The 121,896-nt window shown below is 42.3% G+C and overlaps 2 protein-coding genes, 1 pseudogene and 1 gene segment (V, D, J or C); 2 read left to right on the forward strand and 2 right to left on the reverse strand.

Annotated features, from left to right (window-relative positions):
* Positions 1-5,813: 5,813 nt before the first annotated feature.
* LOC149323381 (U2 spliceosomal RNA) lies at positions 5,814-5,978 on the reverse strand (annotated as a pseudogene).
* Positions 5,979-14,876: 8,898 nt separating this feature from the next.
* On the forward strand, positions 14,877-120,698 carry LOC149323382 (T cell receptor beta constant 1-like). The segment is given in 7 exon segments: positions 14,877-14,949; positions 15,507-15,828; positions 102,976-103,007; positions 112,592-112,927; positions 114,697-114,723; positions 118,179-118,285; positions 120,526-120,698. Coding segments are annotated over 7 exon segments (882 nt in total).
* LOC149323383 (trypsin I-P38-like) lies at positions 27,262-33,015 on the reverse strand. Its single transcript, XM_089488874.1, has 5 exons — positions 32,976-33,015; positions 30,964-31,129; positions 29,859-30,112; positions 28,178-28,314; positions 27,262-27,411 (listed from the first exon to the last, which is right to left on the reverse strand). The coding sequence occupies exons 1-5, from the start codon at positions 33,013-33,015 to the stop codon at positions 27,262-27,264; spliced, it is 747 nt and encodes a 248-aa protein (XP_089345000.1).
* Positions 74,549-81,575, forward strand: LOC149323384 (anionic trypsin-like). Its single transcript, XM_089488873.1, has 5 exons — positions 74,549-74,612; positions 78,288-78,447; positions 79,021-79,274; positions 80,017-80,153; positions 81,426-81,575. The coding sequence occupies exons 1-5, from the start codon at positions 74,573-74,575 to the stop codon at positions 81,573-81,575; spliced, it is 741 nt and encodes a 246-aa protein (XP_089344999.1). The 5' UTR covers positions 74,549-74,572.
* Positions 120,699-121,896: the final 1,198 nt, after the last annotated feature.

A 121,896-nucleotide genomic window follows, 5' to 3' on the forward strand; every position in this document is an offset into this window, starting at 1 on the left:
GATTCAGATACTGTTCAAAACAAGGATTCAGATCAAGGTTCAGAAAAACAATTCAAGCTTTAGAATAAGGATTCAGATCAACGTCCAGACCCAGGATTCAGATCAAGGTTCATTCCAAAGATTCAGATCAAGGTTCAGAACAAGGTTTCAGAATAAGTTTCAGACCCAGGATTCAGATTAAGGTGCAGACCAAAGATTCAGATCAAGGTCCAGACCTAGGATTCAGATCCCGTTTCAGAACAAGTATTCAAATCAAGTTTCATACAAAGGATTCATATAAAGGTTCAGACCTTGGATTCAGATCAAGGTGCAGAGCAAGGATTCAGATCAAGGTGCAGACCAAGGATTCAGATCAAGGTTCATTAGAAGGATTCAGATAATGATAACATGAAGGATTCAGATCAAGGTTCAGAAAAACAATTCAGAGCAAGGTTCATTCCAAGGATTCAGATAGTTCAAAACAAGGATTCAGATCAAGGTCCAGAAAAACAATTCAAGCTTCAGAATAAGGATTCAGATCAACGTCCAGACGCAGGATTCAGATCAAGGTTCATTACAAAGATTCAGATCAAGGTTCAGAACAAGGATTCAGATCAAGTTTCATGCAAAGGATTAATATAAAGGTTCATACCAAGGATTTATATCGTACACACCTAGGATTCAGATCATTTTTCAGAACAAGGATTCAAATCAAGTTTCATACAAAGGATTCATATAAAGGTTCAGACCTAGGATTCAGATCAAGGTTCAGAACAAGGTTTCTTGATCTTGGTATGAACCTTGATCTGAATGCTTCGTCTGAATCTTACACTTATTGGACATCTTATATGAACCTTATATGAATCTTATATTATCCTTGGTCTGAACCTTGATATGAATCCTTGGTATGAACCTTTTTCTGAATCCTTGGTCTGAACCTTGATATGAATCCTTGGTATGTAGCTTTTTCTGAATCCTTGGTCTGAATCTTAATCATTGGTCTGAACCTTGATCTGAATCCGGGGTCTGAACCTTGATCTGAATCCTTGGTCGGAAACTTGATCTGAATTGTCTGAACCTTTGTCAGAATGCTTGTTCTCTTCATTTGTGTGAATCCTTGGTATGATCCTTGATCTTGGTATGAACCTTGATCTGAATGCTTCATGGGAATCTTACACATTGGAAATCTTATATGAACCTTATATGAATCTTATACTTATATGATCCTTGGTCTGAACCTCGATATGAATCCTTGGCATGTACCTTTTTCTGAATCCTTGGTCTGAACCTTGATCTGAATCCTTGGTCTGAATCTTAATCTGAATTGTTGGTCTGAACCTTGATCTGAATCCTTGGTCGGAAACTTGATCTGATTTGTCTGAACCTTTGTCAGAATGCTTGTTCTCATCATTTGTGTGTATCCTTGGTCTGATCCTTGCACTGAATACTTGATCTGAACCTTTGTGTGAATCCTGAAGCGTGATCTGAATCTTTGGTCCGTGCCTTGATCTCAAGGCTTGGTACAAGTTTGATCTGAATCCTTGGTCTGAAACTTGATCTTGGTATGATCTGAATGCTTGGTCTGGATCTGACACTTATTGGAAATCTTATATGAACCTTTACTGGACCTTGATCTGAATCATTGGTCTGAATCTTTGTCTGAATCCTTGGTCTGTACCTTGATCTGAATCCTTGGTCTGAACTTTGATCTGAATCCCTTGTCTGAAATTTGATCTGATTCCTTGGTACAAACTTAGATATGAATCCTTGGTCTGAATCTTGATATGAATCCTTGGTCTGAACCGTAATGTGAATCCTTGGTGGGAAATTTGATCTTGGTATGAACCTTGATCTGAATGCTTCCTCTGAATCTTACACTTATTGGAAATCTTATATGAAACTTATATGAATCTTATATGATCCTTGGTCTGAACCTTGATAAGAATCCTTGGTATGAACCTTTTTCTGAATCCTTGGTCTGAACCTTGATATGAATCCTTGGTCTGAATCTTAATCTGAATCGTTGGTCTGAACCTTGATCTGAATCCTTGGTCGGAAACTTGATCTGAATTGTCTGAACCTTTGTCAGAATGCTTGTTCTCATCATTTGTGTGTATCCTTGGTCTGATCCTTGAACTGAATACTTGATCTGTGAATCCTAAAGCGTGATCTGAATCTTTGGTCCGTGCCTTGATCTCAAGGCTTGGTACAAGTTTGATCTGAATCCTTGGTCTGAAACTTGATCTTGGTATGATCTGAATGCTTGTTCTGAATATGACACTTATTGGAAATCTTATATGAATCTTTACTGGACCTTGATCTGAATCCTTGGTCTGAATCTTTGTCTGAATCCTTGGTCTGTACCTTGATCTGAATCCTTGGTCTGAAACTTGATCTGAATCCCTTGTCTGAAACTTGATCTTGGTATAAACCTTGATATGAATCCTTGGTCTGAACCTTGATCTGAAACCTGCGTCTGAATCTTGATCTGAATCCTTGGTCTGAATCTTTGTCTGAATCCTTGGTCTGTACCTTGATCTGAATCCTTGGTCTGAAACTTGATCTGAATCCCTTGTCTGAAACTTGATCTTGGTATAAACCTTGATCTGAATCCTTGGTCTGAAGCTTGATCTGAAACCTGTGTCTGAATCTTGATCGGTATCGTTCGTCTTAACCTTGATCTGAATCCTTTGTCTTGACCGTGATCTGACTCCCTTGTATGAAACTTGATCTGCAGCTAGGGACTGAATCTTTGTCTCAATCCTTGCTCTTGACCTTGATGTGAATCCTTGGTCTGAATCTTTCTCTGAATCCTTGGTCTGAACTTTGATCTGAATCCAGGGTCTGAACCTTGATCTGAATCCTTGGTCTGAACCTTGATCTGAATCCTTGGTCTGAACCTTGATCTGAATCCTTGGTCTGAATCCTTGTCTGAATCCTTGGTCTGTACATTGATCTGAATCCTTGGTCTGAAAGTTGATCGTATTCCTTGCTACAAACCTTGATCTGAATCCTTGGTCTGTACTTTGATCTGAAACCAGTGTGTGAATCTTGATATGTATCCTTCATCTGAACCGTGATGTGAATCCTTGGTCTAAACCTTGATCTTAATCCCTGGTCTGAACCTTTAATCTAAATTCTTGGTCTGAAACTTGATCTGATTCCTTGGTACAAACCTTGATCTGAATCTTTGGTCTGAACTTTGATATGAAACCTGTGTCTGAATACTGATATGAATCCTACATCTGAACCATGATGTGAATCCTTGGTCTAAACCTTGATCTGAATCCTAGGTCTGAAACTTGATCTGATTCCTTGTTACAACCCTTCATCTGAATCCTTGGTCTGAACACTGATCTGAAACCTGTGTCTGAATCTTGATATGTATTCTTCATCTGAACCGTGATGTGAATCCTTGGTCTGAAGCTTGATCTTAATCCTTGGTCTGAACCTTAATCTGAATCCTTGGTCTGAACCTTGATCTGAATCCTGGGTCTGAACCTTGATCTGAATCCTTGGTCTGAATCTTTGTCTGAATCCTTGCTCTGTACATTGATCTGAATCATAGGTCTGAAACTTGATCTGATTCCTTGGTACAAATCTTGATCTGAATCCTTGGTCTGAACCTTGATCTGAAACCTGTGTCTGAATCTTGATATGTATCCTTTGTCTGAACTGTGATCTGAATCCTTGGTCAGAAACTTGATCTGAATTGTCTGAACCTTTGTCAGAATGCTTGTTCTCATCATTTGTGTGTATCCTTGGTCTGATCCTTGAACTGAATACTTAATCTGAACCTTTGTTTGAATCCTTGTTCTGAACAGTGATCTGAATCTTTGGTCTGTGCCTTGATCTCAAGGCTTGGTACAAGTTTGATCTGAATCCTTGGTCTGAAACTTGATCTTGGTATGAACTTTGATCTGAATCCTTGGTCTGAACCTTGATCGGAATCCGGGGTCTGAACCTTGATCTGAATCCTTGGTCTGAACTTTGATCTGAAACCTGTGTCTGAATATTGATATGAATCCTTCATCTGAACCGTGATGTGAATCATTGGTTTAAACCTTGATCTAAATCCTAGGTCTGAAACTTGATCTGATTCCTTGGTACAAACCTTGATCTGAATCCTTGGTCGGAACATTTATTTGAAACCTGTGTCTGAATCTTGATATGTATCCTTCGTCTGAACCTTGTTCTGAATCCTTGGTCTGAACCTGAACCTGAATCCTTGGTCTAAACCTTGATCTGAATCCTTGGTCTATGTCTTTGTCTGAAACCTTGGTCTGTACCTTGATCTGAACCCTTGGTCTGAACCTTGATCTGAATCCCTTGTCTGAAACTTGATCTGATTCCTTGGTACAAACCATGATATGAATCCTTTTTCTGAACATTGATCTGAAACCTGTGTCTGAATCTTGATCTCAATCCTGCGTCTGAACCTTGTTCTGAATCCTTGGTCTGAATCTTTGTCTGAATCCTTGGTCTGTACATTGATCTGAATCCTTGGTCTGAAACTTGATCTTATTCCTTGCTACAAAGCTTGATCTGAATCCTTGGTCTGAACTTTGATCTGAAACCAATGTGTGAATCTTGATATGTATCCTTCATCTGAACGTTGATCTGAATCCTTGGTCTTGACCTTGATCTGAATCCCTTGTCTGAAACTGGATCTGCAGCTTTGGACTGAATCTTTGTCTGAATCCTTGGTCTTGACCTTGATCTGAACCCTTGGTCTGAATCTTTGTCTGAATCCTTGGTCTGTACATTGATCTGAATCATTGGTCTGAAACTTGATCTGATTCCTTGGTAGAAATCTTGATCTGAATCCTTGGTCTGAAATTTGATCTGAAACCTGTTTCTGCATCTTCATATGAATCCTTCATCTGAACCGTGATGTGATTCCTTGGTCTAAACCTTGATCTGAATCCTAGGTGTGAAACTTGATCTGATTCCTTGGTACAAACCTTGATCTGAATCCTTGGTCTGAACCTTGATCTGAAACCTGTGTCTGAATCTTGATATGTATCCTTCATGTGAATCGTGATGTGAATCCTTAGTATGAACCTTGATCTGAGTCCTTGGTTGGAAACTTGATCTGAATTGTCTGAACCTTTGTCAGAATGCTTGTTCTCATCATTTGAGTGAATCCATGGTCTGATTCTTGAACTTAATATTTGATCTGAACCTTTGTGTGAATCCTTGTTCTGAACCGTGATCTGAATCTTTGGTCCGTGCCTTGATCTCAAGGCTTGCTTGGTACACGTGTTGATCTGAATCCTTGGTTTGAACCTTGATCTTGGCATGAACTTTGATCTGAATGCTTGGTCTGAATCTTACACTTATAGGAAATCTTACACTTATATGAAACCGGGTGTGAACCTTGATCTGAATCCTTGGTCTGAATCTTTGAATCCTTGGTGTGTACCTTGATCTGAATCCTTGGTCTGAAACTTGATCTGAATCCCTTCTCTGAAACTTGATCTGATTCCTTGGTACAAACCTTGATATGAATCCTTTCTCTGAACCGTGATGTGAATCCTTGGTCTGAACCTGGATCTGAATCAATGTTCACCATAGGTTCACCATAAGTTGGAAATTACTTGAAGGAACACAACAACAAGAACAACAACAACACAGTTTTGCACAAACATTGTCTATTCATCATGTCCAATGTGGAGTGAGAATTTTTCGTCTGGTCAGCTATGCAGTTTTATTTATTTAACAAAACTCGTTTGCAATTTGGAGTTGTCTGGAACCTGTCTGGTAAATTTTCCTAATTTTATGGAAATGTAGTTTTCTTGGCTCAGATTGTACACCTAGTTGACTACAACATGTTGCTGAAGTAAAACTCAGCAGCATTCCTAGCTGAGGCATACAAAGGATGAAAATGTCCACCAAACTCATCTGAAATGCCACATATACAGTATTCCTTTTGCATTCAGTAATCTTTGCTATTAAGGGTACTACACTTGATCTTAGCCAAAAGGCAGAGAAGCAATATCTCAAGAGGAACGGAGAATATGTACATTAGTGGAGAGGTGCAGGTTCATACATGTGCACTTATCATTTTATATTGCAACATCTATGTGTAACTACAGAGAGAACATGCACGTCATCCCAGACACACTGCTGAATGGAGATATTTCAGGAACTCAGTGCCAGTTCTCATGTGCTAAACAACTACACACTGAACATAAAATTATATGTACCAAATGCTGAGCGGTATAGCTCTGGAAAACAGATACCTTTGACATTTTGCAAACTTTTCCATAAAGTTACTTTTTTTAAAAAAAATCCTCAATTGCTTCCAGATTTCCAGGTCCATATAAGTTACAAATCTGCCAGTACTGTAATTCCCTTATTTAAATTTGTAGTATAATTATTTTTGAGATATTTTGTACAATTCTGGGCATGCCACCCACATTTAAAAAAGGATACCATAAAAGCTGAAAAAGGTCTAGGAAAGGCCAAGTTCATGTTGTGTGCTGCAGTGCCTGCTCTACAATGAAAGTCAATGTATCTGGGCATTTCCATTTAGTGAAACTTTCCTGAGTGTGTTAGTCTTTTGCAGCAAAAACGTCCACAAGTTTTGTTAATTATAGTCTGTTCATGTATCATAAAATTTGTTAGTCTGTAGCCACCACAGGACTCTTTTGATCTTCTTAGAGAAAACTTGATTCCTGGGGGCGAGAGTTTACATATTTATTAATGGTATGGGGAAAAATGGGAAAGAGATTAGGAGTCATGCACAGAATTGACTGACAGCAGGAGATTCAGGGTGAATAAAATAATGCATGGTTACATAAATGTCACAAAGAACTGGGATCCAGAACACATGACATCTTATATCCTAATATTAAAAAATTACAATAATTTAATCTTACACAAACTGGTACAATCTAAAAAAAGATACAAAACAGATATAGATACAGCACAACCAAATGTATTTCAACAAGTGTTATCGCTGATCTAAAGTACAATTTTTAACAAGAAAAACAAATAAAAACAACACAAATAGTAAAGTTTCCCTCTGTTGTCTGTGTTTTGGATTCTGTGAAAGCCAAATTTCAGGTTTGTCCACAGTTGTTAAATCTTGGGTAGATAAACAAATTAAACCTATTTAATACAAATGTTTTTTTGTATTGTTTTAACATATATTTAATGTGCTGCCAATTGGTTTGTTGACTGTAATAATGGCTTTTTACTGTTGTTGGATAGATGAAGTCAGTACTAAAACCCATCCTCTTCTAGGTTGCTAAAGGTTTCCAAAGACAAACAGCAGCCCACATGAAAAACCCAGTGCTGAATATACAGTTGCCCCTCCTTTTTCGTGAGGGATCCGTTCCAGACCCACTTATGAAAATCACTTTATATAAACTTCAATTACTGTAAATGTTCATGCTAGAATGCATATTTTCATGTGTTGTGGACCCCAGTTCTTTATGGCAGCTGTATAGGTATTAGAATAGATATTGATATTGATATTTGTATTTTTTCACAGAGCACATAATTAATGCAAATAATTAGCTACTACAGAATGTACTGATGGTTCCGAGGGTTTTAAAAGAGGATTAGAGAGGAGACAGTCCATGTCATCAAATATCTCATAGATGCAATCTTTTGGTTAGACACTTGGAGAGCAGATGGACCTTTCCGACAGTTCTTATTTTGTCAATTTGGCTGTATCCGCACTGCAGAAGTAAGCCAGTTTGACACCACTTAACTGCCATGGCTCAGTGCTATGGAATTCTGGAAATTATAGTGTGTGGTGGCATCAGAGCTCCCTGATGGAGAAGGCCATGGCTCAGAAAACTCCAGTTCCCAGAATTCCATAGCAGGTAAAGTGGTGTCAAACTGAATTATTTCTGCAGTGTGGATGCAGCCAAAGAAATCTTGTTTTTTTTTTTGGGGGGGGGCTATACCTCCATATGCCTTTCTTTCTTCCATTTTAAAGTAAGATGTGTGTTTTGTGTTTTGCCTTTTTGACCAAGAGGATGGACGGAATTGGCTTCAGGATGCAACATCTGCCTCTGGATAAGAGCACAGTTAGCAAAGCAGCTGTTAGTGAGCATCTCTTTATTATGGGTGAAGCCAAAAGCCACCCATCCCGTTGAGTGGGCTTGAAGCTCAAATGTCATCATGGCATCTTCATCATTGTGGTCCCATTGCAAGTAGATCTGGTGGGTGGGATCCAGAAAAGCAGAAAAACACAATGGAGGCACTGAGGAACAGCTGGAACAAAGGCATGAGGTGGACAAAAGAAACAGCAGATTTTTCAGCGGCTGGTGGTACATCATCTTATAAGCAGAGTATGCCGTTACACACAATCGCTCAGACTTTTCTTGAAGCTGCCTTGTGGCACAATGGACGCCCAGTTTATATGAAATATTGGGGCCGGATGGAACCAGTGCCAGAGAGGAGGGACTGTGGTTTTCATTCTGCCATATCAGATTTAAAAGGTGGGATAAGTGTGATTGTTTACATAATAAAATGGCATCCTTTCCAAAAGGATTTTGGTTGTTTTCTTTCAGGTACATTCTTCAGGCAAGAGGCTTCTCTGGCCCATATGTTGTAAAATGTATAATTATACTTTCTGAAGGTATTTGGAGGTAGAAAACCTTCATTAAATGGTTAAGGGTTAAGTTTCCAAAGCATGTAGATGCACAGTTGTATCTCCATATCCATGTATTCTTTATCTATGGACTCAACCATCCATGCTTGAAAATATTTTTCCTAAAAGGAAACCTTGATTTTGCCATTTTTAAAATAAGAGATACCATTTTACTGTGCCATTTTATTTAATGGAATTTGAGCATCCACGGATTTTGGTATTCATGGAGGGCCCTAGAACAAAACCCTAGTGGATACCAAGGGCCTACTATATTTATTATAATTTTGTTTAGTCATTTGATGAAAGAAAGAAAGAAAGAAAGAAAGAAAGAAAGAAAGAAAGAAAGTGTGGTAAGGATTCCAGTCCAGGGCTTTTAGGATCTACTAGACCTTGTCTGTGGCTCTGTGTGACTCAGGATGGTTTTCTCTCCCACTTCCTGAACATGTATTCATTTAGTATGAAAGGAAGTACACTTGACCCTCCATTTTCATGGGGGATCCTTTCTGGACCCCCTGCACAAATGGAGGCTCATGCATATTCAACCCTCATAGGCTTGAATGGGGCGCGCCCCTGGATGCATAGCCTGGGAGTATGTGCTTGGAGTGTGCACCACTGGAGATAGCGCAGGTCACCCCTCCGCAGGTATTAGAGGGTGCGGATCCTAGATCTATGAGTTAGGAGGGGCAACTGTACTACCAAAAGGTTCAGATGTTCCAAGATATGAATAGTTGCTTGTCAGAAACATGAGAAACAAGTTGGTTTCAGGCTTAACTTCTGTTTTTCTTTAGCCACTGCTTCATTTCCACCCTATCCTATTATATAACACAGTCTAAGCTGTTTCCACCCCTGTGTATCTATAATACGTGGAGTGTATACCTCTAAGATCCATCGGAATCTGAATATACTAAGCTAATGGAAAGAGAAAATTGAATAGAGGACGCTTAAGCTGTGTCATCAGGAAAGGATTTCACTGGCTCATATCATCACGTTACTTTTCAATTTTCTTAGATGAGAGCCCTGTAGTTAGAGTCAGTGCGAGAGCCAATATGGTGTAGTGGTTTGAGTGTATGACTATGACCCTGAAGATCAGGGTTTGATTCCCTGCTCAAGCATAAAAACCCACTGGGTGACCTTGGGGAAGTCACAATCTCTCAGCTTCGGACAATAGCAACCCCCCTTGAAGAAATGTGCCAAGAAAACCCCAGGATAGGTTTGCTTTAGGGTCACCACAAGTTAAAAATGACTTGGAGGCACACAACAACAATTGTAGTTGTGGGATGCAGCAGCTATGGATTGAAGGTGTCATTGTATAAGTATCATCAAAGCTGTTTTTTTCCCCTTCTAGGTGTAATCACAGTATAAAAACTGCATGTGGTAATCTCCTTTGTGTATGTTTGAATGACAAGCTGTGAAACTGTGGTTATTATGTAATGCTTAAAACTTAATGACATTATCAAGATTGTCTCATTGGCTGTAGTTCAGCCACCACTGCTAACCTGTGTATGCTGCTATGTACTTTGTAAAAAAATTAAAATAAAAATTTGCCTGAGAACAGTAGGTTGTGCCTGAAATCTAATTTCAGATTCTTTATATTTGTAGCAGGCACTAATCTTCAGCAATCCTTTCTATGTCTTTTAAACATGTGTTATCATTTTTACAGTCCTGATTATTTATTTCCCCCCATTTCAGAAGCAGAAAATCCTTCCTGCACAAGAAGGCAAGTATTTGAGCCCTACTTTTGATATGGTGTTGGAAAGGGAGCATGTGTATGGATTACCGTTTGGATGGTTTAGGAAGAGATAAGAATAAAGCATTTTTATGGACAGAGGAAACGTTGAGCAAGATTGAATGTCTCCATTTTGGGGCTATAACAGCATCTGAGATGTCTCCAGGAAGATGTTCACCCGTATGTGTGACAAAAAGCAGAGATCAAGATACACGAAAGGAGATAAAAATAACAAAAAGGTACTTGTAGAACACTTAACAACTGGCACAGAATGGATTGTGAAGACAAACCGTGAAACATAAGCCTGCCTGTGTGACAATGGATGCATTGAGAAGCCCTGCCACCTAGGGGGAAGGGACATGTGTGCTGATGCCAACAGTGAGCAGCCAGTGGTTGTGAATGGACTATATTTGTCAGGCCATTGTGTATCTGATTAATGTGATAGGAAATGATACTGAGAGAGGTGGCCAGGCAGAGGAAGGTCTGGAATAGAACCAAAAGGAGGGGCAAACAAAAGATTGATGGACCCCAAGTTCTCCAACAAATACATCCTAACACAAATTAGCTATTTTCTTTGCATATATTTATGTGCATAATTAAGTAACAAATCCATCCTGATGGCTGGATGAGGGAAAACAAACTCAAGCTCAGTCCAGAGAAAACAGAGGTACTCGTGATAGGTACCCCTAGCCCAGACAGGGAAATTTGCCATCCGATCCTGGACGGGGTTACTCTTCCCCTAAAAGATAAAGTTCGCAGTTTGGGGGTACTCCTGGATTCATCACTACAATTGTCATCTCAAGTAGATGCGATGGCCAGGAGTGCCTGGTACCAGCTTTGGCTGATACGCCAACTGCGTCCCTGTCTGGACAGAAAGGACCTTGAAACTATAGTACATGCACTGGTAACTTCTCACTTGGATTTCTGCAATGCGCTCTACATGGGGCTACCTTTGTACCAAGTTTGGAAGCTCCAATTAGTGCAGAATGCTGCAGCCAGATTGATCACAGGTACCCCTAGATGGGACCATATAACATCTATTTTAAAATCTCTCCACTGGCTACCTATCAGCTTCCGGGCGCAATACAAAGTGTTGGTTGTTACCTATAAAGCCCTATATGGCTTGGGCCCGAGTTACTTAAGGGAGCACCTCTCCCTACACAATCTGCCCCGCACCCTCAGAACAACGGGGAAACTTCTCCTTGATTGCCCCAATGTAAAACTAAAAACAACTCACCGGAGGGCTTACTCATCGACAGCCCCTACTCTCTGGAATGCACTTCCAGAGAAGATCCGACTCTGCCCCACGATAGAAATCTTTAAGAGGGCATTAAAAACTCACCTCTTTCAAGTAGCCTTCCCCTCTGACTCAGCTTAATTGATGAAGCCTCTCACCCACAATTTGCGGTTTTTATCTGTATGTATCCGCCCTGGGTTTTTATGTGATGTATTGGATGAATGTAATTGTGATTGCAATATTTTATTGGTCTGTACTGTGACATGTGTCACTTAATTTTATCTAATTGTAAACCGCTTTGATCGAGAGGAAAGGCGGTATATAAATAAAACTTTTATTATTATTATTTACTCATATCTCAAATTGATTTTCTGCAAGAGATTCAGCCATGGGCGTCACCTGCTGCTCTTTGAAGGAAAAGTGGAATATAAATGAAATAATAAGTGAACAAGCCAGCAAGTGTATGTTACAGTTTCCAGCATGCTTTGTTCTTGTTCCTCAGCACATTACACTTTCCAGAATTCCACTGTACTGAGCCACGGCAGTTAAAGTAGTGTCAAACCAGATTATTTCTGCAGTGCAGATGCAGCTGTAGTCTGACAACTGAAGCTGTACCTCTGTACTTGCCTGTACCCAGGCAGGATAGAGACAACCCTGTGCATCTGGTAATGCTGCTTATATTCAATGTGGCTTAGAGGTCTTAGAAACAGGGTGTAACAGGGGGGTTATATTCAGTGACACTCTGGAAGAATAGATTCTTGTGGTAGCAGGTAAGAGAAGCATCTACATCAAGAAAGATCTGTGCACACAAGCAGACTGACACATATTATGGTGTGCAAATAGAAGTACACTTATGCACACTGTGGCGCTCACTCAGTCACTGGATGCAACTGTTTATGGGAATGAGATGTGCATGCCCACCCAGGGTTCAGTTTGTGTGTTCCTATTCATTAACAGTGTTTGCCATCTTGGTCAAACTTTGATGTTGCTTGGTCACATATGTCTTAGTTTTCATCTGTGAAACATTGGAGGTTACATGGTAGAGAAGTGATAAAATGTCATCTAGCCTGCTGGCCCTGCACAATCCCTTGATGGATGGCATTCTGGGTCAGCAGAAGATTCCAGGCCATCTGCTAGGAGTGCAAGAACCTGATCCAAACTGAAAGTGACATGAGCATGAATGACTAATACAAAATCTGATTTCTACAAATAAGAGAAAGAGGTCAGCACCAGATCAAGTTAATGCAAGGCTCTCTATCACTGGTACTTGAGCATCTAGGAATAAGTCCAAGACAGTAAATCCCAACAGACCAGAGAGACATCACTACCTCACTCAGGGGTTGATGACTATAAGCCTGGTGACAGAACTGGGAGATAATGGTATCTCCTGAAAACCTTAGAGATATCTGTAAATGTAATGCTGCAAACAACCCTATCAGATACCCTTACATATCCAGGGCAGCCATGTAGGCCATGTAGCAAAGCAGAACAACATTCAAACTCCACAAAGCACAATATACATACTGCAAGCTTTTGAAACTCCACTGGCTTCTTCATCAGGTAAAGGTGTTAAAAATCATACAGGAGAAAAAAAATATGATGACAACTTTATATTTTGTCAAGATGTTGCTGTTCTCAGTTCAGCTGGTGTTGGAGGGACATTCATGCAAGCTAGCCCTTCCTCCTTCTGGCCATGAGGCTATTCCAGGATATAAAATTTAAGCTCCATTAGCAAGGAAAAAAGAGATGCTTCTCTTAAGATCCAAATTGCCTACTTCTTTATGTAAACCCTTATGCATCTGTTACAGTAGGGGGCAGTGCTGTATAAAAGCAAGGCTTTAAAATCTGTTTATGCTGTGCTGAGGAATAGACATTGTTCCCTAATTCAACTATGGCCCTCTCCACAATTTCTGTGGGACCTTGGTATCTACCTGTGGATTCCAAAATTTGTGGATGCTCAAGTCCCATTAAATATGAATGCATAGTAAAATGGTGTCCCTTGTATAAAATAGCAAAATCAAAGTTTTTTTAAAAATTTATATTTTTAACAAATATTTTCAAGTCACGGATGCTTTATCCATGGATAAAAAACATCAATGGATATAGAGGGCAATCTGTACCTGGGATATTGACATAGACAGGGAATCACAAAAGATTGGTGGGAAGAAATAGTAGCAAAAATGAAGAGCAGGAGGAAAAAGGCCACCATATTTGACAGCAGATGCAACAGGTGATTTTTTTTTTAGTTTGATGTGTGCCATAATACAGCAAAGTCAAATCTCTTTTCTTAGGTTTCAGGTCTTTGTGGGGATTGAATGCACACATGCACTTCCATTTTTACCTGAGGCAGGTAAGGCTGTAATGTTTTCTGTGTTATTTTCTCTTTGGTAGAAAATCCCGTTCCTGAAAAGCCACAGAATAAGTCCGGCTGTCATCTGGGCTGCATCTGGACTGCATTCACCCAGCTACAGGCAAATGCAATAAAACCTTTTAAAAAAATAAATGCACCTTTATCCTGTCAGGGATAAGGTGCATTAAAAGAGAATGCAGAAATCTCCCTCCTCTGAACAAATCTTGCCATGATAGGTTGGCCTTAGGTTCATCAGAGATCAGAAATGACTTGAAGTCCAGGTTGGTAGGTGGTCACTTAGGTCACCTGATACTCCCACCATGGAAGGTTCGTTCTGTTGGGTGTATCAGCATCCAGTTTGGATTAAGGAATTTGAAGGCCACTTCTGCACCACTGGAATGAAGAATTATGAATTGCCTTTGTCTTTGAAGAATGCCCAGCTGGAAAACACTGGCATTTATTTCTGTGCTAAGTAAGACTACACAGTAAGGTAATTGTTGAGCAAACCAAACACAAGAAACTTCACAGGCAAATGCAAGTGTAAATTATCATGGTGTTACACAGATACAGTCTGAGATATTTTGGTTCTTGAAACTCGGAGTATGGTAGAGTCTTATTTTTTTATAAAACAAAATCCAAATTGCATCTTTCCATGGTGGTAAAACAACAACAACAGACAGCGTAGTGTAGCTGTTTGAGAGTTGGACTACGGCTCTGGAGACCAGGGTTGGATTCCTGCTTGGCCACATACATATGTGTGTGTGCGTGTATAATTTACCATCCCTCAACAATTGCCCTCCCAACTGATTCTGCTTTTAATCTGTTGGCATAAGTGGTTTCTCTCTAACTTCTGTGTCTTTCCTCTTGTAACTTCCTGTTCTCAACAGCTGCATTTTGTTGAATTTGCCTGTTGATGCAAGTCAAGGATGTTGCTGTGTCTGGCAGTTGGTTCAGTCAGGAGAAAGTCCACAGAAATAACTTTTTTTTTTTTTTTGCAGAGATGAAAGCACATCCCTATTTGTTTGTCATTTTATGGTTTTCATCAGGTAAGTGATCCATTGAGACTTTTTTCCCTTTCTTACCAGAGCTTGAAATATAAGAGCCACTATAACTTGTTGGAAATGGTACCATAGAGATGTCGTTTGACCTCGTGTACAGAATCTTTATATTATTTATGTCTTGGATCAATAGGTAAAACCTGGGAAAGATCAATGAAGGCCTTCAAAGACCATTGTAGTTACTGCAGTGATATAACCCATTTTGGTTGGCCAGGAATCAGTTATCCTGAGTTAGATTAAAACAGCAGTTTAATCAACAATGAAATGATTTTGCAAGTGTTAGGTTTATAGATAGAGATGAGAAACTGAAAAAGAAGTTAACTGATTTTTTTAAAAAAATATAACTCAATTTTGGCTATATCTTTGCATTGTGTTCTTCTAACCATTACAGGTTGCGGTAAAAACAACATGTTTAGGGCAGCTTGTTTTGCAGCATTGAGTCACCCCCCCAATTCATCAAGTTTTCTAATGCATTATTTTAATTCCAATTATTAAAATCTTCAACTATTCAAGTCTTCTTCTTCTTCTTCTTCCTCTTCCTCTAGGTTTTACTCTTTATCAGTCTCCAGATGTGGTGGTCTGGGAGGGGCAAGCAGTCAATCTGGCCTGTTCACAAGGGGAAAAGAGTACTAATACACACATGTACTGGTACAAGCAAGAAAGGGTGAAGGATGCCCAGCTTCAGCTAATTATTTTTACATCAGAAGGTTTTGGAGATGAATCCGCCTTTGAGAAGGAATTTGAAGGCCGCTTCAGCACCACTGGAATGAAGAATTATGAATTGTCTCTGTCTTTGAAGAATGCCCAGCTGGGAGATACTAGTACCTACTTTTGTGCAAAGCAAGATTACACAGAGAGGCAACTGCTCAGGAAACCAGAGATAAACCTCTTCTCAGCAGAATACAAATGTGATTGGCTCTTAGCACCAATCTAAAGTATTTTGGGCTTCAGGAAGAAAAATTATTAGTATTCCCTTGCCAGAAATTAAACTGGGCTACAATTGAATGGGATGGTCACCAGAACCAGCCTTATCATTCAGAGGCATGAGGTGGGCTGCTATGAGTATGCTGATAACAGCCAAATATATTTCTCAATGCCTTCAAAAACAGCATCAGCTAAGGATATCATGGGCCGAAACAGATGGCTGTAATGGGGCATATCTATGCTGCTCCTTTGAATGCTGGATCGAGGCCATGTCAGCCTCACACCACAACCCCAATCCAGCATTGTTCTGGCCCCCCAAAAAGCGGTAAAATGCCACTCCTTTTTTGGGGTGGAAAAAAAGTGCCTTTTCCACTGCAGCAGCAGCTTTTTGGAATTTCTGAGGTGTGGCATGTGTAAATGCCACGCAGCAGAAACACCAAGACACTGCCCACTGTGTGGTCAGCAGGGCAGCATTATGTCAGCTTGGGGGTGGTGTTGGGGCATGTGCCGTGTGTATGTCATGCCCCCACACCACCTGAAGCCGGCATTTTTTGCTGGTCTGTTTTGGCCCTATGTCTCCTTTGAATGAATGCCTAGAGGAGGTAGTGGGCTGGATGAGGAGAACTGAAGCTGAATCCAGACAACACAGAGGTGCTTACTGTCAAAGGTCCTAATCTGGGTTTGGAGGTGTGTCAACCAGTCCTGGATGGGGTTACACTCCCCCTGAAAGACTGTGTTCACAGCTTGGGAGTGCTTCTGGTTTTTAGCTTCAAATGACAGCTCAGATAGATGTGACGGCCAGGAGCGCTTACTTTCAGCTTTGGCTCATATGCCAGCTGTACCCCTACCTAGAACTGGAGGACCTAAAGATGGTAATGTACTCCTCTACGTGACTCCAAGAACTTCCACTGTTTAAAGCTGACCTACTGACTAATCATGGTCTGTTTGCTCAAGTGACCTGAGTTGGAAAGTTTGTTGTGGCCACTGATATGATTGGAAATCCAATCAACTCTTTTGATGATTTCTGAAATACGGTGGTGGCTTGCATGATTAGGCACATCTTGATGGTGACTAGGGTGAATTGCAAGATACCAGTGACCAGTCTATACACGTACAGGGAACCCTTATCTTACTCAGGGGATCCGTTCCAGACCCCCCGCATAAGACAAAAAACAAATATGCTCAAGCCCCATTGAATATAATGGGGCTTGGGTGCAGTGGTGTGCAAGCGGCATGGGCATGTGCAATATTCATTTTATTGCTGCGCGGCTTCAGTGTAAGCTGAAAGCTGCGTATAGTGCATCTGCGTATGGTGCGGGCACACAGTATTTCTGAACTAGAGAAGCAATTCTCATTCAGCAGCAGAAGGCTGACTGTCCCCTAAGGCCCTCTCATTTTAAGCAAGCCAGACTTCTGACATGTTCCAGATCCAGGCCTGATGAGAATGTAGGAATGAGAATTATCATCTAGTTATGATACTTTGGGGGAAACAACATTTCATCTAGCTAGATTTGCCATAGGATGGATCAAAATGACTGGACAGTTCTTTGTTGAGGCATATTTTGAGTCATAAGGCCAGGGTACTAGGAATGGGCCATTTAGTGACAGTCACAACTGACTTCAAAAGAACTATAGCATTTGGATTAAGACAAATCCTGGTGATGTTATTTGCAAGAACTTTGCCAGTTGCCTTAACAGAACTCTAAGTGCTCTAACTCATTCTCTACTTTACAAACAACAACTGCTGAAATTTCCTGTTCTACACCACTATTAAAATTCCAGGCATACCTCACTTAACAACACTTCTAATGAAGAAACTCCTTTTCACAGTCTTTTTTTATGTCTACCCAAGACCCTCCTTTTCTTTCCTGTCTTCTTTCTAGCTAAAAGTTTGTTAGCAGCATCGGCTGAGGGGTTGTTGAGCAAGGGTTGGAAAAACAGATTTTTGGTGTCAGGTTGCACTAGCATGTTTTCACTAAACAAAGCTTGAGCTAGGACAGAGCAGAATTCTGCTCTAGCCAACCCTTCTGTAGCAGTGTGTTGACCTTACTGCATTGTCCCTGGGTACACGATGGAGGTGTGATGAAAGCGAGTGGGATGAGAACAGAATGGGTGCTATCACCCATTCTACTGCACAGCACAATGCCACCACTGCCGTCTCTGGAAGTTCCCACTGTGTTGTAGATCCATCCCTGAAGAGGCGATTTTCAGGAATGCTTCTAAACAGTTCCTGAAAATTGCCTCCTCTGGGAAGGATCTGGAATGCAATGGGAACTTCCGGCGGTGGTGGTGGCATTATGGCATGCGATGAAATGGGTGATAGCCCACTCTGTTCTCACCCCACTCCCTTTCATCACACCCCCATCACATCCCCAGGGGCAATGCGGTAAGATCCCGTGTTTTCCTACAACAGGCAAGATAAACAATGCCCACCTCAAGAATCCCTTACTGAACATGAATGAACACTGAAACAGGGAGAAAAAGGGAGAGCAGATAAGCCAGCCTCACCAATTGCTCCCAACATATTAAAACAGCATAAATCTCTTAGATCTCTAAGGAGCGTACCCCATTAACAAATAAACTGGTTTACCTCTTCCGGCTTGAATGCAGGATCCTGGATGCCATTGGATGTTATCATAACTAAATCACCACCTATCTAGCTGGGATGCTACCGCCTGGCTGTATCCCAGGTCGAAGCCTTGCTCAGCGGGCACTTTTTCAAAGTCTGGGAGCTTCCGACTTCAAAAATTGGCTGGCTGAATGAGGCTTTGACCTGGAGTGGCATCCTGGCTAAATAGGTGGCAATTTAGGTATGATAATATCCGGGGGTATCCTGGATCCTGAATTCAAGCCAGAAGAGTAAACCAGCTTATTTGTTAATGGGGTAAGATCCTGAATTAGGCCATCCAGCCTCTGTTTAAAGCCTCCAAAGAACACTCCACCACTCTGAGCATTCTCCACTGTTAAATAACTCTCATGGTTCTTATAGCTCTCATTAGTTCTTCTAATCTCTTTTCTCTTTTCCTGTAGTTTGAATCCATTGCTCTGGGTCCTGTTCTCTGGAACTGCAGAAAGCAAACTTGCTTCATCTTCAGTATGACATCCCTTTAGATATGTAAACAGGGCTATCATATCACCTCTTAAACTCCTCTTCTCCAGGCTAAACATACCTAGCTTCCTAAATTGCTAAAGGGCATGGTTTCCAGACCTTTCACCATTTTTGCCTCAGAAGCTTGCTCAAATAACCACAGGAGACCAAATTGGAAGAAAGGCCACAACTTTATTAAGCAAACCATTGGAAGGGTTGGCATAAAGCATAAGGTCAGGATCTGAAAATATCAGACAACCCCATGTTTGTCTGACAGCAAAACCTGGTACCCACCAGGCATTGGGATGACCTAGGGGCTAATGAACACCGCTTGACCTCACCACTGCCGTGTGTTCACATATTCTCTAAGCCCCTGGTCACCGGGAGGCGTCCTTGCGTTATGGCCCCCGCAATGGCCATACGCTTGCCCAATTTGCCCCCGGGTCCCTACTGACTCCCAAACCAGAGCTCCGTAGCCCTGGTACCACACCGTGCAGATCCTGGCCTATGCTGCCGCCACAAAAGCCGTTACCGCAACGGCTACCGCCAACCCTGCCAAGAGCGAATTCAGTGCTCGTCGCAGAATTCCAAGTGCGGACGAACATAAACAGAATAAGCCTTAGACTTCCATCTCCCAATGCGCTTGATATCACGCACCTGCATGCCCGCGCGGGAGGCAGCAGTAGCTGCACCAATGCGGAATGAATGTCCCCCAAAAGCATCGGCTGGGAGCCCCAAAGCATGTAAAGATTTCTTTAACACAGCAACAAATTGGTACCTAGTCAAAGGAGTACCATCCATATGAACAAACAAAAACCTGTCGACCGAAGGCCGAATTTTCCAATAATCCCGCAAAGCTTTAACAGCACAGACAGGAGAACCATGCAAACGACGCAACTCAACTGTCTGTCCAGCCCCCAGCTGGTCGCACTTGGACCTGCGCACCGTTAAATATACACCATGTCTCGTGAATGAAATGTCAGAGGCACAAAATGCCCTACCTGACATATCGCTCTTGGACCCAGCCACCAGCTCACCCAATCTGAATGCCCCAAAAAATGCAACAGTATAAGCAGCATAAAACAGTTTACATTCAAAATTGGAAGAACAAATAACAGGCAATTGCAAACAGAGCTTCGATAACAGTTGATAACAAATCGGCCTGCGAACATCCTTGGCTGCAGCATAAATCCGTTTCCAGCCCTCAACAGCCCTTTTGACCAAAAATGATGAGCAAGGATCAACAAATCCACCCGCCTTTGAAAAGAAAGTGATCCCGGCAAGGTGAATCGACATAGTCTTGGGAGCAACGTTGGAATGTCTGAACCATACCAAGAAGCGTAAAACCACATCAGTATGCACCGGCCAAAGAGGCTGCATACCGACTGCAGCATAAAATTCAAACAATTTTTTGATGGCATGCTTATATGTCTTAAGGGTGGACGGTGCAATAGAAGAAATCACTCCCTTCATTACTTCAGACATCCAACCTCCCACATGGCAACAGGAAACTGGGTGGGGCACATGTCGGCCTCCGGAGCCAACTGTTGAAATCGCTGTTCCTGGAAACGAGAAATGGCGTCTGCAATGTTATTTTGTACTCCAGGAATATGGTGGGCTGTGAAGGAAATGTTATTGATAAGACAGCATAAAACAAATTTACGAACCAGAGCCATAACTCTCTCAGATTTAGAGGATTGTTTGTTTATGACAGCAACCACGGCCTGGTTATCACACCAGAAACAAACCCGCTTATCTTTAAACTCAGAGCACCAAATGTGAATGGCCACCACAATAGGAAAAAGTTCAAGGAACGTCATGTCCCGTAGGACACCAGTTCCATGCCAAGACTCAGGCCATCTCTGAGCGCACCAGTGACCCTGGAAATAAATTCCAAATCCGATGCCCCCAGCTGCATCAGAAAAAACTTGCAACTTGTCACCGAGGCACCACACCCTTTGCCAGATGGCGACACCATTAAAACTTTTTAGGAATTGGAGCCAGATTTGAAGATCCAACTTAATGGGTCTGGTAACCCTAACGTGATGATGCAGCAACTTAGGGCCAGCCAATGACCTGGCAAGCCTAGCACAAAATGCCCTGCCTGGCGTAACAACTTTGCAGGCAAAGTTGAGGTGACCCAGCAAAGATTGAACCTGTTTAAGTCGGAGTTTAACAGAACTCAAAGCATGTTGAATTAACTCACACAGATTAGCAATTTTGTCCAAGGGCAAAGCAGATAAACCTTTTAGGGAGTCCAATTGAATGCCTAAAAAGGACATGGACGTGGAAGGACCTTCGGTCTTATTAGCAGCCAAAGGAACCCCAATTTCTTGAGCCATCACTTTAAAAGTGTCCAACAGCTGAGCACATCTGGGAGAATTGGCAGGGCCAACAAAAAAGAAATCGTCCAGATAATGGGTCACCAAAGGCGAGGAAGCCCTTTTCTTTAATTCCCACTCTAGGAAAGTGCTAAAAGCCTCAAAGGCCACACAGCTGATTGAACAGCCCATCGGCATGGCCTTATCAAAATACCAGTTACCCTCAAACTGGAAACCCAAGAGATGGAAATCATCAGGATGAACTGGCAGCAACCTAAAGGCAGATTGAATGTCGCACTTTGCCATGAGTGCACCCTTTCCACATGCCTTGACAAGCCTAACAGCATGGTCAAAGGAGGCGTATTTAACAGAACACAGCTCCTCAGGAATGGCGTCATTAACAGAAGACCCAGGCGGATAGGAAAGGTGATGAATAATCCGAAATTCACCAGGTGCCTTCTTAGGAACGACACCCAGCGGAGAAATATGCAAGTTAGGCAACGGTAATTCAGAAAAGGGGCCAGCAACGCGTCCAGCCGAGATCTCTTTTTGGATTTTTGTCCTAAGAACCTCAGGCATGGACCTGGCAGACTGTAAATTTTTTGGAAAATTATGGGCCAGGGGAGCTGAAACCGGGATTCTAAAACCAATAGAAAAAACATTGGAAAGGTAAGCAGCAGCCTCCCGATTGGGATAGCTAGCCAGCAACTTAATAAGGGCCTCAGGTTTTATAGGTGAGAAGGCCCTAGAAAAAACAGATGTCGAAGAAGAGGCAACTGAATTATTTATGGCCCCCTGCAATTCCAGCCTCTGAACCTCCTGATCCTTCCTTTCTGCCGGCAGTTGCTGAGGCAGGGCGCCCACCCCGAAAGGGCTGAGACACCTGATTAGGCCGGGCACAAGAGGACTTAGCATGGGGCCCTTTACAATTCATACAACAATGGTCATATTTACACTGAACACGCGTACAACGCCCAGCATTAAAGTCCCAACATGGTAAAATACGAGAACTCTTTTTTGCATTGTCCTTTTGGGAGCCCTTAAATCTGGCTTGCGTGCCCACTTCTAGCAGCCAGATCTCGTTATGTAGCAAGTCCCATCGCTCCCTCGAGTTTTGTGATGCATGCTGCCGGAAGGCAGCGTCGTAAGCGATGGCCGCCGCATCGCCCGCAAAGGCTTTTGCCCGAAGAACATTCAACAGATGACTTCAAGGTGCCAAGCACGTTCCGGGAAGGCCATAGAAACAACGGCCTTAAAGACCGTGAAACCTTCTAACCAGTAAGCAAAGGTATGATCTGCAGGAGCAACCTTAGACTCGTGCTTGGACTTCTTCGTCAAAGTCACTGCAACTGCCTCTTGACCCTTCGGCTGGAGAAGGGAAAAGACATCAACATAACACCCCCGCAGGATATTCTTGCGGACCTTCCTAGGCAAGTGTGCCCCAGGTGGACGCTCACCCGGAGAGCAGATGGGGTAATCAGCTGCAGTAGAATCAACCCACACACCCTGAAGTCCAGGACGCCAAGCCCTCTTTTTAATGGCCCAGCGAGGCAAACCCGGCACCAAAGCGTGCTCAACCCAAAAACCCTCCCTCCCGATTGGCACAGAAGGATGATCGCCACCTTCGGACGCTGGCAGCCGCGCCCCGGCACCATGGGATCTGCGCCTCCTTTTCTTGGCCTTGCATTTCCGCTTCTTTTCCTTTCGCCGCGCCGACACAGAAGATGGTCCCCTGTCACCGTCATCATCGGAAGACGAAGAAGACGAGCTCGACGAAGAAGAACTAGATGAGCTGGACACACAACCTAAGACTGGTTGTGAAGGCGACACGACGCTGGCAGCTTGACTCAGCGACAACTGTGACACAGGGACAGATGAGCTGGCCACATGGCGTCTAAATGGCTGACCAGAGGGAGGGACAGGCGAAGCCTCAACAGCAGACTGACTAGACATAGTTGCTTGTTGAATCAGCTCCGCAATAGATCTGGACAGAGCATCCAAAGCCCCAGGCGACAGCCCACCAGACGCACTACGTTGAGAAGATGATGTTTATCACACTATACTCTTAAAGTGCTACAATTCCACTTTGACTCCTCTAGCTGCCTCCTGTTGCATTCTGGGACTGGCAGTTTTAAGGAGGGGTATTTAGAATTCTCAGGCAGAGATTCATTTTATCTAGGAAAACCCGAATTATAGGTCGATAAATCGGTTTTAAAAAACAGTGGTTTTAAAGCGAGTTTTCCTGTGCCTCCTGAGTCTGATTTGGGGCAAATGAATGGGAACAAAAGGGTGTCTGATTCGGGATCTTGAGGATGGGAGGAGCAGTGCTCAAGGGGCTGGCCTGGGGGTGTCACCTTCTTTGTTCTCTTTTTGCATCGCCAGCACCATTTTCTTCCGTTCGCATAGCCTTTCCCCCAGTGGATTGGGAAGCAGGGTAAGGCGATTGCGCTACATTGAGCTCCAAATGCAGTAAACACATTACTCCTCCTGCAACCTCCTCCCTGCTCCACATTCATAGACCAACGTGTGAGGAGGCCCATTGAACACCATTTTAAACTATTATTTTTTCTTTTTTCGCCTCTGAGCGCCTGAGCAGCAGATGGGCTTTGCAGTACATGCCTGCTTGCTCACCCCCCAGACAGCCCATGGAGCAATGGGGGAGGCAAAGGGATTTGGGGGGAATAGAGGCTCTTTCTCTCTTCCAGAGGAACTATGGGAAGACACAGAATAGCCTTGGATGCAGAGGGATTTAGGAGGAATAGTGGCTCTTTCTCTCTTCCAGAGGTACTATGGGAAGACACAGAATAGCCTTAGATGCAGAGGGGTTTAGGAGGAATAGTGGCTACTTCTCTCTTCCAGAGAATAGATTTGAGGGGAATAGAGTCTCCATTTTCCCTTTCCAAGAGGGGAAAAGTGCCGAAGCAGCTGATTGGCTGTGACGTCAAGTGCTCAGGCGCTTGATTGACAGCTGCTTTAAAGAAAAGAGGTTCCGGAAGGGCAATGGGAACGGGGAGCAACATAAACCACTTCAAATTACCACAGGGAAAATACCAATGGGAATGAAAACAGGGGTAAAAAATAACCCGGGTCTGTTTGCACCCGTTTCTAATAACGATGGGTCAGATTTGAGTCAGAATCCGAGTCAGAATCCGAGTCAGAATCGCAGCAAAATAAGCCGCTTTTTTTGCCCAGTGGGAATGGCACCTTTGAACTAGACACTATACTTCTATTTGATGCAGCCTAGAATCCCACTGGCTTTTTTAGTTGCTGCAGCATACTGTTGACTCATGTTCACCTTGTGGTCTACTATGACCCCAGATTCCATGCACATGTACTGTTGTCACGCCAGGTGTCCCCCATCCTATATCTGTGCATTTCATTTTTTCTGCCTAAGTGCAGTACCTTACATTTCTTCCTGTTGAAATTCATTTTGTTAGTTTTGACCCAGCTTTCTAATCTATTAAGGTCATTTTGAATTTTGATCCTCTCCTCTGGAGAATTAGCTACTCCTCCTAATTTGGGTCATCTGCAAATTTCAGACACGTACCCTCTATTCCACAATCCAAGTCATTGATAAAGATGTTGAATGCAACTTGCAAACTGCTGGACAGGGAAAGTGGAGAGGGGGTTGGAATCCCAAGGGACCAACTTACCTTCCCTGTGCAACAAGTCTTAGGAACTAAGAAAATTGGTGAGTGGAGCTTGGAGAGAGTTGTTGCTGAGAGAGTGTTGTTGCTTTTGTTGTACCTCCAAGTCATTTCTGAATTATGGTGACCCTATCATGGGGTTTTCTTACCAAGATTTGTTCTGAGAGGTTTGACATTACCTTCCTCTGAGGGTGAGAGTGTGTGATTTGCCCAGTAGGGACCTTCCATATCTGTTAATGTATGAATATAGAAATTTTGATCAGGTTCTTTACCGGATCATTTCCAGTAGGGGGCAATGCTGTACAAACACAGGTCATAAACATCCTAGGGATATAAACCTCCTACAAAAAAGCCAGTTTTGTGTCTCCTGGCATTTGCAATAGAATAAAGCACATATATTTTGGATATTGTGAACAGATAGGTTTTGCCAATGGGAAAATCATTTAAAGATGTCTAAGCAAGGGGCAATCCAGACCGCCCCAAAGGCATGGGCGGGAGGCTCCCAGTTTCCCTCTGGAGGGACGGAGCAGCAGCCAAACTGCACAGCGTCCCTACAGACCAAAAAGAACCCAGAAAACCTGGGTTCTTTTTGGCATGCTGGGACAACGTCACCAGTGTGTCATTGGTGCACTGTGATGCATCCAAGATGCAAGCACAGTGCCTGGTAGTGTGGACGTGGCACCACACTTGCGTCATGCATGTGTGACACATATGGACGGTGCCACGTACAGATGCAGCCATCCATACGTATTAGGGTTCCAGAGTGTGCGGTTGCCGCACACTCTGGAACCCTAATTTTGGCGCTGACACGGCTCTTTTGGCCAGTCTGTTTTGGGCCTAAGTAAAAACATGTACCAAAATGCATTATGAAAAAAATACTGACCTCTCCAATTTTCTATGAGAGTTTTATTTTTAAAAGTGTTGTAAACTTTACCAGAACTAGGACAAGATAAGAATGCTGGTGTTGTGAAAACACAACAAAAATAAGACAGAGCAATGTTCGCATCCTTACTTGTATTAAGGGCTGATATATATACACAATATCACTAAACAGTGACTGGATATCATTGTCATTGTCATCCTTCAAAACTAATTGCAAACCAACTCCTAAAGAGTAGCTACTTTCTTAAGAACAAGACAGGTCAAGGCTCTAGCTTAACATTTTCCCCCAGCTGAATGCACTGTAGTGCATTCAGGCTTTGAGACCAATTCTAGCATTCCAAACCAAAGAGGAGTTCTGACCCCAGGTTTAAGAGGTAGAGTTCCAGATTAGACAACATGTTTGTATTCTGGGGTTCCAGAAGAAACAGTCGCCTAGGTTCTCTTTGTTGTTGAGTGCCTTCAAGTTGTTTCTAATTTATGGTGACCTTAAGATGCGGTTTTCTTGGCAAGGTTCTTCAGAGGGGATTTGGCATTGTCATCTTTTGAGGCTGAGAGAGTGTGACCATCAATAATAAATTCCAAGACACTTTCAAGTCATAGTCTCCTCAGGTTTTATGTTCTGTAAAACTTGTTGTTTGTTAGTGAGATTGCCAAGTTTGTTCTTATTTAATTCATGTATATTGTCTTGACTGATCTTCTACAATAAAATTACTTTATTAAAAAAAACCCCCAGCAATTAGGACCAGTCTGTCATGAAAAAAAAAACTTTAAATCAAAAGCTTCATGAACTTTAAATCGTCTTTAAATTGACTTATATTTGAATTATTGGATGTTATGCCTTACTCATATACTGTATGATTGTTCCCTTGATGGTGTATATATATTTGAAAATTTTTAGGGATGGGATGCCTTACATTATGGTTACTTTAAAAATATTTTTGCTGTATGATTATTTTCTAGATGGTTTACATGGTTTTATTATTCCACTGGGTGGTTCAAAATGTACTATTGGAGTAAACATATGCAATTTATGAATTTAATATATATTTTTTGCATTATTGTTAAAGAAGTTTTCATAAGTACCAGAATTTCCTTGTTAGTCTTTCTTGTCAGTTGATTTAGAGATCTTTTCTATGTAAGGGTATATTGCCCTCTATTTCTCTTTTGGAGATGAAAGGTGCTTCAAGATGACAGCCTTAAGCCACAAAGGGTTAGCAGTTAATCACCAGAATAAATAAAACTCAGAGAGGCCAAAACAAAACAAAACAGAACAAAATCCACTCCGCCCCCTCCCAGCATAGAAAGCACAAAAAACAATCACCAGACATCACTTTGCAGGAATCATAGTTTTATTTTCATGTGTTAAGTCCTTAAGTTTGAACTTGCTGGCATACCTGCCTTGTGTGCAAGAAGAGTATTTCAAAATGGGAAGCTTTGATCAGTTGGACTTCATGGTACTTTCAATCCATGAGATGTAGTTACAAACCTTGGTGTAGACTCCAGGATAGCCCCTCTGGGCGCATCCAAGGCCCCAGGAGACAATTCCCTGGAGCTGTCCGTTGCAGACCACAGGACCACCAGAGTCTCCCTGCGAAAAAATCCAAAAAGCAAACCTCGATGTAGCCATTTTATACAAGGGACACCATTTTATTATACAATTGTATTTAATGCTACTTGAGCATCCATAGATTTTGGTATCCATGGGGTTCTGGAACCAAACCCCAGTAGATACCAAAGGCCCACTGCACTACTGTACCACACCAAAGAATGCTCTTGTAATATTTTCTGTTACACTGTTGTTGTCATGAACTATCATGCCAACTTAGACTTGTTGAGACCTTATGAATAAAAGATCTACAAGAGTTCTTATTTTTTAAAATACTTGCTCAGATCTTACAAACTCAGGGCCATGGCTTATTAACTCATACCAATAACAACTTTTATTGAATCCTGTCTCTTGCATACCCTCCACCATTTTACAGATGAAAACTGGGACACACTTGGCCAAGTAAAATCAGAGTGTGGTCAGGACAGCAAGAGTTATTAATGAGGTAGACCACAGAAGATGGAGGGGGGGGGGCTGCAGCTCTTTCCTTTTGCCTGAACCTACAGGGAAGGGAAAATTCTGTCTCCTTCTCTCTTCTTCCTTCTGAGTGAGTTGAGTGTAAACCACTTTTGCACTCTGTTTGCAGCAACTGAAGCAAACTGAGGACAAAGTGAGAAAGTGGGAGATGAAAGGAACTCTTTTGAAATTGCTGTGCTGCTTAACTGAAAAACACTGTACTGGGAGGAGGCAGAAGAAGACTGAGGGACAGAGAATTCAGGCAGGCAGACAGAAAGATGGACAGACTTACCTGGCAAGAGTCTTTGCCGCCTTCCAAAAATCCTATACAAATCATATTGCTGGTGATTTGCCCTGGATAAGCCTGACTGCACTTACTGGAAGAAAGGACAGGAGCATCCAGGCACTGCAGAGTGTCAGGATAGTTAGCTACAGCAAATGAAAAACAAAGAGAATAACAATGTGGTATTAATTCTGAAAATATTTTTTGTTTTCATTTGAGTTATTTCCAAAAGTACACATTGTTAGATATGCAAATGTCTCTAACAAACTCTATGTTCTCTTCTTAGGAAGACAAAAAAGAGAACTATTGGGAGGGGATGATTTGGAGAGGAGATGCAATGAGCACTGGGGTATCCTTACATATTTCTCTTTCTGCTACTTCTCTCTTTCAATTTTCCCATAGCAGCTATTAGCACTCTGTTCCACAATTTGACTTGCAGGATTGAGCTAGGTCCTGCATGAGGGATTGTTTCCCTCAACTGAGGAGAGGATGACAAAAACTCCTCCTTTTTCAGGATATGTCCTCCATTTCATCTTTCTGTTGAGGAATTCCAAAAGGTCCTCCATTCTGAGTAAGACTAAGAAGCATCAATTTATATCTAGATGAGTGTTTTTAGCTTTTGTTTGGTAATGGCCTACAATTTTTTTGATTGTCCTAAATTTTTAGTGCCTTGTCCTCCTCTGCAGGAGGTCACCCTACAATGATGGTCCAAGGACATAGGGTATATTCTATGACCCAACAGAAACTGGGTCTCTTTGTTCTAAGTCCAGCACTTTAGACATGTTGTTGTGTGCCTTCAAGTTCTTTCTGACATATTTTGTAAGGTCCTACATTTTTCTTGATTCTCCTACATTTTACAGTGCCTTGTCCTTCTTTGCAGTTATGACATTTGGTCACCCTGCCTGAAGAGGTTTTGAGCTTGTCTAACTGATAATATTCCTTTCCCCATCCAGCAAATTGGCATTTGACCATGATGAATCAGTCTTCCAACCTCAAAGCACTTTCTCTCTCATTTTTTCCCTTAGAACTTCCTTGTTCTGTTATTGTGTGAATAGACTTCTCCTGAGAGCCAATGTGGCATAGTGGTTTGAGCATACAACTCTGGAGACCAGGGGTTAATTCCCAACTTGACCATGAAACTCACTGGGGAGTTTATCACATAAAGGAGACAGGGAATTTATCCTGTGAATATCCTGGAAAAATTGTGTAATTACAAGAAACAATTTCACACCATGTTGTACAAAACCTGCCACTAAAGTGGTCACAAAGAAGCATTAGTGCACATCTTTTTACTTGCAGGATTTGAGTGACAACACATTTATTTGTGCAGTTGCAATTGATAATCATTCGTGTGGTTACTCGTCATTTTTGCTTTATTTGCAGGATGCTTTAAATGTGATTTAATCTCTCTTTAATGCCAAAATTAGCCCCAGTGTGATAAACTCCTAGGTGACCTTGGGCAAGTCATATGTACTCTGGAGTTCTAGTTTTTCAGAACTGGCAAACATAAGCTTGTGTCTTGGCTAGAGTTACCCTGGCCCTCTTGCTGCTAAATTATTGAGCCAAAATTTTTAATTTCTCCAATAAATACAATTCGTGGGTGCCCTCCTGGGATTTTAAGTTTTTGAGGAACAGTTATTTTACCTGTTCGCATGTATCACACTTTGACAAAAACAGAAAGAGGACTTACTGCCACTGCTGAGTGTGTTGCCCCAACCAGAGATGAGACACTGTGTCCCGGCAGTCACACAGCTGGTGGGTAGAGAGACAGATTTGACTCGGCTATTGAGGGTGGCTGGTGCGGACAGCTTGATTAGCATGATGTCGTTGTCCAAGAGCCGGGAGTTGTAGTTGGGGTGACGGATGACTTTGGCTGAGTTAATGTACTGCTCAGAGCCATCATTTAAGGTCAAACTGTATTCCCCAAGTCTCACTTGGATGCGTCTGGGATAAGAGAAGGAACAAGAACACTCTGAAACAGCCTCATTACTATCAAAACAATTTGGAACACCCATAATCCCAAAGCCTTAGGTGTCACCTGCTCTCCCAGCACGATGTAGCGGTTTGGGTGTTGAACTGAGAACCAGGGTTCAAATCCCCACTCAGTTCCCAGCTTGGCCATGAAACCCATTGAGTGACCTTGGGCAAGTCACATTCTCTCAGCCTCAGGGGTAGGCAATGGCAGACCTCCTCTGAACACATCTTGCTAAGAAACCCCATGACAGGTTCTCCCCAGGGTCACCATAAGTCGATTGAAGGCACACAAGAACATGAATCCCACTGCTATAGCTGCTCTTGGGAGCATCCCATTGCCCAAAGTGGCTTGGTCATTGACAAATGCTGGCTCCATTGCAAATTAGCTTTGAGTACTCTTTAGGTAATTTGTTGCTGTTGTTGTTGGTGTGTGCCTAAAAGTCATTTCTGACTTATTATGCCCCGGCCTAAGGTGATCCTATCATGGGGTTTTCTTGGCAGGATTTGTTTGCCATTGCCTTCCTCTGATGATGAGAGAATGTGACTAAAGTTACCCAGTGAGTTTCCATGGATGAGTGGGGATTTGAGTCCTAGTCCAGCACCAACTATGACACCATGCAGGCTCTCTGTTAGGTAATAATTGTTTAAATAAAGAAACAAAAACACATTCTGAAACAACCCAGACATCTTCATTAGCACATGCTGGATACTGCAAATGATGTTGATTTCCATTTCCATTGTGGAATGCAGGGTAAGTGTCTTGCTCATTTTAGCAATAGTGCTTCTGCAATAGTCAGAATGAGAAACATATTTTAACTTACGATTTATAGCAGTGAGCAGCGGACAGCACCCACTGGTTGTTGATGAGGGAACCCCCACAGAAATGGTATCCAGAATTCAGTGAGACTTGATAGGGGACTGCATTCTTCTGGCAGGTGTATCCTCCCACAATCTTATCATCATCAGAATCATCAATGGGGAAGGCAACTAGGGGAAAGATAAAGAAAAAGACAGAGAATTCTATATTTGGTGTTTCTGGTATCCATATGCTGAACTGGTAGCTGTTTTATGAATACATGCCACCTTCTACCTTCAGGTTATTAAATATATATATATTTATAATTATTCTCCAAAGTAAAATGTAACACATATTGAAAGCAAATATAAGTGGATCATCTCTTGGTATAAACTCCCAATTAGTACATCATTTAAATAAAACTGAATTTCTCTTGAACAATATGCCCTCTACTTATTCCCTGATGTGTTCTAATGTGATATTAACAACTTAAATTATATAAAGTTTTATACAGAGATAATGTTATCCCTTCTATTACATAAAAACCTTACTATTTTAATTTTTTATGTTTCTCTTCTTTTCCTCTTGTGTGTGTTTGCTATCCACTAATATTTTGGCCATGTTGTGAGTTTGTGATAATTGTATTTGTTTATATCATTGTTGTTTATTCTTAATGTACTTTTCCTTATATATATTTACTATCTTTCTTATCAGTTCCTAGATCTTCCTTGAGTTCAGCATTGTTCTTCCAAGTTTTTATTTTCTCTTCTTTCACTTTCCTAATACTTTCTCCTTTACTTTCTCCCTCACTTTCCCTTCCACTTCCTCTTCCTTCTCTTCTTTTTGTTCCCTTTTTTCTCCTTCTAGCTAAACCTCCACCTTCAGGTTAATGCATTGTACAGAAGGTCAAACATGAGTTCAAAAGTCTCATTCATATATGTCATAAATGCTTCATCTGATGCCATGGGCAGAGATACCAGGAACCAGAGCTAGACTTAGAAGTCATTTTTATAGTTTTATTTTAAAATGCCACTTACCACTCTAAATCGATTGCAAAGTGGTTCACTGCACCCCCAGGAGGATTTTGTCCCCAAAATGTGGCTGCATCAGAGCCTAGAAAAGTCATATTTGGGGCTGGAACTCTTATTGTCCCCCAGCCAGCATGGCTTCTAGCCATGCCTGCTGGGAATACTGGGCTGGATTACTGAAAAGTAGTCCTTCCAGTGGCATCACTAGGGTTGGCATCACCCGGTGTGGTAACTCATGGTGTCACACCCCCCCATTGACCATTACCATACCATTACCATACCATACAGAATAATTAACAATGCTTTTTGTACTAATGTTACTTCATCATCGTAATTCCTGTATATCCCTGAATATCATGGTAATAGTTGTGAAACAACTAGCAAAATTAAAATTATACCTTTAAATTACAATATCACACGCAGAGCCTAAATGCATTTACATACACATAGTTTCATGTGGCTGAAGTAAAAATTTGGAAAGATGCGATGTTTCTAAAGAAAATGTAAAAATATATTTTTAAATTATATATATATATATATATACACACACACACACACACACACCTCTCCTTTCTCCTCCCCACTGAGCCTCACCCCACTTACATAATCTCTTCAGCATTTTAACGGGAAACAGATGAATGGCACACCCCATTTCTGCCCAAAGGCAGATGTTCGAGGGGCAATGGTCTCACCTGGTGTGATTCAGACTCCCTACACCACCCTAGTGATACCTTTGAGCCCTTTCACTGTGTGAATTGAAGTTCTGAGATGGCTTTCTCCAGAGGCTGTTGAAAATCAAACACATACATCCCACCCAATTTCAAAAATTCAGCTATTCCAAATACTTCATCTGAGCGTTATTGCTGCCACCACCACCACACACACACACACACACACACACACACACACACACACAGAGAAATGTTGTCCTCTTAGTCTGAAGAGAAGCATGGGCCTTACAGTAGGACTGTTGTCTACAGAGCAACTTTGAGAAGAAACACAGACTTACAAGCCACTCCCAAGAAAGCTAAGAGTAAAATGGACTTCATGGTTTCTTCTGCCTAACCAGAAAACAACTGAAGGAATTGTCTATATTTATCCTCTGGGAGAGACTTTTATCTCCATCCCAAGGACTGCACACAAGATACACAATGGAAAACTTGAAAATCGTTACTTGGGTCTGTATCAACAACAGGTGGAAAAGCAAAGTGTCATATCGTTTATTAATCACAAAATACACAAAATATAAAAAGTAACCAGAGTCAATCTTTGGTTATAGTTTTGGGCTATTTTTAATTCCCGTCTCTCCCCACTCTTGCATCTCATAATAGTGTGGGCTTGAGAAATGTGATCTTAATTTTAACTGGTTCATATGTTTTCTTCACAAGTACATATGTTTGAAATGTCGTTCTAAATAGAGAGGCCTTCCTCCTAAACACAACAGACACTTACCTTAGATTCCTTGGAATTCCTTGTTAAGACCCTCCTTTGCAGTAAAGACCTTTCTGTCTGACCCAAATTCCCAGTCTTCAACATCCCTCCAAGTGAAGCCAAGTACATACAACTGCACTCGCCCTTTGTTCTGTTTGTTTTTGTTCCCTGCCCCTTGTTTTCAGAGCAACCTCATAATTCCTGTTTTGGGGAAGAACTCTGTCATTTTCTCTCCCTCCATTATGCCCCCTTCTTCTGGTAGGCAAGGCAAGGAAAGTTTGTGCCTTGGTGGTCTAGCTTTGGGAAAGGATGATGGAGCAGAACAAGCCAATATATTTCTAGGGCTCTCCCATAGTGTGCAACCAAGGAGAACAGTTGTTTGCCTGAAATTCTGCATAGAGCTGCCACTGAATTTCATTTGAACTGAAAGATGAAATGCAGTCAGAAACTTTATTCCTTTATAAACTTTATACTTTATTCCTCAAAAATTGTTCCCACTTTTCAACCAAAGGTTCCTGAATGGTGTGCCTGCTTTCCTTCATTTATTTAAACCTATGTACAGTCGGCCCTCAGCATCCATGGATTCTTTATCCATGGATTCAACTATCCACGGTTTGAAAATATCCAAAAATAAGTAAATAACATTCCAAAAAACAAAGCTTGATTTTGTCATTTTATATAAGGGATACCATTTTACTATGCCATTCTATTTAATGGAATTTGAGTATCCACGGATTTACGTATCCATGGGGGATCCTGGAACTAAACCCAAGTGGATACCAAGGGCCCACTGTAATAACTAAGTTTGGTTCTGCTGATTGTTCATGAGAGTCTAACCAAGGGCAAGCAATAACTTACCTGTGTATAATAAATGTAATAATATTATATGATATTTGCATAAACAGAATTGAGCTCTGCAAGCCCCCAGCAGCTCTGCCTGCCTTATCAGTTTGAAGACCTCAGAGTTTGTACCTCCCACTAAGGAAGTGTTCCAGTGAGATGTCTTTGTTTATGAGATGCTCTGCTCCAAGACTTGGGTGCATCAGTTCCCTTATTCTTTATGTTTCTGCCACAGAGATGATGTGGTGGGATGTGGTGAGTGTCTTAGTGTGCTTGCAGCTATTGGCAGGTAAGAATCTCTCTCATGGGCAGGATGGGTTTACTAAGGATATTTTGAAGGTTGGGAAATACTGCGGGGTGAGTCAGTGGGTAGAACTTCTGGAATCAAAGTACAATGGGCCCTTCGTATTTGCTGGGGTTTGGTTCTAGGTCCACTTGTGGATATCAAAATCCACGGATGCTCAAGGCCCATGAAATATAATGGCAGAGTAAACTGGTGTCCCTTATATGAAATGGCAAAATCAAGGTTTCTTTTTTGGAATGTATGTATTTTAAAAATATTTGCAAGCCATGGGTGCTTGAATCCATGGACAAAGAATCAGTGGATACAGCAGGCTGACTGTAATAAAGGAATGGACTGGAAAGAGACCTTCACCTCTCCTCCTTCCACCAGCTTATAACATTTTTTGGGAATCACTCTGATGAAGGAAAAGCAAAACATTAGGTACCAACACCTCTATGGAATTGAATGGGAGTGAGAGTGGCATATGTGTAATCTAACTTTAATAGGAGCAAGTTTCCCTCTTACGGACCTTTATTCACATATTTGCAGGTTTCTGCAGTGGGGTGACTGTGACACAGAAGGAACGATTCAAAATCATCCAGATGGGAATTGAGCCAAGCCTTGACTGCAATCACGATGACAACTCCTACTTTACCATCCTATGGTATAAACAGGAGAGCAACAGTGCAGAGACACAGCTGCAGTTAGTTGGCTACTCTGTCCAAGGAAATGATCCACAGATGACCATGACCACCTACAGAATCGAGAGGCCAAATGTGACTCATGCATCCTTGTTTGTCCCCCCAGGAAAGGCTGCAGTGTATTTCTGTGTAGCCAGTAAAGGCACAGCGAGCACTTCTTGCCTAAAGCTGCACATGAACGTTGGAGTAGCCCTGCCTCCACCTTTTCTCAACCACAAATACACACCAATGAACATCAATTGTCTACTGAGTAATGTTTCCAAAGAGGATGGGAAACACAGCAGTTGCCTCTGAGATCACTGTATCACCACAATCCCCCATCAGATCTTGCAGTTTTAATAAAGAATGCTCAAACCTTCTGTTTACTATCCAAACAAAGGTTAACTTTTTGTTGCATTCAGGTATTGTTTACAGCTGCCAGGGCTACAGTTGGCAAATTCTACTCATTGCTTCCAAGATCCAAGCAGTCCGATCTATACATCCTGCAAAGTGGTTTTAAGCACATAAATTAAAGAAATGCATTATTTCTGAGTACCTGTTGTTCTGTTTATGGTCTCAGCAACAATGCTCTGAAAAACCTCACAGACGTTCTGGAAGAAATTGACTGTACTTCTTTCTGTTTAGACTGAGAAGATGGGGAATGTGTGACTTTCCAGATGTGGTTTGGTTGCAGCTCCCATGTGCCAAAAGAAGAAAAAGGGGTGATCCATAGTAGAATTCTTAACCCCTGTCAAACAATACAGATGCAATAATAAAGTAAAAGAGCCAGCATGGTGTTGTAGCTTGGTTTTTGGACAGTGACTCTGGAGAGCAGGGTCCGAATCCTAGCTTGGTCATGGAAACCCACTGGGTGACCTTGGGCAAGTCACACTCTTTCAGCCTCAAAGGATGGCAATGGCAAATCCGCTTTGAAAAAGCTGGCCAAGAAAACCCCATGATAAGGCTGCCTAAGGGTTGCTATAAGTCGGAAACAACTTGAAGGCACCAAACCACAAGAACAAAACTATTTAGGACTTAGGACTGTAAAAAGTGAAAGCTCTTTTATCTGTCAGCAACAGGTTTAGAATTCCACTGCAAAATTTTGAACTCTAAATGAGAATTTGAAACATTAATTTTTGGAATGTAACTCCCAGAGTCTCCCAACCATCATGGCTAGTCATTCTATTCCAGCCCATAACTATCCTCCCATGCACAATGTTGTCTTCTGCTGACATGCAAGCAGATGTATTGTACTTCTTTACTGTGCAAAGTATCACATGATGACGTGAAGTTGCCAACTGGCCATGAATAATGTTTTTCATAAACTGCACTATGAGAAGACTCAGGAAGGGGAGCGTATGTCAATTTTCATCTGCAAGGTCTACTTCCAGCTCTCTTCTTATCTCCCACCTGATTCACTGATTGAAGACAAAAGTGGGGGTTTTCTTGCTGGGTACTGAACAACGGTAGCCCCTTTTCACTGCATGGCATGGAAACCATCAGAAATAAGATTAATCCTCAGAAATAATTAATCAGAAGAAATAAGAAAAAAGATTAATAAGATTCTGATTAATCATCAGAAATAAGAATGTTTTATTTCAGGTGTGAATTCTATTGTTTGTTTCAACTAGAGTAGAGCCATGGAGCCAATGGCATTTACCTATATGCTGAATATTAGTTCTGTGTGCTTTCAAGTTTTCCCCAATTTCTGGTGACCCTAAGAAGAAACTGCCTTGGGGTTGTCTTGCCAAGATTTGTTCAGAAGTTGTTTGCCTTTGCCTTCCTCTGAGGCTAAGAGTGTGTGACATGCAAAAGGTCACCTAGTGGCTTTCTATGGCTGAGCAGGGATTTAAACCCTGGTTTCCAAATTTGTTGTCCAATGCTCAGACCATTACACCTTGCTGGCTCTCTACACATACTGACTTACCATTTAACAATTGATTAGTTGGAATTAATGACCTGGATAGAGTTTTTTTGAGGGACCATTATTCCCTTTCTGAGCCCCTTAGAACTCCACAGATATCTGGAGAGGTCCTTCTCACTGTCCCAATGCCTTCTTGTGCTCATTTCGTGTGAGCAAATGAGAAGGCCTTATTGAACTCCACTCTTGCTACACTTCTAAAGGTGAAGCATGACTCTGAGATGACACTTACTGGCTCTTGATTGGAGGTTATTTCTCTGTGTGCGAACACATCCCATCCATGAGGTGTGAAGTATTCTTGTACAGTCAGCCCTCCATATGCATGGATTCTTTATCCATGGATTCCACCATCCATGGCTTAAAAATATTCAAATAATGTATACATTCCAAAAAAACAAACCTTAATTTTTGCCATTTGATATAAGGGACACCATTTCACTATGCCATTGCATTTAATGGGACTTGAGCATCCACAGATTTTGGTATCCGTGGGAGGTCCTGGAACCAAACCCCAGCAAATAGCATGAGCCAACTGTACAATGTACTTAAATATACTGTACTGTTGATACTCGTGTACAAGTCTAGAACTTTTAGTAAAAAGTTGACCCCCAAAACCTGAATAGACTTATCTATGGGCCAAGGTAAGTACTGTACTTTAACTCTTATTTATTTTTTTAAAAGGAACCATTCCCTGGTGAAAGGCACGAGTGTAATCTGTCCTGCAAGCACTAACCCCCCTCTACTCTCTCATCCATCCAACCTTTAGGGTGAGCACAATCAGTATTCTCTGAAGATGCCAGCCGCAGATGCTGGCGAAACGTCAGGAATAAACTCTTCTAGAACATGGCCACATAGCCCCAAAAACCCACAAAAAACTACAAACAGTATTTGCTGGAATTTTGTAAGTACTTTGACACTGTTTTTCTTTGCTTCATGCTTTAGATCCTTTGTTACATGCTCCTAGGTTTTACCCTTGACTTATTCATGGGTCATATCAAAATCCACAATTTTGGTCCCCAAATCTGCCCTTGACTTATACTCGAGTTCTACTTACAGTCAAAAATATACAGTATGTTTTACAGTGCAGGATGAACTTTTGGTCCACCAGGAGGAGCCTTCAAGCCAGTATATTTCTGTATGTGTTGGGGGATGTTTTCTGCCCCCTCCCCCTGTTGCTATAGGAGCATTAGAGTCGTCTGCAAAATAAAAGAACACCAAGACGGTTTGAGAAGCAAACTGTCAGAGATGAAAACACAGATAGTGTGGTGTGTGGCTGTTTCTCTCCTGTTTGCAGATGAGTATTTAGCTAAGACAGGAAGTCTTAGCAGGGAAGTATTGAAGGTCATTTCATTAGAATAAAAAGCTCTTCTGTTTGCCTAAAATGGATCCAAAAACAGAAGGAAAAGAGAGTAGATACAAAGGAAGAGTGAAAAAGAAAAAAATCTAGGCTAGGCACCTCTTAATGCCAGAATACCCAAGAAGGCCTTCAGATCTTTTGATTCAGCAGGTGAGAACAGGGTGACCAGATATCATAAACACAAAAAAGAATGAGACACTGCAAAATGTAGGATCTCCAAATAGATAGATAGATAGATAGATAGATAGATAGATAGATAGACAGATAGACAGATAGATAGATAGATAGAGATAGACAGACAGACAGACAGACAGACAGACAGATATAGGACAAAATCAAAACACGTATAAATGTGAATTCATGCTTCTTAGCCATGCTCAGAAAGTACATTTTGGAATTACTTCTAGGCAGAAGGTTGAAATGGAGGACATGTAAAGGAAAAGGTGGATGTCTGGTCATCCTGGGAGAGAAGGAAGCCGTTGGCTCTGTCACTCTTGTTTTTGGGCATCCTCCTGCCTGATCCTCCCTCTGGTGCTGTGTCAGGGTGGCCAGCGCAAGGCTCAGCAGGTGAAGAGGGGATTATTGACTTCTTTATATAGATTTAGCAGAGAAAGGACATTAAAGCCCTGTTCAAATATTTGAAAGGGTGTCATGTTGAGGATGGAGCAAGCCTGTTTGCTCCAGAGAATGGAGCACCGGATTCAAACTACAGGAAAAGAGATTCCACCTCAACATTAGGAAGAATTTCCTGAGAGTAAGAACTGGTTGACAGTGGAACACACTGCTGCCTTGGCTTGTGTTGGAGTCCCCTTCTTTGGAGGTTTTGAAACAGAGGTTGGATGGCCATCTTCTGGGTGTGCTTGGATTGAGTCTTCCTGCATGGCATGGGTTTGGACTAGATGGCTCTTGTGGTCTCTTTAAGCTCTAGGATGCTATGAGACATACTATCTGTATATGCTTGTGGTGCTGATATGCTGAGTATTAGAAAAGTTTAATGTGATTATATCAGCAAGATCTTTTAGTGTGTTTTTTCCTTCTCAAAGGACCCACAGATGGAGAGATCCAGTAGTCACCGAGCTTCATTGTGGAGAAGGGGAGTTCAGTCGGTCTTCATTGCAAGCAAACCAACAAGCATAATTATATGTATTGGTACCAGCAGCACCAGCAGAAGGGACCTCAGCTTCTCTTTTACTCTCCAGTAGTAAGTCTTCCTGTGACCAAAGAAGCTAAATCTGACAGATTTACTGCTGATCGACTGGGGAAAGAAGACTTTTTCTTAAACATCTCCTCTGTTGAGACAGAGGATTCAGATACATATTTCTGTGCTAGCAGCTCACACAGCAGTAGCAAGTTTCTTTGTCTGTGTACAATAACTCTTTGCCCTGTCTGCATATCATTTCAGAAAGAGGGAGGGGGAAGGAGACAATTGCACATCTTCCTGACTTATAAGTCATAAGCAAAGTAGAATTTGAGATGGTGTGATTGCTCAACCTGCAAGTCTCCCTCTGCAAATTCTAATGACCCCCAATCCGAAGCAAATCTCTTGAATTCATCATCATTTGACATCTAGTTGTCTATTTAAATGACACACCCAGCTATTGATGATAAGCGCGGGCACAAAACTGCACAGAGTGAAGACATCAAGTTGGCCAATGTGAGGTGACATTAGCTAGCCCCCTAAGTTGTGTTGAAGAAAGCACCTTGCATTTTCAGAGTACTCCCTTCTATCAATGTATATGTCTGTTTCTCACAAGTAGTTAATAAAGTGGTCAACCTATCTATGGACAATGGAACGTGAGCCTGAAGGAGGTGAGTCAAATGACTCAGTGTTCTTCCTTGCCTTCTGGAAACCTGGGAGAAAGGACAAGGCTGAACTGGCCATATTATTTAGCATTTATTTGGGCTCAGGAGTATTCCATCATGTGATTCTCCACCTGTTGACCAAAGTAGTATAGGGCAGACACAGTGGAGATTACCGCACACCATTTCTGTGCCAGGAGGGACACTTAAACTTTAGACAACAATTTCTTACATTAATTAGACAGAGGAAAGGAAAGAGGAAGGCAGGCAGGAATATAGGGCAAGCTCTGGGCATGTGTCCTGATTTTCAGAATTCAAAAGTGGCAGACTTAGACTTAGCCAGGAGATGATATTTAAAACTTTGAAAATATTATGTGAACTAAAATTCTCATTGGTACAAGACATAGTTCTATCTAAAAAGGTGGAGCTATGTGGGTATTTTTACAGTTAGGTGTACCTCAGACATAAATATATCCAATTTTATCTTTGTTATCACTGATGTGTGTGCACTCAGATCTCACTCTTAAGAATGTCATTCTTCTGCCACAAAGTAGCATGTTACAGTCACCCTCATAGCTTGGCTTGTTGATGAATATGCCAGGCCAGAATTGAAATGTTTAAATAAGAAGATTTATTCATGGAAAACATATAACATAGAATCTTGTTGGTGATATATGCACACTGGTAAAATGTGGGCTAGACAATGCTACTTTTAGGTGGATATATATCTAGATGATTGACCAAAGAATAGACACAATTTTTTTTTTCATCCTGGGGTTAAGTGACTAGACGGGAGCATCAGGGTGCTGTCCTGGATCTGGTGCTGTTCAACGTCTTTATAAATGACTTGGATCAGGGGTAGGCAACCTTTTTGAGCCGGGGGCCGGGTTGCTGTCCCTCAGACAACTGGGGGGCCGAAGCCGGGGGGGTGGAGCGAAAAGCCTCTGGGCGCCACCATTTTTTTGCCCAAAATGGCGGCGAACTCTCACGCGACCTTGGGGAAGGTCGCACGAGAGTTCGCCACCATTTTGGGCGAAAAATGGTGGCGCCCAGAGCGGCGTGAAGCCGCGACCGCCGGTGGTGGCGATGGTGGCGCCGGCAGCGCCAGAGGCAGCAGCAGCCGGGGGGCGGTAGAACGGCCTCTGCAGGCTGGATCCAGCCCGCGGGCCGGAGGTTGCCGACCCCTGACTTGGATGATGGAACAGAGACTGTGCTAATCACATTTACAGATGATCCCATATGTAGGGGCTCTAATACCTCAAAGGACAGGATCAGGATTCAAAATGACCTTAATAGACAGGACAGCTGTGCCAAACTAAGGAAAGAAACAATTTTAACAGGGAACAATGGAAGGTACTACATTTAAGCAGGAGAAATGAAATGTACAAATACAGAATGAGCAATACCTGGCTGGACAGCAGTACCTCTGATATGGATCTATGGGTCTTACTATACCACAAGCTAAACATGAGTCAAGAGAGATGTGGCAGTCAAAAGAACTGATGTAATTCTAGGCAGGAGTACAGTATCCAGATAAAGGGAAGTAGTAGTACCACTCTATTCTGTTTTGGTAGACTTCATCTGGAATAATGGTGTCCAGTTCTGGGCACCACAGTTCAAGAATCATAGAGTTGGAAGAGACTTCAAGGACCATCCATTCCAATCCCATTCTGCCATACAGGAAGACACAGTCCAAGCACTCCCACAAATGGCCACCTAGCCTTTGTTTAAAAACCTTCAAAGAAAGAGACCCCACCACACTCCAAGGCAGCATATTGTCGAACAGCTCTTACTGTCAGTACGTTCCTCCTGAGGTTTAGGTGGAAGAAGGATATCAATGAACTGGAATCGGTTCAGAGAAGGGTGTCAAAATGGTAAAGGATCTAGAAATCAAGGCTTATGAGGAATGGAAACTGGGTATGTTTAGCTTAGAGAGGTTTGAGAGATGATGGAGCTTATCACACACACTTTTGCCCCAGATCTGGGCATGGGCAGGGGACATGCATAGCTGAGTGAAAACACATTTTATTGCATGCCATACTGTTTTCAAGGTGTTCCCATGTTATCACCCGGCACTAAGCTGACCCCAATTAGGGCTCAGCCATGTGATTTTGCTCAGCTGGAAAGCTTCCGTCTTTCAAAATTCACATGCCTGAGTCCTGATCAGGGATGGCTTAGTGCTGGGTGATGGCATGGGAATGTCTTGAGAAACAAACAATACATTGCACTAAAAAACAACAGCAACAACAATAAAGTAGATTACTGTCTGACAACCATGAAAGCAATGATTGTGTAAACAAAATATATAAATTCAATTAATATATTAAAGAAAGGGGAAAAAATATGTCACAGCCCATTAAAAGAATGCAAAAGTGCCTGCAAGGTCTTCTATCATACGTACCCTTCTACTACTCTACTATGAGAAGGAGGAGGAGGAGGAGGAGAAAGAGAAAAAGCAATGTAGACTGTAATACATAATTTCAATTAAAATACTCTTTAAAAATGTAAAAGATGCATAATTACCAAGCTTAAGGCATAGAGAATCTCTTGATACAAAACCTGGACTTAGCAGTGTATGCTGAGGAGATCATGTTTACATGGGAATTAGGATTCATGTGTAACATTAGTACAAAAACATTACTAAGGATTCTGTATGGTGTGGTATGTGAGCCAGCGTGGTAAAGTGGTTTGAGTGTTGGATAGCTCTGGAGCCTAGGGTTCAGTTCCGAGTTCAGCCATGGAAACCAACTTGGGCAAGTCACATGTTCTCAGCCTCCTTTGAAGAAATCTAGCCAAGAAAGCCCCACAATAGGCTTGCCTTAGAGTTGCCATAAGTAGAAAATGACTTGAAAGCACACAACAGCAGCAACATGGTGTGGTATGGGAGGAGGTCAATGGGAGGAGGGTAACATCCACAGCAAGACTCCTCCCATATGGAATTTGGCCTTTAACCTTTAAAACCTATTCTTGTTATAAAGTTGAGGCAGAGCTCTGAGATGATCCTTGATCGGGTAAAAAAACAAAGTCAGATTTTCTGTATGTGTGCTGTCCAGTTCTGGGCACCAGTGGCGGCACTAGGAGGGTGCCGGGTGTGTGGCGTGCACTGTGTGTGTGTGACACCACTGCTCCTCAAACACCTACTTTTTGGCAGAAATGGGCTGTGGGCTTCACCTGCTTCCCTTCAAAATGCTTGAAGAGATGGTGGGAGTGGGGTGAAGCTCAGTGGGAGGAGAAAGGAGAAGCCCCAGAATTTTTTTAAATTAATATTTCAAATTTTAAAATTATTTTTAAAATTTAAAATTTGAATTTTAAAAATTCTTTTAAAATTTTCTTTAAAAGCATTACATTTTAACCAGATCTTCACTATGTATATGTAAATATAATGAGGTTGTGCATATGATATTGTAATTTGAAGGCATCATTTTACTTTTCGAGTTACTTCTGTCACCACTATTAGCATGACATTCATTGGTATATGGGAATTACTATTGATTGACGAGTAACATTAGTGGAAAAATGAATGAGTAAGGATGGTGTGAAAGGGGAGGAGGCCAATGGAGAGGTGACACCATGATTCACCACATTGGGTGTCACCAACCCTATTGACTCCACTGCTGGCACCACAGCTCAAGAATGTGGATATACTGGAAAGTGGCCAGAGGAAGGCAACCAAAATGGTGAAAGGTCTAGAAACCATAAAGCTCTATAAAGTGGGACTTAGGGAACTTATGTTTAGCCTGGAGAAGAGAAAGTTAAGGGATGATATGATAGTCCTGTTGTCGCGGCAAGGAGACGCAGTGACGAGAGTGGGGTTCACAAGCCTCCTTACAAGCTTCCTCCAGCCAGGTTTTTGGCTGGGCCTTTTATTGTCATCTTGCTTACATCAGTCCGTTGTTTGCCTTACAATCATTTGCTAGGTTACGTGCCCTTTTTGCAGTGGAAGCAGGATGTGAAGACTGGCTAAGTCAGCATGGACTTATCTATCTGATTATGGATAAAGCATTGCTATCTTGAGAGAGGGTCACAGTCCTATGGTCTGCCAGCAGGGCTGCCACATCTCAATCTTGATGAGCATTGCTATCCAGAGAGAGGGTCACGACCCAGTGGTTTTGCCAGCGGGATTGCTACATCTCCCTCTTTTTTTGTTTTTTATGAGCTGGTATACATATCCTGCGAACCGCTGCTTTTCTGCGGCCGTCATTACCTTTGCGAAAACATAGTGCATAAGGTAGGGATACATTGGATGAGATGGCAAAATAGGATCATAATACAAAAATGATAATGCCATATACAAGAAGTCTTTTCAGCCAATGAAAGTCTGGCAAACAGTAAATCAATCAGCTTCATAGTCCAGAATATCCAATGTTCTGGTGAACCTGAGTCAGGTAAATCATGTAGTTCTTCAATCAAATTATTAATGGAACAAGAGTTATCTGACAATTTGAAACAAAACATATCTTGATGTCTTCACACAGCAAAAGTATTCAGTTGGGCTATAGAGGTATATTGTAGGGTCATAGTAAGGGGTGAGTGTTACTGCTCTTTGAACCCTGGAAACATCCAAGATAGAAGGGTGTTGGAGAACAGGAACAAGCCTACTCAGACAGCACTGTGTGCCATCAGACACATTGGCAGGTGTAGAATTATAAGTTTGACAGTTACAATTAAAAGACTATCCGGGTGGCAACAAAACATGGATATATATAAATGAAATCTCTTTTCCCAAACATTTTGATCTCTCCTTTGATACCCCTGGTCTGAAGGGCTCCACTGGTCAAACATAATAAACCAAGTACAACAGTTAACATAGAATTATGGGATAATACAGCACATATTTTTGATTTCTTCACATAGCAAAAGTAAATAGTCTATGGCTGCTCCATTGTCCAGAGTGGCATTTCTAAGTTCATGTTGTTCATCATTTGACATCATGTGAAACTGTTGATTGGATTGAAACATTAGGTTCTGAAGGCCTCGATGCCGTGTGTAGGTTTAAGATACTTGGCTGATGTCCACACTGTGCCTATTGGGGTTGACATTCCTGCACAACCTCTTCCCCAAGTGACGGGGGTTGCTGGTCCTTTCCGCTGTCTCTGGAAACTGTCAATATCACACCAAGGGCCACAGCAGCAGGGAAAATGAAGAAAAATGTTTCTGTGTTGGAAATAAATAATCAGACAATGCAATTAAATTATTCCAGGCAAATAAAATATAACAGATATGGCCCGGTTCACAACCTTTTTGTGTTGATTGGGGGGTGCATTCCCCCTTTTTTGTTTTTATAGAAGAAGGCTATTGGTGTCATTAAAAAGTAGAAAGAGGGGATTTTATGTCTCTTTAAATTTTGGGCATAGGCAAAATTCAAGAAAGAAATTTGGGATATTTGCACCATTTGTCAGTTGCTGGGAATTGTACCAAGCAATTTGAACTGAGAGGATGCATCACCTCTGAGACTGAGAGGAAAATGTAAGGCATGTGCCTTTTACTTTGAGGACTGGAGAGCTCAGAAAAGACAGGTGGCATTGTGAACAAGCTGAACTTGCATTGTTCTCTGAGCATGTGAAGAGTATGAAGAGACAGAAGCAGAGGAAGCAACACCTTAGACGAGACAAAGGGCAATAGTGAGGCTGTATAGCCTTACCTTCTCACAGAAGAGAACAAAGAAAAATTGTTAGGAACATAGGAAAATAGTGGGTAGGAGAGAGAAAAAGAATCTCTCCTCCCTTTTTGAACTTTAAACAGAGAGGGCTATCCATAGGGAAGAACATAGAAGAATGGCAATAGCAGACTTTAGTAAAGAAGGTAGGATACCAATTTTAGCAAAAATGAGGAAATCTATATTAGCAAATCCTTTTCTGCAAGCAGACCTATGGAGTACAGGATTAAACTCAAAAACAAAAAGACAAGGCAGAGGAGAAGGAGGGGTCCCCCCCAGTAATCCCACTATACCTAACCCAGATGAAGAGTAAGAGAGACAGATAGACTGTGCTGGTAAGAGAAGCTCTCTCTCTAGGAAACAATGTATAAAAGAAGGAAGCAAAACAACACAAATGGAGGAAGAGTACAAGAAATTCAGACTTATGAGTTGCAAAAGTGTAGCACAAATCCAAACACATTAACAAACAGACAAATGAACAATTTCTAGGTGCAAGAGGACTAGAATCTGTTTCTAAACATGTACCACAATTTAGGTAAATGGGATATGTAGTCCTTTAGCCATGAGAATATAAAGCAACTTAGACAAAACTTTTTTTTCCTTCTTTAGCCAAGACAGTTTTTACAGATAGACTATGCTGACCAAAGTGAGGCTTAACAGAAGGGAAAAGACACTTGAGAGCAGGAATTATTCCCTATCGAAAAACCAATGCAGCAAAGACCTTTGGACTAGAAGAAGGGAGCTGTCTTCAGATTTGCAATTCACAATCAGCCAAACAAGCAAATTAACAAACACAAGCAACAGTTAATAGGATCTAGAACACCCTTTCTGGCCTCTAGCTGTTGCAATTCTCCAGCCGAGCCTGGGCAAATCAAACACATCAAAGAGAAAAAGGGCAGACCGAACTGACCATTAAAAGAATGAGACATAGAACTCTTGCTGACTGGAAAGCCTAGTTTTTCCAAGCACACTCTCCTGTTTTATTCCACAAAATTTTATGTTCTCTTTGTCTGAAAGACCTGTGCATCCATAGAGATTCCCAAAATATGGAAAGAGGAAGACAGATGGAATGGAGGATATTGAGTAACATTTATTTGTCACAGACTGTTGGTCTTAGTACCCCTTGAGCCACTTACAGCTTTGTCGAGATGTTTGTGGGCCAGCAATGGCCCAGACTTGAGGCACAGAGTCAGCCTCCCAATTTATTGGCCACTTCTGTGTTCGCATCACAGTCACGTCCACTCCTGTGCGTAAAAGTCCTTTGAAACTTAAACCTGCAATCACAAGTATACGGCTGAGCCGCTGATTAGCAACTGGCTGTTTTATCCACTGTACATTGACACCACCAGGTTCCATATCTGCTGGGTTTGGGGCTGCAGATGGTAACAAAACTAATTGTGCCACTGGCATATCTAAGGACAAAAATTGTGGTAGATTAACCCAAACCTGCATTTGAATTGTTCCTGCATAATCATTACCTATAGCGCTAGATATAACAAAAAATCCTCTTTCTGAAAGAGATGATCTGGGTGAAACCAGTCCTATTAGTCCAGAATTAAAACATTTCCCTTCCTTTTCATTACCCAATGATATGGCAGCTGCCAAGAGATTCATTTTATGTGATTGAGTGCCTATGTCCTGGCAAACTCTAAGCATATCTGCCAATGCAAAATTTCTAGATGCCATCAATGGTTGTAAAGCTTTCTGACAGTCTTTGTTATCTTTTGCCAACTTGATCAACAAATCTCTGGCCACGTCAGGATTATCAACCTGCTGTGCTAAGGCTGCTTGCAACTGATTAACAAAGTCACAGTTCGGTTCAACAGGCCCTTGTCTTAAGGTAGCAAAACCTTTTTTAGGCTGACCAGAGGGCGATATTTTCTGAAAGGCCAAGAATGCACAATCAGAAGATATTGCTAGGACCTCTCGAGGTAGCACTGTCTGTTGCTGAATTGTGTCAAAGTTATTTACTCCTGCCAGTTGTTCTGCAGTGTATTGTCCTTTACTATTGCTACCCTCTAACATACCCTTAACATCATTACTTTCTACTCCTGTATCCTTAATAGCTTGCTGTAGTTCTTTCATTACTGCATATGGCAGTGGACTCTTTTCATAAACTGCTCCACTATTGTGATCCTGTGTCTGAGAGATGGGATATGCAGTCAACAATTCTAAATCATCTAAATCAGTTGGGTCAGAGCTTCTACACTGCTGAACCATTTTTTGAAATGGAGACATAGCTGCCCCTGAAGGGTGTTGTAGGTTGTTGTTAGGCAATGGAGCTGAGGGATCTTTATCTATCTCTGGCTCCTTGGGAGGATGAATTGCAGGAGCCACATATGAGGAAGGGGGTTCTGTATCTAATGCCGCTTTTGCCTTAGCTGGTCCTGCTGGAGCAGGCAGGCATTTTTCTATGGAATGTCTACACAAATGCCACAGTCGCAGCACCTCAATTGGCGCTCTTGGCTCTGCATGTAAACTCTTTCCAACTTTTTCCCAAGTATCTAATTTTAAAGAGCCATCTTCGGGATACCAGATGCACTGGTGACGAATCTCCTGAACTAGCCTGCATACATCAGACTTACTAACCTTATTCCCTGCCTTCTGTATCAAATAAAAAAGCTCGTCAGCTATTCCTGCCTCTACCGCTCCCAGCCGGGGCTTTACAGGTGGCAAGGGTGGTGCAATCACTGGCATTGAATAACCTGGTGGATCTCCTGGAGGATGAACTAACGAGGCTAAAGGAGCGGAGGGTTGAAGGCAGGATTTGGGGGTCTTGGATTGGCTTAGCCACCTCACGGCCGTGTTTACTACTTGCCAGGCAATCAGGTGGGGTGCCGCAGCATGAGGTTCAGCCTTTAAATGATTGCCTATCTTCTCCCATTCCTCCGCAGAGAGTCTTCCCTTCTCTGGGTACCAGGGACACTGGCATGAAATCTTTGCTATCAGATTTTCTATGTCTCTTTGGGTGATTTGCCTATCCCCTGACAGCCGCTTAACTATCTCATATAGTTCCCTAGCGTGAGACCTTTGTTCGGTGGACAACGTTCCTCCCATACTCACGGGATCCTGTAGAGGATGTGCGCGCAGACTGTTCCAGTCGAGTGAGCTGGGCCGTGGCCGCCTTTTCTGAATCACGTCGGGTCTTTTCTGGATCACGTCGGGGTCACCAGCTGTCGCGGCAAGGAGACGCAGAGACGAGAGTGGGGTTCACAAGCCTCCTTACAAGCTTCCTCCAGCCAGGTTTTTGGCTGGGCCTTTTATTGTCATCTTGCTTACATTAGTCCGTTGTTTGCCTTACAATCATTTGCTAGGTTACGTGCCCTTTTTGCAGTGGAAGCAGGATGTGAAGACCGGCTAAGTCAGCATGGACTTATCTATCTGATTATGGATAAAGCATTGCTATGTTGAGAGTGGGTCACAGTCCTATGGTCTGCCAGCAGGGCTGCCACATCTCAATCTTGATGAGCATTGCTATCCTGAGAGAGGGTCACGACCCTGTGGTTTTGCCAGCGGGATTGCTACATCCTGTTTAAATATTTGAAGGGGTGTCATACTGAAGATTGAGCAAGCTTGTTTTCTGCTGCTCCAGAGACTAGAGCAATGGGTTCAAATTACAGAAAAAGAGATTCCACCTCAACATTAGGAAGAACCTCTGACAGAGCTGTTTGACAGTGGGATAGTCTAACTCAGAGTGTGGGAACTCTCCTTCTTTGGAGGTTTTCAAACAGAGGCTGGATGGCCATCTATTGAGAGTGTTTTGATTCCTTCATTGCATGGTGCTGGACTGGATGTGTCTCTTCCAACTATATGATTCTATGTCAACACATCCCATCCATCAGGTATGACCTATTACAATTTATTTAAATATATGCTTCACAGTGCAGGATGAACTTTCAGTGCACTAGGTGGAGCCTTTGCGCCTGTATATATCTGAGAGGTGAAAGCCTTCGGGTTCTGCCTCCCCCCACAATTGCTATAAGAACATTAGAATTGTCCACAAAGTAAAGGAAAAGCAAGATTGTTGAGAAGCAAACTGTAAGATATGAAAACAGAGATACTGTGGTGTGTGGCTGTTTCTCTCTTGGTTGCAGGTAAGTATTTAGCCGAGACTGAAAGTCTTAGTAGGGAAGTACTGAGAGCTTTTCTTTAGAATAAAACACTTCCATTTGCCTAAAATGGATCCAATGACAAAAGGAAGAGAGAGCAGATAGGGGGGCAGAGGAGCAAAAGAAAAGTTTCTAGGCTAGGCATCTCTTAACACTGGAGTACCCAAGAAGGTCTTCAGATCTTCTGATGGAGCAGGAGGGAACAAGGTGGGCAGATGTCATAACCACAAAAGAGGACGAGACACTGCAAAATGTAGGACCTTCAAGAAAAATAGAAGGCATTCCGAAATAAAAACTAAAAACACTTATATAAATGTAATGTCGTGCTTTTTAGCCATGCTCAAACTGGAGCATATTTTGTAATTTCTTCTGGACAGAAGGTTGAAATGGAGGACATGTCTGGGAAAAAGAGGATAGCTGGTCACCCTGGGAGAGAAGGAAGCAGTTGGCTCTGGCACTCTTGCTTTTGGGCATCCTCCAGCCTGAACCTTCCTTCAATGCTGTGCCAGAGTAGCCAAGACCTCAGCATAGTAGGCCAAGGGGACAAGAGGGGATTAAGGCTGTGGAAAGCACCAGCAACAGCTCTTGTGTCTGTGCTATACTGGAAAACATGGTGCACGCACTCTCTGTCTTGACCTGAGTTAAAACCTAAAGGAGAAGTTGCTTTTACAACATTTCTGAACTGTACTGAATTCTCCCTGCAATGTTCTTTGACAAATCATGTGAATTTTGTCTTAAAGACTAACACAGTTTACTCTTTTAGAACTACTGCTGGCCCTCTGTATCCATAGATTCTTTATTCATGGATTCAACAACCCACAGTCTGAAAATATTTAAGAAGTATATAAATTCCAAAAAGCAGACCTTGATTTTTCCATTTTATATATGGGGCACCATTTTACTATGCCACAGTATATTATGGGACTTGAGCATCCGTGGATTTTGGGATCCACAAGGGATCCTGGAACCAAAACCCAGCGGATTCTAAGGGCCCACTGTATTTATACAGATTTAAAATGGAGGTTATAAGTACCCAGAGATAAAGTAGGTCAATGTCCATCTCCTTTCTGTTAGGGATAGCAAACCCTACATTCTCACTCTGTATGTGGAAAGTATGTCAGTTAGCAGAGCCTCATTGAAATTGTACAGGTTTGTAGTGCAGACAGGTGGAGAAATAGAAAAGTTGAACATGATTATCTAAGCAATCTGTCTTCGTGCATTTGTTTCTCTCCCCAAAGGACCCACAGATGGAGAGATCCAGCAGTCACCAAGCTTCATTGTGGAGAAGGGGAGTCCAGTCTGTCTGCCATGCAAGCAAACCAATAAGCATGATTACATGTCTTGGTACAAACAGCACCAGGGGAAGGGACCTCAGCTTCTGTATTACTCCAGAGGAAATTTTCCCAATTCTGAGCAAAAAGAAACCAATGATGATAGATTCAGCGCTCTTCGATTACAAGAAGTAGACTTTCTATTAAACATCTCCTCTGTTGTGATAGAAGATTCAGCTACATATTTTTGTGCTAGCAGCTCACACAGTAATGGTGAATATCCTCTCCAGTGTACAATAACCGACTCTCCTGCCTGCATATCATTTCAGAGAGAGGGAGGGAGATATTACATGTCTTCCTTATTTATGCTTTTTCTTTGCCCAAGATCCAGAAAGTGGTGAATGAAATAGCAAGTGTTCAGCATACAAGAATTTTCCCTAGCAGCTCCTATCCAAGATCTTTTGTGGCATTTCTCATCATTTGACATCCGGTTTTCTATTGTCTGTAAATGACACACTCGGGAAGTGAGAACAGAAAAACACTGTGGAAAGACATCATGTGGATCTTGATGGGGTAGGTGACATCAACTAAACCCATAAGTTATTCTGAAGATAGTAAACTGCATTTCCAGATCACTTCCTTCCATCATTGCTTAGGTTCAGTTCTCCAGACCTAATTATAGCTTAGGTCCAGTCTAGTTGAAAAAAGGATGTCAGCCTTTCTTTGCTCTACAAAACCTGAACCCGAAGGTAGTGTTCAAATCGCTAAGTGTTCTTCACTGCCTGATGGAGACCAAGGATAAGGCTTGACAAGGTGTTCTGTGTAGTATTTCTTTGTGCTGAGAAGCATTCCATTGCACGATTCCCTACCTGCAGGCAGAAGAGAATGTGTTCCATTGTCGAATAGCTCCTACTGTCAGAAAGTTCTGCCTAAGGTTGAATGGAATCTCTTTTTCTGCAGTTTGAATCCATTGCTCTGGGTCCTAGTCTCTGGAGCAGCAGAAAACAAACTTGCTCCATCCTCAATGTGACACCCCTTCAAATATTTAAACAGGGATATCATATCACCTCTTCTCATTCTCTTCTCCAGACTAAACATACCCAGCTGCTTAAGTCTATCCTCAAGGCCTTATAGTTTATAGGCCCCTCACCATTTTGGTCACCTTCCTCTGGACACGTTCCAGCTTGTCCACTTCCTTCTTGAATTGTGGTGCCCAGAACTGGACACAGTATTCCAGGTGAGGCCTGGCCAAAGCAGAATAAACTATTATTTCTCTTGATCTGGACACTATGATGATCTATGAGAGAGGAACTTGTTCCTTTATTGCAACTCATGTGGGATGGAGACCCTGAACCTTAAATAACATAACAAAAACCCTTCTGGATTTAAGCTCTCATCTAGTTCAAGATCTTCAAAAGATCATTGAAACATTTCTGAACTCTGGAGTACTCATGACAGATTCACTGTTTTCTCGTAGTTTAATGGAAAGGTTATGGGCTTCAGGCAATTATTTCTTACACTTTGGTGTTGGGGAGGGACAAGACATTTCTCTGAGTCATTAGGGGAAAAGGGGGGGGGGAAAGACTTTTTGTAAATGTCTGGAGATATCAGCCTTCAATAGTACTAGTTGGTAATCCATAGACCCAGTCAGTTAATATATGGAAAAGTCAACTAAGATTAACATTGGTGCTTAATAGATATTTATACCTCATTGAGGATACTAGGTATCTTCAGTTAGATGTAGACAGAAGCCTAAATAACATGTTCTTTATTAACTTGGTTTTTTTTCTTATCCTTTGACATATTCCTGTCACAGAAAAGTGATAAAAAGCTCATCCTTGGCTGCTTAAAGATTTAGTCCACAGCAAAAGTGTAATGCTAAATAAAAAGCTTTATTATCTAAAGCAGGAATGTAGGAAAATAAATGTGAACCATCTGTACTAATAAAATGCCTGTTACAGACTGCCAAAATAAAGCTGCTTTGAATCATCTTTGGAGGTATGCTATTTAAATGATGCATGGGTCCTAAGAGTCCGGAGGTCGCGCCAAAGCCACACTCCATTCCTGAGCACTGGAGTGCAGCTTTGGTGCAGCTTCCGGATTCTTAGGATGCATGCATCAGTTAAACAGCATACCTCCAAAGAGACCCGAAGCAGCTTTATTTTGGCAGTCTGTAACAGGCCTCTGTTATTTATATAAAAAATGACCTGTTTTTCCTTTCAGTCAGTCTATTTCGACCTGTTGTCCAGGAAGAATTGCAAAATTTCCTCTATTTTGAGCAGGACTAATTAGCATGCATTTACATTTATATGAGTGTTTTAGTGTTTATTTGGTCATGCTCTAAATTTTCCTTAAATGTCCTCCATTTTGAGGTGCCTTGTCCTTCTTTGTGGTTAGGGTGTCTGGTCACCCTGGACCCAAAGCAGCATTCAAAAATAGTAAATTAAAAATGTTTGCAGTGAATTATTACAGCATTATGTTAAAAAGAGGAGCAAAACTGTTGCTTCCCCTGTGCTTTGCCATTCTGATGTCATTCTCTGAGGCAGAGCATGAGGCAGGGCTTCATGCAGAGTTGAAAAATCAGTCAGTTTGCTCAAAGCAACGATGTGGATCATCTGGACTCTGGTCATTGGCCTTTTGGAAATAGGTACATCATCCTTGATCAAATCCTCTTATGCACAGCTCATCTGAGATCCTGCTGTGTAAATACAGTGGGCCCTTGGTATCCTTTGGGGTTTGGTTCCAGGTACCAGCATGGAATCGGTGGATGTTCATGTCCTATTAAATGTAATGGATAGTAAAATGGTGACCCTTATACAAAATGGCAAAATCAAGGCTTGCTTTTTTTTGGAATTCATATATTTTTAAAATGTTTTCAAGCCATGGATGCTTGAATCTGTGGACAGAAAATCCATGGATACAGACGGCCAACTGTACATTTGTCCCTGTCTTTTCCTTTGCAGGAGGCTCAAATGCTGAGGTCAAGCAACCGTGGAGTCTGGTGCTACCTGAAGGCGAATCTGCCAGCCTGACTTGCAGCCAAAACAACAACCATAACCAAATGTTCTGGTACCAGCAGAGTGGAGGGCAAGGGCTGCAGCTCCTATACAACTTCTATAACAAATTTGAGCAGGAGAAGGGCACTGTTTCAGACCGGTTCACAGCTGAACAACCCCAGAAAGAGCTTTGCATCCTGAATATTTCCTCTGCAGAGCCAGGAGATTCAGCTGTGTACTTCTGTGCAAGCAGCGTAGACACAGCACTTCAAAGTAACCCTTTCTTCTTACAAAAACATTTTATTGATGAATGTGGGGCTTATGTGAGAAACGTTAGACATTCCCAACCTCATACCTTACCCATACCACATCAACATAGGGAATTGGTGCACGATTGCAAGAAGAACTGGTGGACAAGTGGAGCAGTGTCTGACCTTTCCTCTGCTTGATGTTGTTCCTTTTTGTTGATAATGTTGTTTTTTATTGCCTTTGACTTCTGCAATTGAGCTACCTCTCTCTTTGGAAACATAGGAAGTCAGCATAGGGTGAGTCTGGAAGGGATGTGTGTGCTTGCTTCCCACCTGTTCCTTCCCATTTGTCCAGTCTATTTTACAAACAGTAAGTGTGGGACTAGAATCATATTTTATTTTAGTTTATGGATAGTTTCACCATTCTCAGAGGGACTGAAAGAAAAGAGAGACAGAGGAGATTATTGCACACCTTTTTTTGCTTGATTCACGCATGGGCAAGGCACAAGCTTAAATAGGTAAAAATGTATCTTATCGCATACCTTCTTGCCCAACTCAGCTGCATTGCATACCTGATCCAGATTCCCAGTGTACTTTTTGAGAATGGGAAAGTATCGTTCATTCAAAAATTATGCCAGGAGTCCAGAATGGATATGTGATGTGGCTGAGTTGAGCAAGGAGGCATGCAATAAGATTCATTTTCACTCATTTAAGCCTGTGCCCAGATTGGGATAACCTGGGATAAAACTCTGATGTTTCAAATACATCTGCATCATTCACAGTGCTGGCACATGTGAGCAACAGAACTTCAAAAGATGCACAAAAATGTGGTTGCAATAAAAAATTAGTGTGAACAATAAAATAGGAATACGTGAGTGACATTATTTCACATAGTCGCGCTAAAAACAACAGCGTGTGAATAAAGGTGAGAAGTAATCTTGTTAAATTACTCACTTTAGATGAGACAGTCTGTTTTTTAATCTCTGCAACAATGTGGCAACTAACCACGCAAGTTACCTCAACTGCAGTGTTAAAATGAGGCTATATGTGTTGTTGAGCTGTCCACAATTGGGGAATATGTTTCAGCACAAAGCAAGTGTCTTTTCCATTGTGAATCAAAGGACACCCACACTCACCAAGCACAGATTCCACTTCAACTTCCACGGTTCTATTCTAATCCTGGGATTTGTAGTTTAGGGAGAAGTATTTTAAAATTCTCACTCAGTGAGCGCCTCTAATGCCTCACCAAACTACAAAGCCCAAGACTCCATAGGGTGGCACTATGGCAATTAGAGGGCAGGTTTGGGGGCCAAAATTATGAATTTTGATATGACTTGTAGATAAGTGATAAGTGAAGGGTAAAATTTAGGGACTTTAACCAAGGTAATGTAAAGGATATATAGGACAAAGCAAAGGAAAACGATGCGATAGAACATCACAATTTTCCTGCCCAGGGATTCAAAAAGGACAGAAGCTGAGCTGTAGCAGAGAAGTACAGAGGGTTTGTGCTTCTTTTATGTTCTCCCAGGATGGACTAAGGCGGGATACATACCGCCATATAGTACGTCTTCTATACGTACTAGGGTTAGGAAGGGGCGGTGCTTCCGCACCCCCTAACCCTAGTACGTATAGAATACGTACAAGATGGCGGCGCCCCTTCCACATGGGCGCCGCCATCTTTACGTACTGGACGCATAGCGTCCAGACCTGTCGCGGCACCTATGACGTCGCGAGTCCGCGCCAGGCGCCTCGCGACGTCATAAAGGCGCCGCAAGAAGAAGCTCCATTTTGGAGCTTCTTTTTTGCACCACGCGGGAGCCGCGCGGTTTGACTGCTGCGGCTCCCTCGCGGAGCAAATGGTGCCGGCGGGAGACCGCCGCAAAGCGGCGGTCTGTATCCCGCCTATGTTATTGCCTTTTGCCACTCTGCTTACAGAAGGGGATGGTTTCTATTTTGATAAGAGTTAAGGTGCAGTAATTACACTGACCTGTGGATAACTTGACCAAGCTTTTTTCGGCTGATTTTTTAAAAATTACTTTTCTAGACTTATATTTGAGTATATACAGTATATGGCATAATAGCTGAAAGTCCACCTTCCAATGAGTTTCATTGAACAAATCATTGGACTGGAGAGAGGGATGACATTTTCCCTTTACACTTCAGAAGAAAACAGCTTGGATTATGAGGTCCTATCTGGAATCAAGCAGTGATGAGGTTCCCATTACTAGCTTTGACACTTTTCTAAGAGAGGTTTTTTTTTTTTGTCATAAAAAAGAAACCACTTTGTCTCTTTCTTTCAGAGAATATTCAATTGCAGCAGTTTATCAAACAGCACGTGCAGTGCTGCAGGAAGGCCAAAACATCTATCTGTAGTGCAGTTAGTAGATCCTTTAGGCTGTGAATTCAATGCATTGCATGCCTATGATTGGGATGGAAAATGACTCAGGAAATAAGCTAGCATGCTTGGCCTGGGCCGCCAGTCACCCTATAAAGGTTTCCATGAATTACGACAGCATTATATTATAAAGAGGAGCATTATATTATAAAGAGGAGGGAAGCTGGTGGCCCCCTTTTGCCTTGCCTCCATGATGTCATCCCTGGAGGCACAGCATGAGGCTGGGCTTCATGCAGACTTGAAAAATCTGTCAGATCACTCAAGGAAAAGATGTGGGTCATCTGGAGTCTGGCCATTCACCTATTGGAAATAGGTACATCATCCTTGATCAAATCCCTTAAGGCACAGCTCATCTGAGACCTTGCTGTGTAAATACATTTCCCCCTGTCCTTTCCTTTGCAGGAAGCTCAAATGCTGAGGTCAAGCAACCATGGAGTCTGGTGCTTCCTGAAGGTGAATCTGCCAGCCTGACTTGCAGTCAAAACAATGACCATCTCCAAATGCTCTGGTACCGGCAAGACAGAGGGCAGGGGCTGCAACTCCTCTACCGCTTCTATAACAAAGAAGAGCTGGAGAAGGGCACCGTTCCCAACCGGTTTACAGCTGAGCAACCCCAGGAGAAGCAGTGCATCCTGAACATTTCCTCTGCAGAGCCAGGAGATTCAGCTGTGTACTTCTGTGCTAGCAGTTACACACAGCAATTCAAAGTAACCCTTTCTTCCTACAAAAAACTTTTTATTGATGCACGTGGGGCTTGTGAGCGACATGCTAGATGTTCCCAGACTCATATTTTACACATAACACACCAACATAGGTAATTGGTGCATGACTGCAAGAATTGGTGGACAAGTGCGGAAACCCACAACCTTTCCTCTCCTTGCTGACAACATTCAATCCTCCAGTCCCCCCCCCCCCCCTCACAGTTCAGTATTTCTGTTGTCTTTCATAACATTGGACCACAGCTGTGGCCTTTTTGAGGTTGGGAAAAACAGGAAGCAAGGGTTAGGTTGGGGATGGCTTTTTGTATGAATCAGAAAGCTTGGGAGAAGTGAATACACCTCCACTACAAGTGGCCCTATCCCTAACTTAACTTCCCTCCGCAAGGGATGTAGGATTGGAACTGTGAGACTTTGGAAATACTCTGACCAAAAATCCACAACAAACTTCAGGTAATACAGAAAATTTATTGAAGGACTTGGGAGTAAGTATTCTTGCCACGTCTCTGTCGAAACTGAGGGTCCCAAATAGAGTCAGAACCTTAAAATTCCCCAACCCCCTCCCTTTGAGTTGGTACCCTACTCTTCTGCCTTTGATGTAGAATCCCTCCCTTTGATCTGTAGGAGGAAAGGAAGGGGGGTTTGATCGTTTGGTTCCTGGCTCTTCTACCAAGTAGAGATCTAAGGCTGTATACAGGTTTGGTTTCAGATTCCCAACAACCCCTCATAAACTGCCTAACTGCCATGCCCTACGTGACCATCCGGCTTAGTTCCCATGGCGGCATCCCCCCCTATTCTCAACGTTACTATCTATCTATCTATCTATCTATCTATCTATCTATCTATCTATCTATCTGTCCGTCCGTCCCTCTATCTAGCTATCTGTCTGTCTGTCTGTTTATCTATTTATCTCTATCTATCTATCTATCTATCTATCTATCTATCTACTTGGCAGAATACACCCTGAATGCTTGACTGAAGGTGGATTCTGACAGGAACAACTCTTTTGCGAAGGTTATATATTGTTCTACTTCCCCAGAGGAACTGTGAAAGATAATTCACCAAACATAGTGCAAACAGAAGAAATGGCAGTTCCCCTGTAGAAATACACTTGGCCCTCTGTATCCAATGATTCAATATCCATGGATTCAACCATCCATGACTTGAACGTTCCCCCCCACCCCAAAAAAATTAAAATCCCAAAAATCAGACCTTGATTTTGTCATTTTATATAGGGGTCACCATTTCACTATACTGTACAAGGCAGATCCAGGCACAAGAGGAGAGATAATACATTTTGTTTGACTAAACCGACAGAAACATTTTTTAATTCAGGAAAGGGAAGACTAAAGAGAACACGCATTTACACAAGACTAGCCTTACCTCTGCAGGTTGGGCTTCACCCAGCTGAAGAGGTAAAAAGCTCATTGAACAACTCTTGGTCTCTGAGCTGCATCTGCAGTTTGACACCACTTTAATTGCCATGGCTGCATCCAATGGAATCCTGGGATTTATAGTTTGTTGTGGCACCAGAGCTCTCTGACAGAGAAGGCTAAATATCCCACAAAAGTACAAATCCTAGAATCCCATACTATTGAGCCATAACCGTTAAAGCCAAATAAAAAAACTAATTAATGTCAACCTGGATTATTTATGCAGTGCAAATGCAGCCCAGGGTTTTGGAGGTAGCAGCGGTTCAATGTTTTCTAAAGTATTAAAATTACATTTTATTATGAAAATATGTATAAAGCCACATCTCCTCAAGAATATATGATGAGTACAAGACTTCAGGATGGCAAGTATGAAAGACATTTTTTTATTTTTATAATTTAAATGTATTTGACTGCTCAAATATCTAAGGTACCTTGAGAAGAGTAATAGGACAAGATGAATGTCTAGGGGCCCATTCCCACTGGCTTATAAAGTGGATCCAGATGCAGATTATAGGGCATCGTTGTTCCCATTTGAGCACGCATTCGATCCTCATTGCGCCAATATTGTTTCCATTGGAATTTGGATCTGATCTCCATGTAATCAATTTTTTCTTGGAAAACCCGAATCAGTGATGGATAAACCAGATTAATTTGACTGCAGATTTTTAGAGGTTTTTCCTGGACTTACCGTGTCCTATTTGGGGCAAATGAATGGGAACAACAAGGGTGTCTGATTTGGGAACTTGGAGATGGGAGGAGCAGTGCTCAAGGGGCCGGCTTGGGGGTGTCACCTGCTTGTTCTCTTTCCTGCATTATCGGTGCCATTTTCTCCTGTTCGCGTAGCCTTTTCCCTGGTGGATTGGGAAGCAGGGTAAGACGATTGCGTGTGTAGACAAATTTCTTTTTTTTTAAATTAAGCTTTTGATCGCCTAGGCGCTCTGTTGGGTGTTCAAACATAGCAAATTGCTACATTGACCTCCAAATATGATAAACACATTATGCCCCCCTGCTCTACATGCATAGATCGACGTGTGAGGAGAGCCACTGAACACCATTTTTAACTATTTTTTTCTCTTTTTTACATGCCTGCTCGATCAACCCCCAGACAGCACAGGGAGCAATGGGGGAGGCAAAGGGACTTGGAGGGATAGAGGCTCCCTTTCCCCTTTCCCAGAGGCACTCTGGGAAGACACAGGAGAGCTTGGGAGGCAAAGGGACCTGGGAGGAATAAAGGCTCCTTCTCTCTTTCCCAGAGGGGAAAAGCGCCTAAGTGACTGATATGCTATGACGTCAAAGTGCCTAAGCGCTTGATTGACAGTTGCTTTTTAAAAAAAGAGGTTCTGGAAGGGCAATGGGAACGGGGAGCAAAAAAGTCCGCTTCAAATTACAACGGAGAAAATTTCCATGGGAACGAGAACATGGGTCAAAAAAACCAGAGTCCGTTTGCCCCCTTTTGTAATGGGAACAAAGGAGCAGATTCGAATACGACTCAGGAAAAAAAATCAGAGTCAGAATCGCAGCAATATAAGCCACTTTTTTTGCCCAGTGGGAATGGGGCCTAGGGTTTATCCTGAAGAAAGGGGTTTCTGTAAATCAAAAACCTGTTTTTCTTGCTTAAATGCTTTCATACTTGCCATCCTTAAGTCTTGTACTCATCCTATGTTCCAAAAAAGAAAAACAGGTTTTTGATTTACAAAAACTGCTCCTCAAACATCTGCATTTTGTTAGAAATGGGCTATGGCATTCACCTGTTTCCTTTTAAAATGCTGTAAGAAACAGTGGGAGTGGGATGAAGCTCAGTGGGAGCAGAATTTTTTAAAAAAATCATTTTTAAAAAACAAATTAAAATTTAAAAAATGTAAAATTCTGTTCTTTTAATTTTTTCTTTAAAAACATCATATTTTTCCAAATTTTAACTTTTTTCCAGTTTGGAATGTGGGATTTCTAAACACCAACCCAGGAATACTAAAGAATAGGTGGGTCCTGGCTGATCTACGGCTACTGGAAAGTATGGTGGTGGAGAGAGAGCCACGGTACTCTTATCCCTGAATGAATGAAGCCCTTTTGGAAAGGTTTCCTCCTTTTCTGAGAGCCCAACAAAGACCCTGGCAGACCCAGATTTAGGGTCTTGGTCCACTTTCAAACTGATCAAAAGTAGCAAGGAGCCAGGTGAGGGACCAGATGTCAGGACAAGGCACCACAAAATGTAGAACATGCAAGAAAACTGTAGGACATTACAAAAGAAAACCCTAATATAAATGCAAATCCATGCTTCTTAGTCATGCTCAAAATGGAGGACATTTTGGAATTCCTCCTAGACAGAAGATTGTAATATAAGACATGTCCTGGCAAAGTAGGACATCTGGTCACCCTTAGTGAAGAGCAGTGTGTAGGAAGAAGAGGTTGCTGAATCCTCACCAATACTTCTCTGTTTTGTCCTTTCAAGCTACGCATTTATAAGGCTATAATTAGTTTTAGGGAGAGGTGTTTAGAATTCTCAGCCAGAGAGCTCTAGTGCCTCACCAAAGTACAAACCCTAGGATTCCATAGTAAATTGTCATGGAAGTTAAATGGAAATTATAGTTGCAATTATGGAGAAATATGAAAGGCTTCCTTGTTTCACTTTCTGGAGCGAACTCAGCCGCTTGCCACGAGTCATGGACCTGCCTTGCATTTCTTCTGGTCAGCGATCACCTGGGTTCACTTTCCTATTTGGAGACCCAGGGCTCTTCTTTGACTCCTGGGAAAGTGCCTTCAGCCTGCTAAAATGGAAATATCATATTTTACTTTGAACAGCTATGAAAACATGCTTGTGATGTTTGTTTTTTCAATTATGCTGCAAGAACCAATGATCTATATCTCTCCTGTTCTTTCCATCTTAGTGACATCACTTGCCTAACTGTTCTGCTGGATTCTGAGGAGGTGCTATGCAGTGCAACTTATAAAAACCAAAATGAGCACCTGCGCACACAGAAGTACCATGTGGGCTAGCTGCCTTGTGGCTATTTGGCTCTTCAAATTAGGTGAGTCCCTGGCTCCTTTTTACTGACTAGAGGTGCTCCTGAACTTAAAATGGAACAAACGCTGAATAGGAATTTGCCCCACTTGCAGGTTTGACTCTCACCGCAGAGGGAGACAAGGCATCTCAAAACGTAGGATGTTCCAAAAAATTGGAGACCCTGTCCAAATAAAAGCTAAAAACACTCCTAGAAATGCAAATTTATGCTTCTTAGTCATGCTCAAAATGGAGGACAATTGAGAATTCTTCCTGGGCAGAAGGCTGGAATGTAGGACATTCCTGGAATATGTCTGCAGTGGCAGTTTATGTCTCAGATGATCCTTCCTTCCAATAGCCGAATCTTATTTCTTTAATTTGATTGTTGACTTGACAGTATTGTTTTAGAAAAACCATGTCAGCGTTTCTAAATTCAAAATTGAGCTTATTGAAAACATGAAATGGTTCCCAGATCTTGCAGAGAAAGATCTTGATTTATGAGACCCAATTGGGAAGCAAGCCTCGGAAGGGTTGCCCATTACAAACTGGGTAAGTCGGCTAAACAATGTTCTTTTTATTAGTTGTTTTGTGTCTTTCTTCTCCAGGATATTCAAATGCAGAGATCAAACAAACACCAAGTGCTGTGAACGTGGAAGGACAAAGCACGACTCTGGTGTGTAGACAGACAGATGGTTATATACGCATGTTCTGGTACTGGCAGAAAGGAGACCACAGGCTGCAGCTTCTCTATGTTTTCTTGTATCAAAACCTTCAAGAGCAAGGTGTTATTCCTGCCAGGTTCACAGCTGATCAGCCTGAGACAGAACGCTTTACCCTGAAGATTTCATCTCTGAAGCAAGAGGATTCAGCTGTGTATTTCTGTGCAGGCAGTTTATACACAGCACTTCAAAGTAATCCCTTCTTCTTACAAAAAACATCTCCTTTTCATATGTACATATAATGAACCAGATAGGGAAAATGCTGGGTGATGCTTACTTCTAATGTAGGGAACCATATTCAAAGGTATATCTGTAAGTATACAGGCATGCAGATAACACCTTCCCTGTTTGCAAATGCTCCTTTTGTTTTGTTTTGCTTCCTTTTGTTTTTAATTGACTAATTAATCACGAAGTGGAGGAATGTCTGTCTTTGGTGGTAGGAATTTGCAGGCTTACTTACAGCATTTTGCGGAGGGGGACTAGCAGGATTTCCTGAATTTATCCACCATTCGCACAGGGGCCCAGGCCATATGTTTCAGGGGTCAGTCAGATGTTGTTGTTTTTTAGCATGACAATGTGAATAATCTCACTCACACATTCTGGGTTTGTGGTTCACACTATGGAACCTCATCTGTGCGCATCTCAGTTGTGTTGCTCCCATTATGGAACCTCATTTGTGTGTATCTCTGAGAGTTGTGTTGCTCACATTATGGAACCTCATCTGTGTGCATCTCTGAGAGTTGTGTTGCTCACATGTGCCAGCACTCAAATAAAGATGAAGTCAATGATACGGATGTATTTGAAACACATTCAAGGCATACAGAGTTTTATCTCAGTTTATTCCTGTCTATTCAAATTGGTTATTCACACTGTGGATGATGCAAATCTTTTAAGAGCACTCCAGGAAGGGGGGGGGGGGATGAGATTGTTTATCATGGGTTGCAGCTCCCCCCCAAGTTATTGGATGCATTTGAAATGCATGTGAACAACAAAGATTCAACTTAGATTCTACTAGGATTATTTTCACTATCTGAATTAACGCCTCAGAGACAACAAATTTTCGATGGTGCTTCAGCCCCAAGAGATACAGACTGCCATACACAAGCAAGGGAAATGAGATCTATCTTTCAGAAAAAAGAGAAAAAACACCCCAGTCATATCTTAGTTCACTGCATTACTAACTTTCTCGATAGAAATAATATTGCCTTTAAGAATTATGCTTCCAGGACATGGAGATTTTTTTCAGCACTGAACTTCAGAAGATACATATTGCTAAATTCTAGGTAGAGCAGTTACTAGCAATAAAGAAGCTGTGAACATCTGCAGAGTATTTCCACTGAAATGAGCTGAAGTTTCCCTTTTCTGCCACACATTTAAAATAAGAAAACAATGGCAGTGTGAACTCTCAGGATTAAGGGTTGGGGTGTGGGGAACGTGGCCTTCCTGGGGTTCCAATGTAGCCCTCTGGGCTTTTTTAAATGGCCACACTTGACGAAAACACCAAAACAAAACAAAACAAAACACATCTCAAACAAAATTAACACCAAAACTATAAATGTAACAAATATATAATGCCACAAAGTACACATAAAGAGTCAATAACAGTCAATAATGATAACAATAAACCATAAACAATACATATTCAGGGACAGCTGTGTTGACTATGCAGTAGAATCAAACAAAATCCAAAATGAAAGAACATGAACTTTATTGGACAAACAAAATGTACAAAATGCACACACTTTTGAAACTCCACTGGCTTCTTCATCAGGCAAAAAAATGCTTTTAAAAAAATCATTGATGTGCACTTTCAAGTCATTTTTGACTCATGACAATCCTAAAATGAGCCTATCACAGGGTTTTCTTGGCAAGATTCGTTCAGAGGAGCTTTGCCTTTGTCATCCTCTGAGGCTGCAAAAGCGTGACCCTCACAGTTACAGGAGGGTGACACAGTGCTAATAAAGGCATTATGAAAGATCTTGTGCTTTCAAACAATCAATAGCCATTCTGCAAACACAAAAAAGTGAGCAAGAAACCATGGAGGAGATTGTCTCCAAGCAGGATAAAATGATGAAAATAAGAGAACAGACTTAACAGAGCCGTGCTCCTTCTTTTCTACAGATCCCCAATTATTCTTCTCTATTGATTTGAAAACTTTGGCCTCTGCTCCACCCACAGATGAGGTGCTCAAGTCATTTTCCTCTCCTATAGTGTCCTCCTCTGAGACTTGGGTGCATGAGATACGTTCTTCTTCAAGCTATGTGGTGGGAGGTGGTGAGTGCCTTTGTGGGCTTGCAGCTATTGGCAGGTAGGAATCTCTTTTGCAGGCAAGATGGGTATATCCAAGGGCTTCCATAACACTAAAAATGGTAATAGTCAGCAACAAAAATTATGATTTTGAGGGAGATCTGTTAAGAAAATTGTGTGACAGAAACCGGTTGTGATAGACAATGATAGATAGAAGCTGCGACCAGGGTTTTCCAGGCTTGTCCTACATTTCACCCTTCTATCCAGGAAGAATTTCAATATATTTTCCAATTTGAGCATGATTAAGACGCATGAATTTATATTTATATGAGTGTTTTTAGCTTTCCTTTTGTAATGTCCGACATTTTTCTTGAATGTCCTACACTTTGCGGTGCTTATCCTCCTCTGCGATTGGGATATCTGGTCACCCTGGGTGCAACTAAAAAGAAAAAGATGATACAGAGGCAAGTTAGGATAGAGAAGACCAGGATGGATTTGCTAAATGAGGAAGAGGACTGATTTCAGAAGCAGTCTATCTGAGAAGAAGAGATTATCCATTATCCAATGATATGCATATGTTCTGTCTGTCTGTCTTTCTCATCTCTCTTTTTTGCATATATTCTATATATGATGTGTGCTCTGCACGGCATTATATAATATGATAGATATTCCTGGTTATCTTCAGGCAAAGATAGTATGACTTAGAGGAAAAAACAAATAACCCAGGATAGCCATTGAAAGTGTAGCACATGTGATCCTTAATGGATAAGGGCAGAATATCAAGATCAAAACCCAACCCAATGTCGTCCAAGACATCTGTTGCTTTCATGCCCCCCACTCCAAAGTGAATGGCTGCCATTTATTCCTGGGAGGAAAATAAAATGCAATAGAAGTAAGTGAGAGACAGTATTCCCATGACATAGGGATCCAGACTTTACTTGTTGTGAAAACATAAGCAGGCATAGAGATGGGGGAAAGTGGAATTCGGTGAAATTAAAGGGCTCGGTATCCCTTTTCCCCATTATCACAGCAAACAAATCAGAAAGTTGGAATTATGTGTTACTGACCTTCTATTATGAGCCTTGTTCACTTGTCTGGTCTTTACAGGTTTTTGCAGTGGAGTGACTGTGACACAGAAGGAACGGTTCAAAATCATTCAAGTGGGAACCCAGGCAAGCCTTGACTGCAATCATGATGACAGCAGCTACTATACCATTCTTTGGTACCGGCAGGATGGCAACAGTGCAGAGAAGCAACTGAAGCTGGTTGGCTACTCCGTCCAAGGAACTAACCCAGAGATGACCATGACTACCTACAGCATAAACAGGCCAGATGTGATGCATGCATCCCTATCTGTCCCCCCAAGACAGGCTGCAGACTCAGCAGTGTATTTCTGTGCAGCCAGTAGGCACAGTGAACACTTCTTGCCTCAAAGCTGCACATGAACGTTGGAGCAGCCCTGCCTCCACCCTTTCTAACCCACAAATGCACACCAATGAACATCAACTGTCTACAGAGTAATGTTTCCAAGCAGGGTGGGAGACACAGCAGATACTGCCAGTGGAGCCTTAACCACAGCATCGCTGGCAGTGTTATCCAACCAGCTGGCACAGCTCTTGCACATTTATGCTCTGCAAAATGGGCCTTGTGTTACCACTGGGTCTTATTTTTTGCACCAAGTTGAGGTTGTGGCCAGTCTCGTTCAAATTCAGACCTGTCCTAAGAGTTTTCAGCCCAGGGTCCTTGATGGAGCTTGGACACAAGATGTATTACTTTGGGAATAGTAATGGGGGCAGTAATGGTTGTTTTGAGTCATTTTCGCATTAACTCAAATGTGTGGTGGGTTCTGCTGTAAAGAATAATACAGTGGACCCTTGTTATATGCTGGGGTTTGGTTCCAAGATCCCCCGTGTATAACAAAATCCGTGTATGCTCAAGTCCCATTAAATATAATGACATAGCAAAATGGTGTCCCTTATAAAAAATGGAAAATCAAGGTTTGATATTTGAAATGTATACTTTTTGGGAACATTTTCAAACCATGTATGCTTGAATCCGTGTATAAAAAATCCGTGTATAAGAAGGGCCGACTGTATTTACCCATTGCTTAAAAATTTGAAATATTTATTTACGGGACTGGGGAGTATTTTTCTATTTTAAAAGAATAATAGCAGCAGCAACAACAATGTTAACATGTTATTGACATCTAATGAACCCATTGTTTAGAAGTAACACACACAGTAATGTTAACATGTTTGGTTTTTTTCAAAGTAGAAAGGCTAACACTTTTTTGTTAGATAACCTTCCAAGCTCTGTTTCTTGATGTGAGCTGTGGGCACACAGAAAGGCCTACTATTGAGCAGAAAAGAGTTGAAGTCAGGCTTCTAATACTTACACCAACCCTGGCCAAGCCAGAGGTTCCGAGTTGCCCACGAATCAAAGAGTCTGATGTCGAACAGTGCAATTACCTTTTAGCCCTGAAAGGGCCTTTGAGGCCTAAGTGTAATTTACATAGCGGGCATGTTGCAAAAATTTGAATGGGATGTTTGCATAGATGATAATGATGATGGTGATGATGGTTTGAGGCCAAAGCATAATATGCATAGTAGGCATTTTGCAAAAAATTGAATGGGGTATTTGCGTAGGTAATTGTAACTGTTGCACTTGATACTTTCCTGTACTTCCATCTGCTAGATGTGGTTTATTCGCCTTCAAACCATATCCCCACCTGCGCCAATTATTCTGCTTATTGTTAGTAACCCAAATTCCTAAACATCACTATCCACAAAACATCCTGTTTGGCACTCACTATGAGGGTGTGTCTTGAGGTTGCTGTGCAACTTTAAGAATCATGTTCTGGTTTTCAAAATGATTTTGAATACACGTGTTTTCTTTGTAAGGGGAAGAGCTAATGTGCTCTGTCTTGAATAACATCTCAGCATTTTTGATGTCACATGGGAAGAATCAGGCCATTGGAGAAGAAGGAAGTAGTATAACTTGTAACCACATTAAAACCACTTCAAAAACCTTCGCACCAGTCAGAAACTTAGAGATGTGGATCGGCTGGTGTGTGATCATTTTCCTATTGCAAGTAGGCAAGTGCTTGGCTCCAAATTTCTACATATGCTTTGCTGTTAATTATTGTGTGTCTTCAAGTCCTTATGGTAACTCTAAGGCAAACCTATCACAGGGGTTTCTTGGCAAGATTGGTTCAGAAGGGATTTGCCCTTGCCATTCTCTGTGGCTCAGAGAGTGTGACTTGCCGAAGGTCATCCAGTGGGTTTTTATGGCTGAGTGGTTTTGAATCCTGGTATTCCAGTGTCCAATCCAACATTCAAACCATCAAATCATGCTGGCTTTCTTTCCTATCCTTTATATGTTGTTTTAGGCTATAAATTCTACAATTTGTACCCGGGCAAAAACTGACTGAGATAGTTTTTTATCATCATGAAATATATTGTTCAGATCTGAGACACGTTTTTTGATTAATTTTCTTTCCTTTACAGAATGCAAAATTTCCAGGATCACCCAATCTCCACTGAGTCTTGTGGTGCAAGAAGGCAAAGATGTTGTGCTCAAATGCTATCAAACGCATGGGCATGATGTTATGTACTGGTACAGACAAGATGGATGGCAAGGTTTACAGCTACTCTTCCATTTCTATTATGAAAATCAACAAGAGACTGGCAAAATTCTTGAACGTTTCAGAGCTGATAAGCCCCAGAAGGAGATTTGCAACATGAATATTTCTTCTGTGGAACCATGGGATTCAGCTGTGTATTTCTGTGCAAGCAGTTCAGACACAGCACTTCAAAGTAACCTCATCCTGCTACAAAAACCTATTTGTGTCATCATTATTGCTGTGCGGACAAAGCGAGAACTGTGAGAGAGGGACACACTGCATTCCTAACTCTGGGCTTCTTCCATTATGCTAAAATGGGCATTATATGATATTCCATGCAGGAAAGGCTCCCATCTCTCTCTCTCTCTCTCTCTACACACACCCCCCCCCCACACACACGGCCTTCCCTGGTGCAGCCCCGTTAAAAAAAGTCTGCAAATGTTTGCAGACGTTTGCAGACCTTTCAGGACATGGAAGAAAACATACTCACTCGCTATGGGTTAGAGAGCAGGATTGAACCTGAGGACCTTATCACATGGCCAAAAAAAAGCATGACTTACCCCTTCCAGGATACAGTCACTTACAGGATGCAATTGGGAATTACTGCATGGAAAATGCCACTGGTGTCGCCAGACGACTGCATCCCAGCTGGATCCCTGCTCCCAGCCACGCTCAGCCAGCTGATCTGCAAACATGGGAGCTTTCTGTGTTTGCAAATTGGCTGGCTGAGCATGGCTGGGAGCTGGGATTCAGCTGGAATGTAGTCTCTCAGTGGAATCAGCAGTGACTGTGGTGCGATAATACCCGCCTTCATCTTGTAACCCGACTGTATCCCATTGGGGAGCAATCAGTTTAAAAGTTGGTGTGATGAGGTCCTAGGCCAGAGCTTTTCTAGTCTGGGTCTCACCTAAAGACATAGCTTCTCTGTGTGGGGAAAGGGGAAGAGGTACAAAGCTTTTTCAGCTGGATGAGCTCTAAATTTAGGAGTCAGTGACAAACCTCCATGGTCAAATTAGGCCCACAGCGCAGAGCTATTCTGTTTCATTGCCTGGTAGAGATCAAACTATTGCTAAAGGGTTTCTAGTGCTCAAAATTCAATTTAAAGGGGAAGTGAATATTAAAAATTATGCTTAATTCTCCCTGCATCTGCTATTTTCCCCCTGTTATTTAATTTTCCACCCACAAGCCAGGGTTCAAAACCAAAGCTGAACCTGGCTTGGAGAAAATGAAGGAAAAGGGGGTGCAACAACAGGCACCAAGGAATTTCAAAAGAAAATTTCTGTAGGCAGACAAAAAGACAAATAAATGGGTCCTAGAACAGATCAAGCCAGAAATCTCCCGGGAAGCCAAGATAACAAATCTGAGGCTGTCGTACGTTGGCCACATCATGAGAAGGCATAAATCATTGGAAAAAACAATAATGCTAGAAAAGGTGGAGGGGAGTAGAAAGGGAGGAAGGCCGCATGCTAGATGGATGGACTCTATTAAAGTGACCAGGAGTATGAGTTTTCAGGAGTTGAGTACAGCAGTGGAAGTCAGGGGGTCTTGGAGATGTCTCATTAATAGGGTCGCCATGGGTTGAGATTGAGGTGGTTAACAACAACAAAAAACAACAGGCAATGTTGTTTTCTTCAGGCAGTGTGCATTGGAATCACTTTACCTTCAGGCCTTTGGAGAAAAAACAACTGATGGTCCATGGTTCAAATTAATGGTCTGGCCCAGAGTCAGTTAACACCTCTTAGCAGAAGAAGACTTCTTTTAAAATACCATAGTACATTTTGGAGTTATAATGAATTTTTGTCTTGGTTCAAACATTAAAATGGTCAAACAATGAAGGCAGCTGTTAACACAATGAGTCTGATGTTTACCTAGCTGAAACTATGGCCCAGCACACATGGGCAAGAAGCAGTGTGGCGGTGCCGATTCTAGGGTTCCGGAATCCTAGAATGTGCCACCACCGCCATCATGCCAGTCTCCCGTCCATACAGGGGCTGCCATGATGACGTATGTGATGGTTAGTGTCCGCACATCGTGCACAGGAAGTGCCATTATAGGGCTTGTGAAGCATTGCAGCCCTTATGACGCCACAAGGAAGAAGCTGCAGTTTGACACCACTTTAACTGCCAAGGCTCAGTCCTATAGAATTCTGGGATTTGTAGTTTTATGAGAGATTTAGCCTTCTCCGTCAGAGAGCTCTGGTGCCAGAAAACAACTACAAACTTGGAATTCCACAACACTGAACCATGACAGTTAAAGTAGTGTCAAACTGCATTATTTCTACAGTGCAGATGTAGCCCAAGGTAGTCATCTGAATCATAGAAGCTGCAGGACTCTAGTACAAAACACACTCTTTTCCCATTACTTTATTATGGCCTAACACCCACAATGGTATGAAACTACTTGAACCAAGGCAAATCTTAGGGTTTTTTTGCATGTTGTCCAGCTGGTATTTGCTTCACAAGTTATTAAACAAGAATAAGGCTTCTCTATTTTCTGAAATTTGAAGAAAAGAAATATATCTTCATCAGTACACTGGGACTCTTATACAGCCATGGGATGTTTTTGGTTTTGAATGAATGACAATTTGAATTAAAAAAAAGGAATAAAAGGCAGACTTCTGTACATCTTCCCCTAGCATGTGAAATGCTTGTAATGAATCTCTCTGCTGCTGTATGATCTAAACAGGTGTTTCTTCAGGAGGCCACAGTGGGAAAGAACATCTGGAGCTGACAAGAGTCAGGAGACTTCATTTCTTTTTTAGTTCTATATATAATATAGGCTAATGAAGATACTGAACTGACCTCTGGAAATTTCTCTCACCTCAGAACCAAGTCAAATATGTTTAGTGTAAATATCACTGATGCACTATGGAAGGAAGGCACTAATCCTCCCTGGGAAGGCAGGGACTTCAGTGGTTTATTGCGGAGGGGTGAAACCTCAAGACTGGGTCAGGGAGGGTCTTAACTTTAATAAATATGAGTTGAAGAAGGATGTTCCTCCTCTATCTTTACAGAAATAAAACGTATTGCTGCAATATATGTTCCCATAGGAACCATAACACTACATATTTATCACCCTAGGTGTGGCAAGTAATGCTGCCCCACTTTTCACTGGAACACAAAATAGCCCTATATTAACTGGGATTAACTTAACATTATGATATGAATAATCTTTTTTTCTTTTCTTTTTTTTTTTTGTAGCAAGCTATTTTAATATTTCAATAATCAATATAGCACAGTATCACTGATTCACATAAAATGCAGATTTGAGGCCTGAGCAGAAGGACCAGAAAAACACAGGGCGAGCCCATGCTTTCCTGTCCCCCATCTGACATGGAAAGGGAGCATTTGACTGAAATCACATGGCCAGGCACAATGTTTCTACATCAAAAATAACAGCAGAGTTCTACCCATGTGTAGCAATAGTGGACAAAGATCAGGGCCATCTGATCAGTCAGGGCTTGCAGCAGTTTCCAAGAAACTCTATGGCAAACAACGGGTCAATTTGACCTACGTTAAAGTCCTACTGCTCTGGGATTGGGCTGGATTCAGCGGATCTATGTCTGGTCTGGCAAGATTGAACTTGATCCTGACCCAGGGTTTGGGCCTGTGTCATCCGGGGGGGGGGGGGGGGAAGTTACAGGGAACCCATGCCTTTTGGCCTGCATGGGCAACCCCTCAAAGACCTATAAGCATTCTTCCCCAGAGGCAGATGGGGAATGACCTAGTTGTGCCTCAGAAACAGGAGGTATTTCAGCTGCTCTTCCAGCCTTGAACCAAGCCACTTGAGTAATATCTGCTGGAATCTCCCCACATTGCTTCAGTTCCAGAGAGGCTTCTAGAATATAACTTTGGAGATTATTGCACTTCTCTTTAATAACGGGATAGAAGCATGATGTTCATTGTAATGGTGGAATCCTATCACAAACTTTGTAGCCAATTCATACTTCTGCTGTTGCTTTTAATGAACGGTAAAATTACATGAATAGCTGTCAATTGGGCAGTTAACCTGTTACTGAAGTATTTGTGATAGGTCATTCTGGGATAATTCAAAGAGAAGGGGAATTATTATTATTATTATTATTATTATTATTATTATTATTATTGCACCATAAATTTGCATGGCATGTTACAGGCATCATCAAAACAGCGTATAACCTACCAATGGCAAACAATCTAAAAGTCATAAAATATAAACTATTCAAAACATCATATAACCTACCAATGGCATACAATCTAAAAGTAATAAAATATAAACTATACAAAATTAAGCAAGTTATACAGTTAAAATACAAACTGTAAAAACAACTAAAACATATAATCTAATATAAAATTATAAAACAATATTAAAATATGAGATTACTCTGCATCCATCCAAACAGTCACAATGAAGGCAAGTCTCCTTACTCACGAGGAGGCAATCACTTCATTTGATAGAAGAAACAGGATTGAAAGAGGCTTCTCTGCAACCCCTTCACTCCCAATGAAGGCATGACTACTTACTGAAACTCAGATAGCTGATGAGTAAATGGAGCAGTAGTATGATAAGATGCATTGGCAACCTATTACCAATTTGCAATTGCATGGTAGTGTGAAAAGAATAGTTGCTGTTTCGGATGTTTAAAAAGCTGCAACAGCATTGGGAGAGAAGCTTTGTGCAATAATCTCCTTCCTCAGGAGGAAACCCTTAATGGACCCTTTCTCTCATGAGGAATCCTTTGCTGCAGCCAAACATTTTTCTAGGGAAGGGGTGAGCAAAGTGAAGTCTGGAGTTTGTAGGCAGCACCGAGGGCTATTTTTCCTGAACCCCCCCCCCCACAAGTCCCAGAGGGGTTAATTAAAAACAAACAAATGTTTTATGCTCAAAAATGCCCCCAAAGAGCCTCTTAGGATGTGGAGGGCACTTCCACAACATATGGAGGCCTCCTGCCACCACGATTCTGAGATTATCATTTTGGCATATGAAATTGTTCTATTTTCTTTTTATTTGCTCTAGAATTCTGTCTCATACATCTCTCATTCTGCAGAATGAAGCTTTAGTCTCCTGCCCGTAAGTCCTGCCCTGAGACACTGGGGATGCTTTTCTAAGCACTGTACAGTCCAGCTCAGACTTAGAACAGACCTGAGATACCAGCATTCTGGAAGGTTTTAGAACTTGCCACTCATATAGGCATGGTACATACCGCCAACAAGCAGCGTACCAGCACCAATTCTAGGGTTAGGGACTGCATGGCAACCACATGGTCCCTAGCCCTAGAATGTATGGGTGGCGTAACAATGGCGGCACCCTGTGTACACATGGTGTCCGCACATCGCTCCGCGTCATCAACACGTTGCCGTGCATCACTTATGTAAAGAGTGCGCCATTGGCGCAGTCGTTATGCCCATCCTGCAGCAGAAAAAGAACCTGCTTTTCCCGGGTTCTTTTTCCTCCAGAGGGAAGCCACGCAGTTTGGCAACTGCGGCTTCCCTCCAGAGGAAAGTTGGCCGCTGGCAGGCCGCCCTTTTTGGGTAGTCTTTCCCAGGCCATAGGCTCTCTGTGGAACAGATCTTAGAAAATGGAGCACACTGGGCACTTGTTAGGTTTTCTAATTATTCAAGATGGCAGAAAGTGGGTTCAAGAGAGGACTCAGCCTACTATCAGAACTGCTCACCATTGTGTTTATCCTTTCAATTCTGAGAAATAATTAAATTTGGATTCAAGGCATCTGCGGGCCTGTTATCAGCTTGTGTACTTGAGAAAAATTATTTTAAGTAAGCTTATGCAAGACCCTGGGAAGGGAGAAGCTGGTGGGACCTTGGGCTGTGGAGATAACATCCTGAGGAAAGTATAAATTTGGAGTGATTTCCTCTGGAAACCCTATTCAAATTTGCAACCAACCAGCATCATGAAATTCCTCTTGATCTTTGCTTTTTTGGGAGCAGCAGGTGAGATTTCAAAAAATGCATTTGGTGTAATGTATGTATGTTAGGGAATGGCAGGTAGAATGTAATGGCAGAAGTCTGAGATGGCAGGAATAATTATTTTAGATTGTAGGTAAAGGAAATAACATTTTTGTAATACTTCCTTGTACTGAAAACATTTTGCAGGCAAAACACTAGTGTTATATTTGCAGTAGATCCATTCCTCAATCCAAGACAGTTTTGTTAAAATATGATGAACTAAATATAGATAGAATTCAGAGACATAGCGGTGTCTGGAATATGCAAAGGGATCTTGCGGTACTTTTGAGTCTAACTGAGAAAGAAGTTTTAACACAACTTTTCATAGACTTGGTCTACTCCCCCAAATGCATACTAAGTATTAGACAGCATACCCCAGTTTGCCTGTTGCCTTGGACTGGCAAGGACCCATAGAATATTAAAGGCTGCCATCTTTTTAAGTATCTGAGGGACCTACTTTATTACCTATAAGAAATCCAGGCCCTCAAACATCATAACTAAACACTACAATAGCACAGCAGTGAATGCATGACACCAATATACAGTATTCCTTCAAGATGTGCTAGATTTTTTAAATTGATTGGGTGTTTTGTTTCTATTTTATATGGAAGAGGTCTAAACATTAGTTATCCCCGATTGATATGGAATTGATGCTGATGCTGAGTTGATGTTGACGTGGAACTGTCTGCCATACTAGTTTAGACTTCAGCCATTTTATTCAGCTGAATGAGTTGACTAAGCTTAATTTTTGTTCCATGGAGGTGTCGTACAATCACTCCTCTCCCTGATAAATTCACTGATAGTTATTTAGTACAGTGGGCCCTTGGTATCTGCTGCGGTTTGGTTCCAGGATCCCCTGTGGATACAAATATTTGTGGATACTCATGTCTCATTAAATACTGTAGCATAGTAAAATGGTCTCTCTTATATAAAATGACAAAATCAAGATTTGCTTTTTGGAATTTATATTTTTTGGGGGTATTTTTCAAACCATGGATGGTTGAATCCGTGGATAAAGAATCTGTGAGTATGGAGGGCTGAGTGTATACCTACATGAACTGAAACTATTAAGTGTGAGTCATGGGACTGCACTATTAATGTTTTCCCTAAAGGATGTGAAAAATCCACCTCTAAAAAATTAACTAGTACAGCCTACAATCTGTTCACTTTCCTTTACCTTCTTTGGCTGCTTGACTTCATGAAGAAGCCCAAATTCCCTTTCAATTTTCCTTTCGGCAAGATCTATTTGTATCCTAGGAACCTGCTGACGGTGCCCATGAAATGCTGCTAATTTCTTGATCCCTTTCAAAATTCTCTTGATGTTTTCCAAAATGAAAATCCTCAAATCAGACTGAAACATTTGATATTTGTGTAGCATAGGTGGGAACTCTTCTCCCCTCATCTGCCCCATTGATTTGACATTCCTGACTCTTTCGTTTTTATAACTATCTTGTTCATTTTCCTTCTCCAAGCAAGCAGCCAAAACTACAGGCTTGCATATGGTTACTGATATGTTATGAGCAAGTATTAATAGAGATTGTATTTTTGTACTGTTTTATATTTTATTACAATTTTGTAATGGTTTTTTAGTCTGTAACCCTGCTTCGATCCAATGGGAGAGGCGGGAAAAAATAAATAAAATTTATTATTATTATTATTATTATTATTATTATTATTATTATTATTATTATGTCCATCTTCTCACTGAGGCAGTAAACTATGCCTGTGCCCTACCACTTTCGGTTACAGGTTAGGGTAATGTTTGAATATTCCACCTTATAAAAATAATAAATAAATAAATAAATAGATACATTTCCTACATATAGGAATCTAACACACCAGACGTATCTTAAAAAAATCCACATCATACAAAGGTTAAAATATAATTAAAATAACAATAGAACTAAAAGTAGCTAAAGATCATTAAAAAGAAACAACACATAAACAGCACAGTACATTTTGAAAGACCCTTTCCCCCTAAGCAACCAGCTTCAAAGACCTGCTGGGGGAAAAAACTTCACTTGCCTAGGGAAAAATAGTAGGGAGGGCTCCTTTCTGACCTCTGAGTTCAAGAGCCTGGGAGCAGCCACCAAGAAGACCCTCTTCTATGTTCCTACCAGATGTGCCTGTGAGGGTGATAAGACATAGAAAAGGGCCTCTCCTAGGGTTGCCATAATTCTTCCACAAAACAATGTAGGAAACAATGTAGTAAAAAATAAAGGACATTCAAGAAAAATGGAGAACAAGACCAACTAAAAACCAGCGAGTCCACCAGACCGTCCATGGATGGCTCCCTCCAGCCAGCCTGCCTGCCTGCAGGGAAGGAGGTAGGTGGCTGTGACAGCCTTAAGCCCCCCAACTCCCCCAGTGAACTCCTGAGCCTCCAACAGGCCTGCCTGCTCCACTGAAAGTGCAAGAAAGGCAGTGGTGGCAGCAGCCTTAACCTCTCAAACCTGCCAGTGGTGGCCTTAATCCCCCCACTGCCCACTGTCCCCCGCCATCCCTTTTCGCTCCCTCTCTAGCTCCTTCGGGAAGAGCCAGGCCTTCTCCATCCATCCATCCATCCATCCATCCATCCATCCATCCATCCATCCTCCGCCTTCCCCCTTCTTTAACTGCCTGAGCTTTGTTCCTTCCTGGCCTCAAGTCTTGGGGTGGCGCAGCCCTGGGCCACATGGCCAGCTGCCTCCAGCTCAGCATTCAAGGCTGGCTCCAGCCGCTAGCAGCCCAGCAGCACAGCAGGTGCCGTGTTGTTCCATGCAAGCACATTTTGTCAATCTCCAGTCCAAAAATGTGGCCTGGAACAAAATAGGAAACTGGGATTGGAAGGTCAAAAATGCCCAGCCTGGCCAGGACATTTTTTTAGACACTCCAATCTGGGATTGTCCCAGTTTTCTTGGACGGATGGCAACCCTCGCATCCCCAGAAGACTTCAAAATTTGGGCAGATATATGATATGAGAGAGTACAGCCCTTCAGATAACCTAATCCTGAGCCATGTAAGGCTTTATAGATCATAACTAGCATTTTGTATTGTTCTTGGAAAGGGACCAGCAGCCAGTGTAGTTGTTGCAACAAGAGAATTGTGTGCTCAGCCCTGTGATACTTCCTTCCCTGCAACGTTCAGTCTTAAGTAGTGTGGGTCACAAATGTTTACTCAGTGGAAACTAGGCTTCAATATGTAGAACTGTTCAAATATATATATATATATATAGATAGATAGATAGATAGAGAGAGAGAGAGAGAGAGAGAGAGACAGAGACAGAGACAGAGACAGAGACAGAGAGAGTAATTGAGTTCTGGCAAATTCCAGTGTGTACTGATGTGATCTGCACCTCCCAGACTACATATCAGAACAGATTATTCATGAGCTTCATTCTGATACACACACACACACATATGATAAAGTGCATTTAAAATGTTTACATTAGGAGAGAATAAAAAAACCTGCTGCTTCATACAGGAACAGTAGTGATATAGAGATTCCTGATTATATGTAGGCTGAAAAATGCGACGTTATGAAGCAACTTTCTTTAATTCCCTAACTAGCACATTGGCATCCAGGTTGTTTTATGTTATCAGTAAGAAATTGTGCTCCTTTGGTTGTCTTTTGCAGCAAGTGATTTTGTAATTCTTATTCTTTGCTTTTCCTGTTTGTTAGTTGCTGCCCCCCTGGATGATGATGATAAGATTGTTGGAGGATACACCTGCCAGAAAAACTCTGTCCCTTATCAGGTGTCACTGAATGCTGGGTACCATTTCTGTGGTGGTTCCCTCATCCATGACCGATGGGTGGTTTCAGCTGCTCATTGCTACAAATCGTAAGTGAATGGCAATTCTTTTTTGTTTTCCTGTGTTTGCAAGGTTCTCAGTAGGTGAGATCCCACAAGATCTCACGATTTCATCATACCTAGATTTCAGGAAGAACACGTTGAGCTAAAATGGGTCACACATACACGGCCATACCTAGTATTGTTGTCGTTGTTATATATATATATCTGAAGAGAAAGACAGACAGGAAGACAAATGAGAGGTTAAGAAAAATAGGGAGGGAAAAAGACAGGGCAGGAAAGGGGGAGAAGAAAAATGGAATGCATAACAAAAAGATTAAAAAATGGTTGTCACGGGAGGCAGAATTTGAAAAGGTGGAAGACTTCTACTGCAGAATACATATTAAACAATTCTGAAGATGCTAATCTGCAAGGTTGATCATATACAGTTAGATTACAAACACCAATATGAACATTTGTAAAGTTCCCATTTTAGATATGCCCCCTGCTAGTATGGTTGGTTCGATGGCTTCTGTGGCATGAGGAATAAATGGTTTGTTTAGCCGGAGACTGAACTGTGCCTAATAACATGCTCAGTACAATACAGCATGGTTAATTTTGCAGCCGCATCCAAGTGAGGCTCGGAGAGCACAACATTATGGAGCTGGAAGGAGATGAGCAGTTCATCAATTCTGAAAAAGTTATTCGCCATCCCAAATACAACTCTTGGCTCCTGGATAATGACATTATGCTCATCAAGCTGGAAGCCCATGCTGCCCTTTCTTCACGCATCTCAGCCATCACTCTGGGCTATGAATGTGCAGCTGCTGGGACTAACTGCCTGATCTCTGGCTGGGGCAACACTCTCAGCGATGGTGGTGAGTAGGAAGAAGATTTGCCAATTCGGCTTGGTACAAAATGTAGCCTCTTCCCATCCATCTCCTTATCCCATTGACACCCAGAACAGCACATGAGGCACCAGCGCAATCCAGCAACTTGAACTTTGTTATACTCTACCTCCACATTTTATGAGGCTACACTGTTTTCACTAAAAAGTCACTGCAAAATGACATTATCCTTTTGGTAAATTATAGTTAGAATTTAATATGGTTATACCTTAATTTCTGTGGGAAAGAATTAATTATGGGTAGCAAGATATTAGGAATTTTCTACATCCAAGCATAAAGACACCATATATGATCCCCATCTTTTTCACTCCATCCTCACGATAATCCTGTGAAGGATACTAGGCTGGAGGAGTGGGAATGGCCCAAGGTCACATCATGAGTTTCAACACTGAGTGGAGACTTAAGCTTCAACCTCCAGAATCTTGGCCCAGCCTCTGTAACCACAGAGTCTCAATGAGCCTTGACACAAATTGAATGCTGTCATTAAACATATAGATACACAATGTGATCTGGGCTGGGTTAAATTTCAGCTTTCTATTAAATTTTGGAAGCACCATAGCACATTTGATTACCTGTGAGTTGGACAGTAAAGCCCAAATGCTTTATTTTATAAAAATGCATACCCATACAAGGTGCTTGCTTTCTCAGAATTACTAGATTATTGCTAACTTGTTGAACTTCTGAGCCATACCCCTTCTCCCTCTCCTTTCAGTCAATTACCCTGACCTTCTTCAGTGCCTGAATGTGCCAATACTGTCTGATGAAGAATGCAGAAATGCTTACCCAGGACAAATCACTGACAATATGATCTGCATTGGAAACCTAGAGGGTGGCCAAGACTCCTGCCAGGTAAGATAAGATGATTCACTATAAAAACTTTTTAAGCTTAATTTGAACAGAGCCATCAGATATTGGGAAACAGTAGCTCCCAGAGTCCTCGAGGAAACAAAGGTTTATATATAAAACTTTTGTATAACATGTCTTAATAAGCACACATTATGAGCAGTGCTGTTCAACATGGGAACATGCTAAAATATATAATTATTGTTAAAAAAACCTGAGTGAGGTTTGGTGGTTGGTGAGGCATTGTTGGAACAAAAGGGTGGTGGAGAGAGTTGGGAATCCGTCTCAAGCTGAGATACTGATTTGAGCCAGAGAGGAAAAGCTTGTTGTCATACAAAAAGGCTGTGTCACCTTCAGATTAATCTAGTAAAATAGATGCAAGCAACTTGTTTAAACCTATTTAAAAATTCACAGCAAAACGGCTAAACAGGTTTAGGGGAGGGGGACTCTGTAGGTAATGAAAGTAAAGGGATGAGAAGAAGCAAGCACAGCTACATCAGTTTTGGATTTGTTTCAATTCAAGGTAGGAACTAATGGGAAGAACAGAGGGACATAAAGGGGCAAGCTTGAAGCTGCCCAGCCCAAGACACCTTATTTATTAAAGTTCATCACTGAATGAAAAAGTGTGATTCATAAGCACGTGCCATGGGCCCCAGTCCACCAGGAATCTAGCCCAAATAATAGTGGAAAGGATCCACTCCTATTTAGGCTGGCTTTAAGGTGTCCTGCTGCAGCTTCATTTAGATGTCATACCCCCAAGGTGTCTTGAGGCCACTGCCATCTGATTAGCTGGGTGGTTTCAACATGTCCTGGGGGCATGTGGTGTCTAAACATCATGCCTCCAAGCCGTTGGAAAGCCGACTTTTAGAGCCAGTCTGTGCCAACCCTAGGTTAAGGTAAATGCCTCACCATAAAGATGGAGTCTGTAGAGGAGGCTTTTGAAGAAAGAGAAGCCCACCTCCACCTCCACCCTTTTTTGGTAAGGGTTCCATCATAACTGTCCACAGAGCAGAATGGACAGAGTTTTTGGTAGAAAAGAGAAGATTTTTGGGAAGCTGAAGATTGAAAAGTTGCAGGAGTGAAAGCATGAATATAGGAAGAGACTGGAACAGAATAACAGGGTGGTGTGCCATTTATAGAGCTGGCACAACTTGGTGATAGTGAATAGGTGGTGCTAAGGAGAGGGATGGTTTGAATATACTGTAAAGCTAAAGGTAATTATGTAGAGAGCCTACCTCACCCCTGCCTTTTAATTCCAACCCCCTTTTTGTCTTGCAGGGTGATTCTGGTGGCCCAGTGGCATGTGATGGAGTGCTCCAGGGTATCGTTTCCTGGGGAATAGGATGTGCTTTGCCTGGTTATCCTGGTGTCTATACCAAACTCTGCAACTACATCGACTGGATTCATGACACCATTGCTGCCAACTAAAACTACTATGTTGCCACCTGTTTCAACATGCTGGTGTCTTTTCTTCTTGTAGTTAATCTTGATAAAGGAAATAAAGGAAATAGAGAGATAAAGATTTACCAAAATATCCTAGTTCATGCTTGTTTTTATGTTAATAGTAGTCTGGTTATATGGACTGAACAACATAGTCTCACTGGAGCCTTGAATTGCATCTTTCATCCAGCCCTGTCCTGCCCTTTCCAATTTTTTTCTGGCCACATTTAGTTTTCCAGTGTCATTCTGGAAATATCCAAGAAGAAGAAAAAAAATAGTTTTGCACACGACAACATTATTGTTTTGTGAAGCAAAATCAAATTTTATAATATACATGATGCCAGAAGTGGAGAAATCATAGAGCAAGACTTCTCAGTCTGAATGCTTTTGTTTTCAGTATTAATGCAGTTCCACCTTTACTTAGAGGTCTCTTCATGAGGTGTCAAATGCAAAAAAACCCATGCAATTTAATCTTTTAAGCAGCACTAGAGAGACAACAAAGAGAGGTGGGAAAAGAGAGCTATAGTCCACCCCCATCCCCCCCACCTGAAGTAGCATTGGAGAGGCAATAGAGAGAGGTGAGATAAGAGGGCTAAAGTGCACCCTGAACCCTGAAGCTTAACTGTGACAGATCTTATAAGGACAACAGAAAGGCTGGGAGATAGCCAAGGAATTAAAGCGGGAGGATACGAGGGGAGCAGGGAAACCCAGGGAGGCATGAAGGAATGAGTGGGTAATAAAAGAAGAATGCAGACAGACACTTTCAATAGACAAAAAGAAAGAGAAGAAACTATGGATGACGGATAAAATGCTACAAGCAATAAAGGAAAAAAGGGAATCAAAACAATAGCAGGATAGGAGCAAACTAAGAACCATGAATGCAACAGTACAATGGCTAGTGTGGAAAGATAAAAAAAAACTACTACAATGATCAGTGCAGAGAAATAGAAGACAACAACAAAAAGGGATGAACAACAGTCCTATTCTACAAAATCTGGGAAATCAAAGGAAAGTCCAAACCAAGGACTGGGATGCTCTATGCCCATAAAAACAACACAATTCAAGACCAGGAAGGAATAAAAAAATTGAATTCAATATACAGAAGAGTCATATAAAAGAGATGACAAAATGAAGGACATATGAAATGAAGACAAATAACAAGTTCTAAAAAGTGAGGTGGAAGCTGCAATAAAAGAAATGGCAAAAAAGAAATAATCAGGGATAGATGATATTCCAATTGAACTAATGCAATCCACATTGTAGACTCTGTCAACTCTAGTGCTAACCAACGTACATCAACAGATATGGAAAACAAAACGATGGCCAACAGATTGGAAACAAACAATATACATCTCCATCCACAAAAGAAGTGACACAAAAGACTGCAGCAAATATAGGACCATAAACACTAATCTCCATGCAAGCAAAATCATGCTCAAAATTCAAAACATAGATTCCAACCATACATGGAGAGAGAAATCCCAGAGGTCCAAGCAGGATTCAGGAAAGGAAGAGGCACAGGGGACCACACTGTAAACATATGATGGCTAATGGAGTGTACCAGGGAATTCCAAAAGAAAATCAGCATGTGCTTTATAGACTACAGCAGGGGTAGGCAATCTTTTTGAGCCGGGGGCCGGGTTGCTGTCCCTCAGACAACTGGGGGGCCGAAGCCAAAAATAAATAATTGAATATTTTTTTAAAAAAAATTAAATATATAAATAAACCAGGACAAATGTAGGACAAAATTTTCAAAGACACTTTTTTTAAAAAAATGGAGGACACGCAAAAATTTTTGCTGATTTTTAAAAAAATGTTAATATAAATGCATGTTTCTAAGGCTTCTATAGACAATTGTCCCCCAAAGGCCACGGCGGCAATCGGCGGCAGGACCGGGCTGGGGCCGGTCCCAAGGCCACGCTGGGCCGCATCCGGCCCGCGGGCCGCAGGTTGCCTACCCCTGGACTACAGCAAAGCCTTTGACTGCATAGATCATGAAAGACTATGGAATACATTTAAAGACATGGGAGTGCCAACACATCTGATAGTCCTGATGAGGAATCTGTACTTGGGACAAGAGGCCACTGTCAGAACAGAACATGGAGAAACAGTATGGTTCCCAATTGGCAAAAGAGTCAGACAAGGCTGCATTCTTATCACCCTACCTATATGCAGGAAGTGAAAAGGAAGTGACTTCCAGTCTCCTGTTCTTAAGAAAAAAAACATTGTGAAAAGTCCCCCTATTTCCCCCTAAAGGGAAGTTAGGGGCAATACGCGCACACCCACACACACTCACACGCATGCAAAACATATTGTAAGGAAAGCAGGATTGGACACAGAAGAAGGAGGAGCGAAGTAATAGCAAGTACATTTCTATACCACTTACTGATGTACTAAGCAGTTTACAAAGTGTAAGCTAATTGCCCCCAACAAGCTAGGTATTCATTTTGGTGACCTACAGAAGGATGCCAGGCTGAGTTGACCTGGAGCCCCTAGCTGGTACTGAATTGACAACCTTGTGGTTTGTGAGCAAGTAAGTACAGGCATTTAGCCACTGTACCACCAAAGCTCCTGGAGTGAAAATAGGAGGAAGGATCATCAACAATCTAAAATATGTAGATGACACTGTAATACTAGCAGAAAACCTCAAAGACCTGGAACAACTACTAAGGAAGATCAAGGAAGAAAGTGCAAATGCAGGCTTACTGTTGAACATAAAGTTAACAAACAAACAAAAAATGACTATGGACAATTTACACAAATTAAACCTAGATAATGAAGAAATAGAAATAGTAAAAGAATTCTCACACCTGGGATAAAACATTGATAGGAATGGGGACTGCATCAGGAAATCAGAAGAAGATTAAAAATAGGAAGGACAGCTATGAAAAAACTAGAGAAGATCCTGAAATGCAAGGATATACAACTGAGCACAAAAGTTAGAATAGTACAAGCCAATGTGTTCTCTATTGCCACATATGGATCTGAGAGCTGGACAGTTAAGAAAGAAGATGAGAAGAAAATAAATTCATTTGAGATGTGGTGCTGGAGAAGAGTGCTGAGGAGTCCATGCACAACCAAAAAGACAAACAAATGGGTCCTTGAACAGATCAAGCCTGAACTTTCCCTGGAAACCAAGATGACAAAATTGAGGCTGTCATACTTTGGTCACATCATGAGAAGGCACAACTCATTGGAAAAAACAGTAATGCTAGGAAAGGTGGAGGGAAGTAGAAAGAGAGGGAGGCCCCATGATAGCTGGATGAATTCTATTAAGGAGGTCACCGGTATGAATTTGCAGGAACTAAGCAGATTAGTGGAGGACACGAAGTCTTGGAGATGTCTCATCCACAGGGTTGATATAGATCAAGATCGACTGGAGGGCAGTTAACAACAATAGACAAATAGATAAAAAGAATAAGCTGCCTGCTTCTGCAGTTGATACCTCATGAAGACTTCTACAATGATGTACCTATAGAATAGGCCTAAATATTCTTAAGGCAAAAATCCTGTCTGACTTCAGAAGCTAAGCAGTATCAGCCCTAGTTAGTACTTGGTAGTGTAGGTTATATTTCAGAGGAAGGGACCATCTCCGAGTATTCCTTGCCTAAGAAAACTCTACAAAATCCATGGGGTCATTGTAAATTGACAGACAACTTGAAGATACACACACACATATTAAATTGCTTTCCCAACTCTCTCTCTATGGATTTAGCTAAATTCTCAGAACCACTTGTAAAACTGCTTCAAATTTATTCAAGGTGGAGGTTTCCCTCTAGTGGAAGCTTTAAGAAATATTTTTCTGAAGACCAAAACAAACCATTGCTATTTGGGCCAGTCATAAAAATATTTCTACAAACCAGGATTTTCTGTGTATCCTGACCCACTCATTGAAACAGAAAATGAAAAGGTGACATGGTGAACTTTCCCCCTATCCCCCATAATATATATATATATATATTTTGCAGGATCAGATGCCATGGTGGGTTGCAGCCCTCTAAAGTCTCCCAGAGGCCAATTGTGACCCCCTAGCCTTTCAAAGTTGCCCACCCTTGGTATAATTCATTCCCTGCCAGTTGAGATCTAGAATAAAATGAGATTCTCAATCAGTCAAAACCTGTTGATTGTGCTTCTATAGCAAATTCACCAGTCAAATGAAAGAAAGCCATATACTGTCAAAATGGTAATGCTGGAGCAGTTTAGAATTGTGTAAAATCACACTCTTTTTTTCAATAAATTACACTGAATTTTGCAAGCAGAACAAATAAATCAACCAAAACATCTTCAAGTTTGAATGCACACTAGAAGAGGGAGGTCTGAATTTGCATCAACACGGCAGAAATAATCCAGTTTGACACCACTTTAACTGCCATGGCTCAATGCTGTAGAATACTGGGATTTCAAACTACAACTCTCAGAATTCCATAGCATTGAGTCATGGCAATTAAAGTGGTGTCACGCTAGATTATTCCTGCCATGCTGATGCAAGCTTAGTGTGTTTTCTAAATGCTCCTAGTAAGGAATACAGGTGGATTTCTCCTCGGAGGGCATTCCAGTGATAAGGAGTCACTGCTAAGAGGGCTTCGGGGGTTAAAAGCACTTCATTCTCATCTCAGGACAAAACTACACATTACAGTTTCAAGCATCCATGGCTTGAAAATATTCTCAAAAAAGTATACATTCCAAAAAGCAAACTTTGATTTTTCAATTTTATATAAGGGACACCATTTTACTATGCCACTCTGTTTAATGGGTTTTGAGCATCCATAGATTTTTATAGCCCACAGTGGATACTGGAACCAAACCCCAGCAGATACAAAGGGCCCACTGTACGTACACTTGTCATGGTTTATCTGATGCTGAACAAAAGCTACTGTAGAAGAACCAAGAAAAAGGCTGAGGGAAATTTTCCTCTTCGTGCCAACTTTTTCTCTAATTCCAAGAGCATGTTTGCCTTTTGGTCTATAATGGTAGCATGTCACTGTGAAGAAATGCTTCCTGTAGCTGTTAACAGTTTTACCTATCCTTTGCTCTAGTCTGTAGAAGCCCGATCTTGGGAGTAAGAGATTATGCTGTGATGTTTTACCAATCGTTTCTTCCTTTGAGGTTAATGATTGCCAAACAGTAGATCTGAGCAACAAGAGTCTGAACTATTCCTTTCTCCTTGCAATGAAAACAAGAATTCTACCATCACCCATGACATGGGTTGTAGCATCGCTACTACACACACACACGTCCCTCACTGACTTCCTTTCCCTTTTTTATCTCCATTTTAAAATCAAAATCCAGACTGCTCGGACTATGCACGGCTTCTTTACAAACTTAATGGTACAATAAAACAAGAAGTTGGTTCCATAATCTTACTATAAAGCAACAAATTAGGAACATGGGGTATTGTTAGGAAGGATCTAATTAGGGGAATTTCTTAATTTAGCTCAAATTGTTGAGAGGGAGGGTCCTAACAACACCCTCGAAAGACCGTGAACTTTTAGCGCACAGGCCCAGGGAGGCGGCTAAGAACGCATCTTAGCGCACAGGGAAAATGCTGCTGCCGTCGCCAAACTTTCCCATCACGTTCTGGCTGTGTCCCAGAGGGGGCAATTTTCAGGCAGCGTTCTTTGCTGCCTCCTGTCCCCATCACATTTCCTTTTAGAATGCTACAGGCCCGTTCCAGGCCCTGCGCGATAAAGTTCCGTGTCCCATAGTGTATACCGGAGGATCAAATGATCCCTTGAGAGACGACGCTGAGACAGACTGCTCCAATTAATTCTAGACATTTATTAAAAGGGAAGCAAACACATAGCAAAGGACACACACATACACAATTCTCAATAAAAACAAAGGAGGGAAATTTGGGAGAGAGTTGAGAGAGGCAAATCTACGGGAAATACTTACCTCCGAAGCCTTCTCCAGGAACCCAATGTAGATGTAGATGGTGGAAGGACACAACCACCGAAATGTGGGGGGAAATGGCCAAATCAGAGTCCGGTCTAACATGAAGCCAGGCTGACTATGGCACACCAAGATGAGCTGATCTAAAGGTCATATAGGCAAATTCTAACCTCTAGCAATGAGATTAATGGCTTCGCTGCAGCCGAGGCAAAGGGTGTAAAGACCTGGGCTTTTGTTAAGCCAAGGTGAAGAATAGTCTAGCCAATGCACTTGAGTCTGAACACAATCGAGGACGGCAAACAGATGAATGGGTGGCCATTGATTTAATCACTGGGCCATCGAGTGTGAGACTGAAAACAAACAGCCAGTATTGTGTTGGTTTTTTTGAGATGATGGCTTTTCTTGTTTAGCAGCTCCCAAATTTCCTGTGGGGAATTTCCAGTTATGCTCTCTAGGGCTCCTTCTTTGCAAGTTGCGTACATATCTTTGCTTTGGTGGTGCCCCTAGGAGGTGAGCTTGGGGTCAAAGTGAATTCCACACACACTCCAAAATTTAATAAATCTATATGCTCTAACACTATTCTTTTAATATCAACTCAACTGGAAGGATAAATTAGTCCCACCCTATGTAGGTTGACTCACAACTGTACAAGGCTCAGTATGGCACTAGACATAACACAGTTTCTGACTTATGATGACTCTAAGGAGAACCCATCATGGGGTTTTCTTGACAAAATTTGTTCAGAGGTGGGTTTCCATTGCCTTCTCCTGAAGCTGAGAGCATGTGACTTGCCCAAAGTCACTCAGTGGGTTTCATCAGGGATGTAGCCAAGGGGACGGGGTTCTTGGGGTCCGGACCCTCCCCTTCTGTAGATAAAATGAATGGTGCATGCTGCCACATCGCCGCACCCAAGCCCCATTATAATGGTGGCACTTAGTCTGGACCCCCCCTTCCCAAAATCCTGGCTATGTCCCTGGTTTCATCATAGCCAAGCTGGGAATTGAACCCTGGTCTCCAGAGTCAAAATTAGAACAGGGTAAAACCTCAGGAAAACAAAAGAACTTAGGGGTTGTTCCCACTTAAGATTTGAAACGATTTAAAATACAACGTTTTTAATAAAATCGATTCAAAATAACACTGTTCTTATCCCGCAATCCGAATCGCTTTGTTCATCGTTCCCATCTGGTTATTTAAATCGAAGTTTTTACCTGCAAGCGTTCCTACTTGGCATGAAAGCGGTGTTTAAATAAAGCGATTCTTCTCCTCCATACCTTATTTGGAGCTGTCAATCAATAGTACGTCAGAATGACGTAACGTTAATCCGGAATATTTGGAAGCGATTTATCTTTTGGCATCATTTCCATTTCATTGACTGTTTGTGAATTTAGCGAATTTAGGAAAGCGAATTTAGGAAACCCAAGCTCTTTCCAGAGGAACTATGGGATAGGTTTTGCATGACAGCATCCCCTCTTCATGTCTCCCAAAAGACAGCCAGGGAGAATCCCTTCAGAGAGCACAGAGATCAATGGGGGAGGCTTCTGGCAAAGCGAATTTAAGAAACCCAAGCTCTTTCCAGAGGAACTATGGGATAGGTTTTGCATGACAGCATCCCCTCTTCATGTCTCCCAAAAGACAGCCAGGGAGAATCCCTTCAGAGAGCACAGAGATCAATGGGGGAGGCTTCTGGCAAAGCGAATTTAAGAAACCCAAGCTCTTTCCAGAGGAACTATGGGATAGGTTTTCCATGACAGCATCCCCTCTTCATGTCTCCCAAAAGACAGCCAGGGAGAATCCCTTCAGAGAGCACAGAGATCAATGAAGGAAGCTGCTGGAAAAGCAGGGAGGGAGCACTCTTCCCAAAGATTCTCTTTCCAGGGTTGGAGGAGAAGGCAGATTCCATTTGAGAAAGGGAGGGAGAAAGGCTCTATCCCCCCCCCCCCCATTGATCAGAGCCCTTCCTTGCCTGGGCGAGATCAGATGCCTCCTCGCGAGGAGCCTTCCCTTCCCTGCCTGGGCGAGATCAGATGCCTCCTCGCGAGGAGCCTTCCCTTCCCTGCCTGGGCGAGATCAGATGCCTCCTCGCGAGGAGCCTTCCCTTCCCTGTCTGGGCGAGATCAGAGCCCAAGCAGGCAGGGAATGCCTCTTCGAGAGGAGCCTTCCCTTCCTGCCTCTCCTCCGTTAGAAATGGGCTCTCCCCACACAGAGGGGAGGTTGCAAAAATAAAAATAATCCTTATCTCTTATTGAAAGACCACAGCGGACAAAGGGGTGAGGGAAGCAAAAATGGCGACAGCCATGACAGATGGGGACAGAAAGGGCAACTCCCCCAAGGCCAGCCCCAACGCAGTCCGCTCCTCCCATCCATCTAACAAGATTCAAAGGCTGTCGTTCCTATTTAAATACTCCGGTTCCTAACTCGAATCAATGGAAAAACGTAGGTCGGACCCTAGTGTTTTTTTAACACGCGTTAAATGAGGAAAGCTCATCCCGCTCTACGATTCGATTTGTAGTGGGGACGATTGCGGGTTGCTCTAGAACTGTTCTAGGTTTAAATCGGATCCTAATAGGAACGCCACTCCTTGGATTCGATTCAGAACGCGGGGTTTCACCTAGTGGGAACAACCCCATAATTGGGGAAATTCAGGTGCATCCCTCACCTAGGTATCAAACTATATGTTATTATACCTTTAAAACATCTACATTACTAGCCGGTTCACAGACTCTACAGACAAAAGCGCAATAGAGGAAAGTAGCCTTTGGTGTGGTAATTTGGCTTTCTCATTAAAATATTGTTCTGCTTTGATGCTTATAAGAAAGACAGATGGCAATAAATCATGGCCGTCCGATTACGAGGAAATGGAGGCATTGTTATTGAATGGTTCTAATTTGGGATATTAGGTTTTATCTCTTGACAGAGGTCAAAAAACCGTAATTCGGTACATGGGCAAGGCAAGCCATGCAGGAGATTGAAAACTAGACTATGACATTCCATTGTTCCTTCGTAGACTAGAATACAGCTTTGGATTTAATGTGCTTGAGTGTGCACATAAAGTGTGCACCAGTCCCATTAATTTTAGCACAAAGCAAGCCACATTTTCCAGTGGATGAATACACCCAAGTTCAAGGAGGTGGTCCCTAAACCATGAAGGTCTCTAAGGGCAAACCTTGACCATTTGTTAGCTAGTTCGAGAAGGACGGGTATAGGAAGTGTGAATTATCTGACACGGTTTCTGTCATGATCTATATCAACCAGCGCATCTCCTTCATCACTTGAACTGGATAATTTGCACAGATCAAATGGCATCTCATCTCCACCTGGCCCTTTTATGGCTCTTGGCTTATCTTTGTAAGAGAGAAAGGGAGACCGGGATGGTGGGTGGGTAGGCAAGGGCTGAATTTGATAGCAGTTGGAGAGAGAGATTGCTTTCCCCTGGTGCGCATAAATTATTTGTGTTTTATCACTGTCCCTTCTGGTCAAACAGCTTTGGGAAATTGTTAGGAAATCCACAAAATCTCTTTACCAGGCACAACTGTAGAGTAATTATGCACACCAAAGGCAGTGATCCCTCTTTCAAACTACATTTGGTCCTCTGTTTCCCAGTTTAGGAAATGGAATCAGAGCGAGCAAGTAATGAGTGTTAATTTGCAGAGAGAAGTTTTATTTTCTTGCTTTTTGAGTAGCTACCACCTTTTGTTTCTGACCATGAGTCTACCCCATACAATCCACAAGACCCCAACCTTTCTCCCTGTGTTCTTTCTTTATCCCCATAAGTTTCTTCTGATGGAAAGGAGCAAGAGCTGCTTTCTCAAATGCCCAAGTGGGCATCGAAGCCACTTGGAGAAAACATCATGATGTGGTGCTTCCAGAACAACACAGACCATAGCTGGATGTACTGGTATCGGCAGAAGGCAGCTGGACAGCCCCTGGAGTTGATTGGAATACTGATTAGAGGATCTCCAAAACCAACGTTTGAAGATACATTTAAAGACAAAGGATTTGTGATACAAAGTCACCAAGAAAAACACTGCTCATTGCAAATAAGCAAGCTGAAAGCCGAGGATGCAGCCATGTACTTTTGTGCCTCCTATACCACAGTGCTGCAAGCCTCCAGGTGTTCCTTACAAAAACAGGGATATAATAGGGTCTGCTGTGTGCAGGACACAAAGGCTGATGTCCAGTGTTATTTTGAAACAAAAGAAGAAACTGGGGAGCATGTAACAGAATCCACAGAAGAAACCGAAGACACATTTCAAGATGCTCTAAAGTGGGTTGTTTTATTAGTTTTTAAAAATGTCTATTTCAGCCCATACATATTCTTTAGGCCATCTTCACAGGCTATATAAAATCATAAAAGAACAACACACAAGCACATGAGTATGCAAAGGCAGCTTGTAGCACCTCTGAAACTAAATGAAAGAGAGAGGCTTTTGTAGAATTGAGCCTACTTCCTCAGATGCATGTTTTGGAATGGAGAATCCAGAAACAGATCTCTAAAAGATTTGTGTTTCAGAATGATAATCCAAATTTGAAATCTTGTGGATCTGGAGATGTGACAAGTACAGTTTTGACCAGGGGTAGGCAACCTTTTTGAGCCGGGGGCCGGGTTGGTGTCCCTCAGGCGACTGGGGGGCCGAAGCCGGGGGTGGAGCTTCAACCCTCCGGGGCGGGGCCACATGCGGGGGGGTGGAGCTTCCACCCTACGGGGCGGGGCCGCATGCCGGGGGCGGAGCTTCCACCCTCCGGGGGCCAGACCTCCCCATCTTTGCTGGCCCCTGACGGGGCCCCAGGCCCTGTCAGAGACCGGCAAAAAAGCTGGTGGGGGCCACCAGCGCTGGAGGGCCCCAGGGACGGCAGCGGGCCCCCCAGAGGCCCCCTGCTGCCCTCGGAGCCCTCCTGGAGGGCCCCAGGGACAGCAGAGGGGCCCCCAGAGGCCCCTGCTGCCCTCGGAGCCCTGCTGGAGGGCTCCAGGGACGGCAGCGGGCTCCCCAGAGGCCCCCTGCCACACTCGGAGCCCTCCTGGAGGGCCCCAGGGACGGCAGCGGGGGCCCCAGAGGCCCCTGCCGCCCTCAGAGCCCTGATGGAGGGCCCCAGGGACGGCAGCGGGCTCCCCAGAGGCCCCCTGCCGCCCTTGGAGCCCTGCTGGAGGACCCCAGGGATGGCAGCGGGCCCCCCAGAGGCCCCCTGTCGCCCTCGGAGCCCTTCTGGAGGGCCCCAGGGACGGCAAAGGGCCCCCCAGAGGCCCCAGCTGCCCTCGGAGCCATCCTGGAGGGCTCCAGGGATGGCAGCAGGCCCCCCACAGGCCCCCTGCCGCCCTCGGAGCCCTCCTGGAGGGCCCCAGGGACTGCAGCAGGACCCCAAGAGGCCCCCTGCCACCCTCGGAGCCCTCCTGGAGGGCCCCAGGGACGGCAAAGGGCCCCCCAGAGGCCCCCTGCCGCCCTCGGAGCCCTCCTGGAGGGCCCCAGGGACAGCAACGGGCCCCCAGGAGGCCCCCTGCCACCCTTGGAGTGCTCCTGGAGGGCCCCAGGGGCAGCAGTGGGCCCCCAGAGGCCCCCTGCCGCCCTCAGAGCCCTGCTGGAGGGCCCAGGGACAGCAGCGGGCCCCCCAGAGGCCCCCTGCTGCCCTCGGAGCCCTCCTGGAGGGCCCCAGGGATGGCAGCGGGCCCACCAGAGGCCCCCTGCCGCTCTCAGAGCCCTCCTGGAGGGCCCCAGGGACGGCAGCGGGGCCCCCAGAGGCCCCCTGCCACCCTCGGAGCCCTCCTGGAGGGCCTCAGGGACAGCAGCGGGGCCCCCAGAGGCCCCTGCCGCCCTCGGAGCCCTCCTGGAGGGCGCCAGGGACGGCAGCGGGCTCCCCAGAGGCCCCCTGCTGCCTTCGGAGCCCTCCTGGAGGGCCCCAGGGACGGCAGCGGGCCCCCAGGAGGCCCCCTGCCGCCCTCGGAGCGCTCCTGGAGGGCCCCAGGGATGGCAGCGGGCCCCCCAGAGGCCCCCTGCCGCCCTCGGAGCCCTCCTGGAGGGCCCCAGGGATGGCAGCGGGCCCCCCAGAGGCCCCCTGCCGCTCTCGGAGCCCTCCTGGAGGGCCCCAGGGATGGCAGCGGGGCCCCCAGAGGCCCCTGCCGCCCTTGGAGCCCTGCTGGAGGACCCCAGAGACGGCAGCGGGCCCCCCAGAGGCCCCCTGCCGCCCTCGGAGCCCTCCTGGAGGGCCCCAGGGATGGCAGTGGGCCTCCTACAGGCCTGCCGCCACTGCCCCCGCGGCTGCCCATTGTGGCTTTTTGCCGCTCTGGGCGCCGTCATTTTGGGCGGCAAAATGGCGGCGAAGTCTCGCGCGACCTCCCCCGAGGTCACGTGAGATTTCGCCACCATTTTGGGCAAAAAAATGGCGGCGCCCATAGCGGCCTCTGGGGCTATGGGCGCCGCCATTTTTGCCCAAAATGGCAGCGAAATCTCGTGCGACCTCGGGGGAGGTCGCGCGAGACTTTGCCGCCATTTTGCCGCCCAAAATGGCGGCGCCCAGAGCGGCGAAAAGTCGTGACGGGCGGCCGCTGCAGTGGTGGCGGCGGCAACAGCAGTCAGGGGCCAGGTGGCAGGCCTCCGCGGGCCGCATCCGGCCCGTGGGCCAGAGGTTGCCGACCCCTGGTTTTGACAATGGTTGTTGGGGGATATAGGCAGCAAGAAAGCAGCCAAGGAGAGCAGATAACCATATGAATGAGTATTAGAATGTAGTATGGGAAACAGAGGATGATGTGATGAATGGGTCAAGGGCACCCTGACACACAAATGACCTATATAGGTCTGTCTCTGGATTCTCTTCTCCAAAACATGTATCTGAGGAAGTAGCAATAGCAATAGCCAGTACATTTCTATACCGCTTATCAGTGCACTTAAGCACTCCTTAAGCGGTTTACAAAGTGTAAGCTAATTGTTCCCAATAAGCTGGGTACTCATTTTAGCAACTTTGGAAGGATGTCAGGCTAAGCTTACCCTGAGCCCCTGGCAGGTATTGAATTGGCTGCAGTACTGGCATTTAACCACTGCGCCACCAGGGTTCAAGTCTGTTAAAGCTCATGCTTCCACCTTCTCTCTTTCACTTAGGATGATATCACACGGGAGGAATGCCTCCCAAATTTGGAAAAAATAAAAGAAAGTAGGGCCAGTTAAAAAATGAAAGCTATTACGCAAATGGTTGTCAAACGCACAGAAGAACACAGCGCCCACCCCAAAGCCAAAGTAGTGTAAATGCAAAAGAAGTTATCATATGAGTATGCACCCTCTGTAGTCTAGAGTTTGAATTAGCATCTCTGCACATGCACAGTGAGGGCAGAATCGGATCGTGACTTTTTTACACTTCTGGCAGGGCTTGCCTCTGGTTCCCATGGTTTTGCTTTGTTTCACGTTATTTGTTCATTCATTACCCCTTATTTCAGGAAGGAAGGCAAAAAGGTCCCTGAGGGGCACAAGCCAGGAGCAGGGCAAGCCCCAAGCCCACCATTTTGGGCAGAGAGAGAGCTTGCAGGGTGCCTCATGGAGAGCCTCCCCCCCTTTCTTGTCAAAAACAGCTGCTTTTCCTCTTGACTGTCAGGAAGACCTAGGAGCCCCAGAAGACAAAACAAAAACAGAGGTTCATGGGAACTGATGCAGTAGGAATACCAGGGCCACAGCAGACATGCATATCACACCAAACAACACCACATTGAATGCAAAGTAGCCTGGGAATAGGATTTGTGAACTTCCTAGTTCACTGAATTTACTTTTGTGGATTGATGTGTGCTTGTGTTCAGAGTGCGTTCGGAATGTGAGCGAATGTGTCTGATATCCTTTCACGCAATAACGTGAATACGCATGATTGCGTTCAGGATGACACTGGATTATACTTCCAATTTCAGTCGTGTGATATTGTCCTTAGTCTCAAAGGTACTACAAGATCCCTTTGCATCCTGATTTTCCAGACTAACACAGCTATGTATTTGAGTTCTACAATGTAAGTACATGATGTCACATTACATAAAATCATAATTCCATGGGTTCATTGCCTGTGGCCTTTGCATACCTATTTAGAATCAAATACAAAGTACAAAAATGGGGCTATAGAGACACAAAAGCTGAAGTGAAATGTCATTGTTAAAGAGCAGTCACAATAGTATTGCCCATGGTGGTTGCTTGGATTGACAATGAACATCTCCTACCCAGATGAACACAAACACAGCAGCAAGATGGGCACTGACAAACATCTGACGACCAATGTAAAATATATCTGGGAACTGGGGGGTGCCAGCTTGATAACATCATGAATGCCGGACAATCAGCAACCTCTCCTGCTGGCTTTTCTCTTGTTTCTTACTTTAGCCATGTTGAAAACTGCTGGAACTGTTTCACACCCCCTCTCAAAGAAAGATAATGAGGAAATAAAAAAGACTTTTGCTCTGGGAGAGAAATATAAGCAAGAAAGATCCAATAATCTCTGCCACTGCTGTAAAAATACATGTCTATTCATTCTTTATTTTTTTAAAAAATTGTACTACCAAGAAAAACATGCACACTTGAAGCCATGGGTGGGTAAAGTCAAATATTCCAGATATTGTTGGACTATAAGTCCCCTCTGTCTCCAGCAGCAACCCAATAGTGAGGAATGAAATGAGTGGCAGTACAGTCAGCCCTTGGTTTCAAGATGCCTTCCCCCATGATTATCAAAATCCATGGATGCTCAAGTCCCATTTATATAATGGGGTATAAAATGGTGTCGCTTATACTGAATGACAAAATCAAGATTTGCTTGTAGGAATTTAGAATTATTATTATTATTTTGAGTAGATTCAAGCTGTGGATATTTGAATCCATGCATAATGAATCTGTGGATATGGAGGGCCAATTGTATGATAATTTCTTGAAGGCAAAATGTGGCCTTAAAGAAAGATGACTACCCTGCCCATTTTGCTCTTTCTCTCGCTCAGTCTTTTTCTCACAGACACCTCTTTGTTGACCTCAAATAATGATCCCCTTGGGATCTTATAGTATGATTTAGAGCAGTGCTTCTCATGCTCTCTGATCTGGAGTTGGCCATTTTCCTCTCTAATGTGCCAGGGACCCATATCATATTTATGCCTATGGGAAACTCTCTATGAACCAGCAGCCAAAGACTCACAGGCCAGTCCATTGACCACCACTTTGAGTAGCACAGACATATAGAGTCAATTCATATGTAATTCTACATGGAAATAATTGCTCATTTAAGCGTTCGATGAAGCAGGAAGGAACATGTCCACACCTGTAGCTCCTCCTTTCACAATCCAGATAAGCTGATTTGTCTGACGCCAGGAAATGTGATATCACCCCCAAATAAAAGATATTTCTTGAGAGACAATAGTTAGAGCTTGAAATCATCTGGAAAGGCTATCAAAAGTGATACTGAAGAAACATGTATGGAAGAATGAACATTTTCATTCCAGATACATGTGCATCTCTCATAATTAGTTGTCATGTGACACATTTGGGTATTTAAAATGTTTCATGTCTATTTCCACTGTAACCCTTACAGTCACCCTTTCACGTATGGTGGTAGTGGTGACTATTTATTTTATTATCATATCATATTAAATTGTATTAATTATAATGCATTACATTATATTATAATCGTAGAGATGAGCTAAGTCTGAACTGGAATTTTCCACTTCACTGCTTGCATTCTTAACCAGTAGACTGTATCATTGTTTATATTTTTATTATTATTATTATTGCCATCATCATTTATTTATATAGTGCCATCCATGTACATGGCATTAAAAGTGGGTCTTTCACTTTTAAGGGTGGGTGGTAAAAGTATTATTCTTCCCTGTGTATTTTAATACTTCAGCTAATTAAATGCTCTTTTCTCTGAACAGGAAAGCAGTTGGAACCTCTTTTTTCCTCACCATTAGAAGTCTTTTTAAAGCTAAAGATACCACTTTGAGCCAGTAGTGTGCAAGCGTAAGAGGAGGAGGAGAGGAAATGTAGGCTGCTGTGGCTTCCTCGCTAGAGAAGCTATTGAGGGACCACTGCACCTGCTTCCTTGCTTTTGATGGCTCCTGACAGCTCCCCCAACTGTACCTTAGCTTGGCTGAACCTATGTTCAGTTGCTGGTAATGTGGCGGAGCTCAGGGAAGAGACTCCTTTCTGTATGAGACTAAATCATTGTGGGGACAGGGGGGGCACAGTGATACATTTCTCTGAGAAGCCTTTACAAAAACCCTCTCTTCCTTCAATCAATAGGGTCTTGCCAGGGTTTTGCAATGGATAAACTCCACAGCCTCTTTAGAACCAGAACCCTCCACTTTTCCCACTGGAAGATCCACTTTTAATCTCTGACTGCACATTTTATACATTTAGGTTTATAATCTACAATTTATGGCTCTCATTTCCAAACCATAAGACTTTCAAAGGGACAGAAAGTATTTTGGATACTTCCGAAATTCTCTCTCTACCTTTCGCCTTCTGTTGTCCATCTCTCCTTCTCCATTTCTCTCCTTCTCCCCTCTTAAAAAGAGCAAAGATAACGTTACTTAGAGAAAATGGCAGTGGCACTACATATATATATATATATATATATATATATATATATATATAAATAATTTTATGACCCCCCCTCCAAAGTAGTTGACATGGAATCTAGTCATGCATCATCCAGGTGATGGCCACCGGGTTCTGGGTTTATTAGATGGATCTTCTTTTGACTAGATTGCTCATGATGTGATGGCACTGACTACGCTTGTATTCTCTGCTTATGAGTATAACCAGAAAAGAATACTATTATCACTATTCCCAATAAGTTGCTTTCTGTGAATGGAATGGGAGAGATCATTGCAGGGCAATGTTTTAATTAGGCAATCTATGATTAACAGATGCTTAAATTTACTCTTAGTTATCAGATTTGTTAATCTCTTTCTGTGGGAACCATGTTCTGGAGAGACACCCTGCTTGCTGAACATTGTGGAAGTATCTTTAGTTGATATTGCCAAGGCTGGTATCACCACGTTTCAACAAAAACTTGCATTTTGGAGAAGGAAATTGGATCACTGCCCTAGGTAAGGAATTCTTAACAATTGCTGTTGCTGCTGCTGCTGCTGCTGTTGTTTTTAACTACTTTGAGTCAATCCTGACCCATGGTGAACCTGTGGATGCGATGTTTCAAAGACTCCCTATCCTTTACTCCTCTGCTTAGTCCTGCAATTTCATGCCCGTAATTGAGTATATAATTGAGTACAACAATTACTGTACTTGATTGTTGATATTTAATAGGCATTCTTTCTCCTCTATGGACCCTGGAAACTATAGTTTTACTGGGAACAGAGAACCACAGCACCCAACAAAAACTTCAATAGTATCGATTCTGTGGAGGAAGCCATGGTAATTAAATAAATACAATAGCAAAATAATTTTATAACTCATGCCTGTTCCTTTTCAGAACCTCATGTTCCTAAATAATTACTTCACTGCTAAATCACTCTGCTTTGTTCTTCGGTGTCTTAAGGTTACACAAATGGCCTCATGTCTGGGCACATATAAGGTTATTTTGCAACCCCACATATTCTTTGAATTAAAAAAAAACCTTTAAAGTAATTTCCTCAGTCTATTCATCTCAAAGATAGTATTAGATAAGAAGAGAAGTGTAAGATGCAAAATGAATTTTGTGAAAGGGCTTTGTTTAAAAATAACACTAAGAAATAGCTATGTAGAAACAACTGAGTCCTGTGACTCAGTTTATGGGCAAGATTCCACTTCATTAGGTGTATGATGTACATCCAAGATATATACATCTATAAGGGTTTGTAAAGAATGGGACCTAAGGTTGACACTACCATTAGGCAGAGAGAGGTGTCTGTCTTGGGAGGCAGATTCTGTATGTCAAGAAAGAAAGTGAATTGTTAGTTTTTGATGATGGCGACAGTGATGGTTATGATTTTACTGTCAGAGAGGAAACAAGAAGAAGTGCTTGTAGGATTTTCTGCTTCTTGGGCCAAATTGCTTTATGTACCATGTACCTTAACCTGGGTGGGTAGGTGCCATTGGCTGCTTTACCCGAGACAGCCAAACAGTTTGGGTCAAGCTGGCAGGACTAAAAGGGCATGAAACACGAAACACAGCAGCCCTTTTGGCTGCTACTCTTCACACATGCCACTATCTGTTTTGCCCCCATTTTCTCATTACTGTCTCTCAAGTGAAAAATAATCCTTCATTTCTTTGATAAAGTGAAGCTTTAATCCACAAAATTTTATGCTGCAATAAATCTCTCATCCTTAAAGTGTCACAAGACTCTTTATCTATTTTAGGTACATTGGACTAGCACAGCTGCCCCTTTGGAATTTGTCTGATAAGTTTGCTAGATGTCTTCCCCACTTTTACCACAGTTATCTTGGAAAAACAGAGAGGAGTCCAGCTGAAATTATATGAGATCAAGAGCTTTAATTAACGAGGTTCTCATTATTTTCTGAAAACTTCATTGATGTATATATTTTGCTTGTTTAGAATGAGATAACTTGCCCATGAGCTCCTAAATCACTTTGTCTTAACCAGATAACTGCTACAGGAAATTTATTATTGTAACTCTGTTTGGCACTGTGTCAAACACCCAACTGTACTTCGGCCAAGGAACTCGGCTGACTGTACTAGGTAAGTTCCCCTAAGATCTTTTTGTTTGTTGCTGGTATGGGACACATTTTATTGTGATATTTTTTCAATACTGAAACAAATGGGATCTTGGAAGAGAATGGAAGCATTATCCAGTGGAAACAAATCTCAAAATAGAAAAAGCCACTGAATATGGAAGTACTAACCAAGGCCCGGGATGTATTCAGGCAGCAAAATTGGAGCCAGAAACATTGCAATAATATCAGGATGCCACCTGAATTAAGGGTTAAACCAGATTGAGGTAAAGTGATTTAAATATCTATGCGATAGAATATAGTGGGGGGTTGGGACTCAAGCAGCAGAAGAGGAAGCACTGACTCGAGAAAACACTATTACTTTTAGCTAACTGTTCTGTCACTGTGTTCTTATTCTGAAGCTCACTTTGGGAAGGGTACCCGACTAACAGTACTAGGTAAGATAAACTCGTGGTTTATTGTACTCAAATACTGAAACTGGTTAATTTTGATGGAGATCTGGCAAAGCTAGAGTGTCTGGTATGTAAGTTGAATTGTGCAGAAACCAACAAATTCACTTGGGATTTTGCTTTAGATGAAATCTAGGAGATTATTCAGATGGTGTAGATAATCCTGGTAGAATGTGGGTTGAATCTGTGTTGTTCACATGCATTTTGAATGCATCCTATTAAGTTTTTGAAGGGCTACCAAAAAACCACCACAAAACCCAGGATAATTGATCTCAGGGTTTGTTTTGTTGTGTTTTGAGTTTTCCTAAAAGATTCACATTGTCAGCTGTGTGAAGAACCAAAATAGACAGACCTGGGATAAACTGGGATAAAACTCTGCATGGCATTAACATGTTTCAAATACATCTGCGTCAGTGAGTCCATCTTTATTTGCAGTGCTGCCACGCCTGGGTAAAAGAACTCAAAAAGATGCGCAGAAATGTGGTTCCAATTAAAAAAAAAAGTGAACAACAAATTGGGAATGCATGAGTGAGATTATTTGCATAGTCACATAGTGTAGATAACCCCTAGAAACAAATTGCAGACGTTGTGGAGTGTGTTGTGGAACTTTTCCCCACATAAACTGCTGGATGTCCTTAAAACTCCACAAATGTTTTTCCTGAGGAGGAAATTTTAACTTGCCAATAGCAAGTTAAATGAACCACTTTGGGCCTGGCAGACTGGCAAAGAATACATAGGAGCATCTCTATTCTGTGTCCTCGGCAAGTTCTGACTCATGACACATGTGCACATTACATACCTGGTTTGGCTTCTGAGCGTTTGATTCCTGAAGCCTAGGTGTGATGGGGACATGACTCAACTCAGGCTGTAATTATTTTTTATAGGAATGGGAGTTGGACATAATAGAATGGCAGAAGCTGGCTTCCTCTCCTCTCTGCCCATGCTCCATGTAACCACTCTCCTTTGGCAAATTTTCTCCAAGCAGTGATAGAGCAAACAAAGATAGAGCATCATTGAGGAGGGGGGATGGCTATATAGAAGTGAAGGGGGTGGTGATGGGGTGAAGGGATGGTTGGCCTTCACTTTCCATAATGGACTTCAGATCTCACTCTGCCTCCTTTTTGCTTTGCACTCAGTGTTCAACAGGATAGTTGTTTCAGTCTGCTACAGCAAAAAGAACAAAGAGGCATGTGGCCTCTGCAAGACTAACACATTCAATGTATGCAAAAGGATCTTGTAGCGCCTTTGAGACTAACTAAGAGGAAGAAGTTGGTAGGATAAGCTTTTTCGGACTAAACATACTTCATCAGATGCATGGATGAAGTAAATTTAGTCTATGGAAGCTTATGCTACCAATCTTTTTGTCTCAGTCTTAAAGATTGCACCAGACCCTTTTGGCTACTGATCCAGACTAACACAGCTATGTCTTTGATTTCTACTACATTTATTGTAGTATTCCAAGACATAGCCGTGTGAGTCTGCAACAACATAAAAAGATACAAAGGAATCCTGTAGCATCTTTTAAACTGACTGAGAGAAAGAGCTTTTCATGAGCTCATGTACTTCATCAGATGCCTAACAATGTTTACAGAAGTGTGATCATCAGCTCATCCAGAATCAATTCACAGAGAAGCTACTTTAGGTGACATTTGTCCTTCATGTGCGTTTCGACTCCACTGGAAAACACAGATTGTGATGTGGTAAGAAATGTGTTTCAGATGAGATGAAATGCTATAAAATTTCTATCCCCAGTGTTAGATCTATAAAAGTCAGTTCATACAGATATCAGGTATCATCACTGACTGTTATAGTCATGTCAGAGAGATGTGTGAACAGGGTGAGCAGCTGTCCTTCTTTTCAAGGATATGTTCTACATTCTGTTCAAGAGCAATTCCAAAATGCCCTCCATTTTGAGCATGACTAAGAAGCATGAATTTATATTTATATGAGTGTTTTTTAGTTTTTACTTTGTAATGTTTTACATGCTTTTTCCTCCTTTGTGGTTAGGCTATCTGGTCACCCTGTGTGTGAACCAACTGGCTCTAAGATTTTTTTGCAGTAGCAGATTGCATGCTTGGAGAGCATATAAGTGGAGAAACCTCAGTTCATCTCCTTTGCTTACAGCTTCAAGGAACTAAAGCAGAGAGCGAGATCAATGTTGGCAGGAAACAGATGCTTTAGAAATGAAGTGCTCCCCATAATTAAACATGTGTGGCAGATTAGGAGGAAACAAATGTCTCTGCCTTCCAACAGCAATTCCAGTTCCTTTTCATGTCTTATCAGCCCTGCATAAGTTATGAAGTAACAGAGGGAGAGGGTATCTTTCTCACTGTAGAGTGGCTTTCTCAATGTAGTCATGTGGGAAGCCAAAAGGAGGTTTATTTCATGAGCCAGCTGGCTGTGCAACCACTGGGGAGATGCACTTTGGAACAGGGACCAAGCTGACTGTTTTAGGTAAGAAAACATACCTTTCTAAGTGGACCTCCACTCAGGTTAATTGAACATCCATTTGTCTCCATGTTCTTATATTAACAAAGCCAGACATAGCTTATATAGCAATGCAATGAATGATGTAGCAAAGCCTTTTTCATTTTAACAAGCAGCAAGTTTGAGTCCAAAATTTGTCTGCAGAACGACACCAAAGAAGACATTTTGAAACAAAAAAAATTGTTTGATCGTTTTTCCCCCATGTACCCATAGCCATACCGAAGGCCAAAATGTGGTTGCTAATAATGTACTGCCCATTCTAATGCTAAGGCTGACAGAGAGAACACACACAGAGAAGAAGCAATTGTAAATGGGTACAATTGGGTGATGAATGGGATGAAATGACACAGAAAGGGGTTGACTATGTTTGAAGTCTCTATTTTTTTCACCAGAGGCTCTCCTCATCTGTGTGAACCATATAATGAATAAACAGCAAATTCTGCGATTGTGTCATTTAGAAAAACAGGCGCAAAAAGGATGGAATTGCAGTTGACCATGCTCATCCTCTCTTAGTTCACACACTGCGTTACTGAAGGGTCAGTCTCAGAACAGGTGTCCCCAGTCTCAGAACCACCAGAAGTTTTGGATCACAATTTCCAGCATTCCTGACTATTGTCCATGCTGGGTAGGGCTGATGGGACTTATATTCTAAGACATCTAGAGGATGTCAGGTTGGAGAAAGACACCTTAGGACAGCTGGGAGTGAGTTTGATAAAGTGTTTTGGATCTGGACTGGGGGACGTGGGTCTGACTTCTGACACAAACCTCATAGAATGGTTTTGAGGCTGACCATCTCAGTTCAGTCTCCTTCCCTGTGAATATTCCAAGGAAGAAGCATGCTTGTCTTTTTGAGCAACTTAGAAGGGGGGGGAACAATGTAAAAAGCAAATAAATCCTTGTTACAGTGACACGCAATTTTCACCCACTGAGAATTTTGGATGTTAGTGTTGCCTTCCTGAATCAGGTCACAGTCCATCTGGTCCAGCCTTGACAGTCTTTCCCCAACAACAAGTAGCCAGGGAAAAAAAGGAAAGCAAAAAGGTTCCTAGTAGCATTTACAGGCAATGATAACTCTCTGAAAATGCTGCTTGCAGTCTTTGCATATTCCCTTTGGTAACATGGTTTCACACTGTGCTACAACTCTCCATTGAGCTTTGGCCAAGGAACTCAACTGACTGTTTTAGGTAAGCAGAAAGAGACGGCTAAAGGTATAGGATGAAAATAATTTCTCATAAACAGTTGAGCCTCCTCCTGCCTGGCTACAATCTTATTAAACAGGTACCAAGTGAAGCTTCAGAGGCATGGGGTAGAAAGTGTTGACCCTGAGCTAGAGAAACCAGGACTGGCATCACTAGTCAGTCCTGAAGCTTACTTGAATGGCCACATTTTATCTCAGTTCACCGTATGGGGTTGTTATGAGAATTAAATGGAAATACCCCGATAGATATTCCCTTTGCGATACAGTGGGAGAAAAATGACCAACGCTCCAGAGAAGCATCTGATGAAGTGATCTGCCATTCGGAAAAGTTTATGCAATATAAAATTTGTCTTTAAGGTGTCACAAGGCTTCTTTGAGGGGGGCTGCAATAAATAGACTAGCATGTGATGTGGGTGTGGGTGGTGATTTATTTCAAAAGCTATGCACAGGGGGTTTAAACTGTTTAAATTGTGTTTTATTGTTTTGTATTGTTTTAATTTGTTAGCATTGAATTTGCCTATAAGCCACCCTGATATCATTTGATATAGGACAGGATAGAAATATTTCAATCAATCAATCAATCAATCAATCAGTCAATGATGATGATGATACATTTGGGGTATGGAAAGTGGGCCAAACTGTGTGGATAAAGTTTTGTGTTGCTTAAAAGGAAAGAAATAAGTAATACCTTGCATAGATGCTGAAGGGAAGGACAAGAGGTCTTCTGGTACAATCCTAAAGCTTTCCCTAGATCAGGTTAACTTACAAAGACAGTGCGCTGTGTAATGCTGATAAACTGCATTTTGGACAAGGAACACGGCTTACTGTACTAGGTAAGATATATGGGATTTATAGCCATGTGAAATACGTATTTAACCTACTTATGTAAAATGTATAGTATGTAATTTATATAGCTGCAGTTGTCTTGCAGCAACAATAATTCTGCAATGTAGAGCAGTTTAGACATCACTTCTACATTGCATGCTGAGGGCTGAGTTTGAGGGACTGGCTGGAACTTTATAGGTTGAAGATGAGGCTCAGAAATATTTGTACAGATGGGCTAGGATGGGGACAGGGGAAGCAAAATCCGTCCAATAAAGTCCCACAACATTCCCTAGATCAGGAACACTTACAGGGCTAATCCACTATATCACTGTATCAGATCAGGATCACGCACAGGGCTAATCCACTAATCTACTATACTTTGGCTTACTATACTTTGGCTTGCTATACTATGGGAACTTTGGGCCCATGAAGAATTTAACTTATTTGTACAGAATGTATTTCACCTACATGAGCACAGTTCTCTTAGAGCAACAATAATTCTGCAAGGCATTACTAATCATCTGAATATTGTAAATTAGGAAATGAGTTTCAGGAACTGGATGGATGAGATTTTTTTTTAAAAAAGGAGAGAAAAAACTTCAAAAATAACTTATATAGATAATGATGGAGTGGGAGTAGGAGAAATAGTCCCTCCAGTACAGTCCCAGAAGTCTTCCTATAGCAGGTTGACTTACAGGGAAGACATGCTGTGCTTTCTCTGGTGAGAGGCTTCACTTTGGTCAAGGAACTCGGCTGACTGTCTTAGGTAAGATTGGTGGGAAATATGATTAAATGAATTTATACAGGATATTTCAAGGGCTGAAAGTGATTTCCATATATGATTACAGCTGCCTGTAATCTATAATGTAATCTATAACCTGTAATCTGTAATAATAATTCTATAATGTAGAACTGTAACGTAGAGCTAGTGTAGTGTAGTGGTTTGAGCATTGGATTACAACTTTGGAGACCCATCTCTCCCATGAAAAGCTACTGAGTGACCTTGGGGAAGTCACACTCTCTCAGCCTCAGAGGAAGGTAATGGCAAACCTGAACAATTTTTGCCAGGAAAACCACCTTAGCGTCACCATCAGTTGGAAATGACTTGACAGCACAATAACTCTCATTCTTGATAGTCCCTTTATTGCGAAATAATAACATGGATCAAGGCAAGGAACAACAACAATTAACAGACCCACCCCATCAGTTAAAATACACATCAATTTAAAATGACAAATAAGATATACAATCCACATTTAAAATTTATCATTTTAATAATATTTAGAATTAACTAGAATTTGAGGGCGAGAGACAGTTGTGGTATTCATAAGACCAGCCAGTGAATGTTTGTTTGGAAACTCCCAGTTCATATTTCTTTTCTCTTAACTTTAATATACTGATCCCTGAGGTCACTGTAGGACCTATAGTCTATATAAGAGTGGCAGGGAAATATACATGTGTGTGTGTGTGTGATAGATGTAGTCCTGGTGGAGAAGTTCATCTATAGAACTAATTAGTTAGTTATATAAAATGAAAGAGACAGGGAAAAGGGAGGTCATGGAGTGCAATGTTTCACACTGAAATATTTAGGAGAGGGAAAATCCAGTGGGCCCATCCACTGGGGAAGTGGGTTGAAAATTTGTAACAAAGGCAGGCTTTCATTTTGCCTTTTGAAAACAGGGCAAAGTATAACCAGTGTACACTTGGAAAGAGGCATTAGAAATGTGAGGGACTTTATAGTGGTCTTCCATATGAGAACTTCAATTCTCTGTATAACTGCATTTCCCCCCATCATGTGCTCATGTGTTCTCAAGGAAACTTCAATGTGTTTCAGGAAAAGGAGATCCAGATGTATCCCAGCTGCCCCCCTTTTTGCTAGAAACAGTTCATTTGGCACTTTATCGCATGAAGCTTGGAGAACGGGAATGGAGAGGAACAAGAAGGGAACGGACCAGGGAAAAAATGTATGTTATCACATGGGAGAATGGCCGCCGATGCCTCCAGGAGTCAACAGTTCCCCATCCATCCCACAGCAGCTGATTTTGAAGAACGATTCTGAACAGTCCTTCAAAACCTGCTGCTGTGGAACAGTTGGGGAATGGATTGGGGACTCCTGGAGGCATCAGTGTCATTCTCCTGTGCAATAACATACGTCCCCCTCCCATTCTCTTCTCTTCCTATTGCTTTCCGTACCTGTTCTCCAAGGCCCGTGCAATAAACTTATCTATTTTGTTATGTTGTTTTTAGAGTTGTTCATGTTAGCAAATATCTACATGCAGGCATAGCAAGGGAGAGGCATGGCTTTCTGTTTGCTGACTCTTCCTTTCAAACGGTTATGCCAGTGCTCCAAGGAGGAAAAGGCAGGACTGAGGATCTTGTGGGTTTTTTAATACTAACATCTAGGAGATTATCGCACTGCGTTCTGAGAACGTTCCTATCATCACGTGATGAGAATGTTCCTGGAACAGATATTACTGCATTAGTAAACTAGAACGTGATCAGAACGTGATCAGAACTGCATTTTACCGCACAGCGAAACCGTTCTCAGAACGGTTTGCTGTATTACGTTTTGTGGGCTGTGTTCTGATGACGTCGCCACTCAGAGGTTGGACGGCTCGGGAGAGGCGCTGCTCCCAGGAAAGAGGAAAAAGGGAGGCTTGGCTTACTGAAATCCCTCACCTCCCTTCCCCATAGGAATCAATCCAAAAACGGAGGTTAAAAAAGAGCAGAGAGCCCTTATGGGTCTTCATCTGAGGAGGCAGAGCTTGCTTGGCTATGGGGATGTCCTGCCATCTCTCCCTCTCCCCTCTTTCCCCATAGAAATCAATCCAAAAACGGAGCTTAAAGAGCAGAGAGCCCTATGGGTCTTCATCTGAGGAGGCAGAGCTTGCTTGGCTATGGGGATGTCCTGCCATCTCTCCCTCTCCCCTCTTTCCCCATAGAAATCAATCCAAAAACGGAGCTTAAAGAGCAGAGAGCCCTATGGGTCTTCATCTGGGGAGGCAGAGCTTGCTTGGCTATGGGGATGTCCTGCCATCTTTCCCTCTCCCCTCTTTCCCCATAGAAATCAATCCAAAAACGGAGTTTAAAATCTCTCCCAGATGCAGACCCAAAGGGCTTGCCTCTGCTCCTTTTAAACTCAGTTTTTGGATTGATTTCTATGGGGAAGGGAGGTGGGGGATTTCAGTAAGCCTAGGGACTCTGGCTGGGAGAGTGCTTCTCAGCCTCACTGAGAAGTCTTCCCTCCGAAGATTCTCTTGGGAGGAAAGGAAGGCAAGCATCCCCCCCTCCCATCTTGTCTTCCCTCCGAAGGGAGTCCGAGGATTCTCTTGGGAGGGAAGGAAGGCAAGCCCCTATAAAACGCTGGGGCTTCATATGCTGGCATATGTTTGAAGAAAATAGGATAAAACTTATGTAACTTGATGGGCCAAGGGCAGAGTCCCCTCCTTGGCAGCCTGGGCTTTAAGGGAGCTCCACGGAGGTCCCTTCAAGCGGAGGGAAAGGGAGGGGACTGGACCAAGGGGAGAGCCCCTGCAGCCATTGCAGCTCTTTAAACCGGTTAGAAAAGAAGAGTCCTCTGCTGTCATCCCATTTCCTCCTGTGTGTGTGCATGTAATGTGTGCCTTCAGGTTGTGAGCTTCCCTCCCCGCTTTAACTCTTGTCTGGCTCTTTGCTATGGAATTCTGGGAGTTGTTTGCTTGCTTTTGTGTGGTGCTCCAAACAGAGGAGCTTTTGTGGGTTCCCTCCTGGAGGGAAGGAGGAGAAGGTCCTGGGCATCCCTGCCTCCTGCATTGTGACAGCACAGGAGCCCCACTGGACATGACACTAGAGGCCCCCGCAGAAGCAGCCAGACCCTCTCCCTCTTGCTCTCTGCTCTGGCCCCCCTGTTTCCCTCTCTCTTTCTCTCTCTTTCCCTTCTTTCCTCTTCTCTCACTTGTCCCAACTTTCCTCCCTTCCCTCCCTCCTTCTTTCCCCCCTCACACACACACACCTTCCCTCACTGCAGTCGCTCGCCTGCCTGCCTCCCTCCCTGCCTGTCATTCTTTCAGCCAATCAGGAGACGGAGGAATGAGAGAACGGATTTGAGAACAGATAAGAATATCGCACACACTTCTGTTGGAACGTTCTCATCACGTTTCAGCTCTCTGGGAACACATTCATATCTGTACCCTCCTGGAACACATTTGGAACACATTTAAGCGTTCTGAGAACCCGATTGGAACACATACGTGCGGTATACTCAAATGCGTTCCGTTCTCATCACGGGATGAGAACGTTCTCAGAACCCAGTGCGATAATCTCCCTAGTTCTAACTTCAGCTTATCACTTCAGCCTGCTTCAAAAGTCCATGCAAGACAAGTTGTTACAGATACAACAGAGTAGGGCTGGGGACAGTGAGTTCCTCCAGATGTTGCTGCACTGCAGCTTCCATCAGACATAGCCAGTAAGGAATCTTGGGAATTGCAGTCACAAAGCATGTTTGCCAGCTATGCAATAGAGCAAACAAAGTCAACCCTTAAGCAATGCACAAAGATTCAGAAAGGTAGTTTTCTTCCTCTACATATTGCAGAATTCTCTGCCAGCATGGGCCCTTGCAATTTGTAACAAGGGATGTGGCCCAGGCAGTGAGAGAAGGTATTACATATATTCAGGTCTCCTGATTTTCAGCTGTGCAATGTTGGAAAAAGGAGTGTTTTGGTCTTTGCTAGAGCAGGTTTGCCTACAGGGATATCAGGCTGTGTTCTGCAAATCAACTGAGTTTTGGACAAGGAACATGGCTGACTGTATTGGGTAAGAAATATATGAACTGTGTGCGAAATTGAAGTCCAGCATGGAATGGGGTGGGTTGGTCAAGAGGCAAAATAAATCAAATAAATAAGCTGCAATCCCCCAAAGTAATTTTCTAAGCATGAGGCTGAAGAGATACTGTCTTGCCCCGTCACTGACTTGTGTTGATAGGCAGTGGATCAATGGAAGCACTGCTGAACCCCATATCTATAGCCATCCTTCTCTTTACACCCCATTTCTGTGTTATTTATTTGAATAAATTCTAATTTGATGTGGCTCCAGATTGCCAAACTCTCTGCCAAGTAAAAATCACAGTGACTATAGTAGAACTGCATGCCAAACTGAGAGCTGACAAAGTTATAAGACTGCAGTTTGTTTACCACTTTGGAGGGAAAGGGATATTCATACTGCCTTGTACCTCTGTGCTCTGCATATGAGGTGCACTTTGGACCTGGAACCCGACTCACTGTTCTAGGTAGGATCTTCACTGGAAACGTTATGTGCATGCTTTGTTTAGTGTATTTGGTTTTGGAGAGGACAAGTGCATGATTTGGACTTGATAGCTATAGTTTATGTATCATTTCATGTCCCATGGAAATAAGTTGGATTTCTGAGTACAGTAATCATGTATAGCCTGAGATGTTGACAGCCTTAGAAAGTATTTTGAATAAAAGATCCTGCATTACTTAGTTTTTGCAAATCCTGTTTGACCAGAAGCAAGAGGGAAAAATGTGTATAGCTATAAAGTAAAATGTATACATCTACCAAAACATTTTCAGTCTTTTTAAAAGTACTGACTTTTCTTGCTTTGATATTAGTGATACAGAGAGAAAGAAAACTGGGAAATCTAGAATATGACCATTGAAGAGAAGTGGGAAAGAAATAAAATTTAATAATAATAATAATAATAATAATAATAATATAACTGAATATTTCCTTATACTCTCACATTCACATACAGTGTAGTTATGGTGAGGGAGGTTATTGCCCTCAATAAAAATTCAACCCTCCCCAATGAAATTTTCCTTTAGTCCCCCAGATTTCTAGCATTTCAGAGAGTGAGACACTGAAAATTGTTCACATCTAAATCTCATATTTCTGTGCTTGCATCTCCTGGATCACTTTGTCGGCTCTTTTTCTTTGGGTGCCAAAACTCCATTTCTAAATGCTCAACTGATATCTAAAGTTACTATGTTACTAGAAATTTGGGGAGAAAAGGAAAATTTCATTTGGGATGACAGAATTCTCATTTCAGACAGGCAGTGTCCTTATCTTGTCCCCTCTATAACTATACCTCTGACGTACACACTTTATTGCTGTATCTGAAAAATGAGGGTGGGGAGGAACCAACAAAGCCATTTCTTGAAATCTCTTGAAAGATTTTTTCTCATGTTTTCAATATTAATAATACAGTTTTTATGTGCCAAACTGTATTTAAAGTGAACAGTGTTATGAATTGGCTTGGATGAAGACACTCATTTCCCCAGTGAGAAATAAGAACCTTAAGAATTGGTACAAATGCCTTGTCAGAAACATATGGAGTACTTTTTGATATAGCACTGTAGAGACTGTCTATGCTTTCTTGACATCAGTGGTGTACTTTTGTAGTTTTGTAGAACTGTAGTTTTGTGAAAAAATTAGCCGTCTCTGTCAGAGAGCTCTGGTGTCATAACAAACCACCATTCCCAGAATTCTAGAGTATTGAGCCATGGCAGTTCAAGTGGTATCAAACCAGTTATTTCTGCTGTGTGGATGCAGCAAAAGTTAATAGAATTCCATGGAAATTATTTACAACATTAGCACAGGGTGAGGGGCTGTTCCCATTATTTTAATAGTTTCAGTTATTAAATATACAGGTCAAAACACAATGGTAATGAAAATGGTCAATTATGGTCTTGTAAGCAGCAATACTATTTACTTGGGAATAAATTCACTTAAATAAACAGGCTTTAATCCTGAGTAAGCATGCATGGGATTGAGCTGCATATTGTCTCATGTCTATTTTTGTCTTCAGAATGAACTTGGTAGCTATGTTTATCTGATGAATAATGTTTCTATAAATCAGTTCAGGCCACTTCTTTTTTTGTTTGTTTGTTTCTTCAGCATCACAGTTGCATTTTCTGTTTGAGAAACAGAAGCAGAAGGGAGGGGAGCCCATAGGTCAGACAGCTGAGCTCTAGTGCCACAACAAACTACCAATCCCAGAATTCCATACCATTGAGCCATGGCAGTTAAAGTTGCGTCAAATTGGATCATTTCTGCAGTGTAGATGCAGCCTGTATCTATGAAGATGTTCACACCGGGATGGGATAAGGACTGGGTCGCTCCCCTGTCCTTATCCCATCTTTGACTGCAATCCCATGAAAGGCATTCACATTACAGCGATATTGTCCTGTCATTGAAGAGGCATTGCATTAATGCAAACTCCCATTGATGCAAATGCCAGGCAATGCTGCTTCAATGATGGGACAATGATGGGATCTGCGTGACATACTTTGAAAATCTTTCGCACGACTGCCATCAGTCACGCTTTCCAGATAGGATAATGTCCGGATAAGTGCAACGTTGTATGAAAATCTTCTTGCAGTCATGCTATGAAAATGTGGAAAGGACGGGACAAGGATGTTTTGTCCGCCATTTGATAATCTCGTCTGTGACTGGCCAGCTGACCCTGTCCAAACCAATCCCACCTTGCAGGTGCCTACCTTCTCTCTGTATTGTGTATTACTTTCTCTTCCAGCAAAAGGACAAAAGACCTCTCCCCCAGAAGTGACCATATTTGCTCCGTCTGCACAGGAGGTCGAAGACAAACAGAAGGCCACAATTGTGTGTTTAGCCACTGATTTCTTCCCAGATCATGTCAACCTTACATGGTTTATGAATGGTGAGGCGAGAACAGAGGGAGTAAAGACAGACACTCCTGAGCTGGACAAAACTAAGAAAAAATACTCGCTGGTCAGTCGTTTAAGAATCACTAAAAAAGAGTGGCAGGATTCCAATAATGAATTCAAATGCAGAATTGAGTTCTACGACGAGAACGGAAAGTCATACTACGAGGATGAAATATCTGGTATAGGTAAGTAAGAGCAGGACAGTTATTGGAATGGGTATTTAGCATCAGAGCTATCAGCGATCCAAGCAATTCAACACCCCCACCCTCCGGTTCCCACATCCAAATTCAAGGAAATCTTAATCCACAATCTCTCAAATTTCTAGAACTCTACCAGGAATTCCTTACTAATTTTCAACCATATTTTCTAAGCCAGAGGTTTTGGGAAACACAATTTTAGTTAGAATTGGGATGGTTTTATTGAGTATGGCATGGGGAGATAATGTTGGATTTCCAAAGGCAATCAACCAATTTTGACTATGTAACAATACACTCATGACATCATTAATTTTGACATTATGGTTGTGAACTTGAACTTTCATTGTAAAGTAATGTGTATGCCCCTATTTTTTTTGGGGGGGGGGATTTGAGGTGATGTTAAAAATGTAAACTTTAAAAAAAAATTAAACTGGGGTGGACAGTTTCGGACCATCTAGATGTTGGACTACAATTCCCACTATCCTCTACTTGTTATGGCTGAGGCAGGTGATGGTAATTTTAACCCAACAACATCTGTAGGACCTCAAGCTGCTCACCACTGCTCTAATACGTAGGTATGGAGCCAGGTGTAAGGACTTCTTCCCCTTTGGCCCAAAGGTTGCAATCCCTTGTGGCAAACCTTTCAAGGAAGCCATAGCAGAGTTGGGCACCTTCCACAAAAAGAGGGTTGAGCTTTGAGCATCATTTTTTAAAATACACAATACGCACAAAGTCGTGCAATTACACTTTGTGCAGGGAGGGCTGTGTGTGTGTGTGTATGTGTAAGAGAGATGTCTAGTGGCAACAACAGGGTGAGGAGATGGGAGACCTGGACCATCTGAGGAGCCTCCACAGATTACATCTCATCCCAGGGCAAGAGATTCCTCAGTCTTGTCCTATAGTTGTGTGTTCAGACTCTCAGGAAGCTGAAATCCATCACAAGAGCCATATTCTCTAAGTTTCCTACACTCCCATACAGTTGCCAGTATGCAAGCCTGGGTGCTACTTGGTGGGCAAAATAAAAAAAACTTTTTTAAAAATTGTATGTGTTCAGTCTGTAGACACATTGAATGATTACACAATTCCTGCTCTCCAGTCCATTTTACTAATAATGTCATCTACTATATAAACCTTTTACATTGATATTATTTGTTTAAGGACTGCTGCTTTGTATTCCTCTTGTTTGCATTTGGCTTATGTATATGTCCCTGAAAAATTGCAGCAATTTTACACATTGCGGGTTCCTGTGTTGCCAATCTTAAAGCAAAGGTTTCTTCCTATTTTTGCAATGTACATTTTTAACTGACCTTAATATGCTACTCACTAAAATATTATTTTGTTTGCTTCACTCACAGCATCTGGTACAAAAACCTATTTTCATACAGTGGGACTTTGTTATCCACTGGGGTTTGGTTCCAGGACCCGTTGTGGATAACAAAATCCATGGATGCTCAAGTCCCATTAAATATAATGACATAGCAAAATGGTGCTCCTTATATCAAATGGAAAAAATCAAGGTTTGCTTTTTGGAATTTATACTTGTTTGGAATATTTTCAAGCCATGGATGTTTGAATTCATGGGGGGAAAAATTTGTGAATAAGGAGGGCCAACTGTATATAGGAAGCTTGAACCAAGCTTTGGAAACATGATGGCTAAATTTCCAGTGTAGGCTAAATGCACTATTACCTCTCAACCCTCTTTTTTATTTTAATAGCCTTTAAACAAGCTAATTTTTATTTCTCCTTCATGGTTTCAGAATGTGGTGGCAGTGCTGAAGCAAAAGGTAAGTCAAAATCACCTTTCTAGTAGCCTGTGGGGTTTACACTAGTGCATCTTTCATTTGTGATAATAGGTTCTACATTTGTGCATGGAGGTCTCCTTATATAAGCAGATTCTCACAGTTCCCAAGCAGCATAATAGTCCTCAAAGGCCCAGATCAGATGCTTAGGATGCCTTCCCATTCTGGGCTGGCTGTCTCCATCATCTCCTTGGTCCACAGAGTCACACCAGTTGAACCTTCTGTTCTATTGGTTCTTGACAGGTTTTTAGCCTCCAAGTTTATATCCCATTGAAATAAATTGGTGTCTTAGCCAAGTATCCAAGATCCCAAACAATAGTGTATGTCTCTGACACAGATGATAGGAGATTATATAATGTACAAGTTTGAGTTTGTTGTGACAGGAAATCCACAAAACTGCTTAGTGTCATTCCAAAAACTTTTAGAAGAACCAGTAAATGATAGGTCATGTCACATAGATTTGAAGGCCTCCTCTGCACCTTGGAGACGGTACCATCATCTTAGGCTTTTGGTGAAATGGAGGAACAGCTATTTTGCTGTTCCTTACCAGAGGCCTCAGAACACACAGTGCAAGGCAGTTGTAGACTTCATGGTTGGGTGTAGAAAGGCCCAGGGTTGTTTTAGACCAGTGTTTCCTAAACTTTGGTCCTCCAGGAGGTTTGAACTTCACAGTCTCCAGTCAGCTTTGTCAATAGTCAGGAATTCTGGGAGCTGAAGTCCATAACATCTGGATGAATGAAATTTGGGAATCACTGTTCTAGACTATCTCAGGCATCGTTTCCTTGCGATTTCAAGGCCTGGAATTTTCCATGGAGCAGCTACTCCCAAGATTTGTTCCAGAGGGCTTCCGCCTACAATCAGGAGCTAAAGTTCTGGATTAGCTTCTAGCTAGAGTCTAATTCCATCATACTTGAATAATTTAGTGCAGCTATGGACAGGAATATTTACATTTTATGTGGTTTCATTGTTCACTGACCAATCAGTTCATGTAAGAGCTTGTACTATTCCAGTTGAAAGCTACTAGAATATTGTTTGCCACTAGTGTTATTTGCCAGCTAGCCAGCCTGTGTAGTAGTTTGAGTGAGGGACTGCGACTCTGAAAATCAAGGTTTGACTCCCTGCTCAGCCATGAAGCCCATCAGGTGACCTTAGGCAAGTCCCAACTGTCTCAGACTTCAAGGAAGGCAATGACAAACACCTCCCCGGAACAAATCTTGCCAAGAAAACCCATTATGGTCACCATAAGTCAGAAATGACTTGGAGGCATACAGTGACAACAACTACAACAACTTGATTCTTAATGTTGGTTGCCCTCCCCTCTGTGTAATTTTAATATGTAACTAGAAAGCTGATTCATAAATCCAAACGAGAAATAAACTGGAGCAAACCATGGGCAGTTTTTTATTGTCATCCTCCACAGTGAAATCGCTTTTGTTAAAATTCATCAAGCTTTATACAAAACACCAAGGGGTTCTGCCTATGCCTGTATACCTCCATTAAAAAGGAAACCCTGTGGTTAAGGAAACAGGCACCCTGGAGATCCCTAGACTCTGAAAATGTGAGCTTGTTTAATTAAAATGCCTTGTTGTGCTTAAAGTCATACCAGCTAAATGAGGATCCCCATCCCGGGATCACTTAAACATGATGAAAAGATTATAGCAATCATATATATCAATCCAAGACTGGATTAAGGTGTATGGTCCTTGTGCACAATACAACAACAATTCTTTATTACAGTCCAGAGACCCAGCAAAATCAAATTCATCACATATAAGATAAAATTACACAGCACAATAGGCAGCAACATAACAATCTTTATTTTGTTAACCTGTTTTTTGGCTCTGAAGCTTTTCTGAGACTAACAACCTGGCCCCTACATTTTTACATATTTTACTCATGAAACACATAAAATGTTGATAGTAACAGAAACAATTGAACAGTGGTTCCCAAACTTTTCTGTGCCCCACACCTCTAGGAAATGTTTGATTAATGTTTGCATCCTTTATAAAAGTAATATCGCATTTGAAGATGCAGAAGTCTAATTTATAATTTTTGACTACAAATTAAACCATATACAATACTTTGGGTGAGCAGATGCAACTTAAAAAAAGCTTTTAATTCAGTGCATCAAATTGTGAGCAAATAATTCTAATTTAGTCAGAAAAAAATGAGTGGTGACTTGTGACTCAAGGACACAAGCCACTATTTGCTGCTTCTCTGGAAATTCCATTTTGCACCCCTTGCAATAGAAGAAGAGGGAGCAAACTATACTTCCCCCCCTTCCACACTGAGTCCCCAGGCAATGAAAGATGTAGAGAAATTATGCCAGATGAATCACTGATAATCTTGTCCAGTTATCAGTCACTGATTTCTTTTAATCAGAAATCTACCTCTTGCAAAAGCAATCTCTCTCTCTCTCTCTCTCTCTGTGTGTGTGTGTGTGTGTGTGAGAGAGAGAGAGAGCTTTCAAATTCAGAGCCAAAGGATGGTTTATGTATGGCACTGTCTTTCCTAGCAGCTTTTTCTCTGCAGGCAGGAGTCCAAATGCAGATTTGCAAGAACAAATGTGTTTCAGTTTCAGAGCTTTGGAAGGCTGCTGTGGATGTGAACCAATCTAGGCCACTAAAGAAGGCAGTGGGAGCCAGTTTGGTGTGGTAATTTAACGTTGGTCTATGGCTCTGGAAACCAGGGTTTGAATCCCCACTCAGCCATGGAAACCCACTGGGTGTCCTTGGTCAAGTCACACTCTCTCGACCTCAAAGGAAGGCAAGGGCAAACCCAATCTGAACAAATCTTGTCAAGAAAACCCCATGATATGTTCATCTTGGGGTTATGACTTGATAGTACACGATGGCAGCAGCAGCAACAACAACAACAACCAAGACTGTAATGAAATGCCATCTCCCCACCTGCAGCTACCCTTCAGTTAAAACAGTGCTCCAGAAAGGGATGCTGCTGTTGGGCTACAGAACAGATATATATATATTTGTGTGCATAATGCAGTCTGGCATTGAACACCCACTATTTATGGAGAAAAATGCATAGATGGGATGGTCTGACATGGCAGTTACCATCCACTGGTGCAGGAACCCTGTCCTCTTTTTCACATGGATACTGCAACCACTGGCCCCATACTGGCAGAAATCCTGCCAAAAAGTCTCTTACCCTGTGATCGGTGTGGTACAGACCACCCAAATGTGCTGTACTCCCGGCGATACTAGGGTTAGGGACCATGCGGCAACTGCCTAACCCTAGCATGGCATGGTAGTGTAACAATAGTGGTGTCCCATGTACAAGGGTGCTGCCATTGGCACAGTCATGATGTCTGCCCTCTGGCTACGGCTTCCCTCTGGAGGGAATTAGGCTGCTGGCAGGCCGCCCTTTTGGGGTGGTCTGTCCCGTGCCCACATCTGATTGTCTTTCATGCTTTTCATTTGTAGAGACATATCTCAGAAGAGCCAACGTGGGAAAACTGGTCTACATTCTTCTCATTTTCAAGAGTTTCTTGTACGGGGCATTTGTGATGGGTTTGAAACTACAGAAAAAGGTAATGGATAGTGTTGATTCTTCATATCCTGAACCATGATATTACAGTATGTTGCCATGGTCAATCCATTTTTAGAGCAACATGTGGCTCTCCATATGTTGTCAGATTTCAACTCCTAGCATCGTGTACCATTAGCTATGCTAGCTAGGAACTGAACAACCATTCAACTAGAAATTCATTGCCTAACATGTTCTCCAGGTGGTTCTTCTTTTCTTTTTAAGAGTTCAGTTTGATGTTTAGAGAGTCTGGTTTTAAAAATGTTCTTCAGCACCACTATGGAATCTAAGTGGGCCTAGTTATGCATAAGTTGTTCTCAGTTCTTAGGAGAAGAAGCGGAATACAAAGGTAATGTGTCAGCAAACACATTATTTTAGAACAAGGATTTCAATTTGAAACAATCCATCTCCACTGAATAAATTTTCCTTGCATTTCCTTTCAAAAAATTGCACTCAGCATTGCAGTACTAAGCTGTGATGGGAAGCCAGTCCCTCTAAGTATACCCTGAAAGGCAAAGGTAAAGGTAGTCCCTTGGCATGAATGTCCAGTCATAACTGACTGTAGGGGATAGTGTTCATCTCCATTGCTAAGTCAAAGAGTCAGCATTATCCGAGGACTGCTCTGGTGGCCATGTGGCCAGCATGACTGCACTGTATGCTATTACCTTCCCTCTGAAGTGGTACCTATTTATATACTTGCATTTGCATGCTTTCAAACTGCTAGATTGGCAGAAGCTGGGACTAGTGATGGTGCCTGGGCCTTGAACTGCCAGCCTTCCAATCTTACAATCATCAGAATTGGCATCTTAACCACTAAGTCACCGCATCGCATAAATACACCTTGAAGGAGAGTATTAAAAGGCAGGCAGCTCCACTTATCCATATCAACAAACCAATTGTACCATTTTTATCTCTACCTGAATCAGCTGTTTTGTAAAGCTAATACATCTTGGTCTGCAAAGGGATCTTGTGCACCTTTAAGATATAGAGCCCTGGTGGCGCAGTGGTTAAATGTATGTACTGCAGCCACTCACTCACAAACCATAAAGTTGCGAATTCAATACCAGCAAAAGGGCACAAGCTCCACTCAGGCTTGCATCCTTCTGAGGCCACTAAAATGAGTACCCAGATTGTTGAGGGCAATTAGCTTACACTTTGTAAACCACTTAGGGAGTGCTTAAGTGCACTGATAAGTGGTATAGAAATGCACTTGCTATTGTTATTGCTATAAGACTTAACTGAAAGAAAGAAGTTGGTAGCATAAACTTTCGTAGCCTTCAGCCTACTTCTTCAGATGAATTTGGAAGTAGGCTCTGGTCTATGAAAGCTCATGCGGCCAACTTTTTTCTTTCAGTTAATCACAAAGGTACTGCAAGATCCCTATGCAGACTGATTTTCTGGACTAACACAGCTCTGTCGTTGAATTCTAATAGATCATAGTTCCTCATTCAAAACCAAGCTATTTTTCCCCACCCCATGCTTATCCCTGTAAAACTATTTTCCCCCACCCCATGCTTATCCCTGTAGAATGTGAGTTGAATCTTTGTTGTTCATGTGTATTTTGAATGCACCCGAGTTAGTTTGAGAGGCTGCCAAAAAAACCCGACTTAATCGATCTTGGGGTTCCCCCTTCCAAGTTTTCCTAAAAGATTTGCATTATTGGCTGTGTGAATAACTGATGTGAATAGACTCAGTATAAACTGGGATAAAACTCTGCATTCCTTCAACGTGTTTTGAATACATCCGCATCATCGACTCCATCTTTATTCGAGCGCTGACATGTGAGCAACAGAATTTGCAGAGATGCACACAGACTCACATTCAAGGCATGCAGAGTTTTATCCTGGTTTATCCTGGGTCTATGTGCATCAGTTACTTACATAGCTGACAATGTAAATCTTTTAGGAAAACTCTGAAAAAAATCCAACATTTATTATCCTGGGCTAAGTGGGGGGTTTTGGCAGCCCTCCCCAACTTAACTGGATGCATTTGAAATGCATGTGAACACCAAAGATTCAATGCAGATTCTACTTGGATTATTTTCACAGTCTGAATAACCACCTAGTAAAATAACCATCTATAGAACCCTACAGCCATCTTTTGCATCTCATTTTCTTAACTGAATAGATTTCCTGTAGAAAACTCATTGTACTGTAATTGTTACTTAGGTGTCTAGTGTTCAAATGTGGCATCTTTAATCCAGAACAAACAGTCTCTTGTGATCTCTTTCCTGTTTTATGACAGGTGGTGCCATAGAAGCCCTTCGCATGAGAACCTCTTACCTGAGATAAATGGATTCCAGGAAGAAACAGCAAGATATGTATTTTTGCCTTGCAAAAGCTAGAGTAGCATTGTAGCTCTCTCTCTTCAAAACAAAAATATCTGCTTTGAGTAAAGCCAGAGAGCATTTTGTGGCATTTTCTGGTGTTTCTTTTTCAGTTTTAACCCTCCTTTTCAGGCAGTGAATATATTTAGAGTTGAAGTTTTATAGTGCCGTCCTATGTATGTCTCATAAAAAGTAAGCCTGCTTGAATTCAGTGGGATTACTCTTGGGTAAATCCAGGGGTGGGGGGGCATAGAACTGTGCCGTACAAACATGTTTAACTTGCACTGATATGTCTTGTAATTTTTCTCTGATTACCATGACCTATTTTATTAAAGCGGCAGAACATATTTGCCGAGTTCTGTGTTTTATTTTATAATTTACTGTGTGTTACATTGTCGTTCAGAACCAAGGTAATATAGCGTTACCAACAAGTTTTTATATGGTAAATGTCTTTATCAAGAAGGTTGGGAAATGGTTTCCTTTTACTCTTTGCCAACATTGGGTGGCCATGGGTTAGTCACACTCTCTCAGCCTCAGAGAAAGGCAAACCTCTGAACAAATCTTGCCAAGAAACCCCCATGATAGGTTTGCCTTAGGGTGGACATGAGTTGGAAATGGCTTGAAGGCACACCTCAACAAACAGATAGGACCATGGTGTGTGTGTGTTAAATATGGATCTCTCTTCTTTGAGTAAGAGTCAAATGTGGCATTCATGCACTGAGTCTGGGGATCAGTTTTTGCCCCTGGAGACCACAATAGCTTGTGCAAAGTGCCAATCATGCCCACTCCAAAGATGAGCAAAACCAAAAGTGGATGGAGAGCTACTTCTGGATTTGAAAAACAACTTTTCAGTGTTAAATAATATGGATGAGGATGATCCTGAAACCTATGTAAAAGATGAATGTGTTCTCCTGGATGGATTCAGAAGTAATTCACCCTTCTGGAAGGAGTAGAAAGGTGTTTGTATGGGGAGGAGGGAGATCTGAGGAGCTACACAAATACAGCCTCATTCATATGGCCTTGGGACACCATTATTGAATGGTGACACTGAAAGCACTGGGTGACCAGGAGAAAGTGAATCCAATGACCTCGTACTTCCTACCATGGGTTTTAAGTAGTAGATCTTTCTCCACCCTGAATTCTGTCTTCTGTCCGGCTTTTTGAAGTACATCAACCTTTGTGCTTTGGCTGTTATTACTTTTATGTTGCACCCTTCAAACACTTGGTTCCCAAAGAGCTCTTCTGGCAGCAGCTTATAGCTTTAAAATGTTCATGAAAATATGAAATGC

The sequence above is a fragment of the Sceloporus occidentalis genome, unplaced genomic scaffold (genome assembly GCF_023333645.1).
Source record: "Sceloporus occidentalis isolate IW3139 unplaced genomic scaffold, rSceOcc1.0.p SCAF_1, whole genome shotgun sequence".
Taxonomy (NCBI): domain Eukaryota; kingdom Metazoa; phylum Chordata; class Lepidosauria; order Squamata; family Phrynosomatidae; genus Sceloporus; species Sceloporus occidentalis.

Excerpts from the sequence above, each read along its gene's own strand:
- LOC149323383 (XM_089488874.1), bottom strand. The coding sequence starts at position 33,015 with ATGAAGTCCATTTTACTCTTAGCTTTCTTGGGAGTGGCTT. Across the intron at positions 30,113-30,963 it reads GCTGCTCACTGCTATAAATC|ACGCATCCAAGTGAGACTTG; the intron begins GTAAGTTAAAAT and ends CTCTTATCCCAG. Across the intron at positions 28,315-29,858 it reads CAACACACTCAGCAGTGGCA|CTAACTATCCTGACACTCTG; the intron begins GTAAGTCCTCTT and ends CATTTGCTGTAG.
- LOC149323384 (XM_089488873.1), top strand. The coding sequence starts at position 74,573 with ATGAAATTCCTCTTGATCTTTGCTTTTTTGGGAGCAGCAG. Across the intron at positions 74,613-78,287 it reads TGCTTTTTTGGGAGCAGCAG|TTGCTGCCCCCCTGGATGAT; the intron begins GTGAGATTTCAA and ends CCTGTTTGTTAG. Across the intron at positions 78,448-79,020 it reads GCTGCTCATTGCTACAAATC|CCGCATCCAAGTGAGGCTCG; the intron begins GTAAGTGAATGG and ends TTAATTTTGCAG.